The 144,179-nt window shown below is 40.2% G+C and overlaps 1 protein-coding gene, 1 long non-coding RNA gene and 1 pseudogene across 4 annotated transcripts; 2 read left to right on the forward strand and 1 right to left on the reverse strand.

Moving 5' to 3' along the window:
- Positions 1 to 2,834: 2,834 nt before the first annotated feature.
- Positions 2,835 to 79,650, reverse strand: CNOT6 (CCR4-NOT transcription complex subunit 6). 3 transcript variants are annotated; one of them, XM_045484469.1, is made up of 12 exons: positions 79,263 to 79,650; positions 56,570 to 56,683; positions 27,146 to 27,332; positions 24,632 to 24,717; positions 16,384 to 16,473; positions 16,220 to 16,288; positions 14,750 to 14,907; positions 13,808 to 13,962; positions 13,061 to 13,215; positions 11,909 to 12,139; positions 9,908 to 10,110; positions 2,835 to 7,232 (listed from the first exon to the last, which is right to left on the reverse strand). In XM_045484469.1, exons 2-12 carry the CDS (start codon positions 56,679 to 56,681, stop codon positions 7,020 to 7,022), a joined length of 1,659 nt encoding a protein of 552 aa, XP_045340425.1. In that variant the 5' UTR covers positions 56,682 to 56,683; positions 79,263 to 79,650; the 3' UTR covers positions 2,835 to 7,019. The 3 variants fall into 3 exon arrangements, with proteins under 3 accessions (XP_045340425.1, XP_045340417.1, XP_045340435.1); XM_045484461.1 differs by having other exon boundaries at positions 16,369 to 16,473; positions 79,263 to 79,649; XM_045484479.1 differs by lacking the exons at positions 24,632 to 24,717; positions 27,146 to 27,332 and having other exon boundaries at positions 16,369 to 16,473; positions 79,263 to 79,649.
- LOC123601365 lies at positions 42,701 to 44,281 on the forward strand (annotated as a pseudogene).
- Positions 73,704 to 74,098, forward strand: LOC123601367. Its single transcript, XR_006714064.1, has 2 exons — positions 73,704 to 73,787; positions 74,015 to 74,098. It is a non-coding gene; the product is annotated as an uncharacterized LOC123601367 (long non-coding RNA).
- Positions 79,651 to 144,179: the final 64,529 nt, after the last annotated feature.

Below are 144,179 nucleotides of genomic sequence, written 5' to 3' on the forward strand. Positions count from 1 at the left end.
AGAGACACACTGGATCTATTTTGCAGACTAAAATCTGCATGAAAAATAATGCGAAATGTAGTAAAGCGTAGCTTGAGAAACAAAATTCTTTGCCTAAATGTTTCGGTGAGGTCAGTAAAGGAAAAAAAACAGGTTGCTTTTGAGGCAAACACATCTCTTACATGGAGTCAGGGTTTGTCTAATGAAAGTAAGGAGTGACTGAACAAAACTTGCTTTTCACCCACAAATGAGGAGGGATAAATCATGGTTCTTCCTAATTCTATTTCCTGAACATTTCAAATTCTCCTTTCTTTCTTCTCTTCTCTTACTGCCCCGCAAGCCATCCTCAGCTTACAGACCACAGCAGAAGCCAGTTAACTAGTTTTACTGTTTTTTTAAATTTTTTAAATGTTTTTATTTATTTTTGAAGGAGAGAGACAGAGGATGAGCAGGGGAGGAGCAGAGAGGGGAGGGAGACATAGAATTTGAAGCAGGCTCCAGGCTGTCAGCACAGAGCCCAATGGGGCGCTCGAACTCACCTGAGCCGAAGTCGGACGCTTAACCAACTGAGCCACCCAGGCGCCCCTAGTTTTACTGTTTTAATCCACCCTCCATAGCACTACTACAGCAGCCTTTCTGAAACATAAGCCTGGTAATGCTGCTTCTATTTAAAACCCTTCTAGAGGCACCTGGATGGCTCAGTCAGTTAAGTGTCCAACTTCGGCTCGGGTCATGATCCCAAGGTTTGTGAGTTTGAGTCCTGCACCTGCTTCAGGTTCTGTGTCTCTCTCTCGGCCCCTCCTCTGCTCACTCTCTCTCTCAAAAATAAACATTAACAAAGGTCTTAAAAATCCTTCTGTGGCTCTTTATCTCCACCTACAGAGTTAAGTTCACCACCTATGGCTCAAGGTTCCAAAGGCATCTACTGTGTCCCAGCCACTCACTAGTGTACTTCCCACTGAAAGATGCACATGTTCTAAATCCATTCTGTTCATAACTATGCACCTTTCACAAAGGGTTTTATTGTAGCTATTATTCACCTGGGAAATAAGTCCTTAGTCCTTCAAAACTAGCTCTAAGGTCCCCTCTAGAAAACTTTATAGGCTCATGTACACAGAGATTTGCTCCCTCCATGCCTGGTGTACCTTTAGCACATGTTACGTTGGATTATAATGACTAAAGAGCAACTTGAAGTCAGAGACCAGGGATGATAAATCTGTATTTCCAATCTTAGCATGTCTGATAAGAAGAAATTTCAAATGAGTATTGATGAGTATGGTGACCAAGAAAAGTACATTAAGAACAACTCTGATTCACCAAAATGGACATAGGGCTCCCACTATCAGGCCTGTTCAAAGTTACCACTAACAAGCATCGTATCAACGAGGAGAGAAGGTTCTGCTAACTCACAAAGCTCACAGTTTTGAGCATATACCCCTCACACCTATGTCACTGCCCTGAGAACCAGCCACCTCCATCAGCAGGAGTATTAAAAGGAAAGCTTTGGTCATGCCATCATTCCTTTTCAGTCTTTAACAGACCAGGTTTTCAAGAATTACGTAAAATTGCAAAATAGATACTACAAGTGGGTTTGCCATGCAGGGTAGACACGGAACTCACAGGGCTGAAGGACTGGTGGATACGACATTAACTAAGACACGGCTGTGCTGATGGGCTCCTTGGGGCCTGCAGCTTACTCAAAGTGAGTGCTAGGATGGCCTGAGAACTTTTGAGCCTGCCCGCCTCTGCAGAGTCACACTAGTGTAGTGAGCAAAATTTCTTATGACAGGCCCAAAATAATTGAACAGCTTTTGAATATTAGAGTGATCTGAGGGTTGCAGTTCAAGAAAATTTTTAAAAACTGACATCTCCTTACTTACTTGATTAAAAATGTTAATGTTGCTAAAGAAACCACAGAAAACTGGTTCACAATCCACCTTGTAATCCACTAGTTTTCCCAGTTCCTACAGACTGGTCAGTTAGAGTCATTTGGAGAGCAATCCACTTTGAACATTTTATGTTTTTTATTTGGAAGAAATTAACTTAGAGAAATGTTTCTCAACCTCTCATAAAATTCTAGTAAAAACTATCTTCTGTATGATTCTTCTAACACAGAATGTTTACTAAAGTTGTCTTTACAGTACTTGTGAAAGCTTATTTTTTTATGTTTATTTATATTTTGAGAGATGGGGGGGGGGGGCAGAGAGAGAGGGAGGGAGAATTCCCCAAGTAGTTCCGCACTGTCAGTCTATAGTCCCCACGTGCAGCTGGAACTCACTGAAACCTAGAGAGGGACACTTAACCAACTGAGCCACCCAGGTGCCCGTGAAAGCTTATTCTAAAATCAATTAAAATGTGAATACCTAAATAACACCCCAAATTGGGAATTCTCCGTATATACATGTTACCTAGAACCCAAAAAGCTTTATTCTAAATATATTTCACTTCATGTTCCCTTAGGTACTTGGTTCCTCTAAAGAACATAAACTAGAATTTATAAAGTAACACGGGCATAATACTTCATTTACTTTTTTACACACTTACTTCTTGACAGTTACGAGGAACAAGACTTTTCTGTTATAGAGACAAAATTACATATTAAGGATTAAGTAGAAAATGCCTACTTTAAAAACTGGACAGTCTTGGCAAATGCTCATTGTCATCCGATTTTAAAGGACTTTTTCTAGCATACATAAAAACTCACATGTGTTATCGAAGTAGTTTCCAAAAAGCAAATGGGCTTTTTCTGAAGAGTTGGGAAATCCCATCTTTAAAGCTTATATATACAATAAAATAACACACATGAAAAGCAAAACATCTAATGAATTAGTATAACCCCACCAACACAATGTTTGTTACCGTGTTTAAAAGCATTTATTTAAAATACGTCAAACTCCTTCCAAAAAAGACGGAAGACACATGAGCCTAATTCTTATATTGAACGAGGTATATTGGTAACAACAACAACAACAACAAAATTCCTAAATGCAAATGGACCATCAGTTGCCCAAATATCAAACTGAACTTTGGCAAAGATAGGAGTGTTATACAGAAAACACAGTCAGTACATGGTCTCCCATATCACGGCCCATTCACTCACCCTTTCAGAGGATGACTTACAACCCTGTCCCAGACGACTCAGAATTTTAATCATATGGTCTGCTAACACTTATTCTTATCAAACCTCAGTACTACAGCTATACAAATTACACTTTTAAGATATTTGAAACAGATATTGAATTTATTGGTTGGCTATGAGTAGGAAAATACATCAGTAAAGAAAAGAGACCCTGTATATAAATATAATACTAGCTAGTTACAATTTGACCAAGAAGGTTCCACTGAAAAGAACAGTAAAAGCCCTTGTTACCACCAGTCCATAGGTACATATTCAGTTTCCCATGACCCTTATCAAAGAGCTGCCTAGGCAAATGCGACATTCTTCAAGCTTAGTGCAGATAATGTGCTGGGTTCTGTTACATGAACGGTAAACACAAATTAGCCCAGTGCATATTACACAAGATAATGTACTGTGAATAAAGACTAGATCTTCTATTTTAGACGCTATTTCAACATACCAGTTATTAAACTTTATGTAACCAAAAAGAAGAGCCAAGTGAACATCTTAAAATACTGTTTCTGAGTAGGGGAGAGACACTTGCTAAAGGTGTTGTTTGAATTATCTGCAGCATTTGTATGGAATACTCTGATAGGTTCATTAAAAGAACAAACTGCTGTAATTGCTTTGCCTAGGTTGGCTTTTGTCTTACAGATGACATGACCCTAAGACCTTAGAAGTCACTATGGAAACGAATTCCATGAATTGAAATAGTAAAAAATGGAATACTACAACTGGAATTTGTCACTGAAAGCTTGAATCTTAGAAAAGCTTTGAAATTTTAATTTCAACATTTAGAAGTGCATTCCACCCAATTTAATAATGTCCTTAGGTTTCAAAGTGCTAACTCAAAGTAAGTTTTCCTGGCTGTCACCAAATCAAGAATGAAAACACATTTCTTGGAGATGTTCCTTGCCTGTCTTCTAGAACTATTGAAGTTTCAATCAACAATTTCTACAACTTTAGTTTAAATTATGCCATAAGTTAATTTTGATGAACATTATTTAAGTTCTCAAAGCATAAATAATTACCAGTAATACGGTAAAATGTACTTCAAGAGATTTACAACAAGGAATTGAGTGCCTCCAAATTTCTGATCAGTAAAAACAGAAAACATACCCCAAAATTCTCTGTAAAACATTCATAAAATGGATTTATCCAGCAAGAACACTGAAATTACATTATGGCAACACCACGTTAAATATATGTGTTACAGAATTTTGAAAAAAGTCTATACTGTGAAAACATACTAATTTTTATTGCATTTTAAGGAGTATGGATTATTGGAAATTACTCAGGACACAGAAAAGATTTAAAACACAAAACTTTGCTTAACAAAAGTTATCAGTCTATTTTGGTGTGACTGTTCAGTCCCTACGGACCCAAAATATTTCTTTCTCTTTTGAAGGTGACACTTGTAAATCTACACCCTTGGTTCAATTTATCACTAGATGAAGAAGCTGTTCAAACTGGCCCACAGAATGCAGTGTGCCCAGAAGAGGCAAGAACAAATAGTTGAGACACAACAGGCCCTCATATCTTACTATGCTGCCCCCAAATTCGAATATATTGTAGACAATAACAAATACAGATGAAAACATTTTGTGTAAAGCTCAAACCTTTAGCATCTAACAAGTGCACTCTAGTTCCAGCATCTACAAAAAGAATACATCCTCTGTTAACAAATACAAATGAGTAAGTGCTTCTCCCCTCCCCTGTCCATAAAGCTCTCTGGACCTGTTCTCATGTAATGCAGATCATAGGAAAAGCAGTTCCCTTGCCTCATCAGTCCAACCAGCTCCAGCTCGCCCTCGCTGGAAATTGTCATGATGCACGTTACCAACACAGTGTTTAGGAAAAATGAGTAAACACACCTTTTATTCACACTTTACAAAAAAATAAAACAAAACAAAACAAAAACCCCATAAAAAGTTATGCATTGGTTCTACATCAGTAATACCAGCTTTCCAATGTACTGATTATAAACTGGATGTGTTTGGTGTCAGCACAACTTAAAACAAAAAGCAAAAAATAAAAAGTCATCACAACAAAATCTTTAAAACCCTCAAAGGAAAAACCAGGTCCCAGACAAAGATTCAAGATCAACACCTTTTGGAAAATTCTTTAAAAAAGAAAAAAAATCATTTATTTAAACAGCATGTAATTTTATTTTCTCTTAAAAACAGAATAAGCACATTTAAGTGCTGAATATTTTTCATAAAATTTTAAGTCATTATCCAAAATGACTCATTCTCTGTATAAAAATTAAGAACATCTCAACGTTTTTTCTTAATGCTCACATGGTGTCCTTTTGCTCCCCTGCCTGCAGTTGAAACAAAAGCAGTTAGACCACGTTCCCTCTGAATTCATTTGACTTTTGAGAGAATGAATGAATGAGAACAGAATACATACAAGTTACCTTTGCAAAGTTAAAAGCTGGCTTTAATCTCTAATTTACTACTGGCACTATGGGCAAAATACAGGGTACAACAGAACCTTTATCTCGGTTGACCTACTAAAATGACTCAGTCACTTTATAAATGATCTGAAGAATTGTCGTAGGGACCTGTTTTGAAAATACATCTCATTTATACTGTTTCATAAATGGAAAATTATTTTCTTTTTTTTTTAAAAAAAGGAATGATTAAAAAAAAACACATGGAAAACAAAAAGAATTCACATGATAGTAGTATTCTGGGTGACGAACAGCACTGTGCAATGACAGACACCAAGAAGCAGTGCTTGGGTCTGGTGAGCAAAGACCCAGGGACCCACCCTATGAACATGTTCCAAAATGGGATATTCAATGCTTCACAATGGAAAAAAAGCCACAGCTCATACAAAAGCATTTTCATAAAATTCCCACAAATGTTAAAACAGTATTTAAAAAATATAAAAGAGGATGCACAGATTTTCTCTGCATGCACAGGCAGTGCTTGGTGAGAACAAATTTAGGCAGGCACAGTGGAGATAGGACAGGAAGTGTCTCAAAAAGGAGTTAAGAAGCTGTATCCAAGCAGCTGGAATTTTTTAACTTAAAAAAGTTAAAGATTAAAAAATATCAGAATGTACATATATCAACCATTACATTCAGTCCATAAATGCCTACAGATCATTCACTGCTCAGCTTATCTGTCCTGGTAGATAGTTTTTGTAAAAACCCAGGAATTCATGAATAAGTTGCCTCTGGTCTGAGAAAATGTCCAAAGCTTTAAGCAGATTTAGATTTAAAGAGCAATGTTCTCAGTTTAAAAATAAAGTAGTACAAAAGGGCTAACAAAACCCTAACAGTGCAAATCATCAGCAGAGAAAGTCTGTTGCAACTTCTTTTACAAGCTGGCCTTTATAACACATGAAACAGTAAAAAAACTTAGCCTTAGTTTACAATACAATCATTTCCAAATCTGAATTTTTAGTACAAAATTTCATAAATCAGGTCTTCTGTGGATCATATACAATCATAAAGGCTAAATTCAAAGTCTCTATTTTACAAACAAGTCTGAAAAGGGAGGGAGTAGAGTATGGAAGAATGGTCTCTGGATGTTATTACTGGCCTCAAAAAAGTAGTGCTACAGATTTCTGTGCAAAGAGAATATGCTGTTCAAACATTTTCCTATTTCAAGGCATGAAAATATTACATTGGATAGAAGAAACAGGAAAATTACTTGTAACAAATTAAAGATAGGTGTAAACACACCGATCCCTGTCTAACAGTATATAAAGCATATTGGGCTCAGAATTTGTCTGTTGCTAGCACCTGGCTTTCATACGATATCCTTATCAAATAATCAAGATCGAAAATTCAAATCCTCAAGGAAAAGAAAACAACAAAACAAAACCCTGGTGGCCATACCTCACTCCCCCACATTCAGATTTTATGAGTTTACAAGTGAAATTGAGGTTGTCCTCTGAAGGTACTTGACTACCTCCTGCCAGGGAGGTGAATGCCGTTGACTTGGGGCAGGAAAGGCAGTAAGAGCTCCAGTTGTGCAAAAAGTGAGAAGTGGTCGGAGGGGATGAGTGGATGTGGGCAGCCGCTGATGTTATTCTCAACTAGCCAGTGGTGGTCCAGAGGTCCCAGGATGCCTAAAGTGTTCAGCTGAGGTTTAGAATAGAAGATGTAGTCAATTATACCCTGAAAAATAGAAGGAAAAAAAAGATACAGCCTCACATAAGAGAATACTGAAACACTGAGAGCTTTCAAAACATACCCTTACAGTCATGTTTGGTAAAGAAAGTGGCTGGCGTGTGAGAGGTAGGAAGACATAAACCAAATTGTCCCCCAAATGTCCAATCTAGCAGAATGAAGACAGTTTAGGTAGGAATAATAATCATGATTCTTCCTCCTTTCTGGACTTTTTAGAATCTTTTTTTTTTTTTTTAATTTTTTTTTTTTTTTTTTTAGAATCTTTAATGAGACCTACAGGATCCTTCGTGGTATGGCCTCTGCTTCTCTGCCCTAACTTGATTTGTAATATTTTCCTATGCTCACTACCCTATCACCACACTAGCCTTCTTTTTTCCGGGTGGGGGTGGGGAAGACATTCCTTGAAGATGCCAAGCTCTTTCTTGCCCCAGGGCCTCCACATATACTGTTCCTTCTGCCTGGAACACTTTCTTCTCTCTACATGTCAGTTGGTTCATTTCTTCTCAGCCTTCGCGTGTTGAGTTCACTTTCCAAAGACCTTCTTGAATCCTGCCCTCACCCACTTAATACCTGCTACCACCTCCAAGTTTATTCTCTTGCTAAGGCGTACCCCAGGTGTAACTACACACTCATCTGCTTGGTCGAGACCTGCCTCTCCCATCAGACTGTCAACTCCATGAGGGCAGGGCCATCTCTGACTTTCACATCCTCAGCAGCACCCAGCACAGCACCTGGCGTTTATTTGCCCCTCTCCTCCCTGTAACTTGAGCCTCTCCTCAACATGGTTTCAGCCAAAAATATTTAAGCACATTCAGGTGTCTTCCTATCTCTGTATCAGCAACAGGAACAAGAGAGAAAAAAATCCCTATCTCTCCCACCTTTTGGTTATCAGCCTCGCCTCCTCTTTACATTTTTTAAAAATGTTTATTCATTTTTGAGAGAGACAGAGCATGAGTGGGTGAGGGGCAGAGAGAGAGAGAGAGAGAGAGGGAGGGAGGGAGACACAGAATCCAAAGCAGGCTCCAGGCTCTGAGCTGTCAGCATAGAGCCCGACGTGGGGCTTGAACTCATGAACTGTGAGATCATGACCTGAGTCTAAATTGATGCTTAACTGACTGAGCCACGAAGGTGCCCTCCTCACCTCCTCTTTAAAACAAAAATCTAAAATATTGGTTTTCACTATCAATCACCTCATTCTTCAACTCACCACATTCCAGTCTCTGTGCCTAGCTCTCCAGTGAAGCATCTTTCACCAACATCTTTCTGAAGCACAAAGCACACTCCTCTTTCCCTAGAAAGGCCTTCTTTCCGTGTCAGGTAGGCTCCTACACTGCCCTGGTTTTCTTCCTCTCTCTGATTACTCTTCTGTTGTTCACATGTTCATTTTCCCCAGAGTCTCCTCTAGCCTCTCTTCAACCCGACACACTCATTTGTTCCCAGGGTTAAATCATTATCTACAGTACTGTGGCTCCTCCAAAGTCAAATTAAAAAGATTTCAAGCTCTAAGTCTAAACAGTGCTCCCCCTCTAAAATTAAGAACCAGCTAACGCTAGTATTTTCACTCTAACACATAATCTAATCTGAATGATTATTTTTCCAGGAGGTTAGAAATGGAAAACTAAGATTTAGGAGAGCAGAAATTCAAAAAATGGTTAAAAAGGACAGATGAATGCAAGTCCTAAACAATCACCGATATTATTATTATTATTTTTTTTTTTAACATTTATTTATTTTTGAGACAGAGAGAGACAGAGCATGAACGGGGGAGGGTCAGAAAGAGAGGGAGACACAGAATCTGAAACAGGCTCCAGGCTCTGAGCGGTCAGCACAGAGCCCAATGCAGGGCTCGAACTCACAGACCGCGAGATCATGACCTGAGCCGAAGTCGGACGCTTAACCGACTGAGCCACCCAGGCGCCCCAACAATCACTGATATTAAAAATGAGGAGAAGCTCTAAGGCAAGGCTCCATATTGTAAGCCGTTAACTGTGTATGAAATAAATAGAAAATGTATTTTAAAATGGCTAATATAAAACACATTTTGGCACTTGAGGAGTACAGTTTCACTTAAATTATAATATGAGAGATGAAATATGCCACTCCAGCTGACACCAAATTAGATACTACACAGTACTTTCCGAACAGCTGAGCATATAAGAAATGTATCTGCCCCAAAACAGTAACAGTTAACTCAGGATTTACTATCATTATTTCATATGACTTCTCACCCTGGAAATGATTCTATCAAGTACCTCTCAAGTAGGAATGGGACACGGATCACATCAAATTCCACAGAAGAGTGATAAGAGAACACTGCTGTGAAGTGATTCAAGATGGCTTGCTTCCAGTCTGAACACACACCCACACTTGTGTTCAGAGAGAAAGCGCACGCATGTGTGCACATGAGTGGTTGCGGGGAGGGAGGTAGCACAGAGGAAAGGGAGACAGAATCCCAAGCAGGCTCCACACTCAGCAAGGAGACCAACGTGGGGCTAGATCCCACAACCTTGGGATCATGACCTGAGTCAAAATCAAGAGTCGGACACTCAACCAACTGAGCCACCCAGGCACCTCTACACATCCACATTTTAAAGACATGATAAAGTTACAAGACTCTCCAAAAAAACTGGAGGTTTGAAAAGTTTCTCAATCTCAAAAGTCACCTTGAAATCGAACGTGTAATTTGTGTAAGGCATCAGGCCGCTCTCGTAGGCACTCTTCAACTTGAAACCATGAGTGATCCTTCCATTGGTTGTCCCGTTTTTCCCATTACAGCTGAAGTTTGTAAGACTCTCATTATATCTCAGTTCCTTAAAATCTTTATGATTTGTTTCTACTCCACCGGTACTCAAGTATTCCACAACACCTATAATGAAGATACAGGTCCTTTGCTCACTGTCAAGTAGAATATGCAGTGTACAAAACTATAATGTAACAGTAAATACTTTAAACAGCACGTTCCTCCTTTCTAAAATGTTTGGTTGGTTGTTTTACGTCTCCTAGAACCTATCTAAATCCATTTTTACATGGTTTTGATCGTAGTATACTGCATATTTTATACTTTGCTGTGGCACATGAACTCGTGTCTTTTCGATCACCATTTTTTTAATGGCTGCTTAATACAACTACCCTGGTGTTTCATATTTGTTAAACCAGTTCCTTATTTCTTAAAAAACTTCAGGTTGTTTCTACTTTTTAAAAAGAATTAATACCATAATCAACATCTTAGTATGTAGGCTTCTGCTTATGCTGAATTATTTACCTGGTATAAAATACCAAGATTAAGATTAATGTGCCATTATACATACTGCCCACTACATAAGAGAACGCCACCGGTTAGATGGGCTCTACAAATAGTTCTTTTACTTTGCATTTCATTAGTTAACAAGGTTGGACACTTCCCCATGCATCTGCCACTATTTTTAACACTGAAATGAGACTTACTATGTATTATTTGACTAGAGTCTCCCTTTGCCCCTCAGATACTTTGTAGCTAAACAGAATGCAGAACACACATACAGCAACTACTAGAGAATAGTTCTCAACTGCTTTAGCAGCTGTAATGCCCAGATAGCTTGATGAGATGGACTAAAGAATTATGGACCTCAGCTACCTTTACTTGCCCTGAAAATGAATTTTAACATAGTTACAGCTCCCATGTATCGTGACGGCAGTGATGTACTAGTGAACTGAACCAACCCAAGCGGACGTATGTGTGTGCATGCATGCTTACACACATACACAAGTGCCAGGGAAAGTATTTTGTGTGAATGAGAGACTATAATCAAGGAGGAGCTGAAATATAAAAAGGAATAAGTACTTAGTGTGATATTATAAGAACTACGGCTTGTTCACTGTACTATCTAATGGAAAAGTATTCAGAAATAAGCCTTTCTGTATTCTTCTGCTTTGTAATAAAAATCAAGATCCCTGTTTTTTGGTGTTTTGTTTTTTTTTTTATTGTTGTTGTTCAAATCACTTGCCCGATCTGTGTAAATAAAGGATCTCAATTTCCACCTAAGGTTTATTATTTTTTTTTTATATTAAAAAAAATTTTAACATTTATTTATTTTTAAGAGACAGAGAGAGACAAGTCACAAGTGGGGGAGGGGCAGAGAGAGAAAGACACACAGAATCCCAAGCAAGCTCCAAGCTCTGAGCTGTCAGCACAGAGACCAACACGGGGCTTGAACCCACAAACTGCGAGATCATGGACCTGAGCCAAAGTCAGACACTTAACCAACTGAGCCACCCAGCACCCATAAGGATTATTTTTTCTAATCAAGCCCACCAAAACGGAAATCCTGTAAATATCCAATTTAAACTGGTTTGTATTACTACATGCTGGAATCCCAAAGAAGTGGTCTTAATAACCTTTCTCAGAGTCTGGATTATATGTCACCTGGGGATATGGAAATCTAATCACACATTCTTTCAAGTTATCAACCACGTGTTTATCGAAGATGATTAATGTCCTTCCTTCTTAGGTTTTCATCTCATTTTTAAAATAGTCCCTATTTGCACACAAAATATGTTAAACCTGATTCATAGTTGACGTTACAAACTGAATATTCATTTTGACTAAATTTGGGATTATCAGAAATGATACCTTACAAAAACATTTTAAGTCAAAAAAGCATTCTATATAAAAGAACTTTTCTTACCAGAATCTGGCAAAGAATTAAGATCCGCACATAACACCAGTGGAATAGTTCCAAATTCTCCCAATACACTGGACTGGAGGTTTCGTGAGGCTTTATCAATAATGTTCTTCACTTCTGAGAGGAACATCATAGTTTGAACCAACTTCACATCAGAGTATTCAGGGTCCCAATGCATATGAGCATTAGCCACAAGAATAAGTTGTTTTTCTGTTCCAAGATGGGGCTTTCCAGCTATATTAGATAAAAAGAAAAGAAACAGACAGACAAAACCCGCCCATCAGCCCATATATTCTTACAGGATTCTTAAAGGATTTTACAGTTTCCAAACAAAAAAGGACCCTAAAATTTACCTAACAATCTCCCGACAACTAAATCAATCAACAGGACCACAAACCTGAGAAGCAGTCATCTATGCCTCTGGGTGAACAGCCTCTGGGTAAATACTCTTGAGTAGAGGGCATTCACTACTTGAACAAAGCCCATTCTATCTCCGCCAAAACAGCTATCTCCTTGAAACTTCTAGCTTCATCAAGATATCCTAAAATGAGTCTCACAAAATCAAATCTACAGCCTTTTTTCCTAGATATGTTTAATACAGTCACCAAGCTCCATCTTCATTTTTGACTCTTCAGGTTAAGTATCTCTAGTTCCAACTGTTCCTCAAGTGACAGAACTTCCAGTTCTCAGCACGATGGTCACTCTAAATATACTTTTAATTTGAAATAAGTGGTCCATTTATCCAAAACGCAAGACATTTAAAGTAATGATTACAAGTAGGTCAGGAAGAGAAGTTAGCTTACAGAGTATCCTTGCTGTTAAGAAATACAGGACTGTATGGAGTTCTTCTCTCTGAGCAGTTATTTTAACTAATATTTACTTCAACATTGTTTTTGTGTGAAAAATAGTGGGGAGCAAAAACACCCATTTTCTCCTCTGATTTTATGCCTTTCAAAATTTGGAATACTTTTCTGGGCACTGCTTTCTCAATCTTAAGCTTTGTGGTAGAGAGAAAGGGATAGGATATTTTAGAAAGGACTTAAATTCTCACTGAGTTTCTTCAGGTGTTAGACAAGACTATTAATATGTAACAAATTTTCTGCTTTCTATCAGATTTTGGAGGTCAATTTTACAGGAAGTGAAAAGGTCACTCACATGACATTTCAATCAATTCCTTTCGAAGTTCTAGCAGTACTGCAACTCCAATGTTATCTTTTGTCATGACTCTGTTCAGCATGGCTTCAGACCCTTCTGAATTTGCCATTGCTAGCTGATTAAATTCAACAGTGTGTTTCTGAACCAAAGTAAATCTAAAACACAAACAAAAACACACACACAAACATAGAATTGGGAATACCAAAGTATTAGCTTTGTGGGAAATGCAGTTTTCCCGAACTTCCTGAACAAATACAATGGCAAGTAAATCACATTATGGAAAATCGTCCACACTTAACACCAAGCTTCCCACATCTGTTTCAAGTTATTCTTCGTCTGTTACTGATACAAATAACATCTTGAAATACTTTTACAATGTAAGATAAGGTAGTCATCTTCTGTGTAAGTTTCATGTTGGAATAGTCCATCTTGTAATTTTTAAATAAATCTTTTCCAAAATCTGGGTTTAAGAATCCCTCTACCATCCTAGAGGGAATGTTAATTACAAGAAGTTTCAATTAACAATTGGAGTTAAACCCTAGTAAACACCTGAAGAAACAGCAGCACTTTCAACAAGTCTCCAAAACAAGATTATTTCTGATGATTTAAAACAAAACTATTGAAGAGTACTGTTTTACTGAGCAATAACAACAATGCTTCATTCTCTTATTTGTCGACTAATTTCTACACCCTTGACTCCCTGCAAATACTGAGAAAATTTTCTTTTTTAAATGTAAGAGGACTTACTTTTCCGTCTTGAAGAATATTGCACAGCCATCGACATGTTTTCTTTCTTGTTCTGACATTGTCCTAGCTCTAGATTTAGGACTAAAGAATCCATTATAGCCACGTTCTTTCAGTTCTACCAGAAAAAAACTGTAATACTGTTCTGTTTCAACCTCCTGAAAAATTGTAAATGGCAAAGTTATTTCATAAGACAAAAAATCAGTCCTACGCATTAACTTTATGTGTACAGTTTGAGGGGCTCAAATAATTTCAAAGGACTGCTATGCACAATGAGGAACATAACATCTTTCCAACATATTTTATCTGAAACCCTACTTGTCATTTTATAGATACCTGCTGGTATCCTATTGCTTAGGAGTAAATAATGGAAAGACATACACCTCCATGTGTGTATATTTTCTTATGTTTTATAATAGATGGGGAACAAGAATCAACAGAGGTAGAAGGAACATCACAGATCATACTTTCAGACCACAGGGAGAAAGCGACTTGCCCAAGGTCATATGAATTATCAGAAGAGGACAGAGACCCCAAAGTTACTGTGCATCAGGTTCAACGCTCTTTCCACCATGTCCTAATTCCTCTATTACTGCTGATGGTAAAGTAAAACCATACCTTGATAATGCCACAGTTTCAATAATATTTGCCACCCAATTAAAAAATAGTGTGCAAGGGCATTTGAGAGGGAAAGATGAATATTTTAACTGTCAAAGCAAATGCCTAAAACCCAAAATAACCTATTTGCTTAATGTGGCAGCACAGCACAGCTAAATGAAGCAGGTAGTGAATGTTCCAGGATTCACTAAAAACAGAAAAAGCCAATACTTTAAGAAGTGCTAAAGCTGGAACTTTAAATGTGTCAGGGTAATGCATTCCCATTTTGCTCCTTGCTTATCAACACTGGGGCATTTGTGCAATTTAAACACTGTTCTGATGACTTACCTGAAGACTTATGATATCAGCATTGCAGTTCAAAATTTCTTGAATAATGGCCTTTTTCCTGTAGTCCCAATTTAGTGCCCAAGATGGACAGTAGCCGTATAACTGCCGGGTCGCATATTTATCACAAAGAACATTATAGCACATGACAGAAAACAAGGCTGTAGGAAAGATAACTTTACTTATTCACACACGTGGCAGAAAAAAAAACATAATTAATATCAATAGTTTTCACTTAAATGCTAAGGTTGACTTTATTCATTCAATATATATTCATTGAAAAGCTAATATCTGCCAGACATAGCGGATATAAGTTGGATAAGGAAGGAAGGTCAGATAGGTGAACAAATTATAACACAATGTGTTATCTAATGCTACAGAGATACCACAGAAGGCTCAAAGCTAAAAGACTAAGATCTTGAGTCCCTTGGTCTGTAAGACCAGGACTCCTCATTTCTATACTCCCCTTACCACTTTGCTAACTGCTAATGTACAACGTGGAAAACTGACAATCCTCTTAATAGGCATGGCTTATTTTCTTTTAAAGAGCAACTATTATTAATTCACACAAAAGGAAAAGGTATCATAGACTAAATCCTATTATACACATCATGTAATTCCCAAACTATTTTCATACAATTTAAGTTAAAAGGAAATTAGGGGTCATTAGTTCAATTTCTCTCTCAAGTAAGTGCTTTAGCTGTCTTACAATTCTGTAGTATCAAATACATTTGTAACATAATAGGGTTTGAAAACTTCCAATATAAAGATTTTGGTATATTTATTATAACAAATGAGTCTGATCAATTCTTTACAGCCCAATTAAAAAATAGTGTGCAAGCTGGGGCGCCTGGGTGGCTGTCTGACTTCAGCTCAGGTCATGATCTCACGGTTTGTGAGTTCGAGCCCCATGTTTGGCTCTGTGCTGACAGCTTAGAGCCTGGAGCCTGCTTTGGATTCTGTGTCTGCCTCTCTCTCTGCCCCTCCCCCCATTCCTCTCTCTCTCAACAAATGAATAAACATTTTAAAAAAATTTAAAAAAAAATAGTGTGCAAAGGCATCTTTTCAACATAATTTCTTAACAATGGCAGCACTAACATTACGGGTGGGTAAATTCTTTGCTGTGGGGGGCTGTGCTGTGCACTGTAGCATGCTCAGCAGCATCTGATCTCTAACCATGAGACGTCAGTAGCACTTCCCCTATTTGTGACAATCAAAAAATGTCTCCAGACATTGCTAAATGTCCCCCAGGGGATAAAAATGCCTGAGGTTGAGAAGCATTGCTCTACAGCAGACCTACAGCATATTACAGAGATCAGGTAAGCAATAATTAAGTCTTTATTATGATCTCCCAAGACAAATCAATCTCAAGCATACAAATGTAACACAGCCCATAATCTAAAGAATGCCAACAACACTGTTAGATATGTAATATCAAGTAAAAATAAGTTAAAAAAATATAAGGCTACCAACCAGTTGGCCTTGTTCTGTCCGGTTCTTGTAACATAATCCAAGATCTTGGAGGTGGCTGTTCTGTTGAAACTAGTTGAATATAAACACAAAATTAAGTAATATTCTTACACATCTTCTTAAAAAAATCATTTAAGCAAATGACCACTTACTTCTTTTTGCAGTACCTGCCAAATTATCAAGCAAATAGTTCAGTAGCCTTCTTGTTCCATCTGGTTCCAGATAGAGGTTCAATATATCCTGGGTAAGTGGATTTCCTAGAAATATTTTTTAAAAAGGTAAAATGAAACCAAGAAAGGTAATAAAAGTGAAAAACTTTTTTGCAAAAGTGAAAAAACATACCAAAATTATCAGACCTATCACAATATATGTAGTTATTAGTAAGATACCAAACTAGAGGAAATATTTTTTCAGTTTCTGACATGAAGAATAAAAATGATTGAAACCACGTTCTGCAGAAGTATCCAGAAAACAATTATTGTGGACTAATGTCAATCTAGAAGATATCTAATAGTGCTCTGTATCTGGCCCTGTGTCATCAACACTTTTATGACAATCAAAAGCAAGTGAAACTGGATGGGGAAGAATGGGAAAGAGGACAAGGGAAAGAGGACAGCCACTATAATGGATCAGAGAATCAAAACTTAAGATGCAACAAAGCAAACACGAAGATATCCTCATGACAGATGTAGTCTTCATTTAGATTTTTAAAAACTCTACTAAATAAAGCAATAACAAGATGGGACAGATCTGATTTAAGATCAAGTTACTGGAGCGCCAGGGTAGCTCCATCGGTTGAGCATCTGACTCTTGATTTTGGCTCAGGTCATGATCCCATGATCCCAGGGTTGTGGGATTGAGCCCTCTGTCAGAGTCTGTGCTGAGCATGGAGCCTGCCTGAGATTCTCTCATTCTCTTTCTCTCTCCCCCTCTGCCCCTTTCCCCTGCTCATGCTCTCTCTCTAAAATAATAAAAACATTTTTTTTTTTAATTTTAAAAAAGATGTAGTCACTAAGGAAAAGGGAAAACCTCAGGACTGTGAGCCATCTGTAAATTCAATGACGGTTTCATAAGTGCTAAAAATTAAAGCAAATGCAATGATTTACATGTATCTACAAGAGTCTCAAATCCTCTCAGAAGGATTTCTTATGTGCTTATGAAAATTAACAGTATAATGAACTGTTTTGAACAGTGAAGGTCCTAGATACCATAGCTCCACTTTAAGAAAGACTAATAATAAATTTTATAAATTGAAAAGGACAAATGATTTATAAATCATTATAAAGTGATTATAAGATGTTAACCATGCCAAATGAAATAAGTTCAAAAGATACTGCCCCCCTCACTTTCTCTGCCAGAGCAGTTAGAAAGAGCAAAATAGGTTTAAGTAAGATCCAAAGTTTTATAATATAATATGAGTACGTCCAGTTTCAGGTGAAAATCACTCATCCTACCAAGAACTAGGAAGAATTCAAACTAAATGAATAAAGATAAACAAGACTCAACACCAAGATGACAAAAACATTAGAATAATCTGACCTAAATAGAGCAGGCATGTTTCAATGAGCACTTCAATGAGAAATTACAAACATGCTTGAAATAAATGAAAAAATAGGAAGACTCAACCAAGAAAAAGTTTTGGCAAATTAACAAAACATATTTTTAAAAATGGAAATATTGAAACTGAAAAACTGAATACATGAAATAAAAAGCTCGGTGGATGGGTTCAACAGCAAAATAAAGCATCAAAGGAAATAATCAGTGAACTGGAAGACAGTAAGGAACAACAGAAAGGAAACTGAACAACAGAACAACAGAAAGGAAACTGAAAAAAAAAAAATGAAAAGAGCCTCAGGAACCTGTAGGACCACAAGAAAATTCTAAGGTTCATGTCCTCAGAGTTATGGAAACAGACAACAAGAAGCACAGAGCTGAAACAGTACTCAAATAACAGCTGAAAAACTCCCCAGATATGGAGAAACACAAACGTGCAGATTCAACAGTCTGATAAAATCCAAATAGGACACATTCAAAAGAACCCACAACAAACCACACAGCAACTAAACTTCTAAAAACTAAAGACAAAGACAATGTTGAAGGCAGCCAGAGTAAAACACCTTCCCTCTAGGTAAGAGTAAGAACTAGGGGAAACACAACTTGAATGAGCAGATTTCTCATCACAAGCCATGGTGGTTAAAGGGAAGTGACACAATAGCTTTAGGTGCTGAAAGAAAAGAACTGACAACCCAGAACCAATCCCCAGTGAAAACAGCCTTTAGGAATGAAGGAGAAATAAAGACATTCTCAGAGGACTGAAAACTAAGAGAATCTGTTGCCAGCAGGCCTACTATAAAAGAATCAGAACAGAAGTTCTCTAAATAGAAAGGAAATGATAAAAGAAGGAACCCTGGAACATAAGAAAAAAGACCATGGTCTTTAAAAAGGGGCAAACATAGGCTTTCCTTCACTTAAGGTTTCTAACTCATGTTCAGCCGTTAAAATGTCTTTGTAACACTGACTTGGTTCTAAATATAGGTAGAGAAAATATTAAGACAATGATACTATAAACAGGGGGCATATGAAAGGTCATAGAGTTAGAGATTCTATTAGTTCACTCAAAATGTAAAATGATAACCCTACAAGACTTGATAAGTTATGTATGTTATCACATGAAACTTGCTTCAAATATAACAATACAAGAAGGCTGAAAAGAAAAGGATGGGAAAATATACGTCATGTAAACCTTAACAAAAGGAAAGCAAGGGTGACTAATATCAGATAAAGTTGATTTCAGAGAAAATAAATTTACTAGAGAAAGTGACATTATGTAATGATAAAGGAGAAGACACAGCAATTCTAAACATGCATCCACAAAATGAAAGAACTAAAAAATATTTTAAGCAAAAACTGATAGAACTGAAAGGACAATAGAAAAATCTACAATTATGCTGATACTTCAGCACTCATCTCACAATTGACAGAACTAGACAAAAGCAAACAAAAAGAACTAGACAAAAAAATCCTCTAAATACCATCAATCTAACAGACCCTAGTGTTAATATAGAGGATCCAGTTGAGATTTATAGAAAATTCTACCCAATTCATATTCTTGTCCAGTGTCCAAGGGACACAAAATTTGAGGCTGGACACAGCTAAAGCAGAGCCAAGAGGGACATTTATAGCACCTAATGTATACATTAGAAAAGGAAAAGTCTCAGGGGAGCCTGGGCGGCTTAGTCAGTTGTGCATCCAACTCTTTATTTCGGCGCAGGTCATGATCTCATGGTTCATGAGATTGAGCCCCACATCAGACTCTGCACTGACCGCCTTAAGTCTGCTTGGATTCTCTCTCTTCTTCTCTCTGCCCCTACCCCACTTGAGTGCTCCCTCTCTCAAAATAAACATTTAAGTCCCATCTGAAGAACCTAGAAAGAGCAAAATAAACTGAAAGCAAAAAGAAGGATTAAAAACACTAAAAAATAGGAATCAATGAATTGAAAACAGAAAAAGAGAACTTTTTTAAAAAGCGGTTTCTTTGAAAAGATCAATAAAATTGGCAAACTTCTACCAAGACTCACAAAGAAAATGAAGACAAAAATTACCAATATAAAAAACATAAACCCTACAGAAATCAAAAGGATAAGAAAATACCATGAACAATTCTAGATACATAAATTTAACAACATATATGAATGCGGCCATTTCCTTGAAATACACAAATTGTACTCACTCACCCAGTACAAAACTTAAATAGCCCTATACCTATTAAAGGAAATGAATTCAAAATTTAAAAACTACCAGAAATCTCCAGGCCCGAAATGTTTCACTGGAAAATTCTACTAAACACTTTAAGAATTAACTCTAATTCTATAGACTCTCTTCCAGAAAACAAAAGATGAGGGAACACTTTCAAATTCATTTCATAAAGCTAGCATTACCTAGATACCAAAACCAGACAAATTGAGCATAAAATAAATGAAAATTAAAGACAAATACCTTTATGAATATCGAGTCAAAAATCCTTAAGAAAATATTAGCATACAGAAGTAAGCTATATATAAAAAGATTTATAACCATGACCAAGTGGGATTTGTTCCAGGAATGCAAGGCTGGTTCAATATTTAAAAATCAATTACAAGGCTAACAAAGAAATCATATCAACTGATACAAAACAAGCATTTGACAAAATTAAACACCTATTCATGATTAATAACTCTCAGCAAAAGGGCAGAGGGAAACTTCCTCAAATTGATAAAGACAATCTACAAAATACCTACTGCTAACGTTATACATAATAGTGCACACAGAATACTTCCATATATCAGGAAAAAGAGGGATGTCTGTTCTCACAACTCTTATTCAACATGATGCTGGAAGTTCTAGTCAGTACGATAAGTCAAGAAAAGGAAAGAAAAAGCAGACATATTGGGAAGGAAGAAATAAAATTATCCCTATTTCCAGATGACATAATTTTCTACATAGAAAATTCCCCAAAATTTTACCATTAAGTATACCAAAAAAAGCAACTCCTAAGACTCTAATATAAAAATATAAAAATCCATCCAATTCAAAAAGATATATGAACCATGTCTGACTTATTTTACTGAGTATAAAATATCCTGTACATCCATCCATGTTGTCACAAATGGCAAGATCTTGCGCTTTCTCTCTTTTTATGGCTAAGTAATATTCCACGCAGCATTATTCACTATGGCCAAGAAGATATGGAAGCAACCCAATTATCCATCCATAGATGAATGGATAAAGAAGATGTGGTATGTACGTACAATGGAATGTTATTATACTAAGTGAAATAAGTCAGACAGAGGAAGACAAATACATGATCCGACTTATATGTGGAATCTAAAAAGCAAAACAAATGAACAAACAAACAAAACCAGACTCTTAAGTACAGAAAACAAACTAGTGGTTGCCAGAGGGAAGGGGGTGGGGGTTGGGAGGATGGGTGAAATTAAAAAAAAAAAAAAAAAAAATCCATTGTATTATGTCCAGGAACATACACACGGAAAGCAAAATTTAATACATTATAATTTACAACCACTTGAAAGAAAAAGAAACCCAAACAAAAAGACTTAGAAATAAATCTAACAAAACATTTATGTGGTTTATATACCAAAAACTACACAATACTGATGAAAAAAAAATCAAAATTCTAAATATAAGGAGACATGGCATATTCACGGCTCAGAACACTCAACATATTAAAGATGTTAATTCTCCCCTAATTTGATATACAGGTTTAACACTATTCTGATCAAAATCCCAGCAATATTTCTTTTAACTATAGACAGCACTATTCTAAATATATATGGAAAGGCAAAGGAACTAAAATAGCTAAAAACATTTTGAAAAAGACTATTGTAGGGGAATCAGTCTATCCTATTTCAAGACTTAATTACCTTATTTCAACTTTCAAGTAACTATTGGCAAAGGGGCAGACACATACATCAATGGAAAAGACGAGAGAATCCAGAAATAGATCCACACAGATATGTCCAACTGATTCGAGAGAAAGGTGTAAAGGAAATTCAATGGCGGGTAGACTTTTCAACAGATGGTGCTAGGGCAACTGGACATTCACAGACAAAGGAATGAAACTTGAACTACTCCTTTACTTCTTTTAGCTCTATTTTAACTCAGATCACAGACTTATATGTAAAACATAAAGCCATGAAACGTTCAGTACACAACACAGGATCCATAAAAGGAAAATATGATAAACAACTTCATCAAAACCAAAACCTTTTGTTACAGAAAAGACCCTGTGTAACATCATGATTTATAATAAGAAATACATATCTGATCTTCATCCACTGTTCCTAAAGCTCCTAAAATCCTGAAAGTGATTCAAGGATTTCTTCCAAAGTGAAGTTGTAGAGGTGCCTCTTGTGTCAATGAAGTAACTTTCAGCCTCCACAGGAGGATGGGGGCTGGCTGACAGGAACCAACCATGTGACTGGAAGGTTAGAACTTCCAGTCCCAGTCCCCCAGGAGGGGCTGGAAGTCAGCTCAATCATCAAGGCCAATGATTTAATCAGTCATGCCTATGTTATGAAGCCTCCACAGAAACCCAAAAGCATGGGGTTCAAGGAGCCTCTGGGTTGGTGAACAAATAGAGACTCGGGAAGATTGGTGCTCTCGGAGAGAGGGAGAGGGCATGGAAGCTCTGTGCCCTTTCCCCATACCTTGCCCTACTCATCTTTTCCATCTGGCTGCTCCAGAGTTATATCCTTTTATAATAAATTGGGAATCTGTGAGTAAACGGGTTTCCTTATTACTGTGAGCCACTCTCACAAACTGATCAAACCCAAGGAGGGGACTGCGGGAACCTTGATCAGGAGCACAGGTGACAACCTGGCCTTGTGACTGGAATCTGAAGTTAGGGAGGCATGGGCAAGTAGCAGTCCTGTGGGACTGAACCTTTTATCCATGGAATCTGAGGCTATCTTTGGGTAGGTAGTGTCAGAATTTAGTTGAATTACAGGACATCTAGCTGGTATCCTAGAATTGCTTGTTGGTGTGGGGGAAAGCCCCACAGCGCTGGAACTGGGTGTGTTAAGTGGGTGAAAAGACTACACACTGGGGAAAAAATGTCTGCAAATCACATATTTGACAAAGGCCTAGTATCCAGAAAATATAACGGACTCTGAAAATTCAACAGTAAAAAAACAATTCAATTAGGACATGGGCAAAGGCATGAAGAATATTCCACAGATGATGACATACAGATGACAAGTAGGCACATGCAAAAATGTGCAGTATCTTTACCTAACAGGAAAATGCAAATTAAAACCACAATGAGATGTCACTGCACAACTATCAGAAAAACTAAAATAACAATAGTGACAACACCAAAGCTGGGGAAGGTTCAGAGTAACTGGATCACTTATTCATTACTGGTGAAAATGTTAAATAGTACAGCCAGTCTGGAAAAGTCTGGCAGATTCCTAAAAAACTAAACAACACTAAAATATGACCAAGCAATTGCATTCCTGGGTATCTATCCTAGAGACATGAGGACTTATGTGCCATAATAATCTGTACACAGAATTGTTCATAGCTGCTTCATCCACAATAGCCAAATACTGGAAACCAGCCAGATGTCCTTCAACAGGTGACTGGTTAAACAGACCATGATTCATCCATACCATGGAACACTGCTCATCAATATAAAGAAGCAAACATGCAACAGCCTGCGAGAATCATCAAAGAATTAACCTGAGTGGAAAAAACTAATCTCAGGTTACATACAGCATGATTCTACTAACACAATATTCCTGAAATAACAAAGTTTTAGAAATGGAGAACAAATCAGCGGTTGTCAGAAGTTAACAAGTGAGTGGGGCAAGCTCAGAAAAGTAATGGATTTGTCCAAAAAATCGGTGAAACTCTATTTCAAAGAAAGAAACCTAAAACCTAGATGTCAAACATTTTAGAGGATCTTTCTGAAATGAAAGAGCAAGGGATCCTCAAAAACTAAGGTGCCACAAAGACTGCCCTATCACTCCCCAACGCTTCCAAGGCTTTCATACACATTAACACAATGTGGACATGTGTGACCAATGACCCTAATGTCAAATAAAGTTTGTGAATCCTTAGAGAAATGAACACATTTTTGTAAAATAAATACTGTTAAGATTACAAAACCTGAAACTAAGAGGACATAAAACAGTAGCTGCTTCTGGGATGAGAAAGGGACCTAAAGAAGAACAAAGAGGGTTTTTACATTCTGTAATGTTCTATTTCTTTGTATTAGAAAACAGACACAAAAGTGATACAATATTAATTGTTCATTCTGATGTTGCTACATTTTATATTTTTGTTTTTCAAAGTTAAAACAAAACTTTAAAGGGCTTTTAAGGAGCCTCAGCCAAAGGGTGGCTGGGTGGCTTAGTTGGTTGAGCATCTGACTTCGGCTCAGGTCATGATCTCACAGTTCATGAGTTTGAGCCCCATGTTTGGCTCTGTGCTGACAGCTCAGAGCCTGGAGCCTGCTTCAGATTCTGTGTCTCCCTCTCTCTCTTCCCCTCCCCCACTTGCACTCTCTCTGTCAAACATAAATAAACATAAAAAAAAAAATTTTAAAAGAAAGCCATTTATAGTATGATGACATAAAGTATGATCTGAGGAATGTATCATCAGAACACTGAACTGACTGAAACAAAGGATAGAAGAAAGAAAAGTCGGGCTAGGAGTAAAAAGGAATACAAAGATTAGCAGACAGTCTCCAGGTGGACAAGAGAGAAAACCACTGGGATGTACCTAAAAAATTGATGAAGTCTGGGGAAGAGTGAGCCTGCAAATCCCTGGCGACAAGATCCCCCTCTTACAGCTTCTTTAGACTCAAAGACACAACATACAAACCACAAGAAGCACAAATATGAGAAATCATACCTTTCAGGCCTAAAGTCTGCAACTGAAACAGTTTTCCCAGCTCAAAAGGTAGAACTCGTAACAGGTTGTTATTTAAATGGAGTTCCCTGCGGATGTAAAAATTCCACATCAGAACATATATTACCTTTTAACCCATGGCTAAAATCAGCACTATAATTTCTAATATTCTTCTCAGAATGAAAAATTTTATATTATATTCCAATGTCTAATACAGTGCTTCTCAAACAATGATGTAGCAAAGAAACAAAACACAACAAAAAAAAAACCCCAGATTGCCACAGACCAAACATTTTAAAAATAACAGAAAACCGGGGCACCTGGGTTAGTATCCAACTTCAGCTCAGGTCATGATCTCACAGTTCATGAGTTTGAGCCCTGTGTCAGGCTCTCTGCTGACAGCTTAGAGCCTGGAGCCTGCTTTGGATTCTGTGTTTGTCTCTCTCTCTGCCCCTCCCCCGCTCACACTGTCTCTCTTAAAAATAAATATTGAAAAAATTTTAAAATATTTTTAAATAATTTAAAAAAAATTTTTTTTTAATTTCTAATTCAAGAAAAGAGAGGAGAAAAAAAAAAAAAAAGACCAACAAAGCACAAGTCATATTTTTAAAGTGCATTAGATTCAATAGATACAAAACTGCTCTCACACGTTGTCTATTTCACTGCAGGCTGATGACACAGTTTACAAATGGGCACAGTCCACAGACTGCCCAAGAGCAGCACTGATCCAGCCACATGGAGTCTACTACACAACTTTAAGAAAGTGGAAATGATAAAACAGCCTAACAAGTGAATTGTTAAATGAGATTTAAAATGATCATGTAGCACCAACTGAAAATAGCTTATGACAGCTGCAAAATTAAGTTTACCATTAATATTTCTCCAAATTTTAAAGTTTCACATTAGACATAATGGAAGCTTTATTAACAATTAATATTTTTGGGGCGCCTGGGTGGCGCAGTCGGTTAAGCGTCCGACTTCAGCCAGGTCACGATCTCGCGGTCTGTGAGTTCGAGCCCCGCGTCAGGCTCTGGGCTGATGGCTCAGAGCCTGGAGCCTGTTTCCGATTCTGTGTCTCCCTCTCTCTCTGCCCCTTCCCCGTTCATGCTCTGTCTCTCTCTGTCCCAAAAATAAATAAACGTTGAAAAAAAAAAAATTAAAAAAAACAAAAACAAAAACAAAAACAATTAATATTTTTTTATGAACTACCAAAAGAATCTTCAGTAGTGAAAAGAAACAAAGACCCAACACTGAGATACTTACAATTTTCTGCGGTAAGTTTTATTTATCAATTTTTAAAGGTGAGGAGAACTACTTCTAAAAAAAAAAAAAAAAGAACCAGTATAATCCCTGGTTCTTAGAATTTAAATGAACCTCGGTTACTACTTAGTGAACCAGAGGCTGGTGAGGCCATAAACTAAACAAGTCTAAATAATTTGTTCCCATTTATTTCCACATATATCACATGGGAAAGGAGGTCTTTTAAGGAGATTAAAAATGGTCATGGTATATACTCAGTAATTAAGCCCAAAACAATGTCAAAAAGCTGGAGTGGGAATAACAAAGGTAAAGAAACTCTCACGAGGTCCTTATTCCTTTTTACTATGCAGCAAATGGTAGGAAGCAGCAAAACAGCCAGGGGAATAAAAGAAAAGGCAAGTAATACGATATGGAGCAAGATTTTTCCACTGGGATTAACATAATAACTAGAAATTAGCTTTACTTTCAACTTGGGTGGATCCCATTCACCATACAAAAAAACAGGGATAATAAAAGAAATAGCAATTACCATTTATTAAATACAGTATGTGTCCAGCAGGGTGCTAGTAGTTTCTTACTCATTATCTCAGGTATCTCTAATCTCAGCCCTGGCTAGGTAGGCTTTACAGTAACTTTACAGAGAACAAAACACTCAGCAAAGTTAAGGAGATTGCCCCAAATCACACAACTTGTAAATGGCAAAGTCACAGGATTCCAAACTGAACTGTGTGACTCCATATCCTATCTACTCCTCTACTCCGCACTGTAGTCCTCCAAATGCAGTGACTAATTCTAGCTTTTTTTTTGAGTCCAGGCTTTATTACTATCATGCGTACAAGCCCTGGGATGGCCAAAAAGGTGTCATTCCTTGGCAGTGGTATCCTGGACCCTGTGTTAAGCATAATATGGTACCCCAGAATTTAGAGGGGAAAGCACCACAATTGTTTGTAACAGGAGAGTCCGTATGTAGGATTAACATAACTGCCTTTTATTTATTTACCCCCACTTTATCCAAAAATTTTGTTTAGGAATAAAGTATATTACACATAACATAGCAATAAAACAAATTTTAGGCAATGAATCTACCTAATTTATTATTTATTGACATTCAATTTTCCCAGAAAACTTTACAAGGGATACAATTATGTTTGCTCTTGTTCAAATACCATTTAATTGGTAGTGCAGTTTCCTAGCAAAATAAGTGTTCTATTTTGTTTGTAGGGGGTTAAAGTCAGAAAAGAAGTCGAATCTGCACACCTGAGTGATACCATGTTTCCGAGTTCTGCCGGTAAACTCCGGATTTTATTAGAGGACAGGTCCAGATACACCAGATTGTGAAGCTTGGCAATGTCTGAAGGAATGCGGGACAGGGAATTGTCACTCAGATGCAAAGCTGTCAAGTGAGTTAGTGACCACAAAGATGAGCTTAAGCTTCTTACTTTTCCTGTAAGAGAAGGAAAAAATGGGGAAAGGATTATATGGTGTTGTCTACAATTTGGTCCCTGGATCAAATAACATTTAGATGTTTCAATGAATAATAACCTATCTTTCAAAACATTGTGAGGAAGGGTTTAACAGGAGAAAGCTTACCTATTCTAGGACAACGTACTGCTATGATTAGGTTATGAGCTCTACTTAGCAAACTAAAAAAATCTCAGTGTTTAAAATGCATCATTGTTTTTTAAGAGCACAACAGCTAAGACTTTATCCTTTAAGGTTGCCTCAGCTATGACACGAAAGAAAGATATGAATGATTTATAGTAATGATAAATCTAGTATGTCACCACGATCAATTCGGATACGCAAAAAAAAAATCAAATCCTCTCTCGGAGGCTGTTCCTATCTATACTCTAGAAAACAAGAATTCTGCCTGCCAAAAAAAGGTAAACCATATATTCTCAGCTTAACAAAGTTTTAAGACCAGTGTACTCAAGTGATAACTGCATCAAGAATCATATAACTAAACAAAAGCTGTACTGAATAATTTACAAGCAAAAATACTTGCCCAGAAATATCAAAGATATGAAGTCATAATCAAACAGTAGTAGACCCCGGGTTCAGTAACTAAGAAAGTAATCTCTTTCAATGTAACATTAAATCAGTACTTTGGTACTTCTTGGTAAGATGACAATCATTTCTACAATCCATCTAAGAACTTTCCTCCAATCTCTTTAATGGTCTAAGATCTAGTCTGAGACAGAATGAAACAAACAGATGTAATGGAAATACACTAGTCTTTGAGAACTGATTTTCTATTGGCTGAAAAAGCAATCTTAAGATTTCTAATCAAGGTGGAGTAACAGAGACCAAATTTACTATCCTACCTGAACAACTACCACACCAGACAATATATATGAATCAACAAATTTCAGCGATTAGACTTCAACCAGTGCAGAAGAGTGATCCCCAAATGATCACAAACAAGGCAGGCCTTACAACTGTCTCAGCTTCCTGGACTGCACAGGTAGGAGATCCCAAGGGCAGCACAGTGATCTCCTCTAAGTTCTGGAGCAGGGAAGCCAAGATGACCAGAATTTACAAAGGCAGAGACAGTACCAGAGAGGAAGCGATAAACAAAGAAGTCTGGAGATGGGAAAAAGTTCCCCCTCAAGTTTTCAGCTAAGTATTGATCAGTATAAACATGTGAGAAATTGCCTGAGCCAGAAGGAAAAACACCCAAAAGAAGTAAAAACAATCCCTACATTTACACAGAACTGAAGCTAGCTAGTGTTGCCAACTACCAGAAGAAAATGTATCATAACTCACAAGGTGCTGGACTTATTAGTAGTATAAAATCAGGGGCACCTGGGTGGCTCAGTTGGTTAGACGTCCAACTTTGGCTCAGGTCATGATCTCACGGTCCATGAGTTCGAGCCCCGCATCAGGCTCTGTGCTGACAGCTCAGGGCCCGGAGCCTGCTTCGGATTCTGTGTCTCCCTCTCTCTCTGCCCCTCACCCGCTCATGCTCTGTCTGTCTGTCTGTCTGTCTCTCTCTCTCTCTCTCTCTCAAAAATAAATAAAAACATTAAAAAAAAAAATCAGCCCTAAAGATTGCTCTGGTCTCACCTAAGAAAGTTTAAGAGCAAGCCTCAAAAGAACTAAACTGTTTCTGAGTAACCTAACTGTATCCCAAAATAAAGTTCAATACTGGTTATAGGAATACAAAAATATGCATTGCCCAACAGGGCAAAATTCACAATACAGCAACAAAACTACTCAAAATGAAAAGAGAGAAAAATACTAGAAAAAAACACATGCATGGGCACCTGCGTGGCACAGTTGGTTAAGCATCCAACTCCCAGTTTTGGCTCAGGTCATGATCTCACAGTTTGTGAGACCAAGCCTCACCTCAGGCTCTGCGCTAGCCTACTTTGGATTCTCTCTCTGTCCCGCCCCCACTCGTGCTCTCCCCCCGCCTCTCTCTCTCTCTCAAAATGAATAAACATTAAAAAAAAAAAAAACGTCCATGAACTCTTGGACAACTTTAAACAACCTAATATATATGTAATTGGAGTCCCCAAAATAGGGGAGTTGGGGACAGAAAAAAATATCTTAGGAAATAAACCCAAAAGATAACCAGATATCCACATGTTTTAACTTTTAAGAGTTAAACCTTTACCTTACACCATATACAAAAACTGACTCAAAAACTTTTGGAAGAAAACAGAGGCATTTACCTTCAAGACCTGAGATTATGCAATGGTTTGTTAGATAGGACACTAACAGCATAAGCAACAAAAAATATGTTAAACTGTACTTCACCAAAATTAAAACCTTTTGTGCCTCAAAGATCACCATCAACAAAGTGAAAAGTGTGTTCACACAGGAGAAACTATCTGAAAGTCATAAATTTAATAAGATATTTGTATCTAGAATATATAAAGAACTAATACAACTCAGTAAGAAAAGACAAATAATTCAATTTATAAGTGGGCAAAGAACAGGCACTTCTCCAAAGAAGATACACAAGTGGCCAACAAGCACTTGAAAAGATGCTCATTATCACCAGCCATCAGAGAAAGGCAAATCAAAAACAATAATACGCTACTTCATACCCACTAAGATGACTATAATAAAAAAGACAGAGTATTGGCAAGGAGTAGAGAAACTAGAACCTTCACATACTGCTGGTGGAAATGTAAACTAACGAAGCCACTTTGGAAAATAGTATGGCAATTCCTCAAAAAGGTTATACAAGTTACCACATGAGCCAGCAATTCATTCTGATGAATATGCCCAAAAGAAAGAAAAACACGTGTCCACACAAAAACTTAAATGCTCACTGCAGAATTATTCTTAAGAGTCAAGAAACAGAAACAATCCAAATGTCTGTCAACAGATAAATAAAATGTGGTATATTCAAACATATGAAATATTAATATGTGTTAAAGCACGATTGAACCTTAAAAATAATTCGCTGAATGGAAAAAGCTAGTGACCACACATTACATAATTCCATTTATTTGAAATGTCCAGGAGAGTAACAAATCCATTCAGACAGAAAAAAGATTAATGCTTTCAAGGTCTGGCTAGCTGAGGTGAAATGAAAGCTAATATGTATCGGGTTTCTTTTGGAGGCAATGAAAATGTTGTCAAAACTAATTGTGGTAATGGGTGCACAACTCTGTGAATATACAAAACCACTGAATGTGCATTTAAGTGGATAAATTATGTGAATTATATCTTGGGCTATCACCAAAAAGAAAAAAAAGAAGACAATGAAGAGATGCAAAAAATTTTCTACTTTTCATGAAAACTATAAACCTAGACACAAAAAGCTCAATGAACCCCCAAGTATATGAAAACTCCACGAAGAATAAAAAAGAAAACTACAGGAAGGCACATCTTAATCAAATGGCTTAAAACAAATGATAAACAGAAAATCTTAAAAGCTGCCAAAGGAAAAATAATTACACAGAGAAACAAAGATAAAATGTCTGCAGACTTTTACTTGTGAACAGTACGAGAGAGATGACAAGCAGAGCAAAATCTTTAATATACTGAAAGAAAAAAAATACTATGAACCTAGCAACCCAGTAAAAATACCTTTCAAAAAAGACAAGTTAGAAGATGAAAAGAGCTACAGAGATGGATGGTAGAGACGGCTGCACATTATTATGTGTTTTTTTTTTAATTAAGTGTATTTTAAGAGAGAACGAGCACAAGCAGGGTAGGGGCAGAAAGAGAGGGGGGAGACGGCGGGGGGGGGGGGGGCGGAGAGAGAGAGAGAGAGAGAGAGAGAGAGAATATCCCAAAAAGGCTCCACACTGTCAGCGTACAACCTGATGCAGGGCTTGCACTCATGAGCCTTGAGATCATGACCTGAGCTGAAACCAAGGAGGACGCTTAACTGAGTCACCCAGGTACTCCTGAACATATTTGATAAAAACCTTCCCACAAAGAAAATTCTTGAACCAGAAAGGCTCATTGGTGAATACAACCAAATATTTAAGGAATAACTATAACAATTCTACACAAACTGATCCAGAAATGTGAAAGCAAGAAGATCCTTTCGAACTCATTCTATGTGGCCAACATCACTCTGATACCAAAACCAGATAAAACTAGTACCAAAAAAACTACAAATCAAATCCTTCATGAACAAAAATGCAAATTTTAACAAAATTTTAACAAATCAAATTCAACAATAGATTAAAAAGATAATGACCAAGTAAGACTTGCACTAGGAAATTCAAGGTTTGTTAAACATTCAAAATAATTTTTCAAAAAACTTTTTTAGAAAAGAAAATCATATACACAGATGTAAAAAAGCATATGACAAAATCAACATTTAAAAATCAGCATTTAATCAAATCAAATCCTGATTTTAAAAAAAAAGCTTGCTTGTAAGCTAAGAACAGAACTTCCTAAATCTTGAAGAAGGGTATGTATAAGAAGGTTAGTGGTAAGGGAATGAACACTTTCCTCCCAAGATCAGAAACAAAGCAAGATACGTCCACTATCACCACTCCCAATCAAAATTATGCTGGAAGTTTTAGCCTGTGCAATAAGAAAAAAAGTCGAAAGAAGTAATGTCATGGTTATCTGCAAATGGCACAATCATCATGCAAAATCCTAAGAATCTACAAAAATACCACCGATAAATGAGTTTAGCAAGGTTGTAGGATAAAGTATCAATATACAAGATATCTACTGTATTTTTATATACAGCAATGCATAATCAGGAACATATTTACAATAACATTTACATTAGTACCAAATTACAAAGTAGAGGAAAATATGACAAAAATATGTGTAGGACCAATATATTAAAAACTACAAAACACCCTGAAAGAAAGTAAAGAAGTCCTAAAGAAGCAGAGAGATATACGGTGTTCACAGATCAGAAGATTTAATGTTGTTAAGATATTAGATCTCCCCCAAATTGCTTTAGAGTCAACACAATCACAATCAAAATGCCAGCATGTCTGAAAATGGCAAATAGATTCTAAAATTTGCATGGAAATTCAAAGGCCTTATAAAATTCAAAACAACTTTGAAAAAGAAGCTGGAAGACTAAAACTACCTGATTTTAGAAATTATATAAAGAACTCTCAAAACTCAGTAATAACAATCCAATTTTCAAAACAGGAAAAACACCTAAATATGTCGACACTTCACCAAAGAAGACATACAGCTGGTAAATAATCATATGAAAAAATGCTCAACATCAGCATCATTAGGGAAATGAAAATTAAAACCGCTATGAGATACCACTACAAACCCAGAAGAGTGGCTAAAATTAAAAAGACTTGACAAGTGTTGGTGAGGATATGGATCAAAGATATCTAGTAAGAATGTAAAATGAGACAACCTCTTTGCAAAATAGTTTGAGGTTTTTAAAAAGTTAAACCTTACCTACCTTATGATCAATTTCATTCTTAGGTATTTGCCCAAGAAAAATGAAAGTTATATCCTCTATAAAGAAGTGTACATAAAGCTTTATTTGTAGAAATTATCAAGTATTTTCATCAACAAAGAAATGGGTAAAAAAATGCTGGCACATACAAATAATAGGATACTACTCAGTAATAAAAAGTATGAACTATTAAAAACCAACTGCATGGATGAATATCAAAATAAGTAGCAAAACTAAACAACAACAAAAAGTACATACTGTATTACTTCTTTTAAATAAAAATTCTACAAAATGTAAACCAATCCTATGGTTAAAGAAAACAGAACAGCGATTACCTGGGATTGGGGGAAGGGACAGAGAAATGAAGGAGGTAGAGAAAGGAATTACAAATTTAGGGGAATGATAGATATGTCCCTTGAATGTGGTGATGGTTTCAAGGATGTATAGATGTCCAAATATATCACATTATTCACTTTGCATACGTGCTGATTATTACATGTCAACTTAAATCAATACAGCTATGCAATAAAATCTATCTTGGTCTAAGAAAGTATTTTTCCTTACTGTGTAATAATTACAGTAGAAACTACATCATTTCCTATTTGTAAAACAAATTTATTTACTTTTCAGTTCATAAAACTAAAGCACACAGCTAATAGTCAATATAAATAAATAAAGCACTTAAAATATCACAAACTACTTATTGGGTACATGTCTTAACATATGTTTCAGCCTCAAGATAACACTTAACAAAAAAAGGTAGAAGGGTTTGAAAAATACATTTTTATACTTCAACTTAATAGGAAGGATACAAAATTAATTCTCAAGAAAGTAGGCAGAAAGAAAACCGAGAAGAAAGGATGAGGGGCTGGGTGGCTCAGTTGGTTAAGCATCCAACTCTTCATTTTGGCTCAGGTCATGATCTCATGGTTTGTGGGTTCAGACTCTGCACTGGACTCTGCACTGACAGTGCAGGGCCTGCTTGGGATTCTCTCTCTATTCCTGTCTCTCTGCCCCCACTCCTGTCTCTCTCTCAAAAATAAACATTAAAAAAAATTTTTAATCAAGTATAAGGAGTCATGTATTTAATAAATCAATCATACAAGATTTAAGGGAGAGGGAAAGGAGGAATCAGATCTCTACCATACACAGATAAGTAACACAAATAAATTTCTAAATGCCAAAAAACCAGAAAAGTAATGGAAGAGATTATTTCTAAAAATAACTCAAACCCAAGATTCCAAAAACTGTCAGGTTTGAGTACATTAAAATTTAAAACCTCTCTAATGTGGAGATGCCAACAAGTACAGCAGTCAAAGAGATAATATTCAGGGACACCCAGGTGGCTCAGTCAGGTAAGCACCCAACTCTTGATTTCGGCTCAGGTCATGATCTCGTGGTTGTGAGACTGAGCCCCACATAAGGCTCCGTGCACAGATCTGCATAGGGCTCCACGCTGGACATGGAGCCTACTTCAGATTCTATCCCTCTCCCTCGGCCACTCCCTGCATGAGTGCCCGCTCTCTCTCTTAAAAAAAAAAAAAAAAAAAAAAAAAAAAAACAACAAAGAGAGAGAGAGATAACATTCATTTATTCGGTCAACTTTCAGTGACTAGTATGCTAGTGTGGGGACAGAACAGTAAATATAAAGTCCTCAAGAAAAAAGGGTTATAAAAAAATGTTTATTTCAACAATAAAACATATGCAAATTTAAACAAAGTATTCACTTCTACTTATGCAAATAACAAAATAAGATTAGTATCCAATATTCACAAGGCTAAGAGGGTTGAGACACCTTCATTAATTATGGGGAAAAACACAACTATATTTTGAAACCAATCCTGAAATAGCTACTAAAAATTTTAAATGTGAATATCCTTTGCCCCATAACAATTCCTCAATTAGATTAAAACTCTACTGGTAGAACTATGTAACCTAAGAAATTAAGGTTCCTAATTTTTGAGAATAAAAGAGAGTCACCTTTTGAAATTCTGAGGATATCTATTTACTTCTCCATAAAATTGTACATATTCCTCTGCATCCAAAAATGTGCATTCAATTTTAAGCAGCTTTGTGACTTGAGAAATGCTGAGATTATCCTGACCTAAATTAAGAGCTGTGTTTTGAGAAGTAATTTCATTCTAACATATCCAGAATCCTTTATTTGTTAAATACTAAGAGACAGGGGGAATCTAACTAGTGTTCCCTCAAATCAGAGGGGCGATTAGCAAACTCTAGGGACCAGGTATAATTAACATCCCTATGAAGAAATCAAAATTGCTACCTCTACATTTGCAGATTTAGAGAAAGCAAGGAAGAAAACATCTTGACTTGAATCTTTAAAACTGACATTTTAGAAGAAAAGGGAATTATACTTATCTCCATTATTCCCAGATTCTGTATCTGTGAATTCCCCTATCCCCTCCAGTTTACTTGTAACTCCAAATGCAATTCTTGTATTTCTGTTACACTCATTCACAAACATGCACAGAGAAGCTAAACTGTAGTCACCCAGAACAGTTCCCAGATGAGGTCCAACAAGGTAACACTCTGGCTTCTCGCTCCACTTTTCACAATGTGAAGAAGTGTCTTCTTCATAATTTAGTGCTATATTTGTTTTTGCATATTTGTTTTTTGCGTATTTGTGCTTTTTGTGGGTGAATTTGAGATTTTAAATGGCCCCAAAGCATGGGGCTGAAATGCCAGCTGCAAGGCTGTGAGGTGTCTAGTGTTTGAGCTAAGTTTCCCTCAGGCATTCGTTAGTGTCCAAGAGTTCAAGGTTAATGAGTTGACAATATACATTAAATAAGGTGTCTTTAAACATAAACACACATAAAACAAGCTTATGTATTGACTAGTTGATGAAAAGTGTTGTGACTAGAGGTTCACAGGAACCTAACCATGTATCTCCTCTCGGAGCAATGCTTCAGTACTTGCTAATTCCATGCTCAAGGTGACCACATAGAGCATAACTACTGTGAATAACAAGAATCCACTGTAACTGGAAATGGTGGCCATTTGAAATTTTCCCCACTCACAACTCCTGATGAAGTTAAAGACCAGGATTTCGGGGTCACGGTAAGGTAAACTTCACAAAAGGAAGAGGACTGTGCTGTGAGAATGACAAATTGGATTAAGAAGAAGAAGAAGAAGAGAGACCCGATTAAATTACATGAAGGGCACTAAGGAGAACATTTGGCAGATTAAATCCATTGATAGTGCTTAATTTAAAAATAGCAAAGTTGATGGGGAAGGAAACGGCCTTAACAGGGCATGTGAGTTAACAAATGCAAGTTTCAATCCGTGAAGGAAAACACATCTGCAAAGGTACCCTCATCAAACTTTGGTGGGAAAGAATTCAGGTCTTAAATGCAAGGAAAGAATGTCGCTTGTTCAAATTAAAGAGATCTAGTTTTAAGTAAAAGAAGATTAGACCTGGAGGTAAAAAGCCTAGAACCTGAGAATGCAAAGACTGAGGCGAGTATTAGGAAAAAGGCAAAAGAACAAAGAAAGGTGAGAATATCAGGCTCAAAACAGAATGACAGTGGAGGTGGTGTGATGCAGATGAAGAAAGGGCTGAACTCAGGTAAGGGGACTCACAATAGTCTGTGCTCTACCACTAAGGAGCTCCACCATCTGGTTAACTGACCTTAATAAAAGGAAATGTTTGTTGCAAAGCTCAGTCAGTAACATCTGAACCGGTTACACCTTTTGCACTTTTCTAACTTCATTTTTTAAAGATTTTATTTTTAAGTAATCTCCACACCCAACATGGGGCTTGAACTCACAACTTCAAGATCAAGAGTCAAATGACTGAGCCAGCTAGGTGCCCTGTTAATAAATTTATTTTTATTATTATTAAAAAAAAAATTTTTAACGTTTATTTATTTCTGAGACAGAGAGAGACAGAGCGTGAGTGGGGGAGGGGCAGAGAGAGAGGGAAATACAGAATCAGAAGCAAGCTCCAGGTTCTGAGCTGTCAGCACAGAGCCTGATGCAGGGCTCGAACTCACAAACCGTGAGATCATGACCTGAGCCGAAGTCAGTCGCTCAACCGAGCCACCCAGGCGCCCCTAATAAATTTATTTTCAAATGAACATGCTTATAATTCAACACTGTTTAAAAATACCAAATCCCATCACCTGGTGTAACTACCATTATATCACATTCGTGTTAATATAAAAAAACAAACAAACAGGAAACAAAATTAAACTATACATGATTCCTTAATGTGATTTAAAAAAAAAAAAAAATTAAAAAATGATGGAACCATAGAACTTTTGTTTGCTATAAAAGATTTTCTAAAACTGATCTAAGATTAACAGAGATTCTAAAAACATTAAAGGTTACAAATCTTAGTTTTATTTATTTTATTTTTTTTATTTTTTTTTAACGTTTTTTTTTTTTTTTTTTTTTTTTTTGAGACAGAGAGAGACAGAGCATGAACAGGGGAGGGGCAGAGAGAGAGAGGGAGACACAGAATCGGAAGCAGGCTCCAGGCTCTGAGCCATCAACCCAGAGCCCGACGCGGGGCTCGAACTCACGGACCGTGAGATCGTGACCTGAGCTGAAGTCGGACGCTCAACCGACTGAGCCACCCAGGCGCCCCAACAAATCTTAGTTTTAACTGCATGTTTTGCTTTTAAACTTGATTGCCTACAATGAAAGTGAAATAGACCATCATTGTACATTTCCCCCATCCACTCATTACATACTTTTTCTATCAAAAGCTTGTATCATCTCCAAGGAAGATAAGTAAATGGTCAATAAATACATGCAAAGGTGCTCGATTTCATGAACCATCAAGGAAACCCTAATCAAAGCCACAATGCTTCTTTCATGCCCACTAAGATGGCTAAATCAAAAAGACATATGTAACAATTGTTGCCAAGGAGTGGAGAAATTGTAAACCTTGTACAAGGTGGTTTAGAATGTAGAATGATGCAGAAACTTTCAGAACAGTCTGGCAGTTACTCAAAAAGTTAAACATTTACCATATGATCTAGTAATTCCACTCCTAAGTACCTACCTGACAGAAATGAAAATGCCCACAAAGAAACTTGTACGCAAATGTTCACAGCAGTATTATTCTTAGAGCCAAAAAGTAGAAACAATCTGTGATGCTTTGATTTATAACAAAAAATATACATTTGATCTTCATCTCTGTTTCCAGAAAGGAGCTCCTAAAATCCTTGGAATTTCTGAAGTGATTAAAACAGTAAAGGTGTCTTTTATTACAGGTGCTCCTTTCAAGGACACCAGAGTTTAACCTTAAATGAGGTGACTTTTTTAATGCCCCCATAAATGGGGACTTGTTGCCAGGGACACCAAGCAGGATTAGAGAATTGAAATTTTCAGTCCCCACCAGCTCCCATCCCCAACCACCAGGATGAAGAGAGGGGGGAGAAGTTGTATCAATCACCAGATTTAATCAACCATGCCTAATGAAGCCTCTGAGGGAATCTGTTAACTATGGAGTTCTGAGCTTTCAAGAGTAGGGAACACAGGGAGGTATGGGGAAGGCGAGGAGTCTGGAAAGAGCATGGAAGTTTCTTACCTGTTCCCTACACCTTGCTCTATGGGATCTCTTCCATTGGCTGTTCCTGAGTTTTTATAATAAGCCAGTAATCTAGTAAGTAAACTCTTCTCCTGGTTCTGTGAGCTGATAATAGCAAATTAATTAAACCCAAGGAGAGGATGATCCTGGGAACCTCTGGATTTGTAGCTCCTCAACTGAAAGCACAAGATAACCTGGACTTGTGACTAGTGTCTGAAGTTGAGGGGAGCAGTTCCCTGGGACTGAACCCTTAACTTGTGGTACCCGACACTAGTGTCAGAATTGAGTTCAATTATAGGACACCCAGCTGAGGTGGTGTCACAGAATTGCTTTAAGTGTAGAAAACCGGCACATCCAGTGTTGAAGTAAAGTAGTATTGTAGTAGAGTACTGAGTAGACAAGACACACAGGAGTGTGTTTTTACACAGATAAATAAATACAATGATATCCACACATGGAACATTATTCAGCCACTAAAAGGAATGAAGTACTAATACATGCTACAACACGGATGAATCTTGAAAACATTATCCTAAGTATTAAGAAGGCAGTCACAAAGACCACAAGAAAATGTTTGGAACAGGCAAATCTATAGATGTAGAAAATAAACTACTGGCTACCTAGGGCTAGGGGACCGGAAGGAAATGGGAAGTGACTGCTAATGAGTATAGGGTTTCTTTTGGGGTGCTAAAAATGTTTTAAAAGTGAATGTGATAATGGTTGCACACCTGTGAATAAACGAAAACCCACTGACTGTGCACTTTAATGAATTATAGGATATGTGAATTATATCTCAATAAAACAGTTACATAAAAAAGTTTATAGCATAACAGAGAACCACAAAATAACATATGCAAAACAATTTGCATGTATACAATAATTAGATGAAAAAGTAACAGAAGATTCTATTCATAAGAAGAACCAGAAGGTAAAATACCTATGAATAAATCTACCAAGAAGTATATAGGACTTCTACAAAAAAACAAATGGAAAGGCATCCTATAGGGAAGCCTGGGTGGCTAAGTTGATTAAGCATCCGGCTTCAGGTCGTATTACAGTTTGTGAGTTTGAGACCCACATTGGGAACTGCACTGATAGCTCAGAGCCTGGAGCCTGCTTCGGATTCTGTGTCTCCCTCTCTTTCTGCCCCTCCCTGCTTGTGCTCTCTTTCTCAAAAATAAATAAGCAAACATTAAAAAAAAAAAAAAAAAAGTATCCTACAAATCACCCTAATTTATAAAACAACATGATCATGATAAAAATGCCAGGACCAGATAAGTTGATTCTGAATTTCATTATTGAAAAAAGTTGCCAACTATCATCTGTCAAAATTATAAACACATACACCCTTTTGACCTACATATACATTAGAAAGGATGCAAAACAATCTACAAGGTTATTCACTGTAGCAGTGGTTTGTCATAGACTGACCATCAATATAGTACTACTTAAATAAGTTACAGGGGTGCCTTGAGCCCTTCATCGGGCTACACACATGGAGCCTACTTGAGATTCTTTCTTTCTCTCTCTCGAAAATGGGAAGGGAGAGGGAGAGGGAAGGAGGGAGAGGGAAGGAGGGAGAGGGAGGGAAGGAAAGAAAGGGAAGGAGGGAGAGTGAGAGGGAAGGAGGGAGAGGGAAGGAGGGAAAGAGGGAGAGGGAAGGAGGGAAGGAGGGAGAGGGAAGGAGGGGAGGAAGAGGGAAGGAGGGAGAGGGAAGGAGGGAAGGAGGGAGAGGGAAGGAGGGAGGAAAAATTACAGTGATAAGAGAACTATCTATTATTTAGAATCTCTCCACAGTACAATGTTACATGGGAAAAAAAGCAAAGTGCAGAAATTTGTACATAATATACTATCTTTTGAATTAAAAATAAGGTGTAGGGGCACCTGGGTGGCTCGGTTGGTTAAGTGTCCTGACTTTGGTTCAGGTCATGATCTTACAGTTTGTAGGTTCAAACTCTGCGTTGGGCTCTGTGCTGACAGCTCAGAGCCTGGAGCCTGCTTCAGATTCTGTGTCTCCCTCTCTCTATGCCCCTCCCCTGCTCATGTTCTATCTCTCTCTGAGAGATATTTAATGAATACACATTAAAAAAATTTTTTTTTTAAATACGGTGTGGAATAAGAAACTATATTTGTATTTACATATGTATGGAAGGACTCCAGAGGTGTATAAAAGAAACTAATAACCCTGTGTATGAATGCATACGTGTGTGCATGCTGGGAGGTATAACGGGAAAAGGGGGATGAAAGGGAGACTTGCACTGTATACTTTATATTCTCCATGTCCCCTTTTCCTGTGATGTCCTTAACTCCACTTTCTCCTGGCTAATATCATTAACTCAGTAGTCAGCTATTCTAGGATGTTTTCCCTGATCCTGCCAAGCTGGCTAAGACCGTCTTAAAGAAAAGATAATATAATAGGTCAAGCTTTCTGTCCTGTATTTATCATGGTTTTATAATTATCTTCTTGTGGGAGTCTTCTATAGCCTGTAAGATTCCTGAAACCTTATGTCTCATCACCTTCCACATCAGAAGTCTCAGAGTAAATGAATAACATGTAAGTGATTTCCAGTAAGTTAGTGATGGCCTCAAAACTAGTATTCTGCATGTCCTGCCTCCACTTGAGTTTCCCTCCTCTCTTGTTTACCTGTCCCCACTCTAGACTTCCCTAGAGTAGACATCAGGGTCACCGAGAGGGTGGACAGCTGCACAAGCTGTTAACATTCTGAAAGCTACTTGACTCTGGAGTTACGCTTACCACAATTACCGAAAAGAGCTAAATGTAGTACTATCTTTAAAAAATTCAGAAGAACTTGGGACGCCTAGGTGGCTTTGTCAATAAAGCGTCCAACTTCAGCTCAGGTCATGATCTAACAGTTCATGAGTTCGAGCCCCATGCTGGGCTCTCTCTGCTGTCAGTGCAGAGCCTGCTTTGGATCCTCTGTTCCCTCTCTCTCTGCCCCCCACCCTCACTCATGCATGCTTTCTCTCTCTCAAAAATAAGCATTAAAAAAAAAAAAATCATACTGGCACAAAAACAGGCACTCAGACCAATGGAACAGAATACAGAACCCAAAAATAGACTCACAAACATATGGCCAACTAATCTTTGACAAAGCAGGAAAGAATATCCAATGGATAGACAGTCTTTTCAGTAAGTGGTGGCCAGTAAGTGCTGGCCAGTGACATGGAGAAAAATGAACCTGGACCACTTTCTTCCCCATACACAAAAATAAACTCAAAATGGATGAAAGACCTCAATGTAAGACAGGAAGCCATCAAAATCCTCGAGGAGAAAGCAGGCAAAAATCTCTCTGATCTTTGCTGCAGCAATTTCTTACTCAACACGTCTCCGGAGGCAAGGGAAACAGAAGCAAAAATGAACTATTGGGACCACATCAAAATAAAAGGCTTCTGCACAGCAAAGGAAACAATCAGCAAAATGAAAAGGCAACCGACAGAATGGGAGAAGATATTTGCAAATGACAAAAGGGTTACTATCCAAAATCTATAAAGAACTTATCACACTCAACACCCAAAAAACAAATAATCCAGTGAAGAAATTGGCAAAAGACATGAACAGACACTTCTTCAAAGAAGACATCCAGATGGCCAACTGACACATGAAAAAATGTTCAACATCACTCATGATTAGGGAAATACAAATCAAAACCACAGTGAGATGCCACCTCACACCTGTCAGAATGGCTCACATTAACAACTCAGGCAACAACAGATGTTGGCGAGGATGTGGAGAAAGAGGATCTCTTTTGTACTGCTGGTGGGAATGCAAACTGGTGCAGCCACTCTGGAAAACAATATGAAGGTTCCTCAAAAAATTAAAAATAGAACTACCCTACAATCCAGCAATTGCATTACTAGGTATTTATCCAAGGGATACAGGTGTGCTGTTTCAAAGGGACATATGCACCCCAATGTTTCTAGCAGCACTATCAACAATAGCCAAAGTATGGAAAGAGCCCAAATGTTCATCGATGGATGAATGGATAAAGAAGATGTATGTGTGTGTGTGTGTATGTATGTACGTACACACACACACACACACACACACACACACACACACACACACGGAGTATTACTCGGCAATCAAAAAGAATGAAATCTTGCCATTTGCAACTACGTGGATGGAACTAGAGGGTACTATGCTAAATGAAATTAGTCAGAGAAAGACAAATATCATAGGACTTCACTCATGAGGAATTTAAGATACAAAACAGAAGAACACAAGGGAAGGGAAGCAAAAGTAATATAAAAACAGGGAGGGGGAGAAAACAGAAAAGACTCTTAAATATGGAGAACAGACGGTTACTAGAGGGGTTGTGGGAGGGGGGATGTGGGCTAAATGGGTATGGGGCATTAAGGAATCTACTCCGGAAATCATTGTTGCACTATACGCTAACTTGGATGTTAATTTTAAAAAAATTTTTAAAAAAGAAAATCAGAAGAACCTGATCCAGAATTTGAGCAACACGGTCTACCACTCTTCATGGAAAAACATCAAGAAAGCTTACTCAAACTAGACTCAAACTCAACTGAAGCCTTCAAAATGTCAGAAAATGTCACAAACTAGAAAAGGCTAATGTGTGACCCTACAGCTAAAGGCACCTGATTTATAGATCATTTAAAAACTACCAAGGAGGACCCCCCGCCCTCCATGGCCCCTGCACCCACTCTCCTGGGTGCCCAGCAGGCAAAGGTGCTGGAGGACATGCTGTGGGAGCAGTCTGAGCCACTGCCCTAGCTGGCCACCATCTGCCAGTTCAAGTGGTTACCTCCAACTGGTGCTGGAGCAGGAGCACGTGGCCAACACCAAAGAGTATGACTGGATAAAAAAACCTGAACTTTGGTTTTGCCAAACTGAAGGCACTTGTGCTATTTCTTCCCCAGGGCAGGAAGCACAGCAAAGCTGATATCCTTAAAGGTACAACTGAATACATGTAAGTTCCCAGTGATATTTTCAAAAGAGCCAAAGACTCAGAAGAAAATCCAGATCACCAGAACTATAGCAACAATACTTCTGAACCACATATATCCTTGGCTAGAAATCTATCCAGAAACAACACCCAATATGCCAGCTGTGTTGTGGGCTTGAAGAATGAGGAGGAAAGGCCCGGGGCAGATGGTAGCAGTGGTGAGTCAGCATACACTTAGTCGCCAGAGCATGATGTCTAGGACTGGAGAGATCTCCCCAACCGGGAGTCTGGACAGATTCTTAGAAGTGGAAGTCCTGAGTCACAGGCTTCCCCAAGTATGCGAAGTGAAAAGGCCAGACCAGGCCTACCTCCTAGAGACACATGCAGTCTTGAAAGTTTAAAAAAAAAAAAAAAAAAAAAAAAAAAAAAAAAAAGACTCCCAAGGAGTCCAGACCTAAGTTCCTATATCCTGGAAGGTTCCTTAGTGTGATTCTGGTCAGTATATCTCTCCCTACCTGCACTGCCGCCTCAAGGGCCTGGAACAAGTACCTGTTCTGGGCTACAGATGTACCTCAAAAGCAGGCACAGTGCTGCCACAACAAAATGGAAGAACAAGAGGAACATGAAAGTTGTTTGTTATCTGCAGATTCTTTACGCAGAATTTAAAAATTTGTATATATCTGAATTTCAGCTTTCTGTAACAACAAAATAATTTGCTGTTGACCAACCACCCTACTGAAGGAAAGAAAAACTAGATGAAAACTGGGTACAAAACACAAAAATGAATTTGAAAGCACCAGAGAACTACCAAGGCAGCAAAGAGATGAGAGACAAAGAGCTCAGAAGAGAAGTACCAGGTAGGACAGGTCCCACATTACCTTTGGCAAAATATGCAGAATCACAAGCAGCTAAGGCAAGTAGATGAGGCGAAAGCAGAGAGGCTGAGGTGCTAAGCAAAGCTTTACTCCCTCTTCCACCGCTGGGGAAACAACACAGGAATTCGGGAACCATCACAGAAGACCCTGCTAAATCATCAAGATTCTAGTTAGGATCTATAAATGGTGGGGGGGGGGGGGGGGGGGGGTGCCTGGATGGCTCAGTTGGTTAAGCTCAGGTCATGATCTCACAATTTGTGAGTTCAAGCCCCGCATAGGGCTCCCATGCTGACAGCGCAGAGCCTGCTTGGGACTCTCTTTCTCCTGCTATCTCCTTCTGCCCCTCCCCTGCTCATGCTCATACTTCCTCTCAAAAATAAATAAATAAACCTAAAAAAAAAAAAAAAAGAAGATCTATAAATGTAGTAAGTATGACCTGCAATAAGCCAACCCAATGAACACCACACAAAAACAGATAAATCCTTGATTAGATTATGGTCAGCTGCTCCTACCGTGACTACCTGCCCAAGGACAAAAGTAAATCCACCCGTAAGGAAAAAGAACACCATCCAGACTATCAAATTATTCTACCATTTCATACAATTTCCAGAACTCAATGAAAATCACCAAAGTGGGGTGACTGGGTGGCTCAAGTAAGTGTCTGACTCTTCATTTTGGTTCAGGTCATGATCTCACAGCTGTGAGATCAAGCTCTGCAGCAGGATTCACGTGGAGCCTCCTTAAGATTCGCTCTCTGCCCCTCCCCCGCTCATGTGCATAGGCACACTCTCTCCCTCTTTCTGAAAGAAAGAAAGAGAGAGAGAAGAAAGAAAGAAAGAAAGAAAGAAAGAAAGAAAGAAAGAAAGAAAGAAGAAAGAGAGAAAATTACCAAAGTATTGAAAACCAAAAGAAAAACAACAAAACAGAACTCCCAGGAGATTTGGATACTGGAGTTATCAGACACAATCTTAAAAAAAAACTATGATGGGGGCACCAGGGGGCTTGGCTGGTTGAGCAATCAACTTCAGCTCAGGTCATAACCTTGCAGTTCATGGGTCTGAGCCCTACATCAGACCCCCTGCTGTCAGCACAGAGCCCACTTTGGAGCCTCTGTCCTCCTCTGCCCCTCTCCCACTTGCACTGTCTCAAAAATAAACAAACATTGGAAAAAAAAAAAAAAACAAACCTATGATGGACTTGCATTTTAGGCAAGAAAGAGTGACACATACTAGATTTACCCTCCTACATAAAACAACTAAAAACCAAACAAATATATGAAAAATTGAGTTTCAGACATTAGACATCAAGTAGCACGGGACTATAATCATTGACAGATGGGACATAGACAACGTGAGCCTTTGTGACAGTTGTGCCTGGATGGCTTCCTTACAGTGGTGTGGGGAGATGGAACCCAGGTGGAGTCTGGTGGTCTATGTGAATTGAGATGAAGCTGTCAGTCCAGGGACATCAAGGTGGCTACAGTTCACAGGGCAAAGTGCCAGAGAGAGCTACACAGATAGAAAGCTCTAAAGATCTGAAGATCCTCCTGAGTCTTCAGCTGAGTAATGATCGGCAAATACATATGAACAGAATCTGAGACCAGAGATGGGGGAGGACAAACAGAAAAGGGCAGAGGAAACAAACCTTAGATAGATCACACAGGACCAGGAATAGTTTGTGTTCCTATCAGATGGAAAATTTCATAATTCAGAGAATTTAGAAAGGTAGTACTTAAAGCAGACCTTGAGAAAAATCAAACTGTTTCCAAATAATTCAACTGCATCCCAGAACAAAGCTCAGGAGTATTTACAGGAATACAAAACCATCAAGCACCCAAAAAAGTAAAATTCACAATGCAATGTGACTAATACAAAATTACCAGACATGCAAAAGGAGAGAAAGAAAAAGAGCAATGGGTAGAGGGAAAGTGAAAAGGAATCATAACCAATCCAATCTATCTAAAAAGATAGAATTAGCAAATAAGGACATTAAAAGTTATTTTAACTGTATTACATACCCTCAAAAAGGTAGAGGCAAAATGTTAAGTAAAGGCATGGAAGATTAAAAAAAAAAACAACACACTTTTAACTTCTAGTTATGAAAAATACACTATTACTGGATGAGATTAACAGCAAATTAGATATTGTAAAAATTAATGAAATTAAAGACAGCAATAAAAACTGTCTAAAAGAAAAAAAAGGAACAAAGTAATAAACAGGATTAGTGAGCTATAAGGCAACTTCAAGATACAAGTACAGTAAAACCTTGGATTCTGAGTAACTTCTTCTCTTAGTGTTCCACAAGTAAACATTTCTTTTTTTAAAAAAAATTTTTAATGTTTATTCATTTTTTGAGAGAGAAGAGAGAGCATGAGTGGGAGAGGGGCAGAGAGAAAGAGGGAGACACAGAATCCAAAGCGGGCTCCAGGTTCTGAGCTATCAGCACAGAGCCTGACATGGGGCCCAAACTCATGAACCACAAGTTCATGACCTAGCCGAAGTCAGAGCTTAACTGACTGAGCCACCCACGTGCACCGATGAGCAAACATTTCTAGCACATTTTAACTTTAAAAACGAGCCATGTCTTGCAATAAGAGTAGTATATGACGCTGAACGTCACATGATCACAACTGAGCCAATGGTTCTTCTTTCTCTCTCTCATTGCAGGATTGTGGGTGATCCTCTCCCATGGCTGTGGTGCTTGCAGAAATCAGTGATTTCTTTTAGAATGTTGGAAGGGCACTAGTGTATTTTTTGTCACTTCAAAGCACCTATGGACAGTCCTTTTCCACAAAAGAGTAAGCTTAGGAATTCTTTGCTTCATTCTAGGTCAGGCTGCCTGCAGGGACCCTTTCCTCTGTCTTATTGCCAGTTACATTAACTACAGTATATAACAAGAGTTTATTAATACTGTACTGTAGTAAACATCCATGAGAGCACATACAATGGCTCCCATGCAGAAAAAGGTTGAAAAGAAAGGCTGTAAGAAGATGATTACAGTGGAAGTTAAGAAGAACATCATGGAGGGACGCCTTGGGTGGCTCAGCCGGCTGAGCGACCAACTTCAGCTCAGGTCATGATCTCACGGTTTGTGAGTTCGAGCCCCACATCAGGTTCTGTGCTGACAGCTCAGAGCCTGGAGCCTGCTTCTGATTCTGTGTCTCCCTCTCTCTCTGCCCCTCCCCCACTCATGCTCTGTCTCTGTCTCAGAAGTAAACATTTAAAACAAAAAAAAGCAAATCATCCAGACACATGAATGAGGTATGAGGGTGGCCGAAATTGAAAGATTTTGTAAGAAGTCTATATGTGCATCTCATCTGTAGAGAAGGAGGAGAAAAGGCGGAGGAATCCCTCACTTCAAATGAGATTAGGGAGATGTGTAAAATGTGGGAAACAGCCCAAAATTTTGTAAAAAAGCACCACCTGAATAGGGCTGTGGCAGTGCAAGTGATGAATCTGTTTCACAATAATACAATATTCCATTTCTGAGAAATCCTCAATGACAAAAGCCAAGTGTCATTGGATAGGTTCCTTGTTAAAGCTGCACCAAAAGAAAAAGATTCCATTGAGCCAATGAGTAACAGTGATTCTGTTAGGGATACTGGAAGTCGTCCTACACAATAACCCTCCTCTCTCATCTACCTCACATCAGTCATGAAGGTTTTCAAAGGTAAGTGCAGGTTAATTTGTTTATTTTTCTTTATAATTTTGTATTTTATTATTTTGTATCATATTACAGTATTGTAATCATTTTTATATGCATATTTTTCGTTGTGGAACAAATCATCTGAGTTTCCATTATTTCTTATGTGGAAATTTGCTTTGATAGACAAGTGCTTTCTTTGGATTACATGAATGTTTCTGGAACGAATTATAGTCACAAACCAAGGTTTTACTGTAACTGTATTCCAAAAAAGATGGGGAGTGGAGGGGAGAATATAAAAAATTACTTAAAGAGTAGCCTAAACTCTTTCAAATTTTCTGAAAACTATTAACCTACAGATCCAAGAGGTTCAACAAAACCTAAGCACAAGAAAAAAAAAGACACCAAAATACATCATAATCATAATCTTAAAGCATAATCTTTAATTTAAATTTTTTTTTTTCAACGTTTATTTATTTTTGGGACAGAGAGAGACAGAGCATGAACGGGGGAGGGGCAGAGAGAGAGGGAGACACAGAATCAGAAACAGGCTCCAGGCTCTGAGCCATCAGCCCAGAGCCTGATGTGGGGCTCGAACCCACGGACCGCGAGATCGTGACCTGGCTGAAGTCGGACGCTTAACCGACTGTGCCACCCAGGCGCCCCTCTTAAAGCATAATCTTAAAGCATAATCATAATCTTAAAGCAGCCACAGAAAAGGGACATACATAAAAGAGGCAAGGGTAAGAACAACAGCAGACTGCTCATCAAAAACAATGCAAGCACAAAGATGGAACAGGATCTTTAAAGTACTTCAAGATGAAAACTGTTAACCCAGAATTCTATACCCAGAAAAATTATCTTACAAAAAAGAAGGCAAAATAAAAAGACTTTTCAAACATGAAACCTGAACAAACCAGCAAGCATACCTCCACCACAGGAAATAATAACGGGAAGTCCTTCAATCAGACAGAAAATGAGAACAGAAAAAAACTTGCCTATACACAAAGAATCAAGAACACTGGAAATAGTAAGTACATGGGTAAATAAAAACAACTTTTCCTAATACTTCAGTGTTTAAAGCAAAAATAACAATATATTGTGAGATTTATAACACATATAAGGAAAATATATGACAGCAACAGCACAAACACCAGGAGAAAAGAAACAAGTAGACTGTTAAAACTCTCATACTAAATATGAAGTAATAGAATATAACTTGATATACTTTATATTATTAACCCTAAAGAATTAGACATTATTAAACAAAGAATTATAGCTTACTAGTCAACAAGGAGATAAAATGCAATTTTACAAAAAATACTGAGTTAATTCAAAATGAAAAAGGCAACAAAAAAAGATTATGAAAATGGAAAATAAATCACATGACAACAGATTTAAGCCCAACTAAAAGAACTGAAAAGAGAGAAACCAGCTAGCATCCACTGGAAGCACCTGAGAACATCATCACAGCTGGGAGGAGTTTAGTGCAACTCAATTATGACAGCAAAGTGTCCACAATAAGTCAAAAAAGCAGTCTGGACCCCAGGAATTCCAAAAACTGGCCAGCCAAGGCCTCCCACTGGGGGGGGAGGGGCAGGGGGGACACGGACACTCTCTAAAAATGAGAGCAGGGAACAGAATCAGAAAGTTTCACTCTGCAAAAACCAGAAGAGGAAGCTCTAAAGTTAGAAAAACAATCCTGAATTACACCTTCTAAAAGTTCAGAAAAATGAAGTTTAAATAAAAATGAACAGAAAAGTTATATGGTCAAATCTCATAGAAGCTATTAAGTTTTTTTAAAAGTTACCAGAATAACTAAACTCCCTATGGACAAGGAAAGCATACCACAAACATGCTCAAAAAACTACTTATAATTTCAAACGGAGCTAAAAATTTGACATTAAGAAATGATAAAAAAAAATAAATAAGAATTAGAAAAACTCAGTAAAGGAAAACTAAACTACCAAGAACTTAATGATGAATAACCACAAAAAGAGTATGCTTTTACAAAAAGAGGAAATTTTTAAAAATCACAAATAAATGAAGAACTAAGGGTTCAGAATCAATTGTTTTGTTATACACCAGCAATGAACAATTGGAATTTGACATTAAAAACAGCAATATCATTAGCACCCCAAAAATGAAATACAGTAAAATCTTGATTTGTGAGCATAATTTGTTCCAGAAACATGCTTATAATCCAAAGCATTCATATATCAGTGAATTTCAAGAACCCTTGTCTCAGTTGTGATCATGTGAGATTCGGCATCACGAAGGACTCATATTGCAAGCCACTGCTCATTTAATCAAGTTAAAATTTATTAGAAACGTTGTTCATCTTGCAGAACACTCACAGAACAAGTTACTCACAAAGGTTTTACTGTACTTATGTACAGATCTAATAAAATATACACATGACCTGTATGAGGAAAACTAAAACTTTGATGAAAGAAATCAAAGAATTAAATAAATGGTAGATATTCCATGTTCAGCAATAGGAAGACTAAATATTATCAAGATGTCAGCTCTTCTCAACTTGACCTATAGATTCAATGCAATCTCAACTGAAAGTACAGCAAGTTATTTTGTAGATGTTGACAAACTAATTTTAAAGCCTTATATGCAGAGGCAAAAGATCACAAAATAATCAACACAAAATTGAAGGAAAAGAAGCTGGAGGATTGATGCTAGCTGCCTTCAAGACTTACTCTAAAGCTACAATCATCAAGACAGTGTGGTACTGGCAAAAGAATAGACAGATCAACAGAACCCCAATACATTCATACAGTCAACTGATCTTTGACAAAAGAACAAAGACAATACAATGGAGAAAAGTTTTTCCAACAGATGCGCAGGAGTAACTGGATATCCACAAGCAAAAAAAAAAAAAAAAAAAAAAAAAAAAAAGTAGATACCTCACACTCTTTATAAAAATGAATTCAAAATGGATCACAGACTTAAATGTAAAACACAAAACCATAAAAATCCTGGAAGATAGCACAGAAGAAAATCTATTGCGATTTGGGTTTGCAATGACTTTTTAGCTATAACACCAAAAGCACAATCCATGAAAGAAATAATAAGCTGGACTTCATTAGAATTAATAACTTCTGTTCTGTGAAAGCCACTGTCAAGAGAATGAAAAAACAGGTCATAGACCGGGAGAAGGCATTTGCAAAGACCTATTTGGTAAAGGACTGTCAATCAAATACACAAAGAACTCTTAAAATTCAACAATAAGGAAACAACCCAATTTAAAACTGGGCAAAAGAGGGGCGCCTGGGTGGCGTAGTCGGTTAAGCGTCCGACTTCAGCCAGGTCACGATCTCGCGGTCCGTGAGTTCGAGCCCCGCGTCAGGCTCTGGGCTGATGGCTCAGAGCCTGGAGCCTGTTTCCGATTCTGTGTCTCCCTCTCTCTCTGCCCCTCCCCCGTTCATGCTCTGTCTCTCTCTGTCCCAAAAATAAATAAACGTTAAATTTTGAAAAAAATAAAAAAAATAAAAAAAAATAAAACTGGGGAAAAGAGGGCACCTAGGTGGCTCAGTTAAGTTAAACATCCAACTTTGCCTCAGGTCATGATCTCATGGTTCATTAATTCAAGCCCCACATCGGGCTCTGTTCTGAGAGTGGAGATCCCACTTCGGATCCTCTGTCTCCCTCTCTCTCTGCCTCTCTCCGACTAGTGCTCACTCTCTCTCTCAAAAATAAACATTAAAAGATTTTTTTAGCATATAAGCATAAGAAGAGTTATGCTCTTAATCATATGTCATCAGGGAAATGAAAATTAAAAATAGTAACAATGAGATACCACTACACATACCATTTAGAATGGTCAACATCCAGAACACTGACAACATCAAATGCTGGAAAGGATGTGGAGCAATAGGAAGTCTCATTCATTGCTAGTGGGAATGCAAAATGATATAGACATTTTGGAAGAGTTTAGCAGTTTCTTACAAAACTAAACATATTCTTACCATATGATCCAGCAATTGTACTCCCTGGCATTTACCCAAAGGAGTTGAAAACTTACATCCACACAAAAACCTGCACATGGATGTTTATAGCAGCTTTATTCATAACTGCCAAAACTTGGAACAACAAAGATGTCCTTCCGTAGATGAACGGATAAATAAACTGTAGTAAACCCAGACAATGGAATATTATTTAGCACTAAAAAGAAATGAACTATCAAGCCATGAAAAGACATGGAGGAACTTAAATGCATATTATTAAGTGAAAGAAGCCAATCTTTAAGGCTACATACATACTATATGATTCCAACTATGTGACATTCTGGAAAAGGAAAAAACTATGGAGGCAGTAAAAAGATCACAGGTTGCCAGGGTTCAAGGAGAGGGAAAGGAGGATGAATTGGCAGTGCACCAAAGTCTTTTAGAGCAGTAAAAATATTCTCTATGACTCATAATGGTGGATACACTCCATTATATATTTGTCTAAACCCGTAAAATGTACAACACCAAGAGTGAACCCTAATGTAAAGTATGGACTTTTGGGTGATCACATGTCACTGCAAGTTCATCAACTGTAATAAATGCATCATTCTGGTAGAGGATGTTGATAGTCAGGAGGTGGAGGGAGTCGTGCACTATACTTTGTCAAATTTGCTGTGAACCTAAAACTGCTCTAAAAATTAAAGTCATTAAAAAAACAAAAATCTAGATCAGTGGCTGCCAGGGGCTGGAAGTCAGGAGGTCTGCTTAAAAAAGGTTCATGGGGAAGTTTTTTGGGGGTGATAAAGCTCATATTGTAACTGTGGTCGTGGTTATACAACTGTGTATTTATTTTAAAAGCTGTACAACAGTAAAGTGAATTTTATGGTATTTTTATTTTACTGTAAATTATACCTTAATTTTTTTTAAGTTTTAAAATGATTCAAGAGACCAATATGCAAATTCAGAGAATAAATCTCTGAAAAAACACAAAGGAATTGGAATAATAAAAAAATATTATCCAAACTATACTGAAATGGTTTTCTTTAAAAATAATGTATAGTTTGAAATTTTTTTTCTCTATATACTGTACTTGAGAATATCAAGATAGAACAACCAACACCAAGATATATTCCAGTAAAATTACAGGTAACAAAAAAAAAAAAAAAAAAAAAAAAAAAATCCTTTGGGTATCTAGGCAAAAAGAGCAACTAACTAATAAAAGAAAGAAAATTATACTGGCATCAAGGCCATAGCAAAACTGAAGTAACATACATAAAATATTTAAAGAAAAAATGTGAGCCACCAATTTTACATTCAGCCAAACTGACTTTCAAATATAAAGGACACAAACTGTTATCAACATGCAAGAAATACAGAAAATACTGCTCCCATGAGCCCTTTCTAAAAGGAAACATCTAGAGAACAAGCTTCCAGAAAACCGAAATGATTAGGAATAAACGAACTGGTGGGAGGCACTGAATATATACTTACCTACACAACAAAGTCTAAATGGGGAATTATGCAGGTTAAATGGGAAGGCTGATAGTATATAATGACTACATACTCTATCTAACAGTATAGACAGAAAACAACTACTTAATGGGAGTGAGGAGGGAAACGGGGATAATATTCCAAGCAGTTTTACCCGCTTTCGGTACTCATATTAGTAGTAGTATTTTTAGTACTGTTATTCTGAGACTGCAATGTAATATGGGATAAACCAAATAAGTAATTACGGGATATTCAAATTCCATCATCCCATGTCCCTGAGAACTAGGACACCCAGTATTAAAGGAGATACACATGTAATTACAGAAAAGGTTAACTAAAATCCCTGTTATTCTGATTCTGAATCAAAAGTCTCAATATATTTTTATATTTTAACTGTAAATATACACATATATTTTTAAAAAATTTTATAATAAGTATGTATATATCATATAAGTATATATCTTTCAATCATAAACGTGTACAACTATACATATATGAAAAGCTATGATGCATATAGTCTTATTTCACAGCTCTGTCCAGTGAAAAGACCTAGAAACAGTGACCAACCCAATAGTAACAAGCATCTGTAGCAACAGATATTTTGGTCTTGAAATATCATTTCCAACTTAAAAAAAAAAAAAAGATTTCTTGGAAAAAATTATAAATTCCAGGTTTGAGGCAGTAAATACACAAGATGAGTCAAGAAAATCTTATTATATCAGATAGCAAGGAAACTACCAAAGACAGGGTTGTATCAAAAACTCATAAATCCTTTAAGAAGCTCTCCCACTGGCCGACAACAGGGCAATTTAAGCATCAAAATAAAAGTAATAATCACAATCCACAACATATGTTTGAAACTAAAATGTTTAGATATCGTAGTTAATAATGACACTTTAAAAAAACCTAATTAGTCACCATCAAAGAATGATAGGTTATACTGAAAACTGGTAAATAAAAGGAAACAAGCTTTCTTTTCTAATTAATCAGTAAGTGTGGGAAAGCATGTCTTTGTAGATGTAGCTCACTTAATGAAAAAAGATGACAGAATTAGAGTATCACTATTTTGCTTAGATATACATAATTTACTATTAAAACTATAAGGAAACAAAGGAAGTGATTAAAAGAAAATAATGGTTACTTTTGAGAGCACAGAGGTGGTTATAATTGGCTGTGGCAAAGGAAGGGGCTCTGGGGTAGGTGAAAAAGTTCTAATTCTTGACCTGGATAGTGGTTACAAGGCTATTGACCTTATAATAATTCATTAATAGATTTGTCTGTGTGGTTTTCTTTATCTGTGTTTCATTTTACAATAAAAAAGGTTTTCTTTAAGAAGTAAATGATGAATAGCTGTTTGGCTTATCTGGTTAATACCAAATGGCAAAAGGAACTCACCACCCATCCCGCTGGAACCAGAGGAGTAACTGTGGGTCCAGGATTCAATGACCTCAGGTCCCTAGAACTCTGCATCACAGAATCTTAAGGAACTGGTGCTAAAGCATATACATGAACTGTCTTTGCATGAACTGAATTCAGGCCTTGACAATTTCTACATGTAGGAGCTTATGTACTCAAGACTGCTAAGACAAAAAGTGACCTTTCTGATAGAGGCTTTATTACAAGGTCCTGTTCCATAGACCAATTTCAACCAACAGTTTATCCTCCGTGTTACTTGGTAAAGATACGACTATTTGTTAAGAAAGTTACTTCACAGGAATCCTTTCTTCCTTCCTATCTTGTATACAGATTTCTTACCAAAGCTCAGAGTAAGCAGAAAACAATGATTCAAAGTTGTCAAGTAGTTCTCAACATAAGGTAAAGGGGGGGGGGGGGGGGGAAGAGTGAGGTAGTAGGAGGAAAGAGTGGAAGAGAATCCTCTTAACCTCAGAGATATAATCTCACTGACCAAAGTGAGTACTTTTTAGTTTATCCTGGTATTGTAAGAAAATGGAAACTTCCCTACATGCAAAGGACTTATAATTCAAAAACCACTAACACAGGCTGAAAAAAAGAGAAAAATACAGTTAAATACCAATCATGAGGAAATTAAAAGGGAAAAGCAAGAAAGGGTGACTGCCTGAGCTTTAAAGGTAACTGGTAAATCAGACAGCATGTTTCCCTTTGGGCTTACCTGATCCAGAAAGCCATATCTGACACAAGAGGGAGAAATTTTACTCTCTACCACACCTACTCTATGAAACTGAACACCCCTTACTTACCACCAGCACTCTAAAGAGAGAGGGAAACCAAGAGAGACTTGCGTGGGTACCCAGGGAGAGTGTTTAGGTTTACTGAATAGGTTCATAGAGATTTTGAGCTGACAAGGAAAGAATACTACTATCATTACTTTCTTTTTGCTTCCTGTAAATATTTTCCTGCCTAGTCTTGGCAATTATATTTTGTCTATTAGTTACTTATATTGGTGCACTCCGTTCTTCTCACTCCCTAATATGCCATAAGCTTCAGAATGCAGGGACTGTGTTTTTTTCCATCCTATGTATCTTCCATATACCTAGTACAGCACCTGGCAAGATGTTATACACATAGCATGTGTTCAGTATGTTTGCTGCATTAAATTAAAAAAAAAAAAAAAATTAAGGACAGTCAGGAAAAAGAGGAGAAAACTTGCAAAACTCAAGACAGAATAGAAGAAAAGTATGAGGAGGCATATTAGGCCAATATTAACACAAAACCTCTTTAGCACTGGTTGCCTTAAGAATAAGGCACCTGGTATTAACCAGGTGTATCCCTTCACCACCTTTGAAGTATTAAAAAAGAGGCTGCAGGCCCCCCGGCAGAGATGATGGGGATATCTCTGCGGCTCTGGTTCTAGGGGCTCTCCTATTTCTTTGACTAGGTCTAAACTGCATTAAGGTAGAAGGGAACTTTGAGATCTGCTTTGAATTCTTTAAAGATTTTGTGTTTCTGAATAAGGCTATCGTTAGAGACTCAGACTGAAAAGCAAATGAAAAAAATAAGGAGAAACAAATCTATCACATAACCTATTCTAGAATAGGCATTTCCCATCCCACTGGAAATCTATAATTTGATAATACAAAAGCTCAATCCTACTTTATCAGAGAATTAAGTATCAGAACAAACCTTTATGCACTAGGCAGTTCACATGTGTCATTTTTATTTTATCCTTGTCATTCCCATTTTTATAAAAGGACACTGACACTGAAATAAGCAATGAATGGGTTTTGAACTTTGACCAAAACCATATTCTTTCCACTGAACCTTCCCACTTCTAAGATAATTAGCACTGGTAAAATACAACACTGCCTCTTTAGTGCACTGGCATTAGAAAGCTTAATTTCTACCATCTTGATTTCCACACCATTAAATTTATGTGTGCATGTCTTACCACTTATTTCAAGCTCTGCCCAATGTGATTTCTTTCCATTTGCTGCTTCTTCAGAGGACATAATTGTGTACATCCTCCTAGGGTCAGGAGGCTCGTATTTTTCTTTGGGCATGCCTGTTGAATTGAAAAAAGCAATTAGTATTCTGAAGAACCAAATAACTGGAAATAACCAACATCTTTTTAAAAGTAAGTACCCGTATTATCATCTCTAAATACCACTTCCCACTAAAAAGAAGCTTCTTGGAGAAATGGAGAATTGCAGGTCCAGGATCAGAAAAATATAAAACAAGGCTGGGTGCTAACAAAGATGCTGTGACAGCAGACAGCTTGGAGAAGCTTCCATTGGCCACAAGTAAGACAACATGAACATCAAAAGAATAACTATTAAAAAAAAAAAAAAATTAAAAAAAAAATTCAGTCACCAAAAAGTGGCAGAAGGGAAAGAATTAAGCATTTATCCTGCATTTCTGGCCAAAACTAAATAAGGGAATAATCTTAATAGAATTCCATCTAATAAATGCAGAAAGTTAAATAGTTAGAAAAATCACTATTTCACAACCCAAAATGAAAAAAAAAAAAAAAAAAAAAAAGGACTGAGGCAATGACCACCAATGATTAATGAAAGCATTAGGTGAAAAAAGAATACAATGGAAATATTACAAATGGATATTCAGGCTATGAGATGTCAACACAATGGTCCATCTCATCATTAGGATGACTAAACTCATGTGCCAACACGACATATTTTGCCCCCTCATCTAAAAATAGTAAAAATAAAAAAATTGAACGTGAATCAAATCAAGCCCTCCTACTCCTGGTAACCAGTTGACACAAAATGAAGAGGATAGAGGAATATGTTAAAAAATAATACATTCGGGGCGCCTGGGTGGCTCAGGTCATGATCTGGTGGTTCATGAGTTCGAGCCCCACGTTGGGCTCTGCACTGACAGCTCAGAGCCTGGAGCCTGCTTCAGATTCTGGGTCTCCCTCTCTCTCTTCCCCTTCCCCACTTGTGTGCATGCACTCTCTCAAAAATAACTAAACATTTAAAAAAATAACACAAGACATAACAACGTGAACATACTGAACACTTCTGAACTGTATACTTAAAAATGGTGAAGGCAGCAAATTGTTATATTTAACCACAATTAAAATTTTTTAAAAAATTGTAAACAACTCCACAAAAATACAGCCAACCAGATACAGAATATGGAAAGTTCTACATGAGAAAGATCCAATTTCTTCAAAAATAAAGGACATGAAAAAGAGGAGACCAAATTGACATGGATTATACAACTTACAGGGCACAGCAATGAAATGCAATACCCACACCTTGTTTGGGTCCAATTTGAACAAACCAAGCATAAAAATTTTTGAGAATTTGAAAAACTAAATGTAAGTTGATACTGAAAGATTACTCTTCATTTCACTTGTGGTTATTTCCTTAATCCTTATCTGTTATCCATACATTCTGACATATTTACGTGAAACGAAGTCTCACACCCTTGCATATCCCCCAAACTCCTTGCCTGAGTCTTACTTCACCTTATTTGTTTGGATGAGCCCAAAGCCACTTAAGCCAACTCTCCACCTACTATGGATACATACCCAGCTAAATATAGCCAGAGAAAAACCTACTACACCATGTGAACTTAAAGGGAACCACTCAGCAACCACTTACCTCAAATGGGACTATTTATGCCGCCAAGAAATTATACTTTAAATTCTCCTAGTCCCTTCTACATGACTTTCTCTTCAAACTTCTAACATTTACCCTCCATCCTCCCTTTCTTACTTCCATTTTCTCATTGAAACAGAAAACAACCAAAAGAGGCCTTTCTATGAACTCCCACCCCCACCCATCTACACTCTCATTTAGTAGGACAAATTGCCCCTCTGAACACTCAATCTCATCCCCATCATCTTGCCTGTTCAAGGACATTACTTGGCAATTCTCTCCTACATCACTTTCCCCCTCTATACTAGATCTTTATCTTCAGTATACATATATATGGTATTATCTCCTTTATTTAAAAGTCCTGACCCCATTTCCCCCTCCAGTTACACTTTTTTTCTCATTCTCATTCTCTTCACACACACACACACACACACACACACACACACACACACACACACACACAAATTATCCTTGGAAGTTACATATGCTGTCTCCTCCTCCCTTTTTCCCAGTTAAAATCATTCAAATCAGTATGTGCTTTTAACATTCCACCAAAAACTGCCAGGAAGAAAACCAGCGGCCCAACATTGTTATAATCAATGTTCGTTTCTTAGACCTACTTTTGCTTGTCCTACGATCAGTATTTGATGTAGATGATCACTCCCTCTTAGACAGACTCACTCAGTTGGCTTCCAGGATATCTTTTCTCTTGGTTTTCCTCTCATCTTACTAAATTTAGTCTTTTGCTAGTTCTTCCTACAGTCAGAATTAACTCCATTTTACCAGCAGAAACCTGAAGCCCAAAAACGTTTAAGAAATGTAACCAGCATTATAAGGCTGGGAAGTAGCAGAGTCAGGCTTTGATTGCATCTGATTAAAAAGTTAAAGCTACTTTCTAAGTGAAACAAGACGATCACAAAAAGACAAACATTATTTCATTTACATGAGGTACTAAAGTAGTCAAACTCACAGAGACAGAAAGTAGAATGGCAGCTGCCAGGGGCTGGGGAAGGGAAGTTACTGAATGGGTGCAGAGTTTCAGTTTACGAGAATTACGGAGATGGATGGGGGTTAACTGTTGTACAACATTATGAATGTATTTAATTCTACTGAATGCTACATTTAAAAATGGTTTTAAGATGATAATTTTGGGGCGCCTGGGTGGCGCAGTCGGTTAGGCGTCCGACTTCAGCCAGGTCACGATCTCGCGGTCCGTGAGTTCGAGCCCCGCGTCGGGCTCTGGGCTGATGGCTCAGAGCCTGGAGCCTGTTTCCGATTCTGTGTCTCCCTCTCTCTCTGCCCCTCCCCCGTTCATGCTCTGTCTCTCTCTGTCCCAAAAATAAATAAAAACGTTGAAAAAAAAATTTAAAAAAAAAAAAAGATGATAAATTTTATGTACATTTGCCACAATAAAAAAAGACTGGAAAAAAGTCAAAGCAACTTTCATTATACTATGCTGCCTTCCTAACTGATGGGAAGTAGAGCTATTTTTGAAACAGAAATGAGCTTTGGGCAGTCAAAACATAGAAGTAAATAATCCTTAAAAAGCTGCTTTAAAAAATATAAATGATGAGACTAATCATCTGCACAAGAAACAGCACATCTATTTTTTGTTTTCTTAAATATTATTGATGAAACTGTTGTCTTACATGTTAACTTCTGGAAAAGAGAAATACAAGGTCTGAAGTTTTTAGACTGTTACAAAATACCTAACAGAGAGCTATACAGTCAGAAAACCGTTCCTATTCTAGAAGACAATCTGGCAAAGCAAGTGCCTTTTCTGAATGATATGAATATCCTAGTAATAACCTAGAAAATATAAAACGTTGTGTAAGGCTACCAAAGCTTGATGGTAACAGTGCTTAAGATCACCCAAATGCCATGATTTTGACCAGACTCTACTTAGGAAACAACCATCTGGGGGCACCTGGGTGGCTCAGTTGATTGAGCATCCAACTTAAGCTCAGGTCATGATCTCGAGGTTCATGAGTTCAAGCCCCACACTGGGCTCTGTGTCACAGCTCAGAGCCTGGATGGAGCCTGCTTCAGATTCTGTGTCTCCCTCTCTCTGTGTCTGTGTCTGTGTGTGTGTCTCTCTCCGCCCCTCCCATGCTCATGCTCTCTCTCTCTCTCTCTCTCTCAAAAATAAATAAGACATTTAAAAAAATTTAGAAACCAACCATCTGATCTTCATTGGCTTTTCCAAATAGAATTTAACAATGGTAAGAAATTGGCTCTCTCCAGCTGAGTTTAGTATCTTGGTCCTATTATTAATCATTTGACTCCTTAGTGAAAGTTCAGAAGTCTGATTTGCCAACTACATGTGAGCTTAGTTTGAATCAAGGTCCAGAGTTTGATTCCACTTCGGAGAATGGACAGAAGTGCCACTGAACTAATAAGAAATCTGAAAACTAGGCCCTGCACTTGGGGTCATTCCATTAGAGGGTCATAATTTCTGCATAAGTAGCCAACCACTCCCTTTCTTGATTTTTCATAATGTGGGATGGGTTGTCTTAAAATTTAAGAGACACCTCATTGAATGTGAAAGCAGTGAGGAGATCATCTTTATTTCCAAATCCCTGAGACTGAGGATTCAGAAGTGGGGGTGGGGGGAGGTGTATGACAGCAGAGAAGTTGGCCAACCACTATACTGTACACCTGAAACTAATTTAACACTGTGTCAACTATAGTCAAATTAAAAAAAAAAAAAAAAAAAGTAGCAAATTGGACAAACTCCAGAAGCAGCAAGACAAGCACATCTGCCCACTGAACACCTCCCCATTTTTTTTTTTTTTTTTTTGACTCTGGCAAAGCATAGCATTGGTAGGGAAAAGGATATAAGAATGCACACAATTTAGGATCTTTCCCAAGACTTTGAAATCAACAAGCAGATCTCTCCTCTAAATACTCTGCAGTGGCATACCTTATTTTTATCTAAAAAGACTAAAAGGTTTCCAAAACAGACTTAAAAACTGTCAAGGATTACAAAAGAATTAGAAACAGCTAGGCCAGGGTAAGCAGCTATGTAGCACCTGACTAGTCAATCCCCTATCCCTCCAACCCAATACCAGACATCACTACTGACCCTGGCAGCATAAAACCCACCCCCACTCTGGATCTGAGAAACAGTTTTTCATTATCTTAGAATAATTATTTGCCTGAAAGAAACACAGGACATAATTTACCAACATAGAAAGACAGGCTTTCATAATTAAACATTTTAAGAAATGGCCTCAAAATACAGAACTATAATCACAGTGGGAAAGTTAGCGTTGCAAAGCAGAGTTACAAACCATAACACAACTAATAAGGTTATCCTGGAGTGTTTAAACTAAGAGTGGCCTAACTGCATACCATAAACTTAGAAAAACAGCTATCTAAATGAGGAAAAAAAATTAGGAACCTACAGATTCTTTACCTAACATTTCCAGAAATGGTCTGTGTGTGTGTGTATGAATATGGTGCAGTGAGGGGCCTGGGGCAGGAATCACAGGGAGGGGTTACGAGGGATTTATCAGAATCTAAAATAAAAGAACACCTAAATAGGAAACAGACTAGAATGAAGATACAAAGGTCCTTGCAAAAAGTTATACCCCACCCCCATAGCCCTAAAAAGATTCATAGTTCCCTAATCAAAGGCCTTATATTAAATCTATTTTAACCATCCTCTGGCTAGGAGTGGAAAGAAACAGCTGCTAGAAACAGGAACATAAAGAAAGGGGTAGGAACCTCTGGTCTTTTTCCTGTTAGGAACCAAACTTCTACCAATCAAAACCAGGGACAATCAGGTATCTGAATGTTCCCATGGAAGGAAAATGTAATTATAAAAAACCACCAACTGGGGGCTGAAATCCACTAATCATAACTACCCACAGCCAATAGGTGTGCCACAGCCTGCCTCTCCCTCATCTGTACTTAACCTTCACAATCAGTCCCGAGTGGAAGCCAACAGAAGTGCTTAAGTACCCACCCACACCATATCTGTATAAAATGCAAGTCAACAGAGTGGTCAATGTCAAACACAAATTAAGCATAATACACGTAGCACAATGATTACACAAAATCATACAAAAGAAAAAAGAAATACTACAGAAATCGAAAAATATTCCACAAAAAAATTGTTTCTTGTGCTTAAAAAACTACATAAACAAAAACTACAAATAAAGAAGTCAACTGTGCAACAACAAAAAGTGAGATAAAAAGAGTGTAGATCTAAGAGTGTAGAGGAAAAAATATTTGAATATTAGAATCTCTAGAACAAAATCAAGGCAAAAAAGGAAAGTCACAGACTACATAAACATAATTCCTACTAAAACAAGAGGCAAAGACAGGTGAAAATTAAATACACTTTTTTATGGAAAAACAAAAGAAAAGAGATGATTAACATAATATCTAAGAGAGTAATTGAGTAATGCCATAACTCAATAAACCTACGCTTTGGTATTTACCAAAGAGAAAAAAAACTGCATTTCAAAAAAAATACATTTATATAAACTTGCATAATAGTTTTATTCATAAGTGCCAAAACCTGAAAACTGAAATGTCCTCGACAATGAAAGGATAATCAAAGGATAAATACTACTCAGCAATAAAAAAGGAATAAACTATTGATACATAACACACATATACAGATCAATCTCAAACATTACACTGAATGAAAAAGACCCAAAAGAGATTCCATTTACATGAATTTGCAGTGGTAACAATGGCTGCCCTAATGGGAAATGATGAAAATACCCAATATCTTAAATGAGGTGTGGTTTATATTGGTATATATTATGTATCAAAATTCAAACTGTACATTTAAGGCCTATACATTTTACTTTATATAAATTTTACCTTAACTAAAAAACCTTCTGTACTCAAAGACTTGGTCAGGTGTGAAGACAAACAAAAGGACATTTTCAAGCAATTACTAACAAAACATACAACCCATGTACTTTTCTAAATTACTCATTATGGCATTATGACAAAAAGTGCACACAACTTAAGTGGCCATTAACAAGAATGTTCAATTAAATGAGTCACTCTACAGCCACACTAGGGGAAATCATGCAGCTGTGGGAAGAATGATGGTAAGTATTGGCATTACACTGAATTATTTACTTTGTATTTTAGGATTAAGCAAAGAATGACTTATGTCAATGATGTTAAGAACCAAGATTTTCAGGGTAAGAAAGCATTTATAAATCAAGTGAAAACACCAACACCAAAACTGACTTGAGAATACCAACATAAACTAATGATTTTAAATCTGTTTCTAACAATGCACTGGAGTGCTTCAGAAGCTATGCTATGTCTGGAATAACAGCACCTCTAATCCTCAGTTTTGATCTCTAATACCAAGAAAGCAAAGTTCTTTGTAAAATGGACAATTACAAGTCTGGGGCAGGAAATGTATAAAATGTATAAAGCCTGAGACATCCTTTAGTGCCAAAAACCTAAGTCAACAGGAGACAGGAGCCAGTTAGAAGGGGTCCTCAATGGCCAAAACTGTGGACAACTTGAGCAAAAAGAATCATAAGTATAAAGGAATGAAATACACTGAATGAACAAAGATGTGTAGATAATATAAGTACCTGTGCTACAGAAAACAGCTGGCAGTGCTGTAAAAGGTGGATTAGCAGCAGAGGAAACTACTGCAGTAATCAAGGCAAGAAGAAAGCAAGGGGGAGGAGGAGGAAAGGGAGTGCCAAAGGTGCAAGTTAGACAGATACCATTGGAGGCAGCTTTCAAACTAAGAAAATTGGTCACCAAAGAGAAAGATTTAGGTGTTTAACTTTTCAACAAGTACCGCATTTGAGTTAACCAAACAGTTCCAGTTGAAGAACAGCCCCACTTTACAAAAGAATGACAGCTAACAAATGAATAATAAAAAAAAAAAAAAGGCAATATCATTTTATAACTCCTTTTTTAGGCAAGGATTCTAAATTGTGTTAAAACCATTAGATGAATCACTGGCACTGGTGTAATGCTAAGGTAACACCATCATCCAAATTGTTTTTGGATCACAAGGTAGAAAATGTTCAAGGGAGGAATAAAAGGTTACCTTCTTCAATCTTCACAACACTAATGGGGGGGTGAGAACCAGACACTGACTGAGTCTCTTGATATGACAGAACCCCAAGTGCACATCAACAATGTTCACCTTGATGAAGAACTAGAGGAACTGGCCAGATAACACCAAAGAAGCAATCAGACAAAGTGAGAATGCAGGAGCTTCTGCAGGATAACTGGTCTGCTTCAACAAGCTGGTGCCAGAACTATTTTAGATTTGAAGAGAATTAAGGGATACATAATCAGAGGTAATAAATGGTCCCTATATAAGACCCACAAATCAGCAATAAAGGACATTTTGTGGGCAGCTGGGGAAACATTTAATACCTAGTTCATATTTAAAATATGAATGAATAAGGGACACCTGGGTGGCTCAGTTGGTTGAGCTCTTGATTTCAGCTCAGGTCATGATCTTGCAGCCCCGTGTCTGGCTCTGTGCTGACAGATTCTTGGGATTGATTCTCTCTCCCTCCCTCCCTCTCTCTGCCCCTCCTCTGCTCATGCTCTCTCTCACTAAATAAACATGAAAAAATTTTAATATTAATGAATAATTATGAAATCATGTTATTTTGGCCATGTACAAAAATGTTAAGAGGCACTCTGAAGTTGAAGAATTTATTTTAATTACATTGGCCAGATCTTTTTTCAAGGAAAATGAAGTTGCATTACAGCCATCCTCAAATGACAAAAAATGCTAAATTTAACATCTCTTTTTTCCTTTTTACATTTTCATATCCATTCTTTGTGTATTCTTTCTCAAACATGAAGGAGAAAAGGACTGGGGCAGAGGAAAGGGAGGCAGGGAAGCAGAAAGAAACTCATGCGCAGGAAGACCCTTTTGATTGACTTATCAGGCCCCTGTCAGAGCTACAAGTTAGGGTGTACAGTTGACACCTGAACAACACAGCTGAAAACCCATGTGTAACTTCCGACTCCCCAAAATCTTTACTAATAGCCCACTGCCGACCTCAAGCCTTACTGATAACATGAACGTCTGATTAATACATATTTTGTACGTTATATGTTATACACTATATTCTTACAATAAAGCTAGAGAAAAGAAAATCATATGGCAGAGAAAGTAGTTACAGAACTGTACTATAAAAAATCGATACATAAATGGACCTGTGCAGTTCAAACCCGTGTTAAGAGACAACTGTATTTGAAAAACTAGTGACACTAACCTTGGTGCCAATTTATTTCTTCTAATCCAATTTTTCACTAAATCAGACTGATTTTTAACTCTTTATAATTTCTAAACCTGTCTTCTCCATTTTCACTGCTACTGAAGCTAATTTACACCCTCCTCATTTCTCACCTTCAAGTACTAACAATCTCCTCTATCCACATCTACCTTCCAGATAGATGCCTGCTCATGTTGCTCCCCTGCTTAAAAACCAAAGATGGCCCTTTCCACCGATCTACCTACCTAAATTTCAAATTTCAAATTCCTTTATTATCTAGACTTAGCCAACTATTTTCTCATTCTTCTTCATCCACTTACACTCATGCCACCCTATAAAGTCCTAAATTGATTACAGCAAACCTACTTCTAAGGGATAGTATTTTAGTATGTGCTAACCCCTTCACCAAAGACAACCTTCACGCTAGACTTCTACTCGCCCTTCAAGCAAACCCAAGTCACATGTTGGAGCCTCTGTAAACCCTTCCCAATAAAAGCACATGTTCACTACTCCCTCCTCTGCGCACCAAACACTTTCTCCACCATCTGTCACACCGAACACCCAAACAGTTTGCATCTCCCGGAGTCTGGTGGAAGCACTACTAGAACATTCCACTAATGAACTGGTCTAAACATTCTTTCATTCATGACCCAGAATCAGGTTTTCACAGAAGAAAAATCCCAAAGCAACTCAGTACATCTGAACCATGCTTGCTTAGGGAGCTTTCTTTACAGAATCACTCATTCACCAAATGCTTACTAATCACCTTCTCTGTGTTAAGTACTCTGTCAGGTGCCAGGAATAAACAATAAATAAATACATGGTCATGGCACTTTATCTGCTTGGGGAGCAACAATTTCACAATCATATAATCACACTACAACCCTTTCTTATTTTTACAGTCATCACTCTAATTTAGGACTTTGCCTTTTTTCAACTATTATAATAAACTCTCATAATTGGTATTTATGTCTTATAGATTACAACTAACCTACATAACACTCTCAAATTATTAATTATTATTAACCTACATAACACTCTCAACTTCTAAAGCTGAGTCCTAATTACACTGCAGAATTCAGGAAAAAGAACCATTCTTTGTAAAAAACTGGGAAGTCCTCTGGAATGATTTCTGGTCCTATATCAGCTTTAAAACTGGGATTCTATGGCATCCTCTCTCCCATCACTGCCCCCCACCTAAACTTTCTACTCCTTAGAAAACAAATTCAAACTTCTTAGTTTAGAATTCAAAATATTCCCTTTCCAGATTTTATCCAATACTTTTTTTTTTTTTGGATGCAACTGGCAGATAACTGCCATCCTTCAAATATGCTCCACTATCTTCTATTACCATTACAAAAACACCAAGCCACTGTAAGAATGCCACCAAAAAAAAAAAGAAAGAAAGAAAAAGAAAAAGAAAGAAAGAAAAGAAAGAAAAAGGAAAAGAAAAAGAAAAAAAATTACTCCCTCTTTGAATACAATCCAATTTATTCACAGGTACATTAAAAATCTGCATAACAATAAATACTAATTTAACCTGTTTTCTGTTCCTACCAAGACATGTAATAAGACATGTAAAATGTCACATAAACACAATAATTCGATGCTTTTTTAAAATATGAAAACACTCTGGAATTTTAAATCAATAGTAATTATGGCAGACCTAGCACACCCTGTACCTTACCTTCTGTTTCTTCCAGGTGTATTAGTTGAATTCTACACATGAGAAACATGTGACTCTCTGTAACTGAAAATCAGCTACTTCCCGCGGACTACATTCTTAAGTCTTTTTTTAGAACTTCAAGTCAGTTAAGGCACAGCTCCATCTCACTTTAAACCCCAATCATCCTGACTCTCAATGTCATCACATTTGTCTTCTTTTTCTATCCAGATTTCCACCACGATTGATGGGCCAATTAAAAGTTTACACAGATGATAAGCCTCATTCAGGAGCTGTCCTTAGTGGCAAAACTATCACCCTGTCTATCACTAGTGCCCTGTGGCAAGCCAAGCATAAAAAAACCTTTGCAAGAAGACTACTCTTATCTAAAAAGCAAAACTTAAATCCAAACTGTGAGATCTGTTGAGTTCAAGGCTACTGTTATAAACAGCCAAAGATACAGCAGGTATCTTACATTTCATGATTATCTCTCAAAACAGGTTTCTGAATTGCATAGGAGAGATAATAGAAAAAAACAAGGCACCAAAAAGATCTTACTAAAAAGTGAAATTGTCATCTTGGTCTTCCAACCTGCCCTTCCTCTATGATCCCCACACTAGCTTTCCAAGCCAGAAATAGGAGTATTATCCTTAACTCTTTCCTATCCAATCCCAGCCTTCATATCCAGTTCCCTAGTTCTAGTCCACTTGACCTCCTAAATCTTCGTCTCACCCAATCTGTCTCAACCTCCCAGGCTCTTCCCTGAGATACGTGCTAATGCAACAGTCTCAGACCCACGTTCTTCTGCTGCACCCCAACTTGAATGCAGCCTTAGACACTATCCAAAGTGACCTCCTAAAAACACAAGTACTTAACTCATGGTCCTAAAACCACATCTCCTTCATCTTTGTACCCACGGACTGACAGTGCACCTGACACAAAGGAGGCTCAAATATGAGTTGAATTAAACAGAGGACACCCAGGCTCATCTACAAAACAGGCCCCTGTGTGCCTCTCAAGTCATATCCAATTCCCACTTACCTCTCACAAACCTCTGTGCTTTATACCATATGCTATCGCTCCTGCCTGAAATGCCATCTCTCCCTCTCCTCCAGATACCTTAAGGAACTCTGGTCATCTTCAAATGCCAAATCAGATATCCGACTTCAAACAGGTCCTTCCTTCCCTATCCCTCCCAAACACAGAGCTTATCATTCCCTGCTTTGAGCTTTTCCGAACCTTGAAGATTTTTTCTATAAGAGTATCTTTGGGGCGCCTGGGTGGCGCAGTCGGTTAAGCGTCCGACTTCAGCCAGGTCACGATCTCACTGTCTGTGAGTTCGAGCCCCGCGTCGGGCTCTGGGCTGATGGCTCAGAGCCTGGAGCCTGTTTCCGATTCTGTGTCTCCCTCTCTCTCTGCCCCTCCCCCGTTCATGCTCTGTCTCTCTCTGTTCCAAAAATAAATAAACGTTGAAAAAAAAAAAAATTAAAAAAAAAAAAAAAAGAGTATCTTTAACCACACCTGACTTTTTCTTTTATGTCTCACTCACCTACTCTAATATAGCTCCTTGCACTTCTATTTTTAATATTTTTTCTCTTCAGAGCCTGGCAAATAGTAAGTGCTTGGTGAATAATTATAAGAATTCAAGGAGAGAAGCTGTGATAGTTTAAAAAAAAAAAAAAAAAAGAGAGAGCAAACATTTGTAAGAGACAAGTGTGCTAACAGAAGCAGGGCCCATTTTACCAGCAATAAGAAAAACTAACATCTATACTTCTAACCTTGAAAGCAAAATCTAGAAAAACCAGACAGAAAGGGCCAAAAACCGAGAGTACTGGTTCTAGGACAAGAATCAAGGGGACAAACTTAAAGATTAAATTGTATAAACATAATCTTAGTGACATGCCCTAGCAGATTAAGAGCAAACCTCAAACAGATGGGGGTAACGGCAAAACTGTGTTGCACTGCCCATCTGCCACACTCTGCACTTGGCAGTAACAGCCAATGTTATCTGAGCACTCACCTCGTGACAGGCCTATCAGGCCCTTCACATACATGGTCTCATTTAACCCTTCAGGACTCCTGTAAGTAAATACTACTATTCTCCTTACAAACAGAAGGGAAGGTCCAGAGAATGAGTAACTTGCCCGAGGTCACAGAGATACCAGTGGCACAACTATGATTTTAACCCAAGTCTGATCCACAAGTCTGTGCTCTATCTAACCACTATGCAGTCATTTACTTTTATTACTCTCAATTCAATTCTCAAAGCAGCCCATGAGTTAGATAATATCGTATTGTATTTTAGATGAAGACACAAGGGTTTAAATCATTTGCCAAGGTCATACATGCTTGTTAAGTAGTAGAGCTGGGGGGTGGGGGGGAGGGGTTGAACCTAGGACAATCTAGCTCTTCACACAACTCTAGAATTCTGTCACTGATAAAGCCAAGATCTCATGTTCATTCCTCAAATATTGTGTGGTTGAGACCATCAGCCCTCCAGTTTCCTTCACAGATGTATCATCTTTCCAAGCTACTCCTCATCTGCCTTCTCTACTCCCAACCTCTGCCTAATACTCTAAGACAGCAGATCTCAAACACTATCACCTCAGAATGCTTACATACTTTTAAAAACTCACAAATACCCCCAAAGAGCTTTCATTTATGTAGGTTATACCTATCAACATTTGTCATCCTAGAAATTAGAACTAAGAAAATTTTAATATGTATTAACTTGTTAAATATACAACCATCCCATGTTAAAACATTTTTATGAAAAGGAACTATTTTTGAAAACAAAGTAAAATTTTGTGAGAAGAATGACACTGTCTTGCATTTTTGCAAGTCTCTTTAATGTCTGACATACTAGAAGACAGCTGGATTCGCATATCTGCTCCGAAGTCAATCTGATCAGATCCCACACATCATTTTTTTTAGCTTCTGGAAAACTCCACTGTACACTCATTAAGAGATTAAGAACGAAAAAGACAAATAACATCTTAGTAATATTTTTAAGAACTTAAGGTTTCTGTAGCCACCTCCCCCTCCTCCTAAAATCTCACACACAACTTCCTTAAATCCTTTTTCAAGTAGTACAAAAATAAGTTCCAGTCCAAATTGGTTTAAAATTTCCAATCAGTAAAAGACCTTGGTGAAAATGGAGCGATTTTTAAATTATGGTAAAATATTCCTCCAAAACATAGAGCTGAACAGCAGATGTAGCAGTCAAAACCAAGCTCTAACAGGAAAAGATCGGCATACCCATCTGCATCCGCAGTGCCCAGCCCGTAACAGACAGCCTGCAACAGCCTGTTACCAGACTCCTGTCACAACGCAATTCTAACTGTGTGCATGGGCCCAATCACACACGAGTGAGTATAAAATATAGTCAGAGAAGCAGAGAGAGAAGTTTCCTGTGCAACAACCATAGGAAACTACCAATCTGAAAGGTCAAAAATGGTTCAGGGGGCACAGCTCAGTTGGTTGGGCATCCGAATTCAGCTCAGGTCATGATCTTGTGGTTTGTGAGTTGTTTATGAGTTTGAGCCTCAGATCAGGCTTGTTGCTGTTGGCGCAGAGCCCACATCAGATCCTCTGTCCCCCCCTCTCTGCCCCTAGCCCACTTGCGCTCTCTTACTTAAAAAAATAAGTAAATATATTTTTAAAAATGGTTGAAATACTAGCAATTTCAGTCAATCCAATAAACTCAAAACACAACTATGAAAATACAGCAAATACAGGTTAGGTTAGATTTTTATTTTCTATATTTGAAGTTAAAGTACAACATACTAAGACAAGTAAGATTTGCCATCTAATCAGCAAAAGCTAAGTAAGTGCCCACTAATAAGCAGGGTAAGTAAGTCAAAACCTCACCAAGATCAAAACAGCAAGGTTAAGGGGGGGCCACCAATCCTAAATCTGCTCCTTAGCATGAGATAAGCTGTAAACAACCATCTCGTTTACAGCTTCAGCACCAAATGATGGATGCCAACAGAAATCTCTTCATTTCCTTATCTTTTGTCAGATTTTCCATAATCTATTTGCTGCTCTCTCTCTTACAATAACTCATGAGAGTCTAGCTACCACCAACTAGTGGTGATTTTGGCCTTTGAGGCATTCAACATTTATTCTAATTCATATATCCAATCACTTAGGAGGTTTTAATATCCTGGCCATGTTTTCACCCACTAGTCCTTTTTTCCCCTACAAGAAAATTATTCATGAAATGCTGACCTTACAAATCATCAATAATAACACTACAATATTGCTCTGAAGTTACCTAGTGATGTTTCAGAAGATTTGGAAAGAAATCTTAAGCAACTCTGTTGAAATGGAGTTCCATTATGCACTGCTTTCTGACCACATAAGTGACTGCCTTTTCCTAAAACAATGAAATGCTTTAAAACTGGATTTTTGGCTAGCATGAATAGTATTCTTATGTGGACTCTCATGAAGTTTTTGATCCATAACCTAAGAGGATCACAAATATTAAGAATCTGCCAGGTAGTTTCATTCTATCAACACGATCAGCCACCAATGTAAATGGTTATAAATTTGGGGCAGCAATTGGGTCTCCCTATATCATCAAATGTATATCAAAGGTCCATTCTAAGCCACAGCACCATGAGAGTGTGTTAGGACAGAAGTGGGGGATGTACAGTGAAATTAATACAAACTAGAGGGGCGCCTGAGTGGCTCAGCCAGTTGAGCATCTGACTCTTGATCTCAACTCAGGTTGAGACCAATGTCATGGTCCTGAGACACAGCCCCACATCAGGCCTGCTTAAGATATTCTCTCTCTTGGGGGCGCCTGGGTGGTTCAGTTAGGCGTCCAACTTTGACTCAGGTCATGATCTCGCGGTCCGTGAGTTCGAGCCCCGCATCAGGCTGTGTGCTGACAGCTCAGAGCCCGGAGCCTGCCTCAGATTCTGTGTCTCCATCTCTCTCTGACCCTACCCCGTTCATGCTCTGTCTCTCTCTGTCTCAAAAATAAACGTTAAAAAGAAAATTAAAAAAAAAAAGATATTCTCTCTCTTTCTCTCCCTCTGCCCCTCCCCTGTTTACTTGCACTCTCAAAAACAAAAACAAAAACAAAAACACACAAACTAGAGTCAAACAGACCGATATCAAGAAAGGTATGTTTACATTCATCTTTAAGGCTAAAGCTTCCTCATTTATAAAATGATATCTACCTCACAATTTTGGTATGAGGATTAAATAAAATAACACATGTAAAGCACAATGCGTACCACATCATTAGCATTCAACAAAGCTCCTTCTTTCTTTGACTGCAAATCCCTAAGTCTGAATATCTCTAGTCTCCCTAAAATTAGAAACCAAATGATAATTCTTTAGATGTCCCAAATAAAGTACAGTTTTCATTTTCAACAATTTTAGATGAAAATATACAAAAGAAGCTTTCAGTCCACAAAACATGGCAGTTAGCTTCATCAGATACTGCTTTATGATGCTGTGGTGTTTGCATACAACCATACACAATTTTACGGAAGAAAAAAAAATTGCCCCCCAAAAAGCTGAATGCAAGACATATTTTTGACTTAACTTGAATAAATCTTCGTTTCTGTTTGGTCTTAATTAGCAAGGACTCCTCTAATATCCTTTTTCATCTATCTTGCCACACCACCCCCACTCAAAATCTGCCTAGTTAAAAAAAATCTATATGGGACAGCTAGATGTATCCAGAGAATCACCTGTAATACTCCTTTTAGATACAAAGATCACGATCTAATTTTTGTTTTGTTAGATCTCCATATGCTTACTTTGTAAGGTATATATGTGTAGCAAATAACTTTGAAAGAAAATGACTATGCCTTTGCTACTATTCTACATTTAAAAGTACATCAAACATTTAACTCAACTGCAGACTGCTGAGCACAGGACAAATACAAATCTAGCAAGGGAATATGAAGAGTAAATTTTAGGCTTTCAGTAACTGAAGACTGAAAGTTCTAATATTATGATTTCACATCAGGTCCACCTCCAATGAGGAAATTTTTCCTTTGCTTTTTAAATCACATAAAATTCCACAAAGAAAAAGCTTTATGTGATCCAATAAAAAGTTCATCATTTCAGCTAATATATCAGGGAAAAGTCTGAAATATAAATATATAGAGAAATTTCCTAAGTTTTGGGCTTAAGGAAAACATAAGGTAGGCAACAAATATAGGTGTTTACCTTCAGTCAACCTTGTCCTCTTCTTTATATTACCCCCTTTCCTTCTTTCCCACTCTAAACTTTTCCAAACAGCAGTCTATAACATTTTTCCATCTTAACCTCCCATTTGTCCCCAGCCTAACCTACAGTCTGACTTCCACCTCCCTGGTCCCAGAAAAATTTGCTCTGCTTATATTCACCTAACCGCCAAATCCTATTAAACTATTCTCAGAGCTCATCCTACCCTAAACCTGGCCATCACTCGTCACTGAAAACTCCCTCTTGCTCAGCACTCCTACCTTTCTTGGCATCTGTAATTGTACTCTCTTATTCTCCTACCTCTTTAACCATTTTATTGCCGTTGTGTCCAAAATGTAATTTTGGCTGTTCCTAATGGTTCCCTTGGTCACCTCTTCTTCCTGTCCTATATTATCCTGTGTTTCATTAAGTAAGTTTCACACTTAAGTGTATGCATATTTTTAAAAAAAATTTTTTTTAACGTTTATTATTTTTGAGACAGAGAGAGACAGAGCATGAACGGGGGAGGGTCACAGAGAGAGGGAAACACAGAATCTGAAACAGGTTCTGGACTCTGAGCTGTCAGCACAGAGCCCGACGCGGGGCTCGAACCCACGGACCGTGAGATCATGACCTGAGCCGAAGTCGGACGCTTAACCGACTGAGCCACCCAGGCGCCCCAAGTGTATGCATATTTTTATTCTCTTCAGCAGGAGCCATAATTCTCAACCGATTCTCAAATGGGGACTCTACCTCCCTAAAAAAAGGTAAAAAGCATTTGTTCATACACTCTTCCTGAGTGATCTCCTAACTTCCAATACTAACTATATACTAACCCAGTCTTTAAAATTCCCAACCATTCTCTGGTCCAGATACCTATTAAGACATAGTGCACCTAAATACCCAATGGGCATATGAAAGTCAGATGCAAAAGCAACCTATTCCACTTCCTTTGCCCAAATCTGCTCTTCTTCCTCTACTTCCCCCAAGTTAAATCATACCAAGTTACCCAAGCTAAAAACCTTCTGAGGGGTACTCAATTCCCTATTTTTATAACTCATTGCTTGTCTGTCCCTAATTCTGGTATCTTTCAAATTTATCCTATTCTTGTCCAGCTCCTATGCTGATATCCTTAGCCTCTCACAAGGACTTAAATGAACTCTGACCCCTTTCATCCACTGTCCGTATTTTTACTGTCTCCTGAAAAAAGTGTGTCACACACAATTGCCCCACTACTATCCACTCAACCTCTCAGTGGATCCCCAGGATATACAGACAGAAGTCCCAACACTTTAAGAAAAAGCCTTAGACTATTCACAAACTGTTTCTGGCCACTCCTCCTATCCCTCCCATCCTTGCGTCCTATGTTTCACAGCCAAAGTCGTATGTAACTTGACTTTGCAAATATCATTCCTTCTCCATGAAAAGTCCTACTCAGCCTGGCAAGTGCCTATTCACCCTTCAAAACTCAGCTCAAAGACCTCGGAGATGACTCTATCAAGTTTCCCAAGCAGAATTAGTTGTTCCTTTCTTAGCACTTGCTTTGTATACTCCTTATTACTGTATAACCTGTGAGAGTTTTATTGGTCCATTTGTCTTTACACCCCACTATAAACCCCACTTGGGACAAAAGACCATAAGTCCCATAAGGATAGCAAGTCTATACATGGTGCCTAACATATGGGTGTTTGGGTATTTTTTGAACCGCGTTTCGGTACTATTTTAAAATGCTGTATTCAAGTATAATTAGTTCTGCTTTATTGCTTGTTCTGAAATGTGAGTTTGTTCCAGTGTGATTGATATATTAGGGAATTTAAGCGTAACGCAAAATTCTCATTTGCATGCCATTTCTCATCTGCATCTACCGCACTAAACGAAGGTAGAAAACCGCACCCAGCCAAACTGAGCTGAGCAGAAATACACAAAACACACACATCTTAAACACCCACCCTCCAGACAGTTCTCCATGTGTGTGATACAAGACACACCCACCCACCCACACCTGGTGTTACTAAACATTCCATTTGATTTCAGATAACCTGCCTGCTACCACTTCAAAGTAACAAACAGCAAACATTTTGATGCCCATTCCCACAAGCAAATGAGGTCTTTCTCAATGTAAAGTGCCACATTTACTGGAATATTTAGATACTCCTTAGCCATTTCACATGTGTAAAACTTTACTACCATTTTCATCAGGTTCCTTTTTCAAAATAAGTCACTACGTTTTTGAGTGTTGGACTCCAATCTCATTTTCCCCCACAAGGCCTGTAGTTTTTACTGCACAATCTTGCATACCATGGTAGCTTTTGGGAACCTGTATGTTGCTACACAGCAGAATAGACTACATAAATTAACAGCTAGCTGTATCATGAGCTCAGAGACTTTAATTTCAATGCTCCAATTGCAGTAAATTACTGGAGAGAAAACTCTGCCCTCCTACAAGTTTCACACACATATGGCCTATGTCCCAATAGACTATTAGGAGAGTTGCAATCTTTAAAAGTTGGTGCCTCCCACTTCTGGTGAGCAGAGAGTTGTTTTTTCCAGCTTAAGCTCTACAGTCTGCCTAAGCAGAACTCAAAAAACAAGTTCTCAGTGCCTGAATTTTCAAGTGTACCATTTTATGGGTTTCATTGTTTTGACTGCTTTTAACTTCTTCCAAAACATCCTGACATTTTGATTTTAAATTACCCAGCATTGTAAAGCAATTGGGCAAACCCTCAAGTCCACTATAAAAGGAACTACAGAACACAACAGACACTATATCCAAGTTAAAAAGATTCAGAGTCATTAACTCCACAGTACCTAAAATGTGACTTTTTTTTATATATAGGGCCTCCACTCAATCCTCCACACTGATGCCAAAGTGGTCTATAAATCACCTTGCTCCCATACTAAAAATATTTTGGTTCCTTCCTTTGCTACAGGATAAAGATATAAACCTCATTTTTAGTTGAGCAAGCATGGTCCTTCAAAATCTAGGCTGGACACACCTTTGCAGGCCACTCTTCCTGTTCCATTAACACCTCACCATTGGGTCTTAGCCCAACTTTTGGCACCTGAGTGCACCCACCGTTCCCTTCTGTTTGAAATGACCCCTCTCCCCAGTTTGACAAACACCTATTCTGCTGTTATTTTCTGTAAACTGGCCCCACACCTTCTGCGAATTTATTCTTTCTTCTATTCTCTCATAGCACTTCATGCGACTATGATAACTAGAGACTACATGACAAAAACTAGGTAGTATTCATTTTTGAACTCTCAGGGTCCAATACCGTGTCCAGCATGTTTTATTCCCTGACATCCAACTGAAGTTATCCAGAAAATATAAACTGATGACGGAGAGGTAAGGCCAGAGAAGGGTAAGGTTAAGGCAGCCTACACATGGGTCCTCATTCTGGACAAACAACCTACTCCTTTTCATTACTTGTTCAAAAACCAAAATATGGTGCACTCCATTGTACTTTAACATGCCAGGCTCTGTGTACAGGAAGTTTACAGTTTAATTTATCAAGGATATCTTAATTTCACATGGTGTTTCCTTAATCACACTTGTTGTAAACTGGCTACCTTTGGAAAGTGAGTAGCAGGCAAGGTGAAAGCAAAAAAAAAAATAAGCCAAAAGTGGAAGCTGAGGATTTGAAAACTGAAATCGGAACCTTTTTCTACATAGCACTGAATTCCATTCACAACAAAAAACGCAAATAAGTGCTGCAGGCCCACAAATCTAAGTCTTTTCTGCATTAAAATATATATCCTTACTGAACCTATTTGGACTTTTCCAAAATGATAAGCATTTTAAAAGCATAGCTTCCCAATGAGCAAGCATATAGGAAAGTTAGTGGTCCCTCACCCCTCATGGACCAAAGGCTACGGCTGTAATGTTGACCATTTATTCCAGTATGCCTTACATATATTATCCCTTTCCAGTGCACTACGATATGAAAAAGGTTTATGCTTCAGGGCACCTGCGTGGTTCAGTTGGTTAAGCATCCAACTCTTGGTTTCAGCTCAAGTCATGATCTCACGGTTAGTGAGTTCGAGCCCCATATCAGGTCCTGCACTGGCAGTGCAGAGCAGTGCTTGGGATTCTTTCTCAAAATAAATAAATAAACTTAAAAAAAAAAAGGTTTATGCTTCAAAGAATATAAGAAGGTTAACACAAGTACAGTGGCATGCCTAAGCATGGACCAAAATTCATATTTATAAACCAGTACAGTAGGCAAATTCCTACAATACCTTTATTTGCAGTCAGGACCAAGTTCTATAACCAACTTCATTTCTAGTCAAGAGAAAATAGTCTGAAATTCTCCAATAATTGTAGTTTTGATTTACCAAGATTTAAGAAACCTGAATACACCTACAACCAAAACAGGCATTCAAAAGGGCTTCTTCATCTACATCCCACTGATCAAGACACTTCTGAAACTATGCAAAAATCAACTTTCAGAGAGTGAATCTTCCTGAAAATGTCTGTCTTCTAGCCCATCCTTGTTTTCACTACTTCATTAAGTATCTTGTTCACCTGAGAACTGAACAGACACATCTATCCCAAATAACTTCTACCCATTAAAACACCTTCTGCCCTCCCCACCAATTACATCACTCTTTGATGTGCTTTCACACTCACACAAAACCTGGTCCTTTCCCTTTAAAAGTACCTTGGGCAAATCACTTTAACCTCTTTAGGTCTCAGTTTCCACATGTAACTTTACAAATATTTTGTTTAAAGCAAGGTGACTGGGCCAGATCACTGGTCTAAAAATATTAAGCAATTTTAACTCTAAAAGTCATCCCATTCCGAAGACTGTCATAACTGCTCTGACAGCAATTACAAAAGTCTTCAAAACCTCTTGATCAATGACCATATCAACTCTTAGAGCCAACAACACTGTTTTGAAATGGTAAACCCTAGTGATTGTGAAAAACACAAAGTGCTATTAGATGCCATTTTATTTGCCACTTGTTCATATTCCCTCTTTTCCTCTCCAAAATTAAATTTCCAGACACAAGAATGCAAGAAATTCCGCACTAACAATACAATCCACCTAGAAATTGGTAAATGCAGGAACTCAAATTCAAGCAGATTATTTAAACAACGTCAGTCTAACACAGTAATTCCAAGAAGATCAAGCAAGATGACTATTCACAATGTTGTCATCTGCGGTAACAGTTAAAGAAAAGGTTACAGGTGTTAGCAGACTCTCTGGAGAAGATGAGAAAGGAAAAAGAGTCAAAAAGTTTACAAAGACAATAACGATTGGTGTTTAAATATAAAAAGGAGGATGAGGTTCGGGGTTCCTGGAGAAAACGGCTTCAAGTAATTAATTAGGGCTATCTCCGAGCTCTGAGCAATACTATAAATCTTCAAATCTGGTGCTAAGTGCCTCTTCAACCAGGTCATTGTCACACCTACCCCCTCCCCCCAAATCTGCGTTAAACTGAATTTTAAATGCTTTTGGGGTAGAGGGTCAAGTTGGTTTCCCGCGTTGCGGTAACTGCGAAGTTCCACACTCCACGGCGCACAATCCCACACAGCCACTCCGCCAAAGTTGCCACCCATCCTGGCCAAGAGTCCCCAACACCCACCCGCCTCCTCGGGATGACCAGAGTCGGGGTCCCAGGGCCCGGGCGCCGCTCCCCCGCGCCCTGAGCCCCCCAGTCCCCGCCGTCAATCAACGCCCCCCGCCCCCGGGCTGGGCGCGGGGGCGCGGCCTGGGACCCAGCCCGATCGGAGAAAGGCTTTCCCCCCTAAACAGACGCCAGCTCAGCCAAGCTACGGGCTCGCTACCCACAAAACTCAAGTTGCCCGCGCTAAGACCCCGCGCGCTTCGGTCTCGGGGGCACGACCGAGCGGGGGCCGTGCGCGGCCAGTGCGGGCAGCAGAGCCCGGCCGGGCCTCGGGTCCGTCTCCCTCACCTCTCGGGGTGCGCCGCCTTCCTCCGCCGCTGCCGCCGCCTCCTCCCTGTGAGTGCAGCGGGGTCTGACCTGTGGAACCACCATACCAGTCCCGCCCGCTGCTGCAGCGCCGCCGCCGCCGCCGCTCCTCCGCCGCCTCAGCCGCCGCTCTTTGTTCCCCCTCCGAGCGCCACCGCGTCAGCCGCCCGCCTCAGGCGCCCCGACGGGCCGCCACTATGCCCTCCCGCCCTCTCGGCCCCCGGCCTCGCCCTCCTCGCTGCGCCCACTGCCGCCTTCGCCTCCGCGCCGCCGACGCCGCCGCCACCGACGCCGCCGCCTCCTCCTTCGCGCCCCCCTCGTTTTCATTGAAAGCAAACAAGCATCATGGCGGCGGCCGCCGTCCCCCAGCCAGCGAGCACCCCGACCGCCGCCGCCGCTCCAACATCCCGGCCGCCCATTGGCCGCCGCCGCCGGGCGCGACCATTCGGTGTCCGACGGGGTGGGTCGCTCCCCTCTCGTAGTTTCCCAAGCCCCGCCTTCTCACCCCCCGCGCTGGACAGCGGTGCGCCTGTCCGGCGCGCTCCTAGGCCAGCCCTCCCGCTCCTCTTCCCGCTCTGTTCCGCTCCTTTCCTGCTCGGTCCCTACTCTCTCCTCTCCTTAACGGTCCTCCGTTTTTCCATCTCCTCTCCCCACGCCCCCTTTTTTTGTGTGTGTCTCAGGCTGTTCACTTTTGTCTCCTCTCTTCCCTCGTTTTCCTCGATCTCTTTCCCCTTCGTTCTCCTGTCAATCACGTGAAGACATGGACCAGCTCTCAGACTTTTGACTTTAGCCAGTGCCTTGATCTGATTAAAGACGAGACATTAAATCGTGAACAGTCTCACGATTCCTCTTGCCTCACATATGCAGAAAAAAATTAATGGCCCGTTTCGGCCCATTAATGGTCGTTCAGTCCAGCAAGTTAAGGGACAGTTCTGGTGGTGGGATCCCAGCCGGAGTAACTGTCCGAGGCTGCCTTCAAAAATCAAGATATTCTGTTCAGGTGATGATTGAAGATGAGCAGGAAAAGGACTGGGCTAATTGATGATGCTTGCATCAGTGCACGTCGGTTAACTGGCGGTTGGAGCCCCTGTGTTGGAGCCAGGATGTAGAGATGAAACACCCCACCCTGCCCTGAGTAAGCTCAAAGTCTAGGGAAAAGAGAGACACCCAACAAACAAATCCATTAGAGAGGCATGCTCAGGGGCGTGATGTGAGAGACCTACATGGCAAACTAAGATGGGCCACTGGCTCCTTCTTGAAAAATCAACCCCCAAGAAATGTGTGAAATTGATTCCAGGAATTAACAATAGCAACAAAGTGAGACATCCCCACACTGAAGGCTGTCTTGGGCTACAGGACATGGGAAATGGGTGGCAGCTTGCTGCTGGGGCAGAGGAGAACTGGAAGAGCCAGGAAAAGATGGAAGGGCAAAAGCTGTTTGAGTTCCATACTTGCCTCTCCAGCACCGCCGTGGGATTGTCCTTACCTGTCTTCTTCCAAGAATTCAAGTGACAGCCCCATCTTCAAGTGCCAGAGGACACTGGACAGGCAAGGCAGGGCAACAGCAAAGCCCAGCAGGGGTAAGGGATTGATAAAACAAGTGCAGACCTACTCTTGCCCATCCCTCCACATCTCCCAGCCCCAGACCACAGAGTACTGGAATTGTGCAGCCTGGCTGAGGAGCTGACATCTATCTGGGTCTCTGCCCCCGCCTTGAGTACTGTGCCCTGGCAACCTGTGCTCTAGCCTGGACAGTGAGGTGCCATTTTTGTAATTGATCTTTCCAGAGGGAGCTACGTTTTACAATTGGCACAGTGGGGATGGAGGAGGGGAGTTCATAACAAAAACCTTAGTGCATGAAACAACTAATTTATGAAATCTCATGATTCCAGTGCCTGGCTAGACAGATCTACTGGTCTCACTGGGGGTCTCTCGTGCCTGCACCTGGGATGGTGGCTAGGGATTGGCTGTCTGCCCCCTTAGAGCACTCCCCCCCCCCACCCGCAGTGAGACCTCTTATCTCTGTGTAATGTCTCATCCTCCTGCTTTTCTGTGGCCTCTCCCTCTAGCAGGTTATCCTGGATGTCCTACTTGGCAACCCAGGGCTCCACGAGGGAGGAAGGGGAAGCTGGCAGGCCTTCTAAGGAATATCACTCTCTCTATTCTATTGGTTAAAGCAGTCACATGCCCAGTCCAGATTCAAGAAGGGAAGACATAAGCAAGGCAGGAGCTGCATGTACATACAGGGAAGATGGGCTTATTTGATGCCATCTCGGGAGACTACCACAGAGAGAGTACCAATGGTGGTCCCCTGCCTGAGAACCTCCTGGGTTTTTTTTTTTAAAGTTTATTTATTTATTTTGAGAGGAGAGGGGCAGAGAGAGGGAGAGAAAGAATCCCAAGCAGGCACCACACTGTCAGAGCAGAGCCCGATGTGGGGTTTGAACCCACCAACCATGGGATCATGACCTGAGCCAAAACCAAGAGTTGGATGCTTAACCCACTGAGCCACCTAGGTGCCCACGTCCTGTTCTTTCTGAGGAGAAACCCACCAAATGCCTCACCTTTCCAGTTCCAAATCAAAGAGACCCATGTATTAGGCAGGACCTCCTGCTGCAAGTTGTAAAACCTGAACCCAAGTAGAAAGACTTCTGCATAAAGACTTTCTTTATGCAGAAAGAGGTTATTTATGGATTCAGGTGTCATGTAACTGAAAAGTTCAGGCATCATAAGATGTCACCAAGAATTGATCTCACTCCCCCACCCTCCACTCTGCACCTCCACACCAGGGTCCTCACACAGGCTTTGTGACCAGGTAGGGAAGATGGCCACTAGCATCTGCTTCTACCAGATTCTACCAGTTTCTCCACTTGGATAGAGTACCTCTTTCCTAATCATTCCAGCAAAAAGCCCAGGACAGGCTCTCACTGACCTAGCCTAAGCCCCATCTCTAACCCTAGTCAGCCCCATGTGAACCAGATGTATTGAGAGTGAGGAAGGGATTCCTCAGGGAGAGTTGGGGACAGCCAGAGAATGGGAGCAGATTCTATCTCATCCCTCTGGGAAGGCCTTCTTGGTAGAGCTAGTCATTCTCCTCAGACCCCCCTCCATCTTTGCCTCTATAAGGACACTTAACAGATGATGCTGTTATCTCCCCTGCCAGGCTCTGAGCTGCTCATGTGAGTCTAACTCATGTTGCCTCCATGCCACCAACTGGGGTTGCTTTTGAGTCTTTCCAACCTGCAGGCTTTCCCACTTTCTTCCTCTATTAGGAGAACCTTGCCCCTCAGGTCCAGGCATGTGACCGACGCAGGACCAATCTGGGATTGATTTGTGGACACAGGAACAGAATTCTGGCTCCATTGGGATGCTAAGCTAGGACAGTATGAATTGGTGTCAGTCAGTGCATCTTCCCCACCACATGGAGAGACGACACAGTGATGAACAGCGATTGTCTTAGTGACATAGAATCTTGGTGCTGGGCGCCAAGGTCCCAGTTTCAGTAGTTTCTCCTTTTAGCCTGTGACCTATCTCAGGTACATGTCCAGTCAATGCATTTTCTGCTCAAAGAGTTGGGCTTCTGTCACTTGCAAACAAAATACTTATAATGTGATGCTCACTAAATGTATTGGATAATGGGTGGGTGGATGAATAAGGAAGACGAACAATTGAGTGCTGGCCATGATCACCAATGTTGGTGTGGTGTCTATTTCTCACACATGCCTGGAGCATTGGAATTCAAACTCAGGGTCAATTTTGGATGTGGACCATAACTTGATGGGTCCAGCAGCTGGAGTTGTCAGGGTCCCCAGAAATAAGCAGTGTTGATCAGACTGACCCAATAACTAAAATCCACAGGAGACTTCCAAATGAAGCAGGTTCCCAGGTTTATTTGCAAGATAAGCCCCAACCACTGTGTGACCAGAGTGCTTGCAGTGGAAAATCCATGCACCTTCAGCCTGTAAACACAAAGTCATACGAGAGGTTGCTGCATGAGCCTGAAATATGGACCCTGGCCACTCAGCTTCGATAGTCTGATGCCTTCTCTCAGGGTGGAGACTTGCTAGCTAGGGACCAGAACTGATGACCAAGATCCCTCATCCCCACTCAGTGCCAAAAACATGGATACACCCTGCTCATCTTCTCTGGGCTCAAAGCCTCCAGACCACAGTTTTCTTCACATTGGACATAATACAATAGATGAAGTTTCAGATCCCAGTCATATCTCCCTATAGTGTCCTTTGTCCATTGTTTTAGCCTGAGATTGATTGAAAAATCTAACTTAAACAGCTTTAAGATAAGAAAGGAATTAGCTGGCCCAAATAGCTTTAAAGGGTGAGGAAATAATACACCAGCTTCAGGTGTGGCTTGATCTGGGGGCTAATTCCATTCTCAGCTCTGCTCACCTCCATGTTGATTTCATCATCAGAGGCCATGGGTGCCAGCTCCTACCAAGTTCAAAGCCAGTGGGGAGAGCTTTCCTCAACAGATGAACAGACATCCTGGACCTGACTCTCATTTCCATCCCTGAACCAAATGCCACATTCAGGGCAATATCCTACCCTGGTCAAGAAGAAGCCACACACCCACTCTTGGACCTGGATTGTCTTCAACCTCACTCAAAACTGAGGATTTTTTTGCTGGAGGAAAGAGGACTAGTTGTAGAAAGGCAGAAAGAAGCAGAGGTCCAAGGTCTCTCTATCAAGCCTTGAGCTGCGCACACTCATACACCCTGTCAGCTGCTTCTCCAGGAATCCATCTAGTCCTGATTTCACTCCCAGTGCACAGAGTTAGAAGGTTCCTTGATGCCTCAGAACGTGGGAGGCAGAGGGGGTTCTCCCATTTCAGAACTCAGATGCTCTCCCTGAAGGCTCACCTTAGAGATATAATGGGAACAGGGAAAAGCTGCAAATCCATTTCTGGTTTTAAGTGCATGTAATTTTTTTTTTTTTTTCTAAGATCAACCCACCCTTTTCCTTGTAAAAGTAATTTGTGGTCATAGTTTAAAAAATGGTTGAAATCAAACAGCAGAAAGGCATGAAGAAGAAAGTGGATATCTCCTCTCTGTCTAATCCCAGCCACACTCCCTAAAAATTTGAATTGATTATGATGCTTTGGCCTTAAATAACAAAGTAAACAAACAAGCATACACAAACACCTTCAAATACGCTTACTGGATGAAGTACTTACTCCCAAGACTGAAAATCCAAATGTAGGGCAGCCATTAGGGGTGTTTGATTTAAAGCCTAAGGGGAGATTAATCACCGATACTACCTGGGCTGAAAAATATTTTGTTACTTTGCTACTTATTATGGGATACATGGGATGATTAGCAGGAGTCTGAATGCAGGTCCCTCCAGAGATAGTTGGGGCCATGGGGATTCATCCAGAGGGGCTGAGGTGACAGAGTCTCAAGGGTCTTTATGTATAATTTGATCTGTGGGTCACTTTCTGAATTTATTAGGATTTATTCGGTTTCTAAGATAGAGACCTGACTCATAATTTAGGCAGAAATAGTAACTTACTGCCTCCGGGTAATGCTGGCTGCTTTAACAAGCAGATACAAAATATCTTGCTCATGTAACAACCCTTACAGCAGATGACTTTCTTCCACGCAGTGATTCAGGGACGTGGGCCCCTTCCTCTTATGGCTCTGTCATCCCCTAGGACAAGAGTTCTTATGGGGGAGGGGGGTGTAGGGAGGGGAGGTAAAGATGTGGGGCAAGTACTCCCAAGGGATCTGTGCATAGAACTCAAGGTGGGATGCTATGAACCCAGATGGGAAGATTTTCACATTTGCTGCCATTTTGAATCTAGGTAACAATCCCAGTATTATGAGTAGTACCTGTGACTATCCCCAGTGGAAACCCCAGCCTGACAGTTCATTATTCTGTCATAGTCATTGGGGAGATCTCCCCCACTCCCAATTAATCTTTTTTTCCTTTTTTGTTAGGGTGAAATTCACATAACTTAAAATTAACCATTTTAAAGTGTACAATTCAAAGGGTGCCTGGTTGGCTCAGTCGGTTAAGTGTCCGACTTCGGCTCAGGTCATGATCTCATGGTTCATGAGTTCGGGCCCCTCATTGGGCTCTGTGCTGACAGCTCAGAGCCTGGAGCCTGCTTTGGATTCTGTGTCTCCCTCTCTATGCCCCTCCTCTGCTCATGCTCTGTCTCTCTGTCTCTCATAAGTAAATAAATGTTAAAAAAATTTTTTAAATAAAATAAATAAAGTGTACAATTCAATGGTATTTAGTATATTCACAATGTTGAGCAATCCCCTCTCCCTCAATCGAAGACATTTTCATCATCCTAACAGAAAATGTTGGGAATATCTTGAAATATCATTTTCACTCATTCATACTTTGAGAATGTGGTAGCTATGAGACCCACAAGTAGATCTTGCTATTTGATACTCTATTTAAATGCATAAATATGTCATAACACTTAGAATATTTTGATAACTGTATTTCAATATAACTGATTTCCTTTGTAATGCTATGTATTGTATTTTATGCTTTTTATTTATTTGGGGGGTGGGCAGAGGGAAAGGGAGAGAGAGAATCTTAAGCAGGCTTCACACCCAGCATGGAGTCTGACGTGGGGCTCCATCTGACAACCATGAGATCATGACCTGAGCTGAAATCAAGAGTCAGATGCTTAACTGACTAAGCCACCCAGGCACCTCTATTTTATGCTTTTTAAAAAACATTATTCTGCACAGGGGTCTATAGACTTTTTTTTTTTAATGTTTATTTACTTTTTGGGTGGGGGAAGGGCAGAGAGAGAGGAAAACACAGAATCTGAAGCAGGTTCCAGGCTCCACGCTGTCAGCACAGAGCCTGATGCAGACCTTGAGCTCATAGACTGAACCCATGAACCATGAGGTCATGGCCTGAGCCAAAGTTGGACACTTAACCAATTGAGCCACCCAGGTGCACCAGGGGTCTGTAGAGTTTATCAGATTACCAAGAAGGTTCGTGATGTAAAAAATGCCAAGAAATGAAATAAGTCAGAGAAAGACAAATAACATATGATTTCACTCATATGTGGAATTTAGGAAACAAAACAGATGAACATATGACGGGGGGGGGGGGGGGAGAGGAAAGCAGGAAACAAACCACAAGAGACTCTTAATGATAGAGAACAAACTGAGGGTTGAGTGAAGGATGTGGGTGGGCAATGGGCTACATGGGTGATGGGTACTAAGATGGCACTTGTGATGAGCACTGGGTGTTGTATGTAAGTGATGAATCACTGAATTCTATTCCTGAAACCAATATTGTACTGTATGTTTACTAACTAAAATTTAAATTAAAAAAAAAAATGCCAAGAACCCCAGCCCTAGGCTTTGGTCCACCTGGTCAACAGGGAAGAGGTGGAGAGAAAGCTTGTGCTTGTGTGTTTCTTCACTAGCTCAGCTTGAAGTCACCCACAGAACTTCCCACACTCCACTGCTGAGAGCTAGTCTCATATCACCACCAAATGCAAAAAAGACGGGAAAGATTTCACAAGCTTAGAAAGAACTTACTTCATTCTTGTCGTGCTTCACAGCAACCAGTCTATACAATGGAAGGAACAGCATGAATTTGGTTAAGCAGACGACCATCTCAGGCACAGTCACCCCTCTGTATATGAGATATCCACATGCACACTTCTTCCAACAAAGGGTACCTCCTCTTCCCGTCCCCAAGGAAGGCCCCATCTACCACTGCCTCCTTCCCTTAGCCCTTCTTCTGTCCTGCTTCCTGGAACTTGGAAGCTGCTGTCTTTGACCATGAGAAAGAGGCCCACAGTGTCAGAGTAAGAATAGAAGCTGGAAGAAGCCTAGTTTCTGAGCATTTTGTGGAGGAGTGACACCATCCCAGCTCTAGGCTGAATTCTTCCAGAATCAAGGTATGTATTTGGCAGGAGATAAGATTGATGCCCTGTCATGCAGAAACCAACAGCTTGCTGGCAGAGTGTTGCCCTTCCAAACTAAGTTGATTATTTAAAAAATGGCCTCAATTTCATTAGGTTGTGAAATTTGGTAACGAGCAGACCACAGAGGCAAATAAGGAAATGACTCAAGTCTCAAGATTTTAAAACCATGTCCAGGCAAGATCTTTGGTTATGAGTACTTTTATATGGAATGAATAAAATGAGAAGAGACTGGAAACCTAGTAGGTTTTGGAGGGAAATGTATTGCCAAAGGAACCACCAATATGGCCCATAACTCCATAATTATTTAACCCTGAAAGCAGCACCCAATTTCTCAAGCCTGCACCAGCTGGGAGTAGGTGCTCTACTTTCCAAATCTAATGTGATCACAAAAGAAAATATACCTTCCAGTAGGTGGGGACAAAGCTGTAGAGGGCAGCAGACAAAGGACTACCAGTTGGGCTGGCCAATAACTTACTCTACTCTGGAGAAGGGAGACGGCAGTGTTCCTAGAAAACCAGATGGACAAGAACCAGTGACTGCTGTATATCCACCATCATCTCGCTTTCCTTTTTTTAAAGCTTTTTAAAGAGGCCTAAGAGGTATGTTGTACTGAGACCATAGGGTAACTCTTCTTCCGGAATAAAGATTAAATTTTCCAACCTCCTTTCACTTGCCAGCATCCTTACAGCTGAGTAATATGAATAAATATAGAGAAACCCTCTGCTTTACTCTCTTGAGAGAACAAAAACCAAAAAAACAAAAAAACAGGGTGGGGGAGGGGCAGACATCAGGCTGAGCAGAGTAGGGGAGGGGACCTGGGTTTCATTTCTTCTGAGTGCTTTCTCCTGTTCTTGGTTTTAGCCTCCTTTACAATTAAAAAACAAAAACGAAAACAAAGCAAAACCAAAAAACCATAATTTTCAGTTGAAGATATAGCTGATGCCAATTTCTGAGACTTGAGGATTTTAAATTTTTCATTGTTTATTTTCCTTCATAGGAGTTCCTTTCCTCCTTAAAAAATTTTTTTCATTTTGAGATAATTATAGATGTACATGAAATTGCAAGGAAATGCACAGAGAGGTCCATGCAACTTTCACCCAACCTCCCCTGATATTAACAGTGCAATATCAAACCCAGAAGGTTGACATCACGCACAAACCGTTGAGTTTATTCAGATTTCATCACTTTACATGCACTTACATGTGCATGCATGTGTGTAGCTGTGCAATTTTGTCACACGTGTAGCTTCATGGAACCACCACAATCAAGATGCTTAACTGTACCATCACCTCAAGACTCTCTTGTGCTGCTCTTTTTCAGCCACATCCTCCCCTCCCCAACCCATCCCTAGCCCGAGTCACCCACTAACCTCATCTCTCTAATTATGTTTTTTCACAAATGTTGTGTAGATGGAATTATGCCGTTTGTATCCCTTTGAGATGGCTTAGCATAGCTTCCTTGCCATTCATTTGAGTTGTTGCATGTGTCAATAGTTCCGTCATTTTTATCACTGAGTAGTATTCCATGGTATGGACATACCACTCTTTAACCATTCATCAGTTGAAAGACACTAAGATCATATCTAGTTTGGGGCTATTATGCATATGGTTACTAGAACATTCACGTACAAGTTTCTGTGTGAAAATTAGTTTTCACTATTCTGTGATAAAGGCTCAAGAGTGTAATTGCTGGTTCATATGATAACTACATTTTTTGTTTTAAAAGGAACTGGTTGGGGGGGCAGCACCTGGGTGGCTCAGTCAGGTAAACAAATGACTCTTGATTTTGGCTCAGGTCATAATCTCATGATTTGTGAGATGGAACCCTAAGCTCCGAAACTGGAGTCCAACTCAGGGTCCTACTCGGGGCCCGATCTCAGCAACCTTGAAATCATGACCCAAGCCAAAATCAAGAGCCAGACACTTAACCAACTGAGCTACCCAGGTGTCCCAAGATAGAATTTTTAAAAATTATATTATACTGTATTATTTTACATTCTCACCAGTAACATATGAGTGATCCAGTTTCTCCCCATCTTCACTAGCATTTGTGTTATCACTATTTTTTATTTTGATCATTCTGATAGGTATGTGTCATTGTAATTTTATTTGGCCTTTTACTAATAGTTAATGATGTTGAACATCTTTCCATTTGCTATCTGCTTATTTGCCATCAACATGTCTTCTTTGATAAAAGGCCTCTGTGTGTCTTTTGCCCACTTTCTAATTGGACTGTTTGTCTTTTTAATGTCAGGTTTTGAGAGTTCATTATATATTCTAAGTACAAGTACCTTGTCAGATATGTGATTTGCAAATATTTTCTTCTAGTCTGTAATTTGTGTTTTCATACTCTTTTTTAAAAAATGTTCTATTTATTTTTGAGAGAAAGAGCATGAACGTGAGAGGAGCAGAGAGAGAGGGAGACAGAGGATCCAAAGCGGGCTCTGCACTGACAGCAGCAAGCCTGACGTAGGGCTCAGACTCAGGAACTGTGAGATCATGACCTGACCCGAAGTCAGACACTCAAACTACTGAGCCACCCAGGTGCCCCAATGTGTTTTCATACTCTCAACAGGGTCTACTGCTGAGCAAAAGCTTTAATATTTGATGAGGTCCAATTAATCAATTATTCCTTTTACGGATCACACTCTTGGTGTCAAATTTAAGAACTCTTTGCCACTATATTTTGCCAAAACACAGAATCCAGAATATCTTCTCTCATTTTTTTTTCTGGAAGATTTATAGCTTTACATCTTACATTTAAGTCCATGATCCATTTTGAGTTAAAATTTGTATAAAACAGATGGCTTCGTTCAAGGGTTTTATTTGTTTGTTTTAGTTATGGATGCCCAACTGCTCCACCACTATTTACTGAAGAGGCTGCCCTCTCTTGTTGAATTGCTTTTGTTCCTTTGTCAAAAATTAATTGAAACCATTTGTGTGGGTCTACTTTTTTTTTTATTCTCTATCTGTTGCATACAGTGCTTTGATTACTGTAGCTGATAGGAAAGCCTTAACATCTGGAAGAATGATTACTCTCACTTTATTTTTCTTTTTAAAAATTGTTTTGGCTATGGGGCACCTCGGTGGCTCAGTTGGTTAAGCCTCTTACTTTGGCTTAGGTCATGGTCTTGTGGTTCATGAGTTCGAGCCCCCGCATCAGGCTCTGTGCTGACAGCTCAGAGCCTGGGGCCTGCTTCAGATTCTGTGTCTCCCTCTCTCTCTGCCCCTCTCCTGCTCATACTCTGTCTCTCTCTCTCAAAAATAAATAAACCTTAAAAAAAAATTTTAAATAAGAAAATAAAAATAAAAATTGTTTTGGCCATTGTAGAGCCCTTTTCATATAAATTGTAAGTATTTGTTTTAATGTTTATTTGTTATGAGAGAGAGAGAGAGTGTGGGGAAGGGGCAGAGAGAAAAGCAGAGAATGACAAGCAGGGGCTCATTGCTGATGTGGGGATCAATATCACCCCCTGAGATTGTGACCTAAGCTGCTACCAAGAGTCACTTAATCAACTGAACCACCCAAGTGCCCCTAAATAATAAATATTTTTAATAAGCATTTCTATATCTATAAAATAAACCTTGCTGAAATTTTGAGGCGAATTTGGGAAAATTGGCATCTTTACTATGTTTCTGAACATGGTATGTCTTTCTAATTATTTAGGTCTTCACTGATTTCTTTCATCATCATTTTGTAAATTTCATCCTACAGATAATATTTTGTGCATGTTTTGTTAAATTTATACCTAAGTATTTCGTTGCCTTGAAGCAATCTTAAATGGTATTTTTAATTTTGATCTCTACTTATTTATTGTCAGTATATAGAAGTATGATTGAGTTTTGCATGGCAATTTTGTATTCTACCATCACTGAACTCACAAATTAGTTCCAGGTGATTTTTTGTATATTCTTCGGAATTTTCTATGTAGACAATCATGTTACTGCAGGTAGAGGCATTTTTATTTCTTCCTTTCCAATCTGTGTGCTTTTTGTTTTGTTTTTTCTTGCTTTGTCACAGTGGTTAGACTTCTAGTACTATGCTGAATGAGACTGGTAAGAGCAGACATCCTTGCCTTATAATCCATCCTAGAGGGAAAGTTGGCAATAATAGGCTTTGTAGATGCTCTTAATGGAGTTAAGGAAATCCTTCTTTATTCGGTGTACTAAGACTTTTTATCATGAATGGTTTGGTGGTTGAGTTCAAGAAAATGCTTTTCCAATGTACATTGATACAATCTTTCCTTCACGATTTTCAAATATTGAAGCAACCTCACATACCTGAAATAAGTCCCACGTGGTTGTGGCGTATTAGCCTTTTCACGTGTTCTTGGATTTAATTCACTAAAATGTTCCTGAGGCTCATTGTATCTACGCTCATGTGAGATATTGGTCTGTAGTTTTCTTTTTTGTGTTATGTTTGTCTGGTTTTTGTATCAGAGTAATACCAGCTCAGAAAATGAGTTCATGAGTGTCCCTCCTCTCCTATTTTCTGAAATAGACTGTGTAAAATTGGTGTTAATTGTTTAAATGTTCAGTAAAATACTCCAGTGAAACTATCTTGGCCTGGAGATACTATTTTTCCATTCTTTTATTTTGTACCTATCTATGTCATTATGTTTGAGGTGAATTTCTTATACCCAATATATAGTTGGGTTATCATTTTTTAAGCCACCCTTCCAAATCTTTTAATTGGTGTGTTTCAACTATTTACATTGAAAGCAATTATTGATACATTAGGGCTAAGTCTGCCATTTTATTTTTCTGTCCGTTCTCTGTCTTTCTCCTTCTTCCTCTGTTTTTTCCCCTTGCTTTGTGTTTCAATGCCCTGAACATTTTTTTTTAGAATTTCACTTTGATTTATTGATAAAGCTTTTAAGTGTATCACTGCATAATTTTTTTAGTCATTTGCTCCAGGTGTTATCATATATGTCCACATATGCAAGCTGATCATAGCCTGATGGTATCAACATTTTACCATTTTGTGTAAAGTATAGAACAATTACCTCCACTTAGGTTCCTTTATCTTTCCAATTTATAAAATATAATTTCCTTTTCTTTTTTTTAATTTTATGTATTTTGGGGGCACCTGGATGGCTCAGTCGGTTAAGCATCCGACTCTTGGTTTCGGCTCAGGTCACGATCTCATGGTTCATGGGACAGAGAGAGACAGGCAGAGCAAGTGGGGAAGAGGGAGAGAGAGAGAGAGAGAGTGAGAGAGAGAGAATCCCAAGCAGGCTCCATGCTGTCAACACAGAGCCCAACATGGGGCTCAAACTCATGAACCATGAGATTATGACCTGAGCTGAAACCAAGAGTCAGACACTTAACCAACTGTGTCACTCAAGCATCCCTAAAATATAATTTTCTTAAGTATTTTCTCTACATACATTGAGCACTACAGCAGATTGTGCTATAACTGTTGCTTCAGTCATAAACTATGGTTAAGGAAACTGATGAGGTGAAGGATAATCTATTCTGTTTTTCACTCCTTTGTTTTTCACTCCTTTCTGAGGGCTCTGGTTTCCTCTGTCATTTTTTTTTTTTTTTTCATTTCTGGGGAGTGTCCCTTAGCTATTCTTTTTTCTTTTTTCATATTTTATTTATTTATTATTTTTGAGAGAGAGAGCATGTGCACGAACACGTGTGCAGGGAAAGGGTGGGTGGGGGGAGCAGGGAGAGAGGATCTGAAGCATGCTCTGTGCTGACAGCAGAGAGCCCTATGCAGGTCTCAAACTCAGGAACCATGAGATCATGACCTGAGCCAAAGTCAGATGCTTAACCGACTGAGCCACCCAGGCACCCCTAAATATTTTATTTTTTTAAGTAATCTCTATACCCAACGTGGGGCTTGAACTCACAACCCTTAGATCAAGAATCACACGCTCTGAATACTGAGCCAGCCAGGCACCATAGCCATTCTTTAAGGGTAGGTCTGCTAGCAAATTCTCTTAGTTGTTATCTCATCAGAGAATGTCTTTATACACCCTAAATTTCTGAGGGACAATTTTTACTAGATTTAGCCTTCAGAGTTGATATTTTCTTTCAGCACTTGAAAAATGAGCCACTTCCTTCTGGCCTCCCATAATTTCAGATGAGAAATCCACTGTCAATTGAATCACTGTTCCTTTGTGGGGTAGTGCACTGTTTCTTTTTTTTTTTTTTTTTTTTTTTAATTAAAAAAAATTTTTTTTCAACGTTTATTTATTTTTGGGACAGAGAGAGACAGAGCACAAACGGGGGAGGGGCAGAGAGAGAGGGAGACACAGAATTGGAAACAGGCTCCAGGCTCTGAGACATCAGCCTAGAGCCCGACGCGGGGCTCGAACTCACGGACCGCGAGATCGTGACCTGGCTGAAGTTGGATGCTTAACCCACTGCGCCACCCAGGCGCCCCAGTAGTGCACTGTTTCTCTTCAGCTGTTTTTTTTTTTTTTTTTTTTTTTTTTTTTTTTTTTTTTAATTTTTTTTTTTCAACGTTTATTTATTCTGGGGACAGAGAGAGACAGAGCATGAACGGGGGAGGGGCAGAGAGAGAGGGAGACACAGAATCGGAAACAGGCTCCAGGCTCTGAGCCATCAGCCCAGAGCCCGACGCGGGGCTCAAACCCACGGACCGCGAGATCGTGACCTGGCTGAAGTCGGACGCTTAACCGACTGCGCCACCCAGGCGCCCCACTTCAGCTGTTTTTAAGATTTTTCTTCTCTGTTTTTGGTTTTCAAAAGTTTAATTATGATGTGTCTTGGTGTGGAGTTCTTTGGGTTTTCATATTTGGGGTTCTCTTCAGTTCTTGAATCTGTAGGTTTATGTCTTTCTTCAAATTTGGGAAAATTTCAGCCATTATTTCTACGAACACCTTTTCAGTTCCACACTCTTCTTATCTTCTGGGAGCTTTACGACATGAATCCTTTATCATACTCACAGGTCCTTGAGGCTATGCTCATTATTTCTTCAGTCTATTTTTTTCTCTGTTGCTCAGATTGAGTAAGCTCTGTTAGTGTTCAAGTTCACTGCTTTTATCTTCTTTCATTTCCACTCTTCTACTAAGTATATCCAGTGAGTTTTCATTTGGGGTATAGTATCTTTTAGTTCCATAATTTTCATTTGATTCTTCTTCTTCTTCTTCTTTTTTATTTGATAACCTCTTTTTCTTTGCTGAGACTTTCAAGTTTTTATTTGTTTCAGGAGGACTTGTAGTTGATTGTTGAATCGTTTTTTATGCTGGCTACTTTAAAATCTTTATCAGGTATTCCCAGAAACTGATTTATTTCAGTGTTGGCCTTGGTCTATTGTCTTCTCTCAATTGGATTGTGATTTTCCTTCTTCTGGGAATGACAAATGATTTTCTATAGTGCCTTTCATATTTTGGTTAGTGTGTGAGAGGACTCTTAATCCCCCTTGAATCTTCGATGTCAGCAGGAGGTCACGAAGTTTAGTATGTAAGTTGTGTCTGCTTATGTCTTTAGTTCTGGTGACAGCTTTAGTTTTCTGAACCCTTACCATGTTCTCGTTGGCTTTGTTCTTCTGGTGCTTCTGGGCCCCTGCTCAGTGCCAGCTACCCTTTTGGGGTCAGGAGGCACTTCCTGGGTTTGACTGCTGTTCCTGGGTGACTTGTTTGCAGGGGATGGGGGTGAACTGAAGCCACTGGACCTGGATCTCCTAATGCCACTGGGTAGAGGGCAGGGAGACATAGCTGCTTTGCTGTCCCATTTCAGGGGACTCGCAAATCCCTGGTTGTGGAGTGGGGTCCAGAACACCCCAAGGCTTTATCACTGCCATTGCCGCTGCAGGTATAGAGCACCGTCCCAGTGCCCTGGTTGTGGAGTGAGACTGGGGTGGCTGGGGACTTTGTAGCTCTGCTCCTGCCCATGGATCCACTGGCCGGGGTTGCGGTGCCAGGGCTAGATTCTGAGGTTTTTGTTTTTGTTTTTGATGTTTATTTATCTTTGGGACAGAGAAAGACAAAGCATGAGTGGGGGAGGGGTAGAGACAGAGGGAGACACAGAATCCAAAGCAGGCTCTAGGCTCTGAGCTGTCCGCACAGCTGTCTTTCTTACAATGTTTTATCTTCTACATACATATGGTCTTATCTTTTTCGTCATTCCTAAATTTACCTATTTCTGTTTCTAGCTCTTTTTTAAGTTTGTTTATTTATTTTGAGAGACAGAGAGTGCGTGCAAGGATAGAGAGAGGGAGGAGGAGCAGAGAGAGAGAGGGAGAGAGAGAGAGGATCCCAAGCAGGCTCCACACTGTCAGCACAGAGCCCAATGTGGGGCTCAAACCCACAAACAGCAAGATCATGACCTGAGCCAAAACCAAGGGTCCTATGCTTACTTGACTGAGCCACCCAGGGGTCCCTTGTTTCTAGCTTTTTCCCCCTCTTGAAGGCATACTTGTCAGAGTTTTGTCTATTTTATTGGTATTTAGAAAATATTTATCAGGGCTACTTTTGTTTCTTATTTCATTAATTTCTTTAAGTTCACTAATTTCCTCCTCCTACTCTGTTGGTATTTATTATTCATTTTCTTTCTAGAAATGACTGCTTATTTCATGTTTTTCTTTTCTTTTTTTTTTTTTTTTATTTGATAAAGTTTCCTAAGACTTTGCTTTTTTTTCTGTAAATTTTCCTTTGGCTACATGCAATGGTTTTAATATATGATATTATCATTGATATCACTTTATAAATTAATATTTTATTCTATGTTTCTTCCTTAAAAATAGTTACTTATGAAATTTAAAAAATTCTAGATGGCTCTGGAATTCTGGTAGGTGTGGGAGGATGGGATGAAGCAGGAAGAAGCTCTCCTTTTGTAGTTAATTTCTCAGTTAGGGGCACCTGGGTGGTTCAGTAGGTTGAGCATCCAACATCAGCTCAGGTCATGATCTCATGGCTCGTGGGTTCGAGCCCCGCATCAGGCTCTGTGCTGACAGCTCAGATCCTGGAGCCTGCTTCGGATTCTGTGCTTGCTTCGGATTCTCTCTCTGCCACTTTCTGGCTCACACTCTGTCTCTTTCTCTCAAAAATAAATAAATGTTAAAAAAATTTAATTTCTCAATTATTTCTTCACGGTAAGAAAATGCTCTGTATAATTTCTACATTTTAAAATTTACTGAGGTGTTCTTTATGGCTGAATAAAACAAGTTTGGTAAATGTTCCACAAGTATTTGAAGGCCATGAACATTTCTGTGAGAGATTCTATGCTTATATATGGAAGATAAAAAGAATTTTCTGCTGTTTTTTAATGTTTTATTTATTTTTGAGAGAGAGTGAGAGAGAGAGTGAGAGAGACAGAGCACAAGTGGGGGAGGGGCAGAGAGAGATGGAGATACAGAATCCAAAGCAGGCTGTAGCCTGTCAGCACAGAGCCTGACCCAGGGCTCGAACTCACGACCTGTGAGATCATGACCTGAACCGAAGTCGGATGCTTAACAGACTCAGCCACCCAGACACCACTCTGAAATACAATTTTACTTTTAATTTTTACTTTAAAAGAATGTTTGTTTTTGAGAGAGAGAGAGTGGACGCTTGAGCAGGGGAGGGAGCAGAAAGAGGGAGGGAGACAGGATCCAAAGTAGGCTCTGAGCTGTCAGCACAGAGCTCAGTTTGGGGCTCGAACTCACGAACTGTGAGATCAGGACCTGAACCGAAGTAGGACACTTAACTGACTGATCCACCCAGGTGCCCCCTAGAAAAAGAATTTTCATTGCAACTCTTAAGAAAATAATTAATATTTACTGACTGCTTATTTTGTGCCATGCACTATTTCAGGGTTTTTCAACTTTGGCACTACTAACACTTTGAGCTGGGTGATTTCTTTGGGTGGAAAGCTATCCTGTGCAGTGTAGGATATGTTTAGCAGATCCCTATGCTCTGCCCACCAGTTGCGAGTAATAGCTGTGGTCTCCTTCCCCAAGGAAGACCAAAAATGTCTCCAGACATTGTCAAATGTCCTCTGGGTACAAAATTGCAAAATTACCCTTGATTGAGACCCACTGCTGGTTTACATTTATGAATGCATTTAATCCTCATTACAAACCTATGTGGTAAGTTCTACAGTTCCTCTCTTTACAGAGAAGTATCCGGGTGCCTTGGGTGGCTCAGTCAGTTTAGCGTCCAACTTCAGCTCAGGTCATGATCTCACGGTTCATGAGTTTGAGCCCTGCGTTGGGCTCTGTGCTGACAGCCTGGGACCTGCTTCGGATTCTGTGTCTCCCTCTTTCTCTGCCCCAACCCTGCTCATGCTCTCTCTCTCTCTCTCTCTCAAAAATAAATGAATATTAAATTTTTTTTTTACAGAGAAGTATCTGTAAACTGAGAAAGTGCCTGTAAACAGAAGCCTAGAGAGGTTCAAAGTAACTCTCCAAAATTACAGAGCAATTAAGCATCATTTGTAACTGAAAAACCAAAACAAGGCAAAACAGAATCAACCTAAATGTCATTCAATAAATTGTGGAATAGGCATACAAAGGCACTTTGAAAAAATTAACTACTTAGTTTATTTACATATGATGAATGAATCTCAAAAATAACACTAGGAGGAAAAAGCGAGTCACAGAAATCTTTCAGGGGGAAAATAGAATATACATTATTGTCTGTAACCTCTCTGAGGATTCTTCTCATTTTTTTTTTCTTTAAGTATTCAGAGAGAGACAGAGAGAGAGAGAACCAGCAGGGGAGGGGCACAGTGGGAGACAGAGGATACAAAGCAGCCTCCCCGACCGCCCCCCCCCCCCCGCCAGGTGGGCCTCAAATTTACAAGCTGTGAGATCATGACCTGAGCCAACATCAGACACTTAACCGACTGAGCCACCCAGGTGTCCCCTCTCTGGGGATTCTAATTAGCGTTTTCCTTTCTGACCCCTTGCCCACTCCCAGAATCATCCTTGCGTCTCTGGGAGTCCATGCAGGCCTCTGTTTCTCCATCTCTCCCTTTCGGGAAGCTGGCTTTCCTCACGTGTCCAGTAGCTCTCGTTCTTCCATTCACATACAGGGGAAGAAACAACCAGGATATTGGGGGCAGAGCTTGCTGGCTGACAGCCATCACTACGGGGTTGACTCTGTCCCCGGAGCACAGGGTTGCAGAAAGCATCTGCACCTGGCCTAGGCACCTGAACCCCCTCTCGGCTGGGCGACCTTGGGGTTGCTGCAGCTCAATTCACCTACTCCCTATTCTCCTGCAGAAATCTTTAGCTGTTGACAACCCCCCCCCTTTCTTTGTATTGGGGGCTCATAGGGCCTTTATTCCTTTACTCTCATGTTAATAGTGTCTTGGGAAAACAGTAGATACCCAGCCAATGCACTCTGCTGGGTCAGTTACCACTCAAGTGCCTGCCTTCCAGCTTTTGAAATGGTATTACTGCTCTTCTCCGCATGCTTGTACATTTGTGTATGTGTGTGTGTGTGTATGTGTATGCCTGTGTGTGTGTGTGCGTGTGTGTGTGTGTACCAGTTGTTAAAATGCTGACTTGACCCCCCCCAACTCTGGTTGGTGCCTTGAGCCTCCAAGTGTTCCCCACAGGCCTCACCTCTTCCCTGAGACCCCCCAGGCACCCCTAATGATCCAGAAACTGATGGGGTAAGGCCTGGTTTAGCAGGGAGGGGTCTCCAGAGCCCACTCTAGCTCCAGGGCCAGCCTCTACCCTGGGTGGCCATGGTCGTCTTGCCTTTGACATTCTGTGTGTGTCACAGAAGGGAGAGTAACCACGTGCACATGGCTGATTCCTCGCCTCTGGTTTGAAAATGCTCCCTGGGGGGCGCCGGGGTGGCTCAGTCGGTTAAGTGTCCGACTTCGGCTCAGGTCACGATCTCACGGTATGTGCCCACTCTGGGAGTGGGCAAGGGGTCAGAAAGGAAAACGCTAATTAGAAACAGGTATGTGAGTTCGAGCCCCACGTCGGGCTCTGTGCTGACTGCTCAGAGCCTGGAGCCTGTTTCAGATTCTGTGTTTCCCTCTCTCTCTGACCCTCCCCCGTTCATGCTCTGTCTCTCTCTATCTCAAAAATAAATAAATGTTGAAAAAAAAATTAAAAAAAAAAAAAAAGAAAATGCTCCCTGGGTGATTTTGCCTACCAGGCAGATTTATAAGCCATTGGCATGGATGACAGCGCTGGGGTTCAGACAGACCTGGAATCTAACCCTGATTCCTCTACCCTCCAGGTGTGTGATTTGGGAGCCATCACCTCCACTCTCTGAGTCTCTGTTTCACCATCAGTGACATGGGATTTGGATCCCTCGCACAAAGGGTTGTTGGAGATATCAGAAGAGATATTGTGTGTAGCAAGCCGATGATCCTAGGGCTAAGGAGGGAACACATTGGGAGCCTTCCTTTAGGAACGCCATGTAACTCACCCGAAGGCCACCAGGTGGGGCCATTGGCATCAGTGACCCAGAGCGGCAGCATTAAAACTTGGGTGGGCCTCTGCAGCTCCTGAGCCGGTTTTGTTTGTTGTTTTTAATTTTAAAATAATGGCTTCCCCAGGCCGGCAGAATCTGAATCTCTGAGGTGGAAGCTAGGATTTTAGTCCACACTGTGAAACTCTAAGACCACTGATTTAGAGCAATGGGTAAGGGGGACCAGGCCTCCCTCCCTCCCTCCCCCTGGAGTGGGGCCTCACCCTTGGCTCTCCCTTGCTTTGGCCCAGGACCTTTGGACATGCTCTCTGGGACTGATGGGATGACCCTTTTAGGGTCCATTTCCCAGCTTGGATCTTGGCAGTCCATCCAGAATCTGCTCTGTGGGCATCCCCCAGCCCCACGCACAGGATCCATGGTGAGGAGAGCCTTGGACCCTGCAGCCTGCCCTTGGCCAGTGGGTGGAGGCCTGGACCCACCCTCCCCCTGTTGTCAACTTTGGCCAAGACGACTGGATAAGTCATACTGATCATGGAACATTTGGTTTCTCCGGGGAACGCCCATCAACAACAGGAACCAAGGGAACATTGGTTGAGGAGGTGGCTGTAACAATCTAGGTTAGAGATGATGGGACCTGGTAGGAGGAGAACACTGGGGATAGATTCAGGAAGTATGCAGGATACAGAGGGGGAAGTAAGAGAGGAGAGAAAAGCCTAGAAAAGCTGCACTCTTCCAACTGCCTTCTTCCCCAGCACCTGGGGGCTTGTCAGAAATGCAAAATCTCAGGCTTCCCAAGCCTGCTGAGTCAAAACCACATTTTAACAAGACCTCCAGATGATTTGTATGTACCTTAAAGTCCGAAGGTACTAGCCCTGGTCCAGAGTGCTGACTAGGTTTCTGGCTGTTTTGACAACACCCCTGATAGAGGACACAGGAGGAACAGGAGCGGAGACTGTGTTTCATTTGGGCCCCTGGGATTTGGGGTTTCCTAAGGACATCCAGGTGCACTATCTGCGAGGAGCTGGGCATGTGCCTGAGCCTGGGGGTGGGAGGTGCAGGTGTAGGAGCCAGGAGCACCCCTGTGATGACTCAAGTCCCAAGTACAGATGGAATCCCTCAGGGAGGGTGGGTGGCAGTGAGGGTGTCTGGGTGGCCCAGCCAATATGTGATGGAGTGGACTTGAACTCAGCCCTTCTGACTCTGATGAGAGCCAGGACTTGCCTGTGGTTCAGACCAGCGTCCTTGGTGCCACAGGGACTCTCGGGCTCCTGCCATCTGTCCAGAGCCCCTCCTCTGAGTAGCCAAGCCCTTGTGACAACTTATCTACTTGCCATCTCCACCCATACTTTGACTGGCATCTCACGCCTGTTTTGCCCCATCTATTCCACAGAACTCGGGGCCTTCTTCCCCCTGCTCCCTGAGGCTGCTGTCTCAGCTTCCCCTCAGTGGATGCAGGCTGTACATGGGCATTCCCCATCCTCACCCCCCAAGACCTGTGAATTCTTCTCCCCAAATCCATCCACATTTTATTCCCAGCATTCCTTGCCCTGGTCCAAGAACATATGTTAAACTAGATGACTTCCATGACCCCAAAGTGGTATCCTGGGCTGCCGTGGTGACCTCTCCAATCCACTCTGCCCATAACAGCCAGAGCAAGTTTCTCAAAAGCAAATCAGTTAGCACACACCTCTGCTAGGAACCTACTGGTGGCATCCTGAGGCTCCAAGAACAAAGCCAAACCTGCCACCAGGCTCTCAGTGTATGAGATGCAGGGCCCAGTAACCTGTCACACTCTGTCTGGGCACTCCCCGCTGTGTCCTCTGACAGACTCACGCCTTCCTTCACATCCCAGGTCTACTGAGGGAGGACTGCAGATCACAACAGGCTCCTTCCCTGAGTCCCCAGCTCAGAGATGCCTTGCCTCTTAGCTCTGTATTTAATGCATAGAGCCTTTCCTTCATCCTAGATCTCAAAGTCACCACGGTGTGTCTGCTCCTTCCCCCTGATTATTGTCTGTCTTCCCCCACAACTATCAGTTCCACATAGTGAGGGCAGTGGGTGCCTACCATGAACTTGTGTTACTGCTGGTATTGAGTTCCAGGAAATCCAGAGAAATTCAGGAGACACTTCCTAGATGGCCTTCCTGAGATAAAGCTGGAAGAGGGGCAAAGCTCTGGGTTTGGGTAAGCTGTAGTTTGTAAGTAGAGACTCGTAGGCAGAGTCAACTGTGAGATGAAACTGGAATGTACTTATGGAGAGGGGAGAGACTGACAGGTCCAAATGGGAGTCATAGAGAATGCCTGGAGGCAGGTCTGGGACGGGAACACCAAGCAAGGGTGATGGGGCCAGGCCCAGAAATCCCCAGAGGCCTCTGAGCAGGATCTAGGCGGTACTCCTAAACCACCTGCTCTGGCCCTGAGGCCTTGCCCCCTGACCAACCCTTCCCTACGGTCCAGTCCACAGCCAGACCCTGCCCTTCCTGACCTGCTGCGCCCCTATCTGAGCCCACGTTGGCTTCTCTGCCCTGACTGCTGTCAGACTTTGTCAGACCTCCCATTTTCCAGATCAGTAATTACACTTACCCCCAAGGTTTGCCCTTTCCCATCTGGGGCCCATCTGGCCCTTCCTCCACCCATCCTAGGCTACTCCCAGCTAGCTCCCGCCTGCCAGGGATCCTCCAGTTTTCTTGTCTGTAAACCAGGGTGAGGGCGTCTCCTCTCTGGCAATCAGTGCAAAATGCTTCCTCCACCTTCCCCACTTCAAATCTTCTAGGCCAGTAGGGAGGAGACCTGCTGGGGCTGACCTGTGACCAGAAAATGGTTTCCACTGGCCCTGAAATTTCACCAGAGACACACCTTTCTTCTTGCACAACAGCTGGTGGGGTGTGGCCGCCTTCGTCACGCTTTCCCCTTAGCTGTGTCCATTCTTATCTTGAGTGTGGGGCCCCAGGACACCTCTCTTACTCGTCTCAGGCCACCTCCAATCTCCAGGAAAGGCAGAATGTGCCAGTTGGCTGTGGGCACCGCCCAGAGCTTCCCAGCTGTGGCTGGTGCTGAAGGAGCAAGATAGGAGGGACAACCCACTCCACCCTGGAAAGCCCTGGGGAATTCCAAGATCATCGTTGGCTCCAGCCCACGCAGTGCGCCCTGCCTTCCCTACACCACCCTGGCCTTGCCCACAAGCACCCTCAGCTGCTCCCCACTGTCTCACCCCCAGGCCCAGTTATGTCCTCTGGAAAGCGTCCCTGATGACCCCAACCCCCAGGGCTCTCTCCTCCTGAGGATGGTGCTCCACTGAAAGCAGTACCTGCAATGGATAACATGGGGCCTTACGCAGAATTTCTTTCAGTGATTCGGTGCTTTGTGGGGTGTGGGGTCTCGCCTTTACACCGTACCAAGTACTCAGTGCTTGGCGGCTGCCATGAGCCCCTTCCCCACCCACTACACCTCTCCAGGGTCTCCTGCTTTCAGGAACGGATCAGGGACACTCGTGAGCAGCCACGTTGGCCTACGCGGGGCTGAGGGAATCATTTGGGAACTCTCGACCCTCCAGTCTTGCTCCCCTGGGAGTGGATTAAACTTGAAATATAGAAGTTTGAAGCCTGAGAGAGAGGTTGATCAGCCACAAAGCCAAGGGGCAAGAGGCAGGGCAGAGAGGCTCCAAAGCGCCCTCTGCCGGCGGCCTCTCATGGACCGGCGTATATCGCACTGAAAATGAACCGGTGGGAGTTTGGTTTGCAGGGACCAATCGGGCCTGGAGCTGCAGATCTAGGGATCACACCCTGGCCCAGGCACCTTCTCCAAACTCCATGTCACTTTTGGGGAACCGCCTGGGAGACCCGTTAGCCAACTCACATTTCAACAGTGCATTTAGCCCGCAAAGCATCCTTTCATAGCTGTCCTAACCCTAGTGCAGGCGAGTAAACAGGAATTAGGGCCCCTCGTTTTGAGATCAGAGAGATTGAGACCGAATTCTCCAGTCTCGAGTAACAGGCATGTCTCCCTGTCCTGCTGCCCCCCATTGCCTCTTTCAGCTGGGGAAGGTGAGGAAGGTCCTGTGGCAGGACTTGGTTGGCTCAGTCTGATCCCTACAAAGGAACAAAGACGTTGGGCTGGGGCTGAGGCAGGTGCTGGAGGGGCCCTGTAACCCAAATGGCCCACCCGGTGGCCAGGTGCAGCCCCACAAACAGATCTGGGCAATCTGTTGGCAGTGGGAATGCGGTGGGGGGTGGGGGGGTGGGCAGTGCCAAAGGACGTTGTAGCCAACGTGGGCATCTTTTGGTGATGAATTTGCTCTCTCTGCCCACCCAGCATCCACTCCTTCTTATGGTATGTTTCCCTTAGGGATCTCCCCTGTCCTACTCTGGGGACATGTGGTTCTATTGAGATCACCTTTTCCAGCACCCGCGGGCACAGGGCCCAGGCCCAAAGGCTGACTCAGAGAATTCCATTCCCTGCCAAAGTTATTGCTTCTGAGGTGGGCAGAAATTCAACAGATGAAAAGTCCCACCACTCAGGGACTTTTGTAGGGACTTTTTCCTGTGGATTTGCTAAGGAGGGCACATGAAGCACTGGGGACTGCTTGAGTGTGAAGCCAGGGCACAGCTGGGAGAGGGTGGGATGGGGAGCAGAGGCACAAGCCTGGGGATAGGGTATCAACCACTAACCAGGCAATGTCTTTTATCTTGGGTCAAGTCTGTGCCCCTGCCCAGAAGAGTCCAGCAAGTCTCAGAGCCCAGTGGGCTGAAGCCAGAGCTTAGATGTCCTATAGTTATGGGAATTCACAAGGGAAGTTCTAGGTGGAGGCCGAGTGGACAGAAAGGTGGCCTCGAAGTGTGTGTGTGTGTGTGTGTGTGTGTGTGTGCGCAAGGGGAAGGGGGAGGGAGAGTCAGGGACTTGAGCCAAGAAATGAAGGAATTTTCTGATGGAACCAGAAGTCCTAAGCAGGATGCTGGAGAAGTCTAGGGAGTCTTCACAGAGTTAGGTACCAGGGTCTCCCTCTCCTGCCAATGCACAGATCTGCCACTAGGAGTGGGCAAGAGAGGAGCCTGCAGGAGGGAGGCAGCAAGGTGCAGAATGAGACTGGGAACATGGCCCCGATGCTTTCCTGAATAAATCAGCTTTCTCAGGGTCTACAGGACTGCTCATTCAGCGAAGACTCCGACTCACCCCATCCCTGGAAGGTAGTGGATGCAGGAGTCAGATCAGACCTAACCCTGCATTTCAGGTCTAGAATGGGAAGAGGAGGTGGGTCTGGCCCTCATGTCAGGTGCCCAGCACTCCTGTGTCCCCAGGCAGCAAGGCCTGCTTAGCCCAGGCCCCTGCAGGGGCCAGCAGTCCCACAATGAACACCAATTTCTACCGTTCTGCTGCAGAAGGGACAGTCTCTAATCTCAAGGAGGCCCAGTCTAAAGGCAGATGTGTGGGCCCTGATATGTGAAATGGTCAGATGGGCCCGGAGCCAGGGGAACAGCAGAGGGACCCTGGGCTCCAGAGCTGGGGGGCGTGGCCCACTCAGGATCTGGGGAGGAGCTGAGCACAAGCTGTGACTCCCACACCCTCTCCAGCTGGCAATCCTTCAGGCCAGACCAGGTTGCCCCGGGGGCCTCACCCACCTGGCCCAGGGACATGAGGAACTGGGCTGCAGATGGCCTTGGTAACCAGCTGTGCCAACATGCTGACGTCTGATCTGGGGCGGGTCTAGGAGGCCCCTGGCTTGTTAGATAACCGAAAACAACAGCCTGAGGGGGAGCAGAGGTCTTCAGGGGCTGCTGGCTTTGGGTTCAACCCCCAGAGGACTCCTCCCTAGGCCCCTCCTGGTCCTCTCCACCAGCCAGCAGAACAGCCAGGACACCAGGTCACAGCTTCCTGGAAGAGATGCCCCATCGCTGCTGTGACAAATTATCACAAACTGGTGACTTAAAACAATGCCAGTTTAGTCTCTCATGGTTTTGGTGGCCAGAAGTCTGAAATCAGTTTCACTGGGCTGAAGTCAAGGGGTCAGCAGGCCTGGGTCCCTCTGGGTGCACCAAGGGAGAATCTGTTCCTAGCCTGTCCCAGCTTCTGGTGGCTACAGGCATCCCTTAGCTTGTGACTGCATCACTCTGATCTCTGGTCAGTGGTCACATCACCTTTTCCTCTTCTATGTCTAATCTCCATCTGCCCTTCCTCTTTATGAGGTCACTTGTGGTTGCATTTAGGGCCTGCCCAGATGATCCAAGATAATGTCTCCATTTTAAGACCCTTAATTGAATCACAGCTGCCAAGACTCTTTCCACATAAGGAAATGTTAATAGGTTCTAGGGATGAGGATATGGGTATCTTTGAGGGCTATTACTCAGCCTACCACCCTCCCCTCTGTGTGGAGACCCCTGGTCCTGGAGCTGGAGGGTTGCTCAGCACAATGGGCATTAAAGAATGGGTTCCTGAGGGGCACCTGGGTGGCTCAGGTTGTTAAATGTCCAACTTCGGCTCAGGTCATGGTCTTGAGGTTCATGGGTTTGAGACCCACATGGGGCTCTGTGTTGACAGCTCAGAGCCTGGAGCCTGCTTTGGATTCTGTGTCTCCCTCTCTCTCTGCCCTTCCCCTGCTTGCCCTCTGTCTCTCTCTCTCAAAAATAAATAAACGTTAAAAAATTGTTTTTAATTAAAAAAAATAGAATGGGCTTCTGGGAGGAAGTAGCTCCCAGGGACACACCCACCCTCCAGTTGGGGGTGACCAAGACCTCCACCCCACAGGCTGCCTGAGAGACCCTGCAGCATGGCAAATCAGGCAGCAGCAATTCCAGGCTGAGTAGTTTCCTGGTGTGTGGCTAAAAGTACTTGATGCAGAGCCTTGAAGAACGTGACCCTCACTCTCCCAGTGCCATGGGGTGGTTGTTAGGGATGCAGACTCCCAGGCCCAGGAATCCAGATCTTTCACAAGCTCCCAGGGGCTGAGGTGCTAGTGAAGTCAGAGGACTACCTCTACTGATGAGCATAGGGCTCCCCTGAGGACCATTGTCTTGGGGGCTGCTTGTGTTCAGAGATTTCTCCCTCACCTCTGCCAACCAGGAACACGGGGGGTCCTGTGAGCTTTGGGGGACAGGGTGAGTCTAACAGACCCTCCCCAGTGTCAGATGAGCATCAATGTCCACATTTTTACAGAAGTGTCCCCAAGCACAGAGCCCTCAGACCTCATCAGAGACAAAGTAATTGAGGTGGAAAGATCTCCACTATACCCCCAGAGACAGGGTCTGTCCACTGTCAGGGTGGCTTCTCCCATCCTGGGCAGCCCTGTTGGTGGGAAGTGGTCTTCTGAAAAGAGAACACATTGGCCACGTTTTGGCCTGGGTGCCACCCCAAATGATACTCAACTGTCTCTTCAGTTTGGTTGCTTACAAAGCCCAGATGCTCCCCATGGCCCCATGAATATCAGTGAAGGGTCCACCCCATGCCACATGTGTGGGACACACCTCTGCAAACAAAGGGGGCAGATCTGTGGCCCCCTGGAGCTAGCCTCTTGGGGGTGGGTGTTTAGGACTGAGCTCCTCTGCATCTTCATTGGAGCAACAGGGATGAAAGCCCACCTCACGACCAGGACCAAGCAGGGCAGAGGACCTGGAGGGCTATCCCTCATTAACTTCCATTTCTACTTGCCCTCCCTTTTCCAGGCTGGAGTCTGCTCCCAAGTGCTCAGGGGTTTGTCAGCAGCACTCTTGAGTCCTAACACAATATCACCCTCCTCACCGTGACCTCATCCACAACTGGTCATAAGTCAGTTTCCTGTACATGAGAGAGGAATGTCTTAGACGGGACAGGTGTCCAGGAGTTTATGTGGCTTTACCTCTCACTCCTGCAAGGGGCCAACCAAATGGGTATCCATTGTTTCCATAGGCACCATCACCACCCTTCCCTTTATTGCTCACTCTCTTCCCCATTCCCCATGCTAGCTTCTGTCCTGGGCAGGGGAGACAGTAAGTGGAAGGAGACTTCCCAATAAGGCACAGGCCATGAAGCCGGAGGAGACTCCACCAGCTCAAGGATGTGGTGTTTCTGGACCTCAGCCACAAGAGACACCACTCAGGGCACCTCCATTCTTCCACAACACCGTGTTTGTGCTATTCCTCTTTCTTTTAAGGAAATTCTGCTATATGCACTGCTTCGTTCTGGCACATGATCTGCAGATCTGCTGACCAGCTGCCACACACCAGGCACTGTTCTTGGCACTAGATATATAGCAGTGAAGGACCTAGACAAAGACACTGCTCTAGGGAGCTTATATTCTAGGGTGGGAAGGGAGAGACAGGACAAAAACAAGCACATGGGGACAGACACAGGAGCCAGGTGGTGGAGAAACAAAAGGCCAGGACCGTGAGCAGCAGTTGCAGGAGAGAAGACAGGAAAAGTTTCCATCGAGAAGGGGACATTTGAGCAGAGACGGAGGGAAGGCAAGAGAGGGAGCCATTCTATCTGGGGAAGAGCCTTCCAGGCAGAAGGAGGCCAAGAGCAAGGCCTAGAAGTGGGTCCGTTCTTAGCTATGCCTTTGGGTCACCCGCAAGCCCTGTACCACCACCATCAGCCACAGAATTAGGCCCTTGACACCTGCTGGTTCAGTCATGGTACCCATCCCTGTGTACATGCTGGGGGTGGGAGAGGGGGACAGGACTTTCCACCTAAGCCAGGTCAATGGGAGCTGCTTTCATGTGGAGCAGAGAGACATGGCTTTCCCTCCAGTCCTAGAACAGAGGCTGCCATGTCTCCACCCAGGGGAGAAGCTGTCTGCATGAACAAAGCCAACACATGCTCAGAAACTGATGGAGGAAAGGGGGAAAGGGGATGGCTGATTCCCGTTATGATTCCAATTTTCCTAAAGACCTCTTTCCTCTGCCCTTCCTAATTTGATCTGGCTTCTGTGTTGTTATATACATATGATATATATGTTGTTATATACATATGATATATATGAGACATATGATATATATGAGCTGTGACACACAGAGCCCGATGCAGGGCTTGAACCCATGAATCATGAAATCATGACCTGAGTTAAAGTCAGACGCTTAACCAACTGAACCACCCAGACGCCCCTATATTTTTTATTTTCTGTTTATTACAAGGCTTTGGCATCTTTAAAAAAACAAAACAACAACAAAAAACCTTTCTGGCCAGGGAGACTATTCCTCCTGGGGCAGGCCAATTCTCCGAAATGGCAAAGGGCCCAACCCAGAGAGCATGCCTTTGATATGCAAACTACAAACCAACTGTTCCAGAGCCAGAGCTTCTCTACCTGGTCCCTAAAGCCCAGGAGACAGTGTTCCTCTGCCTTAATCATCCCAGCCTGGTGACCCACTACTGGGGACCACCCCTGTAGCTTAAAGCCAAACCAGCCCATCCTAAACTGTCCACCTTGCTCTGCCTTGTCTTTCCCAAGGAAACCCCAAGAAAGACTCTGGCCCAGATTTCCCACCTCACTCTTGTCTTCTGCCTCCTGAGCACGCTGGTCTCTTTCCCATGTGGTTCTGCACAGTGTACCCTGCCTCCTTTCTCTAGAACCAGTGAGAATAATCAACTTTATTTTCCTGAGCCTCTTTTGGGACTCCTCTGGGGTCACCCCTGACTGACCATCGTGTAAAAAAAACAAAACAAAAAAAAAAAAAACTATGAAACATCTTTCTCTTCCGTCCTTCCCTGACTTTCTCACATGTGAAACTCTTCTTTATTCTTTTAGATCCAGTTTCAGTGTCACCTTCTCTAAGAAACCCACCTCAACAGCCTCTCCTTCCCCAGCAGTCCTGTCACCCACAGCTCAGTAGTCAAATGGCAGGTATTTGGGGCAGAGATGCTCAATACTTGGTGTCACCCAGAGCCCAGTGCAACATTCAGGAAGCACCAAGCAAGTCCAAGTCAGCGGAGATGTCTCTTGGACAGGAGCTGGTCCAGCCTTTTAGAGAAGAATCTGGCAAAATGTGGCAAGAACTTCAAAACTAGTACACCATTGCCCTAATACTTCTAGGAATCTGCTCTTTGGAAATAATCTTTAAAAATAAAAATAAATCAACATATGGGACAGGGGGAGAGAAGAAAAGGAAGCAAATCACAAGAGATTCTTAATGATAGCAAACTCAGGGAGGTGAGTGGGGGATGGGCGAGATGGGCGATGGGTATTAAGGAGGGCACTTGTGATGAGCACTGGGTGTTGTATGTAACTGATGAGTCACTGAATTCTACTCCTGAAACCAATATTGCACTGTATATTAACTAAATAAAATTAAAAAAATTTTTTAACATTTGTTCATTTTTGAGAGTGAGAGAGACAGAGCATGAGCGGGGGAGGGGCAGAGAGAGAGAGGGAGGGACAGAATCCGAAGCAGGCTCCAGGCTCTGAGCTGTCAACACAGAGCCCCACGTGGGGCTCAAACCCATGGTCATGGCTCAAGACCATGACCTCAGCTGAAGTCCCACGCTTAACCAACTGAGCCACCCAGGTGCCCCCAACTAAATAAAATTTAAATAAAAATAAAGGGGGGCACCTGGCTGGCTCAGTCAGTAGAGCATGTGACATGCTTGATCTCAGAGTTGTGAGTTCAAGCCCACGTTGGGTGTGGAACCTACTTAATTATAAACAAACAAACAAATAAATTTCTGCCTAGAATGGCTTATCACACTGTTATTTGTTTTAAATTTATTATTGGTCATTGAAGTTATGCATGCATGCAAAGTAAAGACATAAGAAATTGTGCAAAAATTATATCAAGAACAGCAGCCCCTTCATGTCCTGGTCAGGTTTTCTAGTTGGTTCTTTAGGCATTAACTTTCATACCTCTAAATAGCATGCTTATATTGCTACTTCTGGATTGTTTCATTTTAAGCTGTATTTATTGCATTTCTACAATGTAAGATGAAAATTTCGCTCACGTCCCTTCCTTCTCGCGCCCATCTCGACTTTAAATCCCTCATCTCCCAATATGTGCAGTTTTATTGTCATTTTAGCTAGATTGCTATTCAGGCACTGTATCATTATGTTTATGTAAATGCTATTCACAGCTGAACATGTGGTGCCATAATTACTTCTCCTTTCCTAGAACAGCCTTTTGTTTGCACTAGAGGTAATGACTGCCATCTATTTCTCTATGTACTCATCACGAATTTCATCCCTAAACTTTTTTTCTACTTAGGCAAATCTCCTTTTGACTGTGTAAAATCATATTAGATGTCTTTGCACCTTGAACCTCTTGAGGAACTCTTTCCCGGGGCCTCCTGGTCCTCTTCAGTCTGGACAGGGGCTGGAACCTCCTGTCTTAGATCCTGTGTTGTTCTTTTTCCTTGTGCTATCAGCACATTCTCTAACAGCTTCTAGAAACCAAAACCATGGGAGGTAATGCTTTTGAGGACCTGCATGCCTGAAAATGTCTTTAATTTACTCTTATACATAACTGACAGCTTTGTTGGATATAGATATCTAACCAGGGGTATATTTTCTCCCATTATTGTGATGGTGTGTGCTGCTTTCCCAGAGTAGTTATCGAGACATCTGAAGCCATTCTAATTGATTATTTTTTTTTAAATGAAATCTGGTTTTTTGTTTTTCTTCTTGTCTAGGATCTTATAAAATATGTACTTTTTATTCAGTATGCTAGATTTCTATTGTGATGTATTTTGGTTTGGTATATTTTCATAAATTGTGCAGAGAACTTGTTGAGGAAGGTGTGCTCTTTTTTGGGAGACTTGTGTCAATAATTTCTTCAATTATTCCTTTGGTCTCTCTGTTTCCTGTTTCTTCTTTCTGAAATTCCTGTTATCCAAACATTAGACTTCTTGGGCTGGATTATGTATCTAAAATTTTTTCCTTATATTTTCCATCTGTCTTCTGAACTATATTTCTGGGATCATATTTTTTAATATTGTTTTTTTTTAATTTATTTTTTTAAATTTATATCCAAGTTAGTTAGCATATAATGCAACAATGATTTCCGGAGTAGATTCCTTAATGCCCCATACCCATTTAGCCCATCCCCCCCTCCCACAACCTTCCAGTAACCCTCTGTTTGTTCTCCATATTTAAGAGTCTCTTATGTTTTGACCCCTTCCCTGTTTTTATATTATTTTTGCTTCCCTTCCCTTATGTTCATCTGTTTTATATCTTAAAGTACTCATATGCATGAAGTCATATGATACTTATCTTTCTCTATCTGACTAATTTTGCTTGCATAATACCCGCTAGTTCCATCCACATAGTTGGAAATGGCAAGATTTCATTCTTTTTGATGCCGAGTAATACTCCATTGTATATATATATATACCACATCTTCTTTATCCATCCATCCATTGATGGACATTTGGGCTCTTTCCATACATTGGCTATTGTGGATAGTGCTGCTAGAAACATTGGGGTGCATGTGTCCATTTGAAACAGCATACCTGTATCCCTTGGATAAATACCTAGTAGTGCAATTGCTGGGTCATAGGGTAGTTCTATTTTTAGTTTTTTGAGGAACCTCCATACTGTTTTCCAGAGTGGCTGCACCAGCTTGCATTCCCACCAACAGTGCAAAAGAAATCCTGTCTCTCTGCATCCTCACCAACATCTGTTGTTGCCTGAGTTGTTATGTGAGCCATTCTGACAGGTGTGAGGTGGTATCTCATTGTGGTTTTGATTTGTGTTTCCCTGATGATGAGTGATGTTGAGCATTTTTTCATGTGTCAGTTGGCCATCTGGATATCTTCCTTGGAGAAGTGTCTATTCATGTCTTTTGCCCATTTCTTCACTGGGTTATTTGTTTTTTGGGTGTTGAGTTTGATAAGTTCTTTACAGATTTTGGATACTAACCCTTTATCTGATATGTCGTTTGTAAATATCTTCTCCCATTCTGTTGGTTGCCTTTTAGTTTTGCTGATTGTTTCCTTTGCTGAGCAAAAGCTTTTTATTTTGATGAGGTCCCAACAGTTCATTTTTGCTTTGCTTTCCCTTGCCTCTGGAGATGTATTGAGTAAGAAGTTGCTGCAGCCTAGGTCAAAGAGGTTTTGCCTGCTTTCTCCTTGAGGATTTTGATGGCTTCCTGTTTTACCTTTAGGTCTTTCATCCATTTTATTTTTGTGTATGGCGTAAGAAAGTGGCCCAGGTTCATTCTTCTGCATGTCGCTGTCCGGTTTTCTCAGCACCACTTGCTGAAAAGACTGTCTTTATTCCATTGGATATTCTTTCCTACTTTGTCAAAGATTAGTTGGCCATACATTTGTGGGTCCATTTCTGGGTTCTCTATTCTGTTCCATTGATCTGAGTATCTGTTCTTGTGCCAGTACCATACTGTCTTGATGATTACAGCTTTGTAACACAGCTTGAAGTCCGAGTGGGATCATATTTTTAAGTTTTCTTTCCATGCATGGTTTCTGCCTCCTTCAAGTTATTTGTTTGTTTGCTTATTAGTGTTGGTATCCTGACTTGATATAGGAAAATTTACTCACATGTATGGTAATCCTTGACTATCCACTCACATCTAAAATGGGGGAAAGTAGAATGGAGGATTTTCAGTTTCAGCCACAACAAACAAGTATTACATTTATCTTCCTCTCCTAGACAACTATCACACTGTGGAAGAAATATGAAGTGACCTTCAAAAAAAGGGAAGCATGGGAAGTCCCACACCCATCCCAGCTTTCCTCCTGATAGCACCACAGATTGTTGCTGAAATAGGGGCATTGGTTTTATTAGGTGGATGAAATGAGGACTTGAGTTTAGAGCTGGTACAGTAGCTGGAATCTGTGAGGTAGAATAACAGAGAGGAGGGACCTGGGAAGAGAAGACACATAGAAATCTGTATGGTGGTCCCTTTGAGTCCTCAGCCAAACACTGAGCTGGCATCCTGAGGGTAAGTCTTTGTGAGGCCACTGTGAGAACAATGATTAGGAAACTGAGCTGAATTGAGATTCCTAAGATCATACAGTATTGGAAAGAATTGCAATTTCAAACAGCCAAAAGAAAAAGAACTTGCTGAATGTCAGGCAATCAGATGGAAAACCACAAAGGTAAATAAAACACAATGCTCTTTAAAGGAAAACTACATAATCTAGTCCCACAATAATGTAGCATAACAATGTCCAACATACTATCAAAATTTACTAAGCATAAGAAGCCCATAAAAAGATGGGGAAAAGTCAATAGAAACCAACTCAAAGGTGACAAAGATTCTGGAATTAGTAGACTGAGTTTCAAATCAGCTATCACAAGAAATTCAAGGAAAAGATGGGGGTCCAGCACAGAAATGAAAACATGAAAAAAGGGAAAAATTAAAATTCTAGAACTAAAAAAATGCAATACTTGAAGTTAAAAATTCACAGAATGGGCTTAATAGTAAAATGAACACTACAGAAAAAAGGATTAGTAAATTTGAAGGTAGGTCAATAAAAACTACCCCAACTAAAGTACACAGAGAAAAACAAAAAGAATAGAGCTCTGGTGACCTGGGGGGAGGGGGTAATATCAAGCACTCTTAAGATATATGTAATTAGAGTTTTCAAAGAGTGATATTTGGGCAGAAAAAGTATTTGAAGGAATAATGGCCAAATTTTTTTCTAATTTTTCCCAGTTTTATTGAGCTATAATATACATAAAACATTATATTAGCTTCAGGTGTACTATCTGATGGTCACCACAGAAGTTTAGTTAATATCCATCACCCTACATAGTTACAACTTTTTCCTCATTATGAGAACTTTTAAGATTTACTCTCTTAGTAACTTTCAAATACACAATACAGTATTGTTAACGTTAGTCACCAGGCTGTACATCACATTCCCAGTACTTATTTGTCTTATAACTGGAAATTCATATCTTTTGACCATTTTCACCCATTTTGCCTACCCTCTACCCTCCAGTTCTGGAAACTACCAATGTTCTTGGTGTCTGTAAGTTTGGGCTTTTTAATATTCCAAATGTAAATGGTATCATACATTTAATCTTTCGTGTTTTTTAAAAACCAGTTTTTTAAAAAAAAACTCACATTTTTTTCCTTCTGTATATTCAACGACCATATATTTAAAACACATAGTTGGATCTTGCATTATTCAGTTTGACCAGCCCTGCCTTTCATTGAAGTGTTTAGTTCATTTACATTCTGTTAATCATTGATATAATGAGTTTATTGTCAAGCATCTTTCTGTTTGCTTTCCATTTGTCCCATGTAGTATTTGTTTCTTTTTTCTTCCTTTCCTACCCTCCTAGAGGCCAATTTAAAGTTCCATTTTATCTCTTCTATTGGATTTTTAGCTGTGTGTCTTTATTTTAAACTTTTTGTTGCTTTCTAGGGTTACAATATTCAACTTCAATTTTTTACAAGCCACCTTGATTTATTATTATACTTTTTATATATAATTTAAGAAATTTAAAATAGTATAGTCTCTTTTACTCTCTTATATACTTTATAATATTGTTATTATGTTAATATATGTTATAAACCCCACATTTCATGGTTTTCCTTATTTTCTTGAAACTGTCAGTTGTCATAAAAAAATAAAGAAACTAGGAAGAAGCTGGAGTGTCTAGACAAAGTAAATTTCAGGATAAGGGCTATTACCATAGATAGAGACATTTCATGATGATAAAAGGTTCAGTTCATCAGGAAGATATAATACTTATAAGTGTGTACACTCAACAGGAGAACTTTTAACATTCAGGAGGCAAAAACTGACTAATCTAATGGAGAATTAGACAAATCATCAATTATAGGTAGGAATTTTTACACTGTCCCTCAGTAATTGATACAAGCCAAAGTAGACCAAAAAAAAAAAAAAAAATCAGTAAGAAATGAATAGTTTTAACATTACTATCATCCAATTTAATCTGATATATGTAATACAGTACACTGAACAACCTTGGAATATAAACTTTTTTCAAGTGTACATGTAGCATTCATCAAACTAGACCACTTTTTGGTCAAGAAAACAAATCTTACTAAATGCAAAATGACTGAAATCGTACAGCACATGTTCTCTGACCACAGTGGAACTAAATTAGAAATCAAAGACAAAAAACAATCTGGATAATTCCTAAATATGTTAAATTGATCAGAACACTTTCAAATAATGAATGGGTCAAAGAAAGAATGCTGTGGAAAATTATAACATAATTAAACTGAAAGCTAGGGAAAAAACAAAAAACAAAATAGCAATATTTGTGAAATGTAGCTAATGTAGAGCTTAGAGAGAAATTTATAGCTTTCATAGGGATTCAGGACAGATCTCCTTCCTCCCAAATGTGCCACTTTGGCGTGTGTATTATTTTGAGCTAAAGGCACGTGAGATCCTTCAGGCTTAAGAGAAACTTTTATCCTTCCTCAATCACACAGAAGAATCTAAATTGGAGGTCTTTCCCAGAATAAAGGTTATTAACAGAGAGAAGTTTTATCTGAATGACCCATCTGTATGGCAGGGCAAACATCTAATTATCAAACCCCTGATCTTATCATCCTGTGAAGTGTATTCCTTTCTTCTGAAGTCCCAGACCCCTACTCTCTTCTTAGTTCAGAATGATATATATATATATATATATATATATATATATATATATCTCATTTTGCCTGACTGTTTTGGAATTTCCATGTCTATATGGATTCCCCATTCATATGCTTATTAAATTTGTTTTTCTCCTGTTAGTCTATCTCGTAACAATTTGTTTCTTAGTCCAGCCAGAAGGACCTTTGAGGGGACAAGAATGCTTGGTCCCCAGTGCTTTATTTTTTTTCAAGATCCAGTTCTTTTTTTTTTTTAATATAATTTATTGTCAAGTTAGCTAACATACAGTGTATAGTGTGCTCTTGGCTTTGGGAGTAGATTCCCATGATTCATCACTTACACACAACACCCAGTGCTCATCCCAACAAGTGCCCTCCTCAATGCCCATCACCTATTTCCCCCTCTCTCCCGCCCCCCCCATCAACCCTCAGTTTGTTCTCTGTATTTAAGAGTCTCTTATGGTGTGCCTCCCTCTATGTTTGAAACTATTTTCCCCCTTCCCTTCCCAATGGTCTTCCGTTAAGTTTCTCAAATTCCACATATGCTCCCCAATACTTTAGATGTTTATATTGTACAAGAGTGAAAATTTAAAGTCAACTTTGTTCAGTTTCTGCCTGCAAATTTAGGGAAAAAGAGCAATAAATTAGAAGGAAAAGGAACTCATCACTTGCCTAGAAGCAAATAAAACAGCAAATATATAAACAATAGAGGAAATACACAAATCAGAAGATGGTCTTTTGACAGAGGAGTCAGCTTGAAGGGGTCCCAATGGCCAAATGTGGGAACATTTGAGGAACAAAATAAATAATGGGTTATAACCCACATGATAAAATCAATATCCATCAATCTGATATAAATAAGTATTTAAATATATAATTAAATAGGGGAGAAGGGGAAGCCCTTTCTTATAGCAGCATTCTAATTCATCAATGTAGAAGTAATGATGGAAATAGAAAATCACTACTTGGCAAGCACCGCTGTAAAAATTGTTGCCAGCAAGGAACCATGCCGGCAGCTAAACATTAGTAATCTAGAAGTCTCCCCCAACAGGGTGCCTATTAATTACAAAGGTGAAAATAGTAACTTTATTGTGGAGGAAAATGGCATTCACCACCTTAAGCAAGTGACCAAGGCTGATGTTAGCAGTGATGAGACACATCAACAGCACGTACCTCCTGGTAGGATGCACTGGGGGGAAGGACTCGGCAACTATTCATGCATGCAACTTCTTCTTCTTCTTTTTAACATTTTTAAATTTGTTTTTGAGAGACAGAGCATGAGCGGGAGAGGGGCAGAGAGAGAGGGATACACAGAATCTGAAGCAGGCTCCAGGCTCTGAGCTGTCAGCACAGAGCCCGACGCAGGGCTTGAACTCATGAACCATGAGAACATGACCTGAACCGAAGTTGGACGCTTAGCCAACTGAGCCACCCAGGCGCCCATTGTGTATGCAGCTTCTTGTCCACCCCACACTCACATGGAAGTATTTATGGTTGCCAAAGACTACATCAAGGTGACTGTGTATTTGTCAGCATCTGATCAGAGAAGCAGAACGTGCAGGTGATTATAGGGATTTGTTAGAGGAGTTGGACCTCACGCAGCATGGGAGCTGGTTGAACAATGGGTCAACTCTTGCTTCTGTGTCTGGTGCTAGAACCTGAAGTCAGCAGACCAGGCAATCAGAAGAGATTTGAATGTGAAGAGGGGGAAATAAGGACAAGCTAAGACCTGTAAGCATGGATCAGAGCCTATGAGAATGGACTGGAACCCATGTCGATCTATCTCTGTCTTGAAGCCTCCAGCTTAGATGAGGAAAGTGACCTCTTGGCACCCTTCATCATGGAGCTATACATGTACCTGGACCAGAGCCTGAGAAGCCAAAGGAGATTCTGGCAGGAGCTAGAAGAGCTGTGTGCTCGGAACAGCTGCCTATACCAACCAAGTGAGCCAGCAGATAAGCATGCTGTGAGGGCCACAACAGGGCATTGCATCAAAGAATATGGTTGCTGGGACGCCTGGATGGCTCAGTTGGTTAAGCATCTGACTTCAGCTCAGGTCATGATCTCATAGTCTGTGAGTTCAAGCCCTTCATCGGGCTCTGTGCTGACAGCTCAGAACCTGAAATCTGCTTCAGATTCTGTATCTCCTCTCTCTGCTCTCCCCTGCCCCTCCCATGCTCTGTCTCTGTTTCTGAAAAATGAATAAACCTTAAAAACTTAAAAAATAAAAAAGAATATGGCTGCTGTTTCACTTCCACTTCCATGATCTCTGGTGAAATGTCTCTGTAGCCCACGCGGACCTGGAACTTCAGGGGGATGGGAATTCTGGGAAACAATTCTAGCTCAGCTAACTTGATGGGATGCAAATCCACCACACTTCAACACAGAGAAGCCACCACCTTGGTTTTCCTCCAGGCACTTGTGGTCCTGCCCCCCCCCCCCACGCCAATTCACAGCTCTCTGGGTCCAGGCACAGTCACACAGACTGGGGGGGTGGAGTTCACTGTAAACAGGGTTCATCAACAATTGTTCATGAATGGCATTTCACTTGTATCTTGACTCCACATCTTCCAAGGAAACACTACTCTAAGGAAGGAAACTCCAGGTGGTTTTTCCAGTCAGGCTTACTTCTGTGAAGAAAGGGTCCAGGCCTGCTGTTACCTTTTCTTTTCTTTCTTTCTTTCTTTCTTTCTTTCTCTCTTTTTTAAAAAAAATTTTTAATATTTACTTATTTTTGAGAGAGAGGGAGAGAGTCGGAGCATGAGTGGGGGGGGGGGCAGAGAGACAGGGAGACAGAATTCGAAGCAGGCTTCAGGCTCTGAGCTGTCAGCACAGAACCTGACACCAGGCTTGAACTCACGAACAGCTAGATCATGACCTGAGCAGAAGTCGGATGCTTAACCAACTGAGCCACCCAGGTGCCCCATCTTTTTTTTTTTAAGTTTATTTATTTTGAGAGAGAGAGCATGCGTGCATTTGTGGGAGTGGCAGAGAGAGAGGGAGAGAGAGAATCCCAAGCAGGCTCTGCACTGTCAGCACAGAACCCAATGGCTGGACCCATAATCTCTTGAGATTATGACCTGAGCCAAAATCAAGAGTAGTAGGTTTAACTGATTGAGCCACTCCAGCGCCACCTGCTGTTATTTTTTCTCATGAAAGTGTTCCCTCTTTTTGTATTCTCTGGAAGAGTGAGATGGTTGCAATGTCTTCCTTAAATGGGACAATTCACCAGCAAAACCATCCGGCCTAGAGTGTTTTGTAGAAAGGTCTTAAATTATGAGTGAAATTTCTTTAATATTTAAAGTCTTCAAATTTTCTAGATCTTCCTTTTTCTATTTTGCTGGGTTGTATGTGTGTTTTTCCAGGAATCTATTTTGTCTTCATTTTTAAAATTTATTGTCATGAACTTTTATATAACATCTTATGACATTTTTAAATTTTTCTTGATGTTTATTTATTTTTGAGAGAGAGAGAGAGAGAGAGACACAGAGTGCAAGGGGGTGGGGGATGAGCAGGGAGAGAGAGGGAGACACAGAATACAAAGCAGGCTCCAGGCTCCGAGCTGTCAGCACAGATCCCGATGTGGGGCTCGAACTCATGAATCACGAAATCATGACCTGAGCCAAAGCCGGATGCTTAATCGACTGAGCCACCCAGGCGCCTCACATCTTATGATATTTTTAATGTCTAAAGAATATGAGGGGTGCCTGGGTGGCACAGACAGTTAAACATCCAACTTCGGCTCAGGGCATGATCACGCGGTCCGTGAGTTCGAGCCCCGCGTCGGGCTCTGTGCTGACAGCTCGGAGCCTGGATCCTGTTTCAGATTCTGTGTCTCCCTCTCTCTCTCTCTCTGCCCCTCCCCTGTTCATGCTCTGTCTCTGTCTCAAAAATAAGTCAACGTTAAAAAAAATTTTTTTTAAGAATATGAGATCCTGCTATTTGTGACAATGTGGATGAGTTGGAGGACATTATGCTAAGTGAAATAAGCCAGACGCAGAAAGAAAAATACAGCAGGATCTCACTGATATGTGGAATCTAAAAAAGTTGAATACACGGAAGCAGCAAGTAGAATGGTGGTTACCAGAGACAAGGAAATGGGGGAAAATGAGAAGACATTAGTTAAAAGGTACAAAGTTATGTATGATGAATGAGTCTAGAGATCTAATGTACAGCATGGTGATTATAGTTAACGATATTGCCAAGAATAGATTTCAGGTACTCTCACCACACACACACACACACACACACACACACCTCACACTGGTAGCCATGTAAGGAGATGCATATATTAATGAGCTTGACTGTAATAATCATTTCACTATATACATGTATATAAAAATGTCATATTGTTTACCTTAAGCATACACAATTTGTATTTCAAAATAAGAATATGTAGTGACATTCTCTTTTTCAACGTTTATTTATTTTTTTTGGGGACAGAGAGAGACAGAGCATGAATGGGGGAGGGGCAGAGAGAGAGGGAGACATAGATTCGGAAACAGGCTCCAAGCCATCAGCCCAGAGCCTGACGCGGGGCTCGAACTCGCGGACCGCGAGATCGTGACCTGGCTGAAGTCGGACGCTCAACCGACTGCGCCACCCAGGCGCCCCGTGACATTCTCTTTTTTGTTGCTTGTTATTTGTGTCTCTTCCCTTTTTTTCCTTAATTTCATTGGAGGTTTATCAATGCCATAGTCTTCAAATAGCTCTATTTCAAGTTTGCAAATTCTCACTATGTGTATGTTTCTTTTACGTTCACTCATTTTTGCTCTTATCAGTATAATTTCCTTCCTTCTATTTTATTCGCATTTAATTTGCTAATCTTTGCATTTTTAAAAGCGTAGTTATTTTACATGTAGTGAGATGTCTGTTTGGAGAAGAGGTCCATTGTGTGTGTTCAATCCACCATCTTTAACTAAAAACTCAGAATTGTTTATATACAAAACTGGGAAATACCTAATTACTCAGCCTTAGGCCTAACTCAAGGTCACAAACATTACTTCTAGAAGGTTTATAGTTTTGCATTTTACACTTATGTCTCTGATGCATTTTTTGTTAATTTATGTGTGAGTTGTAAGGTATATGTTGAGGTTTTTGCTTTCCCATATGTACGTCCAATTTTTCCAGCAACGTTTATTTTTTTTCTTTAATGTGTATTTATTTATTTTTGAGAGAGGGAGAGAGAGAGAGAGAGAGAGAGAGAAAGAGAGAGAGATGGAGGGGAGGGGCAGACAGAAAATCTGAGGCAAGCTCCATGCTATCGGCACACTGATGAACTGTGATATCATGACTTGAGCCAAAATCAAGAATTGGATGCTTAACCAGCTGAGACACCCAGGTGCCCCTCCAGCAACATTGTTAAAAGAATTATCCACTTTTCACTGAATTGTCTTCACATACTTGTCAAAAATTAGTTCTTCATATATGTAAGTCTAATTTCTCAACTATTTTCTTCCATTAATCTATTTCTCTATTATGTGAATATCACATAATTTTGATCATACAGCTTCATAAAAAGCATTAAAATCAGGTAGTGTTAGTCTTCGAATTTTGTTTCTTTTTTTTTTCAAAGTTATTTTGGCTATTCCTGTTATGTGAATTTTAGGAACAGCTTCTCAATTTCTACAAAAAAAGCCTGTTGGAATTTAATTGGGATTGTATTGAATCTATAGTTTAACTTGAGGAGAATTACTATGTTAATTTGCAATAATTCATTGCTAATACACACAAATAAAATTGACTTTTGTACTTTGATCTTGTATCCGAAATCTTGTTAAATTCATTTATTAGTTCCAGTAGCTTTTGGTAGACTCCACTAGATTTTTACATAGACCATCATGTGGTCTATGAATAAAGAGTTTTATTTCTTTTCCAATCTGGGTTGATTTCATTTCTTTTTTCTTGCCTCATTGAGCTGGCTAGAAGTTCCACAAAAAAACCCTGAAATTTTAAAACTAGAATTTTTAATGGCAACAAAAATATGAAATGTGAATAAATAAAACAAAAGGTGTGTCCCAAAACAGAAGCAACCCTCAAGCACCTGAAGAGTATTTTGATCCTTTTTTCCTGTTTTTTTTTTCTCTGTGTCTCTCTCTCTCATGGCTCCAGGTATGTCAAGAAATCCTTATCAAACTTTCACTGATGATTAAGCTAAAGGAACAGATGCTTAGGGGCCACACATACCAAAGTATAGTCTTTATAAAAGTGGTCTTTAAAAGTCACTAAACTGGGGTGCTTGGGTGGCTCAGTTGGTTAAGCATCTGACTCTTGATTTTGGCTCAGGTCATGATCTCATGGTCATGAAGTAGAGCCACCACCCCTCACCCAGGCTCTGTGCCGGGTGAGGAGCCTGCTTAAGATTCTCTCTTTCCCCCTCCCACTTACACATGCTCTCCCTCTGTCTCTCTCTCTCTCTCCCCCCCCCCCAAAAATAAAATAAAATAAAATAAAATAAAATAAAGTAATAAAAGTCACTAAGCAAACAATTGCAACTCACAGTAAGCAATAACAAGCTCTGAGATGACAGAATCTGATTTCCAGGTTACAACAGCATAATATTTTATTTTATTTTATTTTATTTTATTTTATTTTATTTTATAAATATTTTATCTTTTAAAATTTAATTTATTTTTTTGAGTTACATCCAAGTTAGTTAGCATATAGTGCAACAATGATTTCAGAAGTAGATTTCTTAATGCCCCTTACCCATTTAGCCCATCCCTCCTCCCAAAACCCCTCCTGTAAACTTCAGTTTGTTCTCCATATTTACAAGTCTCTTCTGTTTTGTCCCCCTCCCTGTTTTTATATTATTTTTGTTTCTCTTCCCTTATGTTCATCTGTTTTGTCTCTTAAAGTCCTCATATGAGTAAAGTCATATGATTTTTGTCTTTCTCTAACTGATTAATTTCACTTAGCATAATACCCTCCAGTTCCCTCCATGTAGTTGCAAATGGCAAGATTTCATTCTTTTTGATTGCCGAGTAATACTCCTATGTGTGTGTGTGTGTGTGTGTGTGTGTGTGTGTGTGTGTGTGTATACCACATCTTCTTTATCCATTCATCCATAGATAGACATTTGGGCTCTTTCCATACTTTGGCTATTGTCAACAGTGCTGCTAGAAACATTGGGGTGCATATGTCCCTTTGAAACAGCACACCTGTATCCCTTGGATAAATACCTAATAGTGCAATTTCTGGATTGTAGGGTAGTTCTATTTTTAGTTCTTTGAGGAACCTCCATACTGTTTTCCAGAGTGGCTGCACCAGCCTGCATTCCCACCAAAAATGCAAAAGAGATCCCCTTTCTCCGCATCCAACATCTGTTGTTGCCTGAGTTGTTAATGTTAGCCATTCTGACAGGTGTGAGGTGGTATCTCATTGTGGTTTTGATTTGTGTTTCCCTGATGATGAGTGATGTTGAGCATTTTTTCATGTGTTGGTTGGCCATCTGGATGTCTTCTTTGGAGAAGTGTCTATTCATGTCTTTTGCCCATTTCTTCACTGGGTTATTTGTTTTTTGGGTGTTGAGTTTGATAAATTCTTTATAGATTTTGGATACTAACCCTTTATCTGATATGTCATTTACAACAGCATAATATTTTAAATGCCCACGGTTTAACAAGTGAAAAAATATTAAGCATGCAATGAAACAAAAAATATGACCTATTTACAAGAAAAAAAATAATAGAAAGTGTCCCAGACATTGGAGTTACCAGACAAAAACTTTAACTTAACTTTCTTAACTATACTCAAAGGAAAAAAAAGTGAATCATGAACAAAGGATGAAAGGAAACCAGAAGAAGGATATCTCAACAAATAGAGAATACCAATAAAGAAATAGAAACTGTAAAGAGGAGCCAAATGGAAAATTTGAAGATCACTATAGGCTGAATGTTTGTGCCCTGTCGCCCAATACATACTCTGAAATCGAATCCCTAAAATGATGATATTTGGAAGGTGGGCCTTTAAGGAAACTGTTTGGAGGAGGAGGGCCTTCATGAAAGAGATTAGTGTCTTTATAAAAAGAAACCTCAGAGAATTTGCTTGCCCCTTCCGCTATATAGTTTGATAAGGTTATATGACCTTACATATAACCATATGTAAGGTTACAGTGAAAAGATGATGGTCTATGAACCAGAAAGTTGGGCTCTCAATGTACCTGGGTAACTCAGTCAGTTAAGCATCTGACTTTGGCTCAGGTCATGGTTCGTGGGTTTGAGCCCTGAATCAGGCCTCTGTGTTAGTTTCAGAGTCTGCAGCCTGCTTTGGATTCTGTGTCTCCATCTCTCTCTCTGCCCCTCCCCCATTCATGCTCTGTCTCTCTCTTTCTCTCTCTCAAAAATGAATAAACATTAAAAAAAATTTTTTTTATTTTTCATTTTTTTTTAATTTTTTTTTTTAACGTTTATTTATTTTTGAGACAAAGACAGAGCATGAACAGGGGAGGGTCAGAGAGAGGGAGACACAGAATCTGAAACAGGCTCCAGGCTCTGAGCTGTCAGCACAGAGCCCAACGCGGGGCTCGAACTCACAGACCGCGAGATCATGACCTGAGCCGAAGTTGGCCGCTTAACCGACTGAGCCACCCAGGCGCCCCTAAAAAAATTTTTTTTAAAAAGAAAGTTGGGTTTTCACCAGACACCAAATCTGTCAACACCTTGATCTCCAACTTGTAGGTTCTATAAACTGTGAGAAACAAATTTCTCTTGTTTATAAGCCACCCAGCCTGTGGTATTCTGTCACTGAGGCCCTAATGCACTAGGAAAGAGATGAAAAGTCCAATACCTAAAATGAAAAATTCACTAGCAGGGACCAAAGCAAACCTGAACCGGCAGAAGAATAATCAGAGAATTTAAAAAATAGGTCAAATTAAATTATCCAGTCTCATGAGTAGGAAGAAAAAAGAATGAAGAAAAATTAACACAGTCTAAGAGATCCATGGGACATCACTGAGCATGCCAACATTGGAAGTCCCAGAAAAAGAGAGAGAAAGGGGGGCACCTGGGCGGTTCTGTCGGTTGAGTGTCAGACTTCAGCTCAGGCCATGATCTCATGGTTCATGAGTTCTGGCCCTGCTTCGGATGGCTCAGAGCCTGGAGCCTGCTTCCGTTTCTGTGTCTCCCCCTCTCCTTTCCCTTCCCCGCTCACGCTCTGTCTCTCAAAAATAAATAAACTTAAAAAAATTGTTTAAAGAGACAGAAAGGAGCAAAAAGAATATTTGAAGAAATAATTGTCAGAAACTTACCAAATTTGATAAAATACATGAATGTACATATCCAGGAAGCTCAACAATTTCTGAGTGGGATAAACTCAGAAATCTGCACTGACACACATTATAATTAAACTGTGGAAAGACAGAGACAGAATCTTGAATGCCATTGTGACAATATGGATGACTCTGAAGGACATTATGCTGAATGAAACAAGTCAGACAGAAAGACAAATATTGTATGATCTCACTTATATGTAGAATCTAACATACTTGAATTCATGGAAACAGAAAGTAGAATGGTAGTTACCAGGGGCTGGGTGGAGGGGGAAATGGAGAGATGTCAAGAAGTACAAAGTTTTAGTCATGCACAATGCATAAGTACTGGAGATCTAAGACACAACAATGTGACTATAGTTAACAATACTTGATTGTATACTTGAAATTTGCTAAGAGGGTAGATCTTTTTTTAAAGATTTTTATTTTTTTTAAAGTTTATTTATTTTTGAGAGAGAGACAGAGACAGAGCGTGAGTGGGGGAAAAGCAGAGAGAGAGAGAGAGAGAGGGAGACACGGAATCTGAAGCAGGCTCCAGGCTCTGAGCTGTCAGCACAGAGCCCAATGCGGGGCTCAAGTTCACAAACTGTGAGATCATGACCTGCACCGAAGTCAGATGCTTAACTGACTGAGCCACCCAGTTGCCCCTAAGATTTTTATTTTTAAGTAATCTCTACACCCAACATGGGAATCAAACTTACAATCCCGAGATCAAGAGTTGCACGCTCTTCCAACTGAACCAGCCTGGTACCCCCTCTAAGACAGTAGATCATAAGTGTTCTCCCCACCCACCCCCCAAAGTGATAGCTATCTGAAGAGATGGATATGTTAATTAGCTTGAATGTGGTGATTATTTTGCAACATATATCAAAGAATCAAGTTGTACTTAAATTTATTATCCTAAATATAGAAAATTCTTAATTGTCAAATATACCTCAATTTAAAAATTAACTAAGTTTTTAAAAGAGAGTAAAAAGACAACTGACAGAATGGGAGAAAATATTTACAAATCATACATTTGATAAGGGCCTAGTATCCAGAATGTATAAAGAACTCTCACAACTCAACAACAAAAAAGACAGTCCAATTACAAAATGGGTAAAGACTTGAATTAAACATTTCTCCAAGGAAGATATACAAATGGCCAACACACACATGAAAATATACTCCTTATCACTGATCATCAGGGAAACGCAAATCAAAATCACAATGAGATACCATGTCATACCCAGAGGGCTGGCAATAACAACAGAAAATAACAAGTGTTGACAAGGATGTGGAGTTGGATCCCTTGCGGACTGCAGGTGGGAATGTAAAACATTGCCATCACCGTGGAAAAGTTTGGTTGTTCCTGGATAAGTTCAACATAGAATTACCATATGACCCAGCAATTCCACTCCTAGGAACATACCTGAAAGAATTGAAAGCAGGTACTCGAAAAACCAAGAACACACTGTATACACTGTGTATGTTAGCCAACTTGACAATAAATTATATTAAAAAAAAAAAGAAAACAGGTACTTGAATAAATACCTGTACACAAATGTTTATAGCAGCATTATTCATAATAGCCCGAGTGTGTAAACAATCCAAATTTCCATCAGTGGATGAATGGATAAACAAAAGGTGGTCTATGAATACAGTTGACCCTTAAACAACACAGGTTTGAACTCTGAGGGTCCATTTATGTGTGGGTTTGTTACAGGACAGTACTAACTGCATTTTCTCTTCCTTGTGATTTTCTTAATAACATTTTCTTTTCTCTAGCTTACCTTATTGTAAGAATACAGTATATAATACATATAACATATACAAAATATGTGTTAATCAACTCTTTATGTTATTGGTGAGGTGTTTGGTCAACAATAGGCTATCAGTAATTAAATGTTTGAGGAGTCAAAAGTTATACACAAATTTTTGACTGCATGGGGAGTTAGGGCCCCTAACCCCTGAGTTGTTTAAAGGTCAACTGTATAATCAAATATCATTTGGCTAAAAAATAAAGGAATGGCTTGATGATACATGTCAGAACTTGGAGGAATGGGGAAACCCTCTCAGTGAAAGAAGCCGGACACAAAGCACACGTATCATGAGATTCCATTGATATGAAGCATCCAGAATAGGCAGATCTGTAGAAACAGAGAGCAGATTAGTGGTTGCCAGAGGTTGGGGGAAGGGAGGAATGAGGAGTGACTGTTAATGAGTCTGGGGTTTTCATTTGAGTTGGTGAGAGTGTTCTGGAACTAGATAGTGGTAATGGTTGAACAGCAATATAAATGTACTTGCTGTCACTGAATTGTATGCATTAAAATGATTCGAATTCAAATAGTAAATTCCATCATGTGTATTTTACCATAATAAGAAAAAAATGGTAAAATGCATATCTACTATACAGTGCAGCCATTCCAATGGTCTGGGCTCAAGTCATGGTTCCTCAACTTCCTGGAGAGAGACCCTGGGCATGTCCTACCTCTAAGTCTCCTCTCTGGGTCCCGTGGGATTGGCAGAAAGCTGGTCAGCCTTAAGGCCATACTTAGGTGGGACTTGAGGGCTCAGCTCCTTGGGGGTGGGGGTTGAAATCAGATCCTGGGGTCAGAATCAAGGAGACTGACAATGAGCTCCCCTGTGTAAGCCTCTAAATGTCAGCCTTGGTTTCCTAAGAAGTCACAGGGGGCACCGTAGAGAGAGACAAACTTCTTAGCATCCAGACTGGCATCTCCACTTTACACCTAAAGCCTTAGTGAAATTACCTTAGTGAAATTACCAAACCCTCAGAGCCTCAGTTTCCTCATCTGTGAAATGGGGACAATAATATCGACTGTGTACTATGGGGAAGAAACAGTGATAAGAGATTTTATACTGTGCCTTATTCCAACAAGGTTTTGACGCAGCATGATAATGTGTGCCAAGGACCTAGAACCGATGAGTTTTCTTCACCCTGTTCCCTCTTCCCTTCACAGGCTCACCCTTCTCCCTAGATACTCTGCCTTCATGACCTCACCCCTTCTCCACCCAAGATTTCAGGAAAGAGCTTGACAATCCCACCCTAGTGGGAGAAGCCTGTCTGTGTATGAACACAGAATCTCAAGACTGGAGAGAGGGACTCCTGGGAGAAATTTGGCGAGGACTAGGTCTTTCCAGGACCGAAAGCTGGAGTACTCGATTCTCACTGGGTGAATGAACACAGTCCACTCTGGGCTCACAGTCCATTCCCAAGGAAGTTGTATTTGTGGCCAAGACAGCATGGTACCAGCTTGGAAACACCCCTTCCCCCCACTTCCTGGCTAGCCTAGCTGTGCCTTCGCCAGATGTGGCTGAACTCAGAGCTCACTTCCCCAGGCCTGCTGTGGGCCTGGGCCCAGGCACACATGACTCCCTGTAATCACAGTGCCTGTAATCACAGTGCTGTCCACAATGCACTGCCTGGGTCACTAAGTTGCGACAGCTCTCACGCTTTGCCTTCCAAGCTAACAAGCCAAAATATGTAAGTCAAAGAGCCAGGCCCTTGCTGTGAGAGTTTTCCCCCTCTTGTGGATTATTTCATCAGAGCAAATTCCCAGCAGTGAGATGATTGGGCAGGAGAAGATGAACAAACATTTTTAGGGTTTTTGCTGCTTATTGCCAAATTATCTTCTGATGTTTGTATACTCTCACTATCAATAAATGAATATACTGGTTTCGCTACAGTGTTATGGGCATTGGTTCTTATCCTTAACTTTTCAAAACTTTTGCAAATAGCTTTAGTCTTCCATTTTTAGAAATACAGTTTGCCTGTCATAAGATTCTTAGACTATAGACAAACGGGGAGGTCACTGGTAATCAGACATCTTTCACAAAATAACTCAATTTTTGGTTGGCCATCATCAGAGCTTTACTTAAAAAGCAAATCCTACTTTGTCCCTACATTTCTCATTATGACACTAATGATCAAGAAGTCTTTGGTGTTATCAAATGTATAGTCCACAGTCACATTTCCCCCATTGCCTCAAAAATAAAGTCTCAAAGCTCCTGGGTGGCTCCGTTGGTTGAAGGTCTGACTCGATTTCAGCTCTGGTCTTGATCCCAGGGTCATGGGATTGAGCCCCATGTGGGGCTCTGTGTGGAGTGTGGAGCCTGCTTGAGATTTTCTCTCACTCTCTCTCTAAAAAATTGAAAAAAAACTTTTTAATTATAAAAATAAAATCTTTAAAAATAAAATAAAGTCTCTTCTCACTTATCTTGTTCAAATAGGCTCCATACAATGAATGGGTGATATGTGGATGTTATGTTTCTTAATTCTCTTTTAATCTAGAATGCCACCCACCTTGCCTTTCTTGCCACTGACTCGCTGCATGAACCAGGTCAGTCATGCTGTCGAGTTGCCCTCCTCCCCAGTTTGCCCAGGCTGACCTACAGGGTCCTTTAACCGGACCCTCTATCTTCTCTTCCTCCTCTAACCTGGAAGTCAGTTTTAAAGTGTTCCCTAAACCCATTTGCACTGTTGGCAGGAATGCAAACTGGTGCAGCTGCTCTGGAAAACAGTATGGGGTTTCCTCAAAAAATTAAAAATAGATCTATCCTATGACCCAGCAATAGCACTGCTAGGAATTTACCCAAGGGATACAGGAGTGCTGATGCATAAGGGCACTTGTACCCCAATGTTTATAGCAGCACTTTCAACAATAGCCAAATTATGGAAAGAGCCTAAATGTCCATCAACTGACGAATGGATAAAGAAATTGTGGTTTATATACAGAATGGAATACTACTTGGCAATGAGAAAGAATGAAATATGGCCTTTTGTAGCAACATGGATGGAACTGGAGAGTGTTATGATAAGTGAAATAAGTCATACAGAGAAAGACAGATACCATATGTTTTCACTCTTTTGTGGATCCTGAGAAACTTAACAGAAGACCATGGGGGAGGGGAAGGAGAAAAAAAAAAAGTTAGAGAGAGAGGCAGCCAAACCATAAGAGACTCCTAAAAACTGAGAACAGGGGCGCCTGGGTGGCGCAGTCGGTTAAGCGTCCGACTTCAGCCAGGTCACGATCTCGCGGTCTGGGAGTTCGAGCCCCGCGTCGGGCTCTGGGCTGATGGCTCAGAGCCTGGAGCCTGTTTCCGATTCTGTGTCTCCCTCTCTCTCTGCCCCTCCCCCGTTCATGCTCTGTCTCTCTCTGTCCCCAAAAAAATAAATAAACGTTGAAAAAAAAAAATTAAAAAAAAAAAAAAACTGAGAACAAACTGAGGATTGATGGGGGGTGGGACGGAGGGGAGGGTGGGTGATGGGGATTGAGGAGGGCACCTGTTGAGATGAGCACTGGGTATTGTATGGAAACCAATTTGACAATAAATTTCATATTAAAAAAATAAAGTGTTCCCTAGACTCAGGCTCAGGTGTTTTTTTTAAATTTTTCTCCAATGTTTATCTATTTTTTTTTGAGAGAGAGAGAGAGATAAAAAGAGAGGGAGAGAGAGAGAGAGAGAAGGGGGGGGAAGGGCAGAGAGAGGGACACACAGAATCTGAAATGGGCTCCAGGCTCTGAGCTGTCAGCACAGAGCCCGACGCAGGACTCAAACGCACGAACCACGAGATCACGACCTGAGCTGAAGTCAGACGTTCAACTGTCTGAGCCACCCAGGTGCCCCTGAGGCTCAGTTTTTTGAAAGAAACCTCAGAGGTCGGGCTGGGGGCTTCCTAGCACATCCCCATTTGGAGGCACAGGACATGTGGATGCTCCTCTCTTAGTGACTCCAACATTGGTCTCTGCAAAGTAAATGCCCCAACATTTTAGGCATTGATTGATGCCATCAAGGTTGAGATGTGGTCTTGACTGGCCTAAGGACGCAGAGCCAGGAAGTGGCAGGGCAGGATGTGAGCCCAGGTTTCTTGCCTTCTGCCAGGCTCCTCTCTGAAGTTCAGGATGGGTCATGGATCACAGCTGGCCTTGGCATTGGCTGCCTTCAAGCGGTGTAATTGAGGAAATGGTCACTGTGTAAGCATGCCCACCTAAGGCTTCTATGACCAACACTGTCTAGCTCAACAAATGTTTATTGGCCACAGTCTCTGCTCTTGTGGAACATAGAGGTCAGTTTGTTGGTGGCTGTGCCTGTAAGCTGTCCATCAGGGTGGCCAGATGAGGTGTGCCCTGGAGATGGAGATGTGGAACATTGGCAAGAGATAAAAGCTGAGACAGGGTGCTAAGGTGGCTCAGCTGGTTAAGTGTCTGACTTTGGTTCAGGTCATGATCTCGAGGTTCACAAGTTTGAGCCCTGTGTGGGACTCTGTGCTGACAGCTCGGAGCCTGGAGCCTGCTTTGTGGGCTCTGTGTTTCCATCTCTCTCTGCCCCTCCCTCCCCCACTTGTACTTTGTCTGTGGTCTCAAAAATAAATAAAACATTAAAAAAATTTTTTTTAAGCTGAGGCAAGGCAGTGGAGGAGACAGCCATAGAGCACGTGAGGAGTAAAGGGGGCAGATGGCCTTGGAGATGTCCCATAATAATGGAGGAAAAATCATCTAACATAAGGAAGGGACGTGCAAAATCTTACCAGACCCCAAATATCCAACAGTAGGAGTGAGACTATGTGGGCCAGTCTAGTCATCCTGGGGAACACATTAAGAGAATGACATAGGGCCACGCACGGATGTATGTTCCACTTAACAAGACAGTTGATGGTAAGAAAATCAAGCTGTAGAACAATATGGACAGATTATGCTGTTTATAACAGACATACAGATGCTTATATGCACTAGAGGCGGACACTTGTGTCTGTAAATGCACAAAGAGTCAGCAAATCCAAATAATGTTTACCTGGGCCTGAGATTCACCGAAGGGCAAGTGGTCAAGGAATCCTTGGCTTTATTGAAATAATTCCATTGGTATAAGAAAAATATGTTCACCTGTTACTTGAATATTTAAAATTAATTGAACAGTATAAGTGGAAAGAAAGCTGCTCAGAGACTTTGTGGCAATGGCTGTTATCTCAGCCTGGAGGCTGCCAAGGCTGGGGACACTCCAGGCTTGGGGTGAGGCAAGATGGACAGCTCCCTGAGGCCCAGCCCCTGGCTACCACCCCGGGCACTGGGGGATGCAACATGCCAGCCTCCCATCATCCAGCCAGGCCTGCAGCAGGCCCTCCTTCAAGGTGGCAGGGGCTGTTGTCTCCCTGGTTTCCTCCTGAGGATGGGGGAGGGACCAACAGGGGACCTGAGGGTCAAGACTCTGGTTGAGTGTATACTGAGAATGGATCCCTGGCCCACCTGCGACGTGGAGAGTTCTGGAGGTGAGACTGACCTTGGGCGGGGCATTTTAGTGCATCAGCTGCCATAGGCAGTCTATAGTCATCCAGGTTCCATCTGCGGTCACTCCCCCAGATCCAAAGCCCCTCCAGATGGGCTGCCATCCCTACCTCAGTCAGAACAGACCCAGGTATGACCAAGGGGACACAAGAGGCTCTTCCCTCCCAAGTCATGCTCAGGACCCTGGGACCCAGCTTGCAAAGGGTGCTCCTGGGCCTCTGGAAGGCTGGGGACGAAATGGAGCTGCAAAGTTAGAGGGAAGAGCAAACCCGGGCCCCTCCCTCTCTCTCTGCCCCTCCCCTGCTTACACTCTGTTTCTCTCTGTCTCAAAAAATATAAATAAACATTTAAAAAATTGAAAAAAAAAGAATACAGCATGGGTTCATCTTCCCCAAAGAATTCCCCCATGTCACTCCTTTGTAGAAACCCAGTCCCTATATGTATCTCTTGGCCACCACTGATCTGTTCTTCCTTCCTATTGTTTTTGCTATTTTCAGGATGTCATATAAATGAAATCGTGGAAGTACGAAACTCTAGAGTCTGACTTCTTCATTTAGCATAATGTCTTTGAGATCCTTGTCTCAATAAATTTGAAAGGACTGAAGTCATACAAATCATGTTCTGTGACCACACTGGAATTAAATTAGAAACCCACAAAAGAAAGATATCTGGGAAATATCCAAGTATTTGAACACCGAATAATACAATTCCAAATAACCCACGGTGAAAGAATAAAGCAAAAAGAAAATTAGAAAGTATTTTAAATGGAATGAAAATGAAAGCAAGCCTATCAGAGCTTATGGAATTCAGGTAAAGCTGTACAAAAGGAAACCTTTAAAAAAAGGAGAGCAAATTAAAACTAAAATAAGCAGAAGAAAGGACATAATAAAGATCAAAGAGGAAATCAATAAAGTAGAAAACCAAAAACAAAAAGGACAATAGAAAGACCAATAAAACTGATAGATGTTTAGCCACACTGAAATTTGAGAGCATACGAATTACCAATAACAGAAATGAGAGAGGTTCCATTACTACAGATTTCTAAAGATATTTAAAAATGATAGAAGAATATTCAGAAAAACTCTGTATAAATGTGTAAACCTGGATGAAATGCATAAATTTCCTTGAAAGCCACAAACTACTGAGGCCAACTCAAGACAAAATAGATACATATCATTGTATTCATTAAAGAAATTAATTTTGTAGTTACAAAGAAAACTCCAGGCCCAAATGGTTTCACCAGGGAATTCACCAAACATTTAAGGAGGAAATAGTAACAATTCTATACAAGTTCTTCCATAACATTGAAGTGGAGGCAATATTTCCCAACTACTTTCATGAGGCCAGCATTACCCTGGTATCAAAACCAAGCAAAGACATTCTAAGACTAAAATTTCTATTTTACATGGAATTTAGATGAAAAAATTTAAACAAAAGCTTAGCAAACCAAATTCAACAATATGTAAAAAGATTCATATGTCATGACCAATAAGGGTTTATTCCAAGAAGGTAGGGTTGATTGAACATTGAAAAATCACAGTGGAACTCAGTGTAGGTAGTAGGTTGAATAGTGTCTCTCCCACCTGCATTCATGTCTACCCAGAACTTCAGAATATGACCTTATCTGGAAATAGTCTTTGCAGATGTCTAAAGATTTTGAGATAAAATCATCATAGGTTTAGGATGGGCCCTAAACCCAATGACTGGTGTCCTTATAAGAAGAGGAGAAGTCACAAATACAAACATGAGGAAGACCATGAGAAGGTAGGCAGAGACTGGAGTTATCTGGCCACTACTCAAGGAATGCCTGGGGCCACTAGAAGACACAAGGAAGGATTCTCCCTTAGAGCCTTTAGAGGGAGCATGGCTCTTCTGACACCTTGTTTTCAGACTTCTAGCCTCTGTAACTGTGAGAGAATAAATTTCTGTTTTTAAGCCACAAAGTTAGTGGTAATTTGTTACAGAAACCCTAGAAAACTAGTAGACCATGCTAAGTAACTAACACCAAAAAACCGTATGATCATCTCAATAAATGAGGAAAAACCACTTGACAAAATCTGACATCCATTCCTCATAAAAACCATCTCGGGGCACCTGGGTGGTTCAGTTGGTTAAGTGTCTGACATCAGCTCAGGATGCAATCTCACGATTAGCAAATTCAACCCCATGTTGGGCTCTGTGCTGACGCTCAAACCCTGGAGCCTGCTTCTGATTCTGTGTCTCCCTCTCTTTGCCCCTCCTCTGCTCTGTCTCTCTCTCTCTCTCTCTCTCAAAAATAAATAAACATTTAAAAAAAATCTCAGCAAATTAGGAATGGAGAGGGAACCTCCTCAATCCAATAAAGAGCATAGATTAAAACAAACAAACAAACAAACAAACAAACAAACAATTTCCAGCTAACAGCATGAATAGTGAAAGATTGAGGGCTTTCCCCTGTGATCAGGAACATGACAAGGATGTTCACCCTCATCACTTCACTCAGGATTGTACTGAAGTTTTAGCCAGTGCAATCAGGCATGAAAAAGAAAAAAAAAATCATTCAGACTGGGATAGAAGGAGAAAAACTGACTTTATTTACAGATTACACAATCTTTTATGGAGAAAATCTGATGAAATCTATAAAAACAGCTACTAGAACCCATGAGTTTAACAAGATTCTAAATTCAAAATAAATATACAAAAATCAGTTCTATTTCTACATGCTAGAATTGAAAAAATCAGATATTAAAAATAAATATCATTGACAACAGCATTATAAAGAGCTGAAAAAAAGTTGTATATTGACACTACAAAACATTCCTAAGAAATTAAAGAATATCTAAACAAAATAAATAGAGAGATAAACTTTGTTCATCGGTTGGAAAACTTTATATTGTTAAGATGTCAGTTCTCCCACAATTGGTCTAGAGATTCAGTACAATCTCAGTCATAATTGCAGGAGGGCTTTTTGTGGAAATTGACAAGATGATTCTAAAATTCACATGGAAATGCAAAGGATCTAGAATAGCCAAAACAACTTTGGAACAAAGTTGATGAGTTAACCTTACCTGATTTCAGGATTTATTCTAAAGCTACAACAGTAAAGACAGTGTGGTACTAGCCTAAAGATTCCATCTTTTGGATTATTTGAAAATTTTTTAGTATTCCATTTTAATTAATTTATATGATTTATGTATGTATGTCTGCATAAACTTTTTAGTGGTCATTCTAGGCATTATGATATGATATGGTATGTTATGATAATTTCTCAGTCTACTAAAAATCAATCCAGTAGAATGTAGACACCTTCACCATAACTTTTTCCTTTATACTGTAGTTGTCTTACGTATTATATCTACATACCATAATCTTTGCTTATAACTTCAAACATGTTTTAAAGAATTTAAGATGAGAATATCTTATTATATTTACTGAGATATTTGCCATGTCTTTTTTTAAATCAAAAAATATATATTTTTTCAGAATAGAATTTAATGATTCATCACTTACATGTAACACCCAGTGCTTATCCCAACCAGTGTCCTCCTTAATGCTTCTCACCCTTTGAGCCCTTCTCCCACCGAACACCCTGCCAATGACCCTCAGTGTGTTCTCTGTATTTAGGAGTCTCTTATGGTTTTCTCCCTTTCTGTTTTCCTATCACCTTTGCTTTCCTTACTTTATGTTCATCCATTTTGTATCTCAAATTCCACATGTGAGTGAAATTATATGATACTTGTCTTTTTCTGAGTTATTTCACTTAGCATAATGCATTCTAGTTCTAACCACATTGTTGCAAATGGCAAGATTTCATTCTTTTTCATCGCCAAGTAATATTCCATTGAATATACAACAAATCTTCTTTATCCATTCATCGGTAGATGCACATTTGGGATCTTTCCATACTTTGGCTATTGTCTGTAGTGCTGCTATAAACAGTGGGGTTCATGTGCCCCTTTGAATCAGCATTTCTGTATCCTTTGGATAAATACCTAGTAGTATAATTGCTGGGTCATAGGATAGTTCTATTTTTAACGTTTTGAGGAACTTCTATACTGTTTTCCAGAGTGGCTGCACCAGTTTGCACTCCATCAGCAGAGAAAAAATGTTTTCTTTTCTCTGCATCCTCACCAACATCTGTTTTGACCTGAGTTGTTAATTTTAGCCATTCTGATAGGCGTGAGGTGGTATCTCATAGAGGTTTTGGTTTGTATTTCCCTGATGATAAGTGATGTTGAACACTTCCATGTGTCTGTTAGCCATCTGGATGTCTTCTCCTTCTTCTTCTTCTTCTTCTCCTCCTCCTCCTCCTCCTCCGCCTCCTCATTCTCCTCCACCTCTTCCTTCTTCTTTTTTTAATGAGAGAGAGAGAGAGAGAGAGAGAACAAGCAGGGGAAGGGCAGAGAGAGACAGGGAAACACTCCAAGAATCCAAGACAGGCTCCAAGCTCTGAGCTGTCAGCATACAGCCTGATGCAGGGCTCAAACCCATGAACCGTGAGATTATGACCTGAGCCGAAGTCTGACATTCAACCAACTCAGCCACCCAGGAGCCCCTGGATATCTTCTTTGGAAAAGTGTTTGTTCATGTCTTTTGCCCATTTCTTCACTGGATTATTTGTTTTTTTTGGTTGTTGAGTTTGATAATCTCTTTGTAGATTTTGGATACTAACCCTTTATCTGATGTGTCATTTGCAAATATCTCCTCCCATTCTGTCAGTTGCCTTTTAGTTTTGCTGATTGTTTCCTTTGCTGGGCAGAAGCTTTTTATCTTGAGGAGAATATATTATTATATTTACTGAGATATTTATCATTTCTTTTATTAATTAAAAATTATTTTAATCTTAGAGAGAGAGTGCACAAGCGAGGGAGAGGGGTAGAGGGAGAAAGAAAGAGAGAGAGAGAGAGAGAGAAAGAGAGAGATAATCCTAAGCAGGCTCCATGTTCAGTGTGGAGCCCAATGCAAGTCTTGATTCCATGATCCTGGGATCATGACCTGAGCCAAAATCAAAATCAGATGTTCAACTAACAGAGCTATCCAGGCGCCCCAATATTGACCATTTCTGTTGTTCTTCTTTTATTCCAGTTTTTCCAAGTTCCTCTTCTGTCTGAAAAAATTCTAGCAATTCTTTTGGTGCTAGCAACAAATTATCTTAGTTTCCCTTCCTCTGAGAAGGTCTTTACTTCAAATCATTTCTGAAAGATATTTTTATTGGATCTGAAATTCTGTGTTCTTTCAACAGTTTTAACAGAAACCCATGGGGGAGGGGAAGAAAAAGGAAAAAAAGAAAAGAAAAAAAAAAAGAGGTTAGAGTGGGAGAGAGCCAAAGCATAAAAGACTCTTAAAAACTGAGAACAAACTGAGGGTTGATGGGGGGTGGGAGGGAGGGGAGGGTGGGTGATGGGTATTGAGGAGGGCACCTTTTGGGATGAGCACTGGGTGTTGTGTGGAAACCAATTTGACAGTAAATTTCATATATTGAAAAAATAAATAAATTAAAATAAATAAATAAATAAATAAATAAATAAATAAAAACATTATTCCATTGCCTTTTGGGTTCTACGGTTTCCAATGTAATATCTGTAGTCATTTGAATTGATATTTCCCTATATACGATGTGTCATTTTTCTCTGGTTGCTTTTAAGATATACAAATAGTCCCCAACTTACAGTGATTCAACTTACAATTTTTCAAGTTTACAATGGTGCAGAAATGATACACAGTCAGTAGAAACCATACTTTGAAGTCTGAATTTTGGTCTTTTCCCAGGCTAGTGATGTACAGTCCAATACCCTCTCTTGATGCTGGACGGCAACAGCAAGCTCCAGCTCCCAGTCATCAATATGATTGTAAAAGCAAATTACCAGGGAGCCTGGGTGGCTCAGTTGGTTGAGCATCTGACTCCTGGTTTTGGCTCAAGTCATGATCTCATGGTTTCATGGGTTCGAGCCCCACACCGGGCTCTGTGCTGAAAGCATGGAATGTGCTTGGGATTCTCTCTCTCTCACCTTCTCTCTGCCCCTCCCTCATTCACACTGTCTCTCAAAAGAAAGAAAGAAAACAACCAATGCACTTATAGCTACACTGTACCCATACAACAATTCTGTTTTATACTTTCAATACAATTTTCAATAAATTAGACAAGATATTCAACACTTTATTATTAAAACAGGCTTTGGGGGCACCTGGGTGGCTTCAGCTGAGAGTCCGACTCTTGGTTTCAGCTCAGATCATGATCTCACAGTTTGTGAGTTGGGATTCTCTCTCTCCTTCTCTCTCTGTCCCTCACCCATTACCTCTCTCTCAAAATAAATAAATAAAAGTTTAAAAATAAATAAATAAATAAATAAATAAATAAATAAATAATAAAATAGGCTTTGTGTTACATGATTTTGCCCAACTCAAGGCTAGTCTAAGTGTTCTGAGAATGCTTAAGGTAGAGCTAGGCTAAGCTATGACGCTCAGTAGGTTAGGAGTATTAAAAGCATTTTCCACTTAATGGTATCTTCAGCTTACAATGGGTTTATTGGAACATAACCCCATCATAAGTTGAGGAAGATCTATGTTTCTTTATCTTAAGATTTCATCAGTTTGATTCTGATGTGTCTGGGCATGGATTTCTTTGAGTTTATCCTGTTGAGACTTGTATGTTTCTTGAATCTGTAAATTTAAGGGGCTTTTTTTTGTTTTGTTTTGTTTTGTTTTGTTTTGTTTTGTTTTTTTCGGAGGGGAGAAAACTTGGGGAGTTTTCAGCAATTATTTCTCAAATATTTTTTCCATACCTTTTTTTTTTCATTCTTTCTCCTCTACTTTCAAGACTCCGATGGGTTGAATGTTGACCTTTCTGTTATCCCACAAATTCCTGAGGCTCTGTTCATTTTTTTCTACACTTTTATCCTCTCTGTTGTTCATTTTTTATATTAAGTGTAATTTATTGTCAACTTGGTTTCCATATAACACCCAGTGCTCATCCCAACAGATTCCCTCCTCAATGCCCATCACCCACTTTCCCTCTCCCTCATCCCCCCATCTGTTGTTCATTTTGGATAAATTTTATTGAACTATCTTGAGGTTCAGTGACTCCTTTTTTAGTCAGGAAATTTATTTATTTTGGTTATTGTATTTTCCAAATCTAAAACTTCCATTTAGTTCTGTTTAGTATCTTCTATTTACTTCCTGAGACTTTCTAGCTTTCCTTCCATCTCAAGAGCTGTTTGCCTTTATTTCCTGGGACATGAATGTAACAGTTGCATCAAAGTCTTCTTAGAATAACACCCATGTCATCTCTGGGTTGGCATCTGTTGACTGTCTTTTCACTTGGATGGTGATGTCAGTGTTTTCTTACTTCTTCATATGTCAAGCAATTTTGTTTTTTTCTCCTGGAAATTCTGAATATTACATTTTGGGACCCTAGATCTTGTTTAAGTCCTGCACAGAATGTTAGGTTTTTAAATTTTTTGTGTGTTTTAGTAAGCAACCCAATTTCTGAAGGTTTTGGTTCTTTTTTTTTTTTTTTTTAAGATTTGTTTTATTTTATTTATTATTATTATTATTATTATTATTATTATTATTATTATTGGCAGGACTATAGGCTCCTGGCCTTTGAATGTTTACTTTTGAGAGAGAGAGAGAGAGCACACAAACAGGGAAGGGACAGAAAGAGAGAGGGACAGAGGATCCAAAGCAGGCTCTATGCTTATAGCAGAGAGCCTGACACAGGGCTCGAACCCACAAATGGTAAGATCATGACCTGAGCTGAAGTCCGATGCTTAACCAACTGAGCCACCCAGGTGCCCCTAAGATTTTATTTTTGAGTAATCTCTACACCCACCGTGGGGCTCACACTCACAACCCTGAGGTCAAAAGTCGCATGCTCCATTGCCTGAGCCATCCAGGTGTCCCTGAGGGTTTGCGTTCTAATCTCAGTTCTGTTTCCAAAGCCTTTGCAATGGTATTTATACATGCCCTGTGTATGCACCACACTGGTGGCTAATTTGGGACCTGGATGGTGATCCATCCTATAGTTCAGATCTCAAAGGCACTGATTTGCTGCTTACGGTCAGATCCATGCATGCACAGACACAGCTCAGAGGTTAATAGTCCAGGAATTTACAACCAGTTTTATTTTGAGCTTTTTCGTCTAAGAAATCTCCCCAATGCTTTCCTGCTTCCACTCCCACCCTGCACACTACCTGGGTTTCTAATTAGAACGCTAGGACTTTAGTTTTCCTGCTCTGGCACATACTTTCTGGAACTGTGTCTGCCTCTAGGACCAAGCAGTGAGAGGATCGAGAAAACAAAAGCCATGGGTATTATCCTTACACTCTTGAGCCCACAGTTCCTTTAGGCAGAAAGGGTTTTCCTACTTCAGAGTTTTAGGTGCCTTCCCAGCAGCCACTTCCGCTCTACTTCAGGGGGATTGTCTGCGGTAGGGGTGTGAGCGAGACAGGAAGAAAATAGATTTCTTCCACTCTCTATTACACTTCTCTCCCATTCTTTGAATCAGGGGTTTCTCTTAGAGCTCTTTTTATTCACAACAGTGCATACATCTGGGTTTTGGTCTGACTTGAGTCTAGGCTGGGTAATACCAAAGGAGAAAAATGGGAAACTCACGGTGGTTCAGTTGTATATAGAGATCTGTTCTCATTCCCAATTCATCTGCTCTAATTTTAAAAAATAGAATTTATTTTTTTTCGAGCAGTTTTAGATTCACAGCAAAACTGAAGGGAAAGTACGGAGAGTGCCCATTTATTCCCTACCTCCCCAACACCACAGCCTCTCCATTATCAACAGTCGATACCAGAGTGAACATTTGTTATGTCAGTTAACCTGCACTGGCATGTCATTATCACCCAAAGTCCGTAGTTTACATTAAGATTCACTCTTGAATTGTTGTACACTTAAGGGCTTTTTTTTTGACAAGTGTGTAATATGTACTCATCATTATAGTATCATACATAATAATTTTGCTGCCCTAAAATTTTTCTGTGATCCTCCTATTCATCTTTCCTCACCCCCACTCTATCTCCCCTCTCCCAGATTCCTAGCTACCACTAATCTCTGTACCATCTCCATAGTCTTGCCTTTTCCAGAATGTCACGTAGTTGGAATCATACAGTACACAGTCTTCTCAGATTGGCTTTGCTTTTCCTGAGTAATATGAATTAAAGTTGCTCTATGGCTTTCATGGCTTGATAACTCATTTCTTTTGAGCACTGAATAATATTCCATTGTATTCCATACATGTACTCATCCACTTACTAAAGGACATGTTGGTCACTTCCAAATTTTCAAATTATGAATAAAGCTGCTATAAATGCCCACGTACAGGTTTTTGTATAAGTTTTCAACTCCTTTGGGTAAAACCAAGAAGCATGATTGCTGGATTGTGTAAGACCATGTTTAGTTTTGTTAGAAATTGCCAAATTGTTTTCCAGAGTGACTGTACCATTTTACACTCCTACCACCAATGAATGAGGTCCCTGCTGTTCCACATCCTGACCAGTATTTGGTGTTAGCGGTGTTTTGGATTTGGGCCATTCAAACATGTGTCCAGTGGTATCTCATTGTTGTTTTAATTTGCATTTCCCTGATGACATGTGATGTGGAGCATCTTTTCAAATGCTTCTTTGCCATCTGTATATCTTCTTTGGTGAAGTGTCTATTCAGGCATTTTTTTTTAAGGTTTATTTATTTTATTTTTTGAGAGATAGAGAGAGTGGGGGAGGTACAGAGGGAGAGGGAGAGAGAATCTTAAGCAAACTCCATGCCCAGAGCAGAGCCTGATGTGGGACTTGATCTTATAACAGTGAGATCATGAACTGAACTGAAAACAAGAGTTGGAAACTTAACTGACTGAGCCATCCAAGTGCCCCAAAGGTTTTTTTTTTTTTTTTTTTAAGTAAAGTCTATCTCCAACTCGAACTCACAACCCCAAGATAATGAGTCACATGTTCCAGTGGCTGAGCCAGCCAGGTACCCTGTGTTCAGGTATTTTGACTATTTTTAAAATTGTGTTGTTAATTTTCTTTTTTTTTTTAATTTTTAAAAATGTTTATTCATTTTTTGAGAGACAGAGAAAGTGGGGGAGGGGCAGATAGAGAGGGAGACACAGAATCCAAAGGAGGCTCCAGGCTCTGAGCTGTCAGCACAGAGCTTGACACGGGGCTCGAACTCATGGTCCTCGAGATCATGACCTGAGCTGAATTTGGACACTTAACAGACAGAGCCACGTGTTTTCCTCTTCTGATATAATGTTGGGTGTCTTGGGTCTTCTTGCTTCTTATATAAATTTTAGAATCATCTTGTTGACATGCACAAAGTAACTTGCTGGGATTTTGATTGGGATGCATTGAATCTACAGATCAAGATGGGAAGAACTGAAATTTTGAAAATATTGTCTTCCTATCCACTAACATGGGATATCTTTCCACTTATTTAGTTCTTTGATTTATTTCATCAGAGTTTTGTAGTTTTCTTCATAGAGATCTTGTACATATTTTGTTAGATTATACCTAAGCATTTCATTTGGGGGAGGTGTTAATGTAAGTGGTATTGTGGGGGTTTTTTCCCTCTTTTTCTTTTTCTTTTCTTTTATTTTTTATTTTTAAAAAATTTACATCCAAATTAGCATATAGTTAGCATATAGTGCAACAATGATTTCAGGAGTAGATTCCTTAATGCCCCTTACCCATTTAGCTCATCCTCCCCCAAAACCCCTCCGGTAACCCTCAGTTTGTTCTCCATATTTAAGAGTCTCTTCTGTTTTGTCCCCCTCCCTGTTTTATATTATTTCTGTTTCCCTTCCCTTATGTTCATCTGTTTTGTCTCTTAAAGTCCTCATATGAGTGAACTCATATGATATTTGTCTTTCTCTGACTGACTAATTTCACTTAGCATAATACCCTCCAGTTCCATCCATGTAGTTGCAAATGGCAAGATTTCATTCTTTTTGACTGCTGAATAATACTCCGTTGTATATATATACCATATCTTCTTTATCCATTCATCCATCGTTGGACATTTGGGCTCTTTCCATACTTTGGCTATTGTGGATAGTGCTGCTATAAGCATGGGGGTGTATGTGTCTCTTTGAAACATCACATCTGTATCCCGTGGATAAATGCCTAGTAGTGCAATTGCTGGGTTGTAGGGTAGTTCTATTTTTAGTTTTTTGAGGCACCTCCATACTGTTTTCCAGAGTGGCTGCACCAGCCTGCATTCCCACCAAAAATGTAAAAGAGATCCTCTTTCTCCGCATCCGTGCCAACATCTGTTGTTGCCTGAGTTGTTAATGTTAGCCATTCTGACAAGTGTGAGGTGGTATCTCATTGTGGTTTTGATTTGTATTTCCCTGATGATGATTGATGTTGAGCATTTTTTCATGTGTCAGTTGGCCATCTGGATGTCTTCTTTGGAGAAGTGTCTATTCATGTCTTTTGCCCATTTCTTCACTGGATTATTTGTTTTTTGGGTGTTAAGTTTGGGAAGTTCTTTATAGATTTTGGATACTAACCCTTTATCTGATATGTCGTTTGCAAATATCTTCTCCCATTCTGTTCGTTGCCTTTTAGTTTTGCTGATTGTTTCTTTCACTGTGCAGAAGATTTTT

This window comes from Leopardus geoffroyi, chromosome A1 (genome assembly GCF_018350155.1).
Source record: "Leopardus geoffroyi isolate Oge1 chromosome A1, O.geoffroyi_Oge1_pat1.0, whole genome shotgun sequence".
NCBI classification, from domain to species: Eukaryota; Metazoa; Chordata; class Mammalia; order Carnivora; family Felidae; genus Leopardus; species Leopardus geoffroyi.

What these genes read in the sequence shown, in the direction of transcription:
- CNOT6 (XM_045484461.1), bottom strand. Translation starts at nt 56,681, where the DNA reads ATGCCCAAAGAAAAATACGAGCCTCCTGACCCTAGGAGGATGTACACA. An exon ending in CTGATATCATAAGTCTTCAG is followed by an intron (nt 13,963 to 14,749) that starts GTAAGTCATCAG and finishes ACAATTTTTCAG; the next exon opens with GAGGTTGAAACAGAACAGTA. An exon ending in ATTACACGTTCGATTTCAAG is followed by an intron (nt 7,233 to 9,907) that starts GTGACTTTTGAG and finishes TCTATTTTTCAG; the next exon opens with GGTATAATTGACTACATCTT.